General features: G+C 42.4%; 6 protein-coding genes and 1 long non-coding RNA gene across 14 annotated transcripts; 3 read left to right on the forward strand and 4 right to left on the reverse strand.

Moving 5' to 3' along the window:
- Positions 1-658: 658 nt before the first annotated feature.
- rnf34a (ring finger protein 34a) lies at positions 659-11,864 on the forward strand. Of its 3 annotated transcripts, XM_021621323.3 has the most exons (8): positions 834-970; positions 3,264-3,482; positions 5,106-5,483; positions 8,070-8,132; positions 8,307-8,508; positions 8,647-8,676; positions 8,955-8,999; positions 9,562-11,864. In XM_021621323.3, exons 1-8 carry the CDS (start codon positions 965-967, stop codon positions 9,747-9,749), a joined length of 1,131 nt encoding a protein of 376 aa, XP_021476998.3. In that variant the 5' UTR covers positions 834-964; the 3' UTR covers positions 9,750-11,864. The 3 variants fall into 3 exon arrangements, with proteins under 3 accessions (XP_021476999.3, XP_021476998.3, XP_021477001.1); XM_021621324.3 differs by lacking the exon at positions 8,955-8,999 and having other exon boundaries at positions 659-970; XM_021621326.3 differs by lacking the exons at positions 8,647-8,676; positions 8,955-8,999.
- Positions 11,865-12,280: 416 nt separating this feature from the next.
- On the reverse strand, positions 12,281-34,959 carry LOC110535930 (lysine-specific demethylase 2B). 4 transcript variants are annotated; one of them, XM_090190468.1, is made up of 10 exons: positions 34,445-34,959; positions 19,142-19,366; positions 18,514-18,657; positions 17,608-17,694; positions 16,900-17,178; positions 15,917-16,716; positions 15,602-15,765; positions 15,305-15,466; positions 14,836-15,054; positions 12,281-14,581 (listed from the first exon to the last, which is right to left on the reverse strand). In XM_090190468.1, the coding sequence occupies exons 1-10, from the start codon at positions 34,496-34,498 to the stop codon at positions 14,400-14,402; spliced, it is 2,316 nt and encodes a 771-aa protein (XP_090046594.1). In that variant the 5' UTR covers positions 34,499-34,959; the 3' UTR covers positions 12,281-14,399. The 4 variants fall into 4 exon arrangements, with proteins under 4 accessions (XP_090046594.1, XP_036791658.1, XP_090046593.1 ...); XM_036935763.2 differs by having other exon boundaries at positions 16,888-17,178; XM_090190467.1 differs by having other exon boundaries at positions 16,900-17,185; positions 17,606-17,694; positions 34,445-34,780.
- LOC110535932 (calcium release-activated calcium channel protein 1) lies at positions 34,879-50,963 on the forward strand. The gene is made up of 2 exons (XM_021621327.3): positions 34,879-37,093; positions 48,125-50,963. The coding sequence occupies exons 1-2, from the start codon at positions 36,980-36,982 to the stop codon at positions 48,677-48,679; spliced, it is 669 nt and encodes a 222-aa protein (XP_021477002.1). The 5' UTR covers positions 34,879-36,979; the 3' UTR covers positions 48,680-50,963.
- On the reverse strand, positions 49,134-61,045 carry LOC110535934 (rho-related GTP-binding protein RhoF). Of its 2 annotated transcripts, XM_021621328.3 has the most exons (6): positions 60,944-61,045; positions 53,335-53,485; positions 52,973-53,060; positions 52,528-52,637; positions 52,053-52,187; positions 49,134-51,556 (listed from the first exon to the last, which is right to left on the reverse strand). In XM_021621328.3, the coding sequence occupies exons 2-6, from the start codon at positions 53,467-53,469 to the stop codon at positions 51,401-51,403; spliced, it is 624 nt and encodes a 207-aa protein (XP_021477003.1). In that variant the 5' UTR covers positions 53,470-53,485; positions 60,944-61,045; the 3' UTR covers positions 49,134-51,400. The 2 variants fall into 2 exon arrangements, with proteins under 2 accessions (XP_021477003.1, XP_090046603.1); XM_090190477.1 differs by lacking the exon at positions 60,944-61,045 and having other exon boundaries at positions 53,335-53,563.
- A 14,950-nt stretch (positions 61,046-75,995) lies between these two features.
- LOC110535936 (4-hydroxyphenylpyruvate dioxygenase a) lies at positions 75,996-80,745 on the reverse strand. The gene is made up of 14 exons (XM_021621330.3): positions 80,591-80,745; positions 80,395-80,421; positions 80,084-80,146; positions 79,638-79,742; positions 79,465-79,507; positions 79,254-79,336; positions 78,897-78,986; positions 78,703-78,806; positions 78,503-78,580; positions 77,632-77,794; positions 77,372-77,443; positions 77,144-77,266; positions 76,842-76,958; positions 75,996-76,651 (listed from the first exon to the last, which is right to left on the reverse strand). Exons 1-14 carry the CDS (start codon positions 80,591-80,593, stop codon positions 76,541-76,543), a joined length of 1,182 nt encoding a protein of 393 aa, XP_021477005.2. The 5' UTR covers positions 80,594-80,745; the 3' UTR covers positions 75,996-76,540.
- Positions 80,746-95,049: 14,304 nt separating this feature from the next.
- On the forward strand, positions 95,050-102,995 carry LOC149979629 (uncharacterized). 2 transcript variants are annotated; one of them, XR_016484565.1, is made up of 2 exons: positions 95,050-95,263; positions 101,623-102,995. It is a non-coding gene; the product is annotated as an uncharacterized LOC149979629 (long non-coding RNA). The 2 variants fall into 2 exon arrangements; XR_016484566.1 differs by having other exon boundaries at positions 95,061-95,263; positions 101,626-102,995.
- Positions 102,996-103,121: 126 nt separating this feature from the next.
- Positions 103,122-105,402, reverse strand: aplnra (apelin receptor a). Its single transcript, XM_021621331.3, has one exon. The coding sequence runs from the start codon at positions 105,198-105,200 to the stop codon at positions 104,115-104,117; it is 1,086 nt and encodes a 361-aa protein (XP_021477006.1). The 5' UTR covers positions 105,201-105,402; the 3' UTR covers positions 103,122-104,114.
- Positions 105,403-140,666: the final 35,264 nt, after the last annotated feature.

The raw sequence follows: 140,666 nt of genomic DNA on the forward strand, positions 1-140,666 counted from the left end.
ACTTCTCTCCAGGAAAAACATCAGGGACAGACTGATATTCTGCAAAAGGTACAGGGATTGGACTGCTGAGGACTTTGGTAAAGTCATTTTCTCTGATGAATCCCCTTTCCGATTGCTTGGGGCATCGGGAAAAAAAGCTTGTCTGGAGAAGACAAGGTGAGCGCTACCATCAGTCCTGTGCCATGCCAACAGTAAAGCATCCTGAGACCATTCATGTGTGGGGTTGCTTCTCAGCCAAGGGAGTGGGCTCACTCACAAATTTGCCTAAGAACACAGCCATGAATAAAGAATGGTACCAACACATCCTCCGAGAGCAACTTCTCCCAACCATCCAGGAACAGTTTGGTGACAAACATGCCTTTTCCAGCATGATGGAGCACCTTGCCATAAGGCAAAATTGATAACTAAGTGGCTCGGGGAACAAAACATCAATATTTTGGGTCCATGGCCAGGAAACTCCCCAGACCTTAATCCCATTGAGAGCTTGTGGTCAACCCTCAAGAGGCGGATGGGCAAAAAAAAAAAAATCTGACAAGCTCCAGGCATTGATGATGCAAGAACGGGCCCAGATGTTACTTGACAGCATGCCAGGGCGGTTTGCAGAGGTCTTGAAAAAGAAGGGTCAACATTGCAAATATTGACTCTTTGCGTCAACTTCATGTAAAAGCCTTTGACACTTATGAAATGCTTGTAATTATACTTCAGTATTCCATTGTAACATCTGACAAAAAATCTAAAGAGACTGAAGCAGCAAACTTTGTGGAAATTAATATTTGTGTCGTTCTCAAAACTTTTGGCCACGACTGTACTTGACTAAATAGATCAGCTCGAACGCCCCCGCGGTCTCGCTTAAGCTCGAGATGCTGGTGGAAAGAAGGAAGACGTAATGAAGTGAGGATCTCTGGGTTGTTGCAATGGTCAGATTATCAGTTTATTGCCACAAATTCCACAACCCGGAGTTGCTATGAAGGTACAATTATTTTCCAAATATTTGTAGTTAATTCTACTTTCCTCAATTCTCAGTAGGTTATTGCTGTCAAGCTAGCTAGCTGTATTTGACTGTCAGCAAATATGCTAGCTAACTCACAGTTTTTTTGTTTGTTCGTTTTTTGTTCACAAGCTAGGTAGAGGACAATAAATAGATAGCTAACTAGCTTTATATATCCAGCTAACGTTAGCTATGTTGAGTGAGCTGAGTTCAATCATCTCTATATGTAGCATTGATGCTTAGTAACTAATGTAGCTAGCTATTAGCTACTGTCTGTATGAAGCTAAGAACAGTTTGTACAGCTTGTTGCCGAAATAGGCTAGCTAGTTAGCTACTTGGCTAGATTTTATTATTTAACTGTATATGAGTTAGCTAGCTAGATTAAATAGTTTATTCAGGCAAATTCTCGATAACCAGTATTCATGTTCAATGTCAGTAGTATTGATGATTGTCCCCACCACCAAGGGAGAGTAACACAGTAATAGCTTGATGTTTTGCATCTGTGTCTAACGCTAGGCGACTAGCTAGCACGGTCAGTAGATTGACTGTTTGTCTTGCCTTGTTTGTGACTGATATTTGTGATTTGAATGGATAGTTCAAATCCTCCCTCCCAGGAATAAATCTTCTGGCCAATTATTGATTTTTGGAATGTATGTTAGTTGTCTGTAGGCTGTTTGTTTTCTGCATCTGTAGAAATCCTAACGCTCATTGGGCATAATATTTAGCCTTTACAGTGGGAGTTCTAATGTTCATATACAATTATCAGATTGTTACCCACTTAATGCATTTTTTTTAACGTTCCACCATCTATCTTCAATGAATATGCATTAGTAAGGATACGAACACATACTTTATTTCATCTAATCATGATACAATCTCAAACTTAGACAGCTGTGATATTTTGCAGATATTAATGGATGATGATTGGTAGAACCTTGTGTATATTCAGATCAGTAGGGGACTCAATGCAGGTACAAGTCAATGTACACAAGCTGATTTACCAGGAGAAACTGCACCTTCAAGAGAAACACCCCCACAACGCATCCAAAAAATGTAAATATATTTAGACTAACAGCAGCAGAAAATGTAACAGTATTACAACAGTATTACAACAGTTGTAATGGGGTGCGTGCTGGTGGCAGGGAAGTCAGGCGCAGGAGAATGAACTTGGTATAAACGGAGCTGTTTAATAAGTATTCAAAACCTCCGAAAACCAAAATGGGGAAACAGAGGGTTAAATACACAACATGTAATTGATGGGATTGAAACTAGGTGTGATGGAAGACAAGACAAAACCAATGGAAAATGAAAAATTGATCATAGATGGCTAGAAGGTCGGTGACGTCGACCGCCGAACACCGCCCGAACAAGGAGAGGGACTAACTTCGGCGGAAGTCATGACAACAGTATTACAACAGTGGTAACAATAGTAGTACACCAATTTATGCACAAATTGACGTGTTGCCTGAGTAAATATATTCCTATATTTGACTACTGCACAGTACTATTGTTCATGTAACAGAGACTAGTATAAAAAGTAATGGGCAAATGATAGGGCCTACGTTTGGAAACGGATTACCTCATTGATAGAGATGGGAGTTGAACTAAAATTGATTTAGTTGATTATCTTCCCATGTTAATACAGGGGAATGCATTCTCTTGTATTAAATTGCCAGGGAACAGATATTTAGTTGTCATTTGCAGCCTCTCATCGAGGTAATTAGTCAGTTAGTTTATTCGATGCATGAATCATTTCTCCACTACACACCTTCGCTTTCTCACACGTTCTCCCCTGCAGACAAAAGTATCCCATTTAGAGAAATGTTGATAGGATGTGTTGGATGTAGGTCTATTAGGACCGGTCATCATGCAGTCCCTGGGCATGTCTAGTCTATTGTGCCGTCGTCAGTCGCCACAGAGCTATGGGCTATGCTTTTCATTTCCTCAGCCAAAACAAAGTGACGCCTCCAGCCTCTCCTGTGGCTGCAATATTAAGAGTATAATAGCCTGTGTTACCTTGACCACTCTATTTTTAGATGTTTTCACACTTGTAATAACCTGTGTGCAATACATTGTGCCATCAAGCCAATCTGTTTGTAGGTATCACTGTGATAATGACTATAGGGTGTCTGGTGTTGCACAGATGGGTCCTAGCTCAAGGAGAGGAGGCTTGTCGACACTACAGGGCTGTTGCTGGTGATGTTTGACAGGGATAACTCATTCTCACGTCTGTGGAGCTCTGCAGTCTCTTAACACTGCTGTCTGTGTTCTCCAGGCGGGGGCCTCGTCCATGTGGGCTTCATGCTGTGGTCTGCTGAATGAAGTCATGGGCACAGGGGCAGTGAGAGGCCAGCAGCCTGGGTTCGGAGCCGGTGCCGGACCCTTTCGGTTTGCCCCCAGCGCAGGATATTCCACATATCCGCCCACAACCTCAGGGAGCCCCAGCCTCGTATGTAAGGCTTGTGGCCAGGCCTTCTCTGTCTTCAGGAGGAAGGTAGGTGTTGGGTTTGGGGACCATTGGGGTAGCTAGTAGACTTATTGTGTGAATGGCCTATGTCCTAGATGGTTAGAGGGTGTTTTATAGGCTTTGGGGTGATGGCTAGGGTGTGTTTGATAGGCTTTGGGGTAATCAAGAAGGAACCTGTTTGGGTGTTTGAGCCATAGAATAGTTTATAATTGGTATTGACTGAGGAGACACTATAACATTTAATGCACTGATATTATTCAATATTTTATTAGATCTGATCAGAGTAGCCCTTATATGTTTATTCAAACATGCACACCCTACTACAGTAGGCCTACATGTTAAGTAAGGGCCAGTGTTGATTAGTTCCGTCCTTAGACGTAATCTGATGTGTCCTCCGAGGGAGCCAAGATAAGAGATGCTGAATACAGCCAGTTACGTCATGAGACTGCACTTACAAGCCCATGGCACAGCAGTGGTAATTGCTACACTCCAAATCAAATTGTATTTGTCACTTGAGCCGGTGAAGACCTTATCGTGAAATGCTTACTACCAGCCCTTAACCAACAATGCAGTTTTAAGAAAAAAAATAAAATATTTACTAAATAAACTAGAGGGGAGAAAAAAAGTGACACAATAAAATACCAATAACGAGGCTATATACAGGGGGTATCGGTACCAAGTCAATGTGTGTGTGTGTGTGGGGGGGGGGGGGGTCAATGCAAATAGTCTGGGTAGCCATTTGATTAACTGTTCAGCAGTCTTATGGCTTTGGGGTAGAAGCTGTTAAGCTATGTTGAGAAAACCACATGTTTTTGTTCTAATGTAGTCTGTGGTAAAAAAAAATAAAAAAGACAAGGATGTAGGCTACTTCTTTAGTCTAAATTTAGATCAGTGTGAGGTTTTGTGGCTGATGCATGCTAATGCTATGGTCTGAAGTTTGTTAGGAGAATTTCTAGGTAAGCACTGTGCCTCATCAAAGGTCTAACCAGAATTCATCAAATGGCAGGGGGAAGGGGGTCTGTTGTGATGACAGAGGGAGACGACGTCTCCATATTGCTGGGTTGAATTCCTTTACTCTGTCTGAACTGGTCCCTCTGCTGCTCTGCGTCACCATGCCAACACAGCGCTTAATCATGCCGCTTGCGTGTTATTACTGTTTGATGTTTGTGACATGAAATGAAGAACTGCCTGCCTCCCGTCCGACTGTCTGGAGAGGGAGGGGAACAGATGCACATGATTGAAAAAATGCAGTAACGGAAAAAAGACATCGACCTTCTGCTTCCTCATGGCTTATTTTGGGCTCCAATATCCCACATTCCTCATCTGTCCAACATAGCCTGTGAAGGTTCTATTGATGATTTCAGAATCTGTGTTGCTTTGTTCAGAGCAAACGACCATTCAAGGTGTATAGAGGGAGATGTTTGCATCATTTAATAATTGAACGAGACATGATTTAATCTTCCATCTGCATGAATGTTTTAGTGGAGACAAGTTCTACATGCAGGATATTGTTAGCCTAGAGTACTGGGCAGGCTTTGTGGATCTTATTAAGGCACAGTGTGCCCTGGTGCCTACATTAGTCTGTGTTCATGTCACTTAGCCTGTCTCTCCACCTGCTTAATGCGCACACTCTATCTCTCTCTCCCCCAGCATATCTGCTGCGACTGTAAGAAGAGTTTCTGCACTCTGTGCTCTGTGCTTCAGGAGAACCTGCGTATATGTGCCACATGTCACCTGCTGAAAGGGACGGCCTTCCAGAGACCACAGCTGATGCGGCTGAGGGTCAAAGACCTGCGGCAGTACCTGCTGCTACGCAACGTCCCCACAGACACCTGCAGGGAGAAGGAGGACCTGGTGGACCTGGTGCTGTGTCACCAGGGGACAGAGGGGGAGGAGGACCCCAACAACCCCCTCTACACCCCGCCCCCCTCCGCCGCACGTTCCACCTCCGAGCTGTCTGCGCTCTCAGTCTCCGCCTCTCAGGGGGAAGCTCTCAGCAGGAGCGACAGCTCAGGGACAACCAACCAGGTACATGTGATGCAGGTAGAGAGTGAGTGTAAAAGGTGTTACGTGTGCTCTGACAGTGACTGAGGTCTAAATTAAGAGATGACTGCTACAAATACCTGTACTTTGCCTGCTCAGCTGGTGCAGAGAGCAGTAGAAGCTTTACTATGAATGGGAACATAGTAGTCCCCAAGGTATCAGTGGACTAAACAGCAGGTGATTCATCCTAATCCCTGCCTGGACTGGAAGGATTTATAGTGCTCTGTGGAGGTTTCTGTCTGAGTAGGCCTGTTGCGGTGACTATATTACCGGCAGACATTACCGCCGTAATATTCCACGTGACCGTTGAGTCATGGTAATCTCCTCTTATGCACTCAGGACTTGCATTGGTAGTACCCAACTCACTAACGACCATCAGGTCCACTGGAGGCTGCTGATGTAACATTCCACTGATTCTGCTCCAGCCATTACCACGAGCCCATTCTCCCCAATTAAGGAGCCACCAACCTCCTGGGATCAGGTCCTAATGGCCTAGTACTCAGGGCTCTATTGTCCCTCCATCAGGTTGCCTGGTACACAGGGCTCTATTGTCCTTCCTTCAGGTTCTAATGGCCTGGTACTCAGGGCTCTATTGTCCCTCCATCAGGTCCTAACGGCCTGGTACTCAGGGCTCTATTGTCCCTCCATCAGGTCCTAATGGCCTGGTACTCAGGGCTCTATTGTCCCTCCATCAGGTCCTAATGGCCTGGTACTCAGGGCTCTATTGTCCCTCCATCAGGTCCTAATGGCCTGGTACTCAGGGCTCTATTGTCCCTCCATCAGGTCCTAAAGGTCTGGTACTCAGGGCTCTATTGTCCCTCCATCAGGTCCCCTGGCCTGGTACTCAGGGCTTGTTTGTTGTGGATGTTGTTTCAAAGCCAACGAAATGGACAGTGCTTTCTAAGGTGACGATTAATTCAAAACACCCATACGCATATTAGAGCTGATGCATACTCATAGGCCTATATACTGTATGAGCCCAAGCCTGAAAATAAACACTGAATTAAAAAAATGATTGTGCCATTATACAATACATAGCCTAATAGCCTACCGCATATTACGCATGGCAGAAAAACGAAATGATTTTATGTAATTGGTCCAGCCTATACTCCAAAATGAGTAATCCCCTTTGAGTGTGGACTGTATTATCATGCATACTGGATAGACTGGTTACCTCATGCTACACTCCAATCTTTCTATCCATGAGTCTGGGAGAGAACATATATGCCTAGGCGATGCCGTTGGTTCATTGATTGTGCAGGGTGGCTTACAGAGTTAGCCTAAAATTGTAGAGAATTTGTATTTGATTTTGAATAGCTTAGTATTAGGGATTTTTTATAATCAATAGGCTGACCTATTACCTTTTAGTTACAGAATATCTCAAACATCCACTGATATACCATCTGGTGATGAAGGGGGTCTCATTGTCATGGAAACCCCTCACAGCGAAGCCTTTTATCAGACTGGGACATTTCCAGGAGCCTGTTTTGGAGCTAGTTCTCCTGTTTATACAAGCCATGACCTTCTCTCCTTTATACCATCTCCTCCCCTCTCTCCTTCATTCCTTTCTCGAGCGAGCAGAGTCGGGGTTTCAACAGTTTAATGAAATATGTTTTGTTACTATTGATGTTCCCGAACAGATTTCACTTGGTTTCACAAATTTAACCACTGGGTAGCTGCACGAACAGGGTTAGAGAGCACATGGCATAGAGTTTGGGGGGAATATCACCTGTCATGCAGCAAGAGGCTGCATGCACCTCAAACAGTGGTTGATGAAATCACCGGAGTATCTTACCCGGCATGAGTGAAAAATGCATTTGAGTGCATACAGGTGACATGTATTTGTTCACCTGCTCGTGTTCCTGCCCATTTGATAATGAGCCATTGTAAATTGAAACAAATTTGACATAATATTGAAGACAAAATTAAATTGAGAATAGTCTGATGGGTGAAAATATGATCACTTGATGAGAGAACAGCAGTGTGCAGCCTGAGGCAAGGAACAGAGCACAAGCTTTTTTTTGTGACTTTCTCAAATCATCAATAGACTGTAGTTGCATCATGCAGCCCATATATGTTTTTATTTCTAATACATTTGTATCATTCTCAAATACAATTGCCAAATAACTCTAAACCTAGCATATATAGGACCTGTCTCAAACGACAACTTTTAAGCTCAACATAGCCACTTTATATGCACACTCGCTCCAGAATGGGAAATAATGGCACAGAACATATCTTGTCTGATAAATGACCAAGCCTATGGCATGGTGCATAGCCAGATAACATACAGTAGGCCAACTCGTATCCTGTTCTTCTTCCATTTTAGGTCTGCCTAAAATAGTGGAGTTATTGTGATAGTGTATATTAAATAGATTAGACTTTTTAAAATGTAGATGTTCCAAAGGCGCACACCAGTGACTTGTATGCCTGGAGATGCTAAACGTGTTTATGCTAATTGGCGGTCAATTACCGTGAGACTGGTAGTCTATTGCATGACAATAACCGGCTGACAAAGTGTAACGACCGCCACGGCCCTCTGTCTGAGTCATGTTTGTTTTGTGTGTACAGGATATAGGCGACGCCACGTCTCTCTCCCTCCTGAACCTGGCACCCAGTGAGCACACTCCAGAGGTAAATGATAAACCTCACTCCTAGTAGGCTGCTAACTGTAGAAATATGTCCTCTCACAGCGTCTGGAGCTTATTCAGAGGGGTGCAACATTCTCCTGTTCTATTTGACCCTTTCTTTCCAGTGCAGTAGATGTCATGTATGTAATGGCTTATGACTCTCCACTCTCTCCTGCAGGTGAGCCCTCAGACGCGGCCGCGAGCTCGGGCCTCTCTCTCAGACATCTCCAGCCTGAGGGACATCGAGGGCCTGTCCGTTAGACAGCTGAAGGAGATCCTGGCCAGGAACTTTGTCAACTATTCAGGCTGCTGTGAGAAGTGGGAGCTGGTAGAGCGCGTCAGCCGCCTGTACAGAGAGACGGAGGAGAACATGAAGTCATGTGAGTAGCAGTGAGCCTGGTTCCAGATCTGTTTGAGCTGGCTTGCCAACTGCTATGGCCACTACCACACCATGTTTGCCCAACAAAATGGTGTGCAGTAGTTATTTTATTTAAATGTGTTTTCTTTCTTTCCTTCAGTGGAAAACGTCAACACAGCTATAACTGCAGGTAAAATGTCACTCCTCTGTCTGTCTTTTGTGATGATATGTAGTCTGTGGAACAGGAATGGAAAGTACAGCTACTTGACATGTAAACCCTTCAGTCCTCGTCAATGATATTCTAGCTCAGGATGTACAGTATCTTCATTACTGTACTGTAATATTGTACCATCAGAGTTCCTGTATCCCATCAATGCTTTGTACCAGGGGTAGATGCTGAGTTGATTTCTGTAGTACAAAAATAACAATCAGTATTTACTGACTGTTGCTTTACTCCTTCCACACAAGTGGTGGCCTTGCCCCCTCCTCCCATCTGCAATGGAGGGATTGGAGGTAAGGTATCTGAAAAGGGCACATTTTCCCCTGGTCTCTCTTACTGTTGACCTGGTCACTCCTACCATCTCATGGCCTGCATGTAACACAGGCATCCAACCTCATACACAGCCCTCAGTCATGCATGCAGGAAGTATCACCTTACTTACTACATGTGGTCCCACTACTACTACTACTACTGCACATCCATCATGCTGTCTCTGTATCTTATCCATACCAAAGGTACCTTCATGCCATCTGAGCATGTCTAGTTATTGGAGGTTCTCAATGCCCCTATTCATTGCCAAGTAAGAACCAGTCACCCATGTGCCATCTTTTGCCCTCATAGCGAACATTTCCAGGACCCTGTATGATGCTTGCCCTCTGGTTTATACCAGCCATGATCTTCCTAAGATAAGGCACTCTGGATACAAGAGCGAGGACATATTTTAGTGCGCTCTCTCACTGGCAGTGCCAGTCTCTTCTACCTCTTCAGGGCTTGACATCATCATTGCTCTCCTCCACTCTGATCTGTATGGAATGTCCTGTTCTTCTCTGATTCCTCCCCTCTGTCTTCCTCCAGATGGGGAGAAGGCCCAGCTGACCAACGTGGATGACAACCTGTGCAGGATCTGCATGGACTCCGTGATCGACTGCGTCCTCCTGGAGTGTGGTCACATGGTCACCTGCACCAAGTGCGGCAAGCGGATGAGCGAGTGTCCCATCTGCAGGCAGTACGTTGTGAGAGCCGTGCACGTCTTCAAGTCCTAATGTCTCAACCCACCACTTCCACCATGTCACATCATCAAAACATTCACCTCCAGAGAAACAGATCTGTGTTGTTCTGTCCCAGTTGTGTGTGTTCTGTTATCCCCTGAAACGCTTACATTATTTGTAAACTTGATCATGAATTTGAGAAATGCAGTGTGTTCATTTTTTCCCACTTCATTTCTTTCTTGGGACGAATCAGTGTTTGACCAATGAAAAGGAGGGCAGCAGTCTACCCTTTATATTAACCCATTCCATTTCTAAACACATCCTTGACGTTTTCTCATCTACCGTATTTTTGTGTTATGCTTTTGCTTACTTATGTTGACTTTTAAACAAGAATGTGAGCTGTGTGTGCGTACCATCGTTCCCAGGTACCTACAGAGTGAACCACTAATTGTGACTGTCCCAATGACCAAACCGTATCATGTAATGTCTGCCCATATAGAGGTCTATTTTGATTTGGAAGGAAGTCTCACATTTGTTTTAATTCTGTCATAACATCTTAGCACTGAATGTTAAGATGAATAAGAAAACGGGTGCTAAATACGTTCACATGTTTTCCGTTTGTTAGTATACTAACTTAAATTGTGGATATCGTCACTGTCTGAAAACCTTATCTCCCCAAAAAAACTTCAGGAAATGACCATATTTTCCCATTAGCGAAAATACAATTATGAAACTTCAGAAGCTATTTCGAATACATTTTCTTGGTCCTAGAGTCAAATGTTCAGAGTACAACATTGAGGGGTGTTACTGCTTTCAATAGATGAAAAACACAACTAAATGTAAAAAAAAAAAAAAAAAAAAAGCACGTAATTCCATCAGACAGCAAAAATATGCTTAGAATATTTTCAGTTCTCTTTCTTGGAAGTGGAGGGAATATTGTCTTTTTAATTAATACATTGTTGTAGTTAACACAACTAATCAAATATATAGCTGCAAGTTAACTGCCACTTGTGGAATATAAAGTATATTGAGGAAAAGTGACTTGCTGTACAGTTGCATATAATGTTTCATATCAGTATGAGATGTACATATCTATTTTTTCCATTTGATTTGAATGTGTAATTGAATTGAAGATTTCCCTCAGATTAGTTTATTAAAGAGTAAGGTTTCACTGTCCAGTGGATTGAAATGTGTTACTGCATTGGTTTGCTTGAGTGATCTGTCCTCAAATGAGAAGCAGAGCATGATGACAGTCTGTATGGTTGTGTCCAAAATGGCGCCCTATGGGGCTTTGAACAGTACATGGCACCCCATGCTCTATGGGGCTTAGAACAGTACATGGCACCCCATGCCCTATGGGGCTTTGAACAGTACATGGCACCCCATGCCCTATGGGGCTTTGAACAGTACGTGGCACCCCATGCTCTATGGGGCTTTGAACAGTACGTGGCACCCCATGCTCTATGGGGCTTTGAACAGTACATGGCACCCCATGCCCTATGGGGCTTTGAACAGTACATGGCACCCCATGCCCTATGGGGCTTTGAACAGTACATGGCACCCCATGCTCTATGGGGCTTAGAACAGTACATGGCACCCTATGCCCTATGGGGCTTTGAACAGTACATGGCACCCCATGCCCTATGGGGCTTTGAACAGTACATGGCACCCCATGCTCTATGGGGCTTAGAACAGTACATGGCACCCCATGCCCTATGGGGCTTTGAACAGTACGTGGCACCCCATGCTCTATGGGGCTTAGAACAGTACATGGCACCCCATGCTCTATGGGGCTTTGAACAATACATGGCACCCCATGCTCTATGGGGCTTTGAACAGTACATGGCACCCCATGCTCTATGGGGCTTAGAACAGTACATGGCACCCCATGCCCTATGGGGCTTAGAACAGTACATGGCACCCCATGCCCTATGGGGCTTAGAACAGTAGTGCACTATATAGGCCGAGGATAGGGTTCCATTTTGGACATAGGCACTGAGATTGGGTGGAGAGGTTTCCTGCTCTTAAAATACCAAACACTGTACTGTATCACACAGTGAACTTCCCTTTGGAAGGGTATGCTAAACAAATTGTGCAAGGTCTGGTCTTTGTATTTGGGAATGTTTAACCTTTTATTTTGGTAATTAAAGATAAATTACATTAGTTTGACTTTGTCTACTTGTCTGGTATGTTGTGATGCCCAGACCACTTTGTCTTGGCAGGCCTTTGAAAAATGCAATTAACAATTTGAGAAATGGGAAATTGCTTCAGGAAAATTAATGCAATCCTGTCGGGTGAACTAGTGTTTAGAGTGCTAGATTATGCCGTTGTCTACGAGAAGACAGCTGCAGAGAGAAGCTTCCATGTGACAAATGCTGAATGGAAAAATACAAGCATGGTTGATACATGATCTCAAGAGTTGGGTGAGGGGGTTCCAAAAATATGTCCACATGCCAATGTTATTTCCTGCTCATTGAAAGCGAAGCCACCCGAGATCACCAGTGACCCTGGCATTTAGGAAATACTCTGCCCTATCAAAAAGGTCACAACTGAGGGTAAAAAATGTCATAGTATGAGAAGTCAGATTTTATACAGAGAAATATACTTTTAATGACAATCATAGCACTTGGTTTTAGATTTACAAATATAAAACTACATCATGTGCATCTGTGTGGCCAACAGCATTCACTTGACATTGTACGCCACAATCACAACACATAAATAATGACAATTATATTATTTGCACAAAGCCACAGATATGATTATGGATGATTACTCAAATATAAATAAAGAACATTTAAAATAATGACTAGATCTGTCAATCTTGGAATTAATGATTGGATGAGCAAATGCTCTTTCAAAGAAACTTACTGCACACCAAGTCTGGAGGCCACTTATTGTATCTATGGGTGAAAAATGATTCAATTACTTTACACACTCACATTATGTGGCGGTAGCCTAGTGGTTAGAGTGTTGGACTAGTAACCGGGAGGTTGCAAGTTCAAACCCCCGTGCTGACAAGGTCCAAATCTGTCGTTCTGCCCCTGAACCCCATGCCCTTTGGTGAACAGTACATGGCAACCCAGGCCGTCATTGAAATAAGAATTTGTTCTTAACTGACTTGCCTAGTAAAATAAAAAATTATGGGCTCTTGCTAAAACATGTGAAACACGAAATTGCATTTCTGTTTCATACAAATTTCAAAAGGTTTAAAAATGGATTTAAAAATACTCTTCATATTGGTTGACTGATTCATTTCAAGCTGTATTAATTTAACTAATTGTATTAACAAGCTGTATTATTTAAAGACGCAGAAATCGCCCGACATTTCCTGGTTGCAAAAATTTTAATAGTTCACCCAAATTGTAGTTTTTGGCAAAATAAGCAAGTATAGTGTAGAATACCATCTAAACCACTGTGAAATATATTTTCCAAAACCAAAAATATTGTATTTTCAGCTGTTTAAGGCTGGTGTACAAAACCGAAAATATTGTATTTTCAGCTGTTTGAGGCTGGTGCACAAAACCAAAAATATTGTATTTTCAGCTGTTTGAGGCTGGTGCACAAAACCAAAAATATTGTATTTTCAGCTGTTTGAGGCTGGTGCACAAAACCAAAAATATTGTACTTTCAGCTGTTTAAGGCTGGTGCACAAAACCAAAAATATTGTACTTTCAGCTGTTTGAGGCTGGTGCACAAAACCAAAAATATTGTACTTTCAGCTGTTTGAGGCTGGTGCACAAAACCAAAAATATTGTACTTTCAGCTGTTTAAGGCTGGTGCACAAAACCAAAAATATTGTATTTTCAGCTGTTTAAGGCTGGTGCACAAAACCAAAAGACAAAAACAAAACTTAAGAACGGGAAGCATAGAAAGAACTGAACTCTACCGCTTCTTAGACTTGCTTTCAATGACAGGTCTATAACGCACATTTCTATGTGAAATTGGTCAGGTCACCCCAAAAGTTACATATTGCAGCTTTAGACTTTTATAACATGTATTTTATCATGGTTTTATTTTCATGTTTTATGTAAAGTAAATCCAGTCCAAGTCAGCAACTACCGTTAAACTGTAATGTCAACTTCAGAAATTGGCACATGATATCAAGTAAAACACAGCATCCAAAAATATATATTACCATCGGTGTCAAGGCAAACTGATATAAAGGATCTGTAGGTCAATATTCAGTTCTATGACATGTCATCTGGGGTCTGTTCATAGGTTGAAATCTGGAGTGTAACTTTCACTGAAACTTAAAAATGTTTTGCCCAATGCACGAATTGTTGTATAAAACAAACCTAAATAGTAGAAAAAATCCCCAACAAATTCAATATAACAAACCTTTAAAAAAAATATGTACAAACACAAAAAGAAACACTCATGCAGGCTGTTTTCCTTCACCATCTCCTTCTGTCCAGTAGCTTTACATCCTCCCCTTTCAGCACAAGGATTCTACAACATCCAGAAAGATCGCTGCAAACAAAATCTGCCCAGTCCATTTACACACCTCTGCTTCTCTCCTCAACTCATGTGACATTGTTCGTTCAGAAATCTAACACGGTATATTCTCCACTGAAGAGGAAATAAACATACAAAACCAACCAGTCCAGGCTTGATGGGGGAAACCTTGTCTTGCTCCATTTAGTGCAAAAGGTAGTTCTTATGTTGTGTACATTTTGGCCTGTCTCAGTGTGCCTCAATGAACTAGCCGAGTTTCTGCAGTAATTTGTCCTCTTTGAGGCCAAACTGTACACTTACAGACATCTCAGCTATGAACTGTTCACAGGCCGTCTTGGTCACCTGTTTGCAGTAGCGTAGGTCAATGTGACAGATGCTTCCACAGCGCTTGAAGAAGGTAAGGGAATGGTCTGTCACCCTATTACAAACTGGAGGCGGAGACAAGGCATCAGGCATGAGGAAACGTGTACAGAGCCGGATTGAATATTATGTACGCTAAAACACAACAAAGACTATAGTTAAACTCTTAATATAAAATCGAGATAACAGTTTAAGAATAAATACCTCTTCTATACCCTCTAATATTAACAGACATTATAAAAAGTGAAATAGCAGAGTAACTTAAAAACAGCCTCTGTGCGGTTGCCCCTATTGCTCATACTGACTGGCTGAGGGTTCCTACCTGACAGGTTGATCTCTGTGAGGGAGTCCCTGGTTGTGGTCCCTGCGGCCGTCAGCAGGTTGACCGACTGGTCGTTGACGTGGTTGCAGTAGCTCAGGTCCAGTTGTGAAAGTACCGGCATATGTCTGATAATCAGACGCAGAGAGGTGTCTGTGATGTCCAGCCCGGCCAGACGCAAGTCCATAACGTTCCTCAGCTTACAACGGTTGTCCAACTGGCCTGAGGGTGGAGAGGAGTAATAAAATATGAGTAATTTCCTGTCTCGCAGTCAAACATGCCGAGTAATGGCCTTCATTTTGGTCCTTTAAATAAACACATGTGAACTATCTAAAGATCCCCTCACATTTTCTTCCTAATGGGTTTTTAAAAAGAGGAGCCTCACAGTCCTGTCACACCCAGGATAACCACCAGATTATAACGTAGCCGCGTCAATTTCACACAACTCCCCCCTCCGGTTGCCGGTGGTTACCTGGTCTGTTGTCGGTCGGAGGCGAGAGCAGGTCCCTCATCTGGGCATCTTTGAGCCCCTCCACCCACTGCACATCCAGGGTGCGCAGCAGAGGGCAGCTAGAGGTGCAGAGGGCAGACACAGCCACCCACGAGCACCCGGAGAGCAGCAACACCCGCAGACCTGCAGGACAGAGCGGAGTAGTGTCAGATGAGTTGCAACGCCGAGATAGAGACACAGAGGGATGGACAGTCTCTATTCTCGACCCAAACCATATTTCTCTCTCATAGATCAGTGTGACATGGCCATGGTACATACCTGGTAAGCGGTTTATAAGCCAGCTTAGTTGCTTCTTGGAGATGTTGGTCCAGCTGAGGTCCAGTGAGAGGGGCTGTCTGCGGATGATGCCACTCAGCATGAGGGGAGTGATAGATTTACAGCGGTTCAGATCGATTATGGTCCACAGTCTTTTATCACAGCACCTGTCAGAGATAGACAATGGAGACACACACTCACTATTTGTAATGGACAGGTGAAGGTTTTAGATACCTAGATTCAAATATACCAAGTGTTTATGTTTTTAAAAGGCCTGCGATGTGAAGTAACACAGTTTGAGTAGAATGGAGCTCTCACCATCGGTTCCATGTCTTGCAGACACGCATGCAGACACACAGCTCCTTGTGTGTGATGTGTCCGAAGATCTTCACCCAGACCTCTCGCTGCACCGCGTGGGTTTTCCCGTCCACCAGGGGCAATCTATCCGGCGGGGGGCTGATGGGGGGCGGCCGGATGACGTGGCGCTCCATTTGGACACACTTGGGTGGGGAGCGTGGGGGCAGGGGCCGGGTGCCAGGGGAGCTCCTGTTGAAGCCCAGAGGGGTGATTTGGCCAGGGTAGAAGTGGCGCAGCTCCCAGGGAGTGCAGTTAATTTCCTTGGTCCAGAGGTGTGGCCGCTCCCCTCCTAGGTCACTGCCATTGCGGAAGCTCCTCTTTGGCTCTTCATTCTCACTCTCTGGCTCCAACTTCAGGGGCTGGCGGTTCTCATTGGCAAGGCAGTCCTCGGTCTTCTGGATCTCCTGGTTCAGTGCTTTGCTCAGCTCTTTACTCAGCTCTTTGTTTGGTAATCGGCGTTTGCGGCACGCTTTGGGACGTGGGCCCTTCTCCTGGGGTTCACTGCCCCCCTCACTACTGGGGCCAGCCCATGGAGAGCTGCAGTGAGACTGGTCACTGTCTAGAACAGGAGTTTTGAGAGGAGGCCTGGGCAGGCTTGTCTTTGTGTCCTCGTCATCCTCGTACTCTGCCTCCTCCTCGGTATCTCCTAAACGCCCTCTCCTCTCCAGGCCTCGCTGGTACAGAGAGGCCTTCTCCTCTTCATCCACCTCCTCCTCTTCAGTCTTGATCTGATTAAGGAACAGATGTCCATCTGACTTTCCCTGGAGATAGGAAGGTTTAGTTAGAGAGTATGTTCAACTATGTATACCAGAGCACATAGCATCCAGACTTTAAACAAAAGGAGTTGCTTGGCATAGCATGAAAATTGCCACTCATAGTGAGAGTGTAACGTTATACTAACAAACCACATGATAAAATCGGAGTATCTCTACCTTCTTCCTCACATCAAAGTCCTCTTCATAGTCATCGTCGAAGAGCTTCCTCTTCTTCCTCAGTTTGTCCTCAGGTCTGGGCCGAGGCAGGGTGCTAGGGGACAGGACAGGGGGTTGTCTGTGAAGGGGCTCCCATTCCTCAGGTCTGTGTCTGGGAGTCTCATCCCTCTCAGGCTTCCTCTTGACTGTAGACGTAGAGGTGGACTCGCCCTCCTCCTTGACCACCTTCTGCTCCCTCAGCAGAGAGCCAGGGAGGTTGGACGCGTACTTGAACCCTGGTCCCCTTTTTTGCTTGCAGACCAAAAGGTGGGGAAAAAGGAGACAACTTTATACCTTTTGCTTATCACAACGTTGTCAACAAACTGAGCTACTGTCTCACAAGAGTTAAACGAGATAGACTGTGACTACCACTTCTAGAGAATTAGGTGTTGGTTTCCCCTGTAACAGAAAGGGCATTGGTAAGTAGCAAAGTAAGTAAATGAACAGGAAGTAAAAGCCACAAAGTAAATGCATTACGAAATGCCTCACACTTGAAAGAATTTAACTCTTTGGGGAATGTTTTCCAAAGTTCACAGCCCTGTTTATTAAGTCAATGCAAATCCAACACCAGACTACAAAATATGTTGTGGCAACTGAAATCAGTAATATACCCAGTAACATGTACATTGTATATTTCTGCACATACTTGAGGATAAATGATGAATTCATACAGGTACTCACTTTGCCTGTTTTCCCAGCGTAGTTGCATTTGGGACATTCCCAACAGTTGGGAAGTTCATCATTCACCACGCCAGAGGCATCTTTAACCTGAAAACCATGAAGTAAAAGAGCTAGTTGACAAGAAGGGCAGACAGGGAGTCAAGAATAAAGTACAATGTTTTCCCCACAGAGAGAAAGCGGGAACTGAAAGCACGACCGGGTCCACTTAACGTGAGGCGGTGAAAAACACGTCCTTTTTCCCCTCAGACAATTAAAAGTGAGAATCTCTGGACAACCAACAACCTCTAGCATCTGATATAAAGACCGTCACACAAATTCCTATTATCAAAATGAAAAAATGTATATTCTTCAGCAATACTTTACCTATCACTTTAGAGTATTATGTGCATGGAATACCAAAGGCAGTCACAACTTCCCTTCATTTGAACAGGTTTGAGCAAGATCATGCTATGGTTTGGCAGAATGGTGCATGAGTCACTTTGCATTTTATTTGCATCCGGCTCGACCCGGCAATGTCAACAACACTGCAAAGCTCTATTCTTATGCCATGTGATTTCAGCTGGACACTTCCCCTTCCCAGACACTATATTAGCCTTCTGTAAGTCAATCTGGAGGAAGGAAATTGATGAGCTGGTTCAGTCCGTGTCAAACAACAACAGGAAGTCCCCACCACACCAACGCCTCAAGCTGCCTTGTAAAACTGTCTGAAAGTCAAACGCAGTGAATCACCTACCACTGGTACAGCAGCAAACATTCCAGGATACAGTATTACTCTCAAATGAGTCACAAAGCATATAAAAACCATTCAGGCGAATCTCACACACACAAATGATGAGTCATCAAACTCATCAAGTGGAGGCTTGGCCTCGAGCATGTCAAGTCATGACTGGACACATCCTAGCTCACCTTTAAGCAGTTGGGGTGAACAATCTCACTGCAGATGGAGCACTCCATGAGCATGATGTTGAACTTGTCCTCCTCTTCCTCTAGGGAGTCCTCCTTACCTGCTTCTCCACACACAACACACACAGCCGTGTGGGGCAGGACAGGCTGCAAGGGACAAACACAACATTCCGTGAAACTCATTGATTCAGACACATTGGGTCTACTATGCCAATGTGCAATACAATTCGGAAATGGTGTTCATAAGTTGCAACTGGTCATTCTGTGTTTCCTGTTTTAGAAGAATCATTAACAGACATTGGCAACGACGCCAAGCCGTAGACAAATGTCCACTGATTGGACAGAATCTAGAGACCATTGACACATGAATGAGTCATACTGTGCCAAATAAAAAAATGTTAGCACTCACTTCCTGTTGTCTCGCTCTGTATCAATGTACTTCTGGTCGGTTCTCTTACGCTGACCCTGGTTTTAAACCCTGAACCTCTCATTATGGTTTGTATGTCAAATGCACAGTCTTTGCATGTGGCACAGCACTGCATCATTGAATAAGACAATATTGGCTAACTGAACTCTCTGCTAAATAGTATGGATAATGAAAAGCCTGTGTGGTTTCTTTGGCTTTACTCACTGCAATGCACTGCCTCATGATACAGGACTGCTTCATGCGCCCTGGTCCTCCAAACTTCTTCATGTCTTTACAGAAGTGACAGTCTCCACACTCGGTTCGGAGGCACGCCTCACACTTTCGGCAGCGTGTTCTCCTGCGTCTGGCGCCAGACGCACTGCGATTCGACGGCAGCTTGACCGCTGCTGACGTCCCCATCTTGGGCTTTGGCCGGTTGGCTGCATGCTGCTGCAGAGAGAAAAATTATACAATTCAAGTTGAGGTGGGCAATTTAATGGACACCGTTGCCCAAGACAGTAAACTACCTTCGACTTCATTACTGAACACAAAGCATCTAGTACTGTATGGTCTAATTCTGACATTCATAAAGCTAGTGAGACAGTAGTGCAGAGGCCACCGGCTGTGAGCCACAAACGTTTCTAGATGACAATGCCAAATCTGCAAATCAGCGTTTCCCCCCCCCCCGACAAAAAAGATTCTCCCAATGCTCTTCACCCAAGCCTAGAGCCACCAGAAAAATAAAACCATCCAAATGAGAGATTCCCTATGCAATTACTGAGAAAAATGTTTGTGCTGCAGAGGAGAGTGTTTCCTTGGAAACACAGTCCCCCTGCTTTTCCTAACCATTTGAATAGAATAATGAGAGAAGGTGGGAACTAGCAGAGACATACTGTACTTTAATGGGAGGGGGGAGGGGGTTAGGATTATTTTTTGAAATAAATCATTTTCATGACTCCTCTCCTCTAAGGTACACAACTTGAGGCCATGGGAGATATGCTGGGAAAAAAGTTAAGAGATGAATGTGTTGTAAATTGGGTTATTCATTCCCCTGGTGGTTGTTCTTACTGGCATTAAAAACACTTTGTTGTGGGATCGATGAGTGAAATAGCAGGTAGATCCTAAGAAAGGACCATTCTCCTTCCCTGGCAGGCTATAGCATCGGGAGTGGTGGATATGGACCTATAGTGATCCCTGAAGGGAAACTAAACCGAATAGATGTACACCTCAAGCAGAATCTGCTGGTTGTCACAAAGAGCCCGCAGTCCCAGTTGAGCATGGTGTCCTGCTTACTATCTCCTGCAAAGGACATCAGTGACCCACACAGCTCATCTATAAGGCCTATACAACATTTAAACAACCTACACAAAATACATATATACACATATATATATACACATACATACATACATACATACATACATATATACATACATACATACATACATACATATATATATATATATATATATATATATATATATATATATATATATATATATATATATATATATATATACAGTGCCTTGCGAAAGTATTCGGCCCCCTTGAACTTTGCGACCTTTTGCCACATTTCAGGCTTCAAACATAAAGATATAAAACTGTATTTTTTTGTGAAGAATCAACAACAAGTGGGACACAATCATGAAGTGGAACGACATTTATTGGATATTTCAAACTTTTTTAACAAATCAAAAACTGAAAAATTGGGCGTGCAAAATTACTCAGCCCCCTTAAGTTAATACTTTGTAGCGTCACCTTTTGCTGCGATTACAGCTGTAAGTCGCTTGGGGTATGTCTCTATCAGTTTTGCACATCGAGAGACTGACATTTTTTCCCATTCCTCCTTGCAAAACAGCTCGAGCTCAGTGAGGTTGGATGGAGAGCATTTGTGAACAGCAGTTTTCAGTTCTTTCCACAGATTCTCGATTGGATTCAGGTCTGGACTTTGACTTGGCCATTCTAACACCTGGATATGTTTATTTTTGAACCATTCCATTGTAGATTTTGCTTTATGTTTTGGATCATTGTCTTGTTGGAAGACAAATCTCCATCCCAGTCTCAGGTCTTTTGCAGACTCCATCAGGTTTTCTTCCAGAATGGTCCTGTATTTGGCTCCATCCATCTTCCCATCAATTTTAACCATCTTCCCTGTCCCTGCTGAAGAAAAGCAGGCCCAAACCATGATGCTGCCACCACCATGTTTGACAGTGGGGATGGTGTGTTCAGCTGTGTTGCTTTTACACCGAACATAACGTTTTGCATTGTTGCCAAAAAGTTCAATTTTGGTTTCATCTGACCAGAGCACCTTCTTCCACATGTTTGGTGTGTCTCCCAGGTGGCTTGTGGCAAACTTTAAACAACACTTTTTATGGATATCTTTAAGAAATGGCTTTCTTGCCACTCTTCCATAAAGGACAGATTTGTGCAATATACGACTGATTGTTGTCCTATGGACAGAGTCTCCTACCTCAGCTGTAGATCTCTGCAGTTCATCCAGAGTGATCATGGGCCTCTTGGCTGCATCTCTGATCAGTCTTCTCCTTGTATGAGCTGAAAGTTTAGAGGGACGGCCAGGTCTTGGTAGATTTGCAGTGGTCTGATACTCCTTCCATTTCAATATTATCGCTTGCACAGTGCTCCTTGGGATGTTTAAAGCTTGGAAAATCTTTTTGTATCCAAATCCGGCTTTAAACTTCTTCACAAAAGTATCTCGGACCTGTCTGGTGTGTTCCTTGTTCTTCATGATGCTCTCTGCGCTTTTAACGGACCTCTGAGACTATCACAGTGCACAGGGAGGCACAGGGAGGGCTGTGAGGACCGTTTATTTGACCTTTATTTAACTAGGCAAGTCAGTTAAGAACAAATTCTTATTGTCAATGATGGCCTAGGAAGTGGCTTAACGACAGATTTGTACCTTGTCAGCTCGGAGGTTTGAACTTGCAACCTTCCGGGTTACTAGTCCAACGCTCTAACCACTAGGCTACCCTGCCGCCCCAGTTGACTGCAGAAATCCAAAACAACCACAATCTATTATCAAGCACTGCAAAATCAGAAGGCTATCACACTCCTGTTAGGCTTAAGTAAGCATGTCAACACTGCATGCTTGTGTATTTATGGCCCAAACACATCTGCCACTGTATTAGCCAGTAAGTCCATCAATGAAAATAAACATGAATCACAAGACAGCAACACACACACACAGGTTCACCGAAAACATCTTACCACCTAGCAATGCTCCTCAATTAAGAATGAATCCACAACAGTGAAAACCTTCCACCCCTGAACTAAACACTGAGATACACACGTCATCCCTTACATAATCATCCTCCTGGACTATCCTGGCTAATAAGGACAAAAACCTCAGTTTTAAAAAAGCAGATGGAATTATTGCTGAGGGCTTAAAGAGAGAGAGTGAGAGAGACAAAAAAAAACACACACACTACAACAGGGTCATTGAGAACAAAGTGTTCCTTCATGAAAACCAAAATAACATTTCACCGGGGACGGGAGACATGCCACAAGAACATTTTCTATCAGGAAGCTTTTCTTCAGGTTTGGAGAGAGAGAGAGTTGTTTTTGATGACATTTCATCTTTGGCCATCCTCAAGCATATTTCCAGATCCAAACTGAGGTTCTCAAACATATACCGTTGTTGACGACGCAGCATCTAACAGGGATTGGGAAACACAGACTACAATGCTTTTCAGAATAAATATGATTGACCAATAAGTGTGTGTGAAGACATCAGAAAAACACTGTGACTATCAGCATTGCACAACATTCAAGTGCGATTGCAACATATTCCTGGCATTGTCTTGAACTGTTGAACTTCCAAAAACAGATCATTTTGAGAGACCTCTGAGCAGAACTCTACAAAATGGTATCCAACACAACAGATCCTTAACATCAAAAAGGCCCTAATAGACAGACAGGATCAACGTGTAGGCCCACTAAAATCCCATGTGTGCTGCATGACCTCTTTTCCCCTGGGACACTCATCTTCACCCTGACAGAGTCCTTGAGTAAAGTATCTGATACTCTCTTACTCCAAATAGTCAAGCGTTGTGTGCAACAGCGTCAGCATGACAAAATGCTTGACAACGTTCTACACAATTCTGTTCTACCAAAGGGGCATGAGTTTGTCTTGGTTAAAACAAACAAAATGAGTACTTACCTAACAAGTGGGTGAGTATGGTCTACAAAGCCCTGACCTCAATCCTATAGAAAATATGTGGGCAGAACTGAAAAAGTGTGTGCGAACAAGGAGGCCTACAAACCTGACTCAGTTACACCAGCTCTGTCAGGAGGAATGGGCCAACATTCCCCAAACTTATTGTGGGAAGCTTGTGGAAGGCTACCCAAAATGTTTGACCCAAGTTAAACAATTTAAAGGCAATGCTACCAAATTCTAATTGAGTGCATGTAAAACTTCTGAACCACTGGGAATGTGATGAAAGAAATAAAAGCTGAAATAAAATCACTCTACTATTATTCTGACATTTCACATTCTTTAAATAAAGTGGTGATCCTAACTGACCTAAGACATTGCATTTTTTACTAGGATTAAATGTCAGGAATTGTGAAAAACTGAGTGGTGTATGTAAACTTCCGACTTCAACTGTACACACACACACCATGCAACAATTTCAACGATTTTACTGAATTACAGTTCACATAAAGAAAACAAATTGAAATAAATTAATTAGGCCCTAATTTATGCATTTCACATCACTGGGAATACAGATATGCATCAGTTGGTCACAGACACCTTTAAAAAAATCTATATATTTTTTTAAAGGGCCTCAGGACCTCATCACAGTATCTCTTTGCATTCAAATTGCCAATGATAAGATGCAATTGTGTTCATTGTCCGTAGCTTATGCCTGCTCATACCATAACCCCACCATGGGGCACTGTTGACAACAGCAAACTGCTCGCCCACACAACGCCATACATGTGGTTTGCGGATGCGAGGACGGTTGGACTCATACCCAAATTCTCTAAAACGAAGTTGGAGGCGGCTTATGCTAGAGAAAGTAACATTACATGATCTGGCAGACAAACTCTCCAACAGAGACAAACTTTCCAACAGAGATTTCTGTGATTATTTAGTTAATCATTTATTTATTAACTGAGACAATTGAAGTATGGAGGATTCATAGTGAAGACTGGGTTCGTGCAGATAACCAACAATTTACGACGTATGGAATGAGACTAACGTGAGGTAAAGAACAATTCATTAACTAGAAGACCAATTGATCAGATATTAAAATATCTGAAAGTTATATTAGGAAAATTATATCTTTGTAGTCTGAATATTTCCCTTGGTGCCCCGACTTCCTAGTTAGTTTAATCACGTAATAATAATAATTACAGAGAATTTATTTGATTAAACTGAAGACTTATTTTTATGATGCCAAAGACACGACACCTGCGACGAACCATCAAACAGGCAAAACGTCAATACAGGGTTAAGATTGAATCATACTACACCTGCTCCGACACTCGTCTTGTGGCAGGGCTTGCAAACTATTACAGACTACACAGCCACAAGCTGCCCAGTGACACGAGCCTACCAGACGAGCGAAATCACTTCTATGCTCGCTTCGAGGCAAGCAATACTGAGGCATGCAGGAGAGCATCAGCTATTCCGAACGACTGTGTGATCACGCTCTCCGTAGCCGACGTGAGTAAGACCTTTAAAAAGAGGTCAACATACACAAGGCTGCAGGGCCAGACGGATTACCAGGACGTGTGCTCCGGGGCATGTGCTGACCAACTGGCAGGTGTCTTCACTGACATTTTCAACATGTTCCTGATTGAGTCTGTAATACCAACATGTTTCAAGCAGACCACCATAGTCCCTGTGCCCAAGAACACAAAGGCAACCTGCCTAAAATACTACAGACCCGTAGCACTCACATCCATAGCCATGAAGTGCTTTGAAAGGCTGGTAATGGCTCACATCAACACCATTATCCCAGAAACCCTAGACCCAGTCCAATTTGCATACTGCCCAAACAAATCCAAAGATGATGCAATCTCTATTGCACTCCACACCCTCTCCAAACCAGGACAAAAGGAACACCTACGTGAGAATGCTATTCATTGACTACAGCTCAGCGTTCAACACCATAGTACCCTCAAAGCTCATCACTTAGCTAAGGACCCTGGGACTAAACACCTCCCTCTGAAACTGGATCCTGGACTTCCTGACGGGCCGTCCCCAGGTGGTGAGGGTAGGTAGCAACACATCTGCCACGCTGATCCTCAACACTGGAGCCCCCCAGGGGTGCGTGCTCAGTCCCCTCCTGTACTCCCTGTTCACCCACGACTGCATGGTCAGGAACGACTCCAACACCATCATTAAGTTTGCAGACGACACAACAGTGGTAGGCCTGATCACAGACAATGACGAAACAAACTAGAGGGAGGACCTGGCGGGGTGGTGCCAGAATAATAACCTGTCTCTTAATGTAACCAAGACTAAGGAAATGATTGTGGACTACAGGAAAAGGAGGACCGAGCAAGCCCCCATTCTCATCGACGGGGCTGTAGTGGAGCAGGTTGAGAGCTTCAAGTTCCTTGCTGTCCACATCAACAACAAACTAGAATGGCCCAAACACACCATGAGAGTCGTGAAGAGGGCACGACAAAGCCTATTAAACTAAAAAGATTTGGCATGGTTCCTGAGAGCCTCAAAATGTTTTACAGCTGCAACATCGAGAGCATCTTGACTGGTTGCATCACTGCCTGGTATGGCAATTGCTCGGCCTCCGACCGCAAGGCACTACAGAGGGTAGCGCGTACGGCCCAGTACATCACTGGAGCTAAGCTGCCTGCCATCCAGGACCTCTACACCAGGCGGTGTCAGAGGAAGGCCCTAAAAATTGTCAAAGACCCCAGCAACCCCAGTCATAGACTGTTCTCTCTACTACCACATGGCAAGCGGTACCGGAGTGCCAAGTCTAGAACAAAAATGCTACAACAGTTTTTACCCCCAAGCCATAAGAGGCCTGAACAGGTAATCAAATGGTTACGTGGACTATTTGCATTGTATACCCACCTCCCCCAACCCCCCTTTACGCTGCTGCTCTCTGTTTATCATATATGCATATTCACTTTAACTATACATTCATGTACATATGTATATACTACCTCAATTGGTCCGACCAAACAGTGCTCCCACACATTGGCTAACCGGGCTATCTGCATTGTGTCCCGCCACCCACCAACCCCTATTTTACGCTACTGCTACTCTCTGTTCATCATTATTGCATAGTCACTTTAACCATATCTACATGTACAGTCATTGCCAAAAGTTGAGAATGACACAAATATTAATTTCCAAAGTTTGCTGCTTCAGTGTCTTTAGATATTTTTGTCAGATGTTACTAAGGAATACTGAAGTATAATTACAAGCATTTCATAAGTGTCAAAGGATTTTATTGACAATTACATGAAGTTCATGCAAAGACTCAATATTTGCAGTGTTGACCCTTCTTTTTCAAGACCTCTGCAATCCACCCTGGCATGCTGTCAATTAACATCTGGGCCACATCCTGACTGATGGCAGCCCATTATTGCATAATCAATGCTTGGAGTTTGTCAGAATTTGTGGGATTTTGTTTGTCCACCCACACCTCTTGAGGATTGACCGCAAGTTCTCAATGGAATTAAGGTCTGGGGAGTTTCCTGGCCATGGACCCAAAATATCAATCTTTTGTTCCCCGAGCCACTTAGTTATCAATTTTGCCTTTTGGCAATGTGCTCCATCATGCTGGAAAAGGCATTGTTCGTCACCAAACTGTTCCTGGATGGTTGGGAGAAGTTGCTCTCGGAGGATGTGTTGGTACCATTCTTTATTCATGGCTGTGTTCTTACGCAAAATTGTGAGTGAGCCCACTCCCTTGGCTGAGAAGCAAACCCACACATGAATGGTCTCAGGATGCTTTACTGTTGGCATGACACAGGGCTGATGGTAGCGCTCACCTTGTCTTCTCCGGACAAACTTTTTTGATGCTCCAAACAATTGGAAAGGGGATTCAGAGAAAATGACTTTACCCCAGTCCTCAGCAGTCCAATCCCTATACCTTTTGCAGAATATCAGTCTGTCCCTGATGTTTTTCCTGGAGAGAAGTGGCTTCTTTGCTGCCCTTCTTGACACCAGGCCATCCTCCAAAAGTCTTCGCCTCATTGTGCATACAGATGCACTCACACATGCCTGCTGCCATTCCTGAGCAAGCTCTGTACTGGTGGTGCCCCGATCCCGCAGCCTGTGAAGCCCCTTTTTGTGCAAAGCAACAATGACGGCACGCATTTCCTTGCAGGTAACCATGATTGACAGAGGAAGAACAATCATTCCAAGCACCACCCTCCTTTTGAAGCTTCCAGTCTGTTATTCGAACTCAATCAGCATGACAGAGTATTCTCCAGCCTTGTCCTCATCAACACTCACACCTGTTAACGAGAGTTGTCAGCTGGTCCTTTTGTGGCAGGGCTGAAATGCAGTGGAAATATTTTTTGGGGGATTCAGTTCATTTGCATGGCAAAGAGGGACTTTGCAATTAATTGCAATTCATCTGATCAATCTTCATAACATCCTGGAGTATATGCAAATTGCCATGATACAAACTGAGGCAGCAGACTTTGTGAAAATTAATATTTGTGTCATTCTCAAAAGTTTTGGCCACGACTGTACATACTACCACAATCAGCCGGACTAAGCGGTGTCTGTATGTAGCCTCGCTACTTTTATAGCCTCGCTACTGTTTTTCACTATCTTTTTACTGTCGTTTTTATAACTTTACTTACCTATTGTTCACCTAATACCTTTTTGCACTATTGGTTAGAGCCTGTAAGTAAGCATTTCACTGTAAGATCTATACCCATTGTATTCGGCGCACGTGACAAGTAAACTTTGATTTGATTTGTAGCATCTGAACGGTTTGGCCCACAAAGTCTTATGGAAAGATGAGACGCTCATGAACATTTCGGTAGTTTTGCAACAAATGCTTTCTGGTCTTTCATATATCTCTCTGATGTAGGAGAGACACTTCAGAACAATCTTCCTTTTGAGACTCTGTTCCAAGTAGTGAATCTGTTCTTCAATGTGTTTATATAGGCTAATACAGTGCATTCGACAAGTATTCAGACCCCTTGACTTTTTACACATTTTATTCTAAAATGGATTAAACTGTACCCCCCCCCCCCCCCCCCATCATCAAATCTACACACAATAACACATAATGACAAAGCAAAAACAGGATTTTAGAAATGTTTACAAATGTATTAAAATAAAAAAAAAAACTGAAATCTCACATTTACATAAGTATTCAGACCCTTTACTCTGTTGAAGCACCTTTGGCAGCAATTACAGCTTTGAGTCTTCTTGGGTGTGACGCTACAAGCTTGGATTTATTTTCAGGTCTCTCCTGAGATGTTTGACTGGGTTCAAGTCCGGGCTCTGGCTGGGCCACTCAAGGACATTCAGAGACTTGTCCCGAAGCCACTTCTGCATTGTCTTGGCTGTGTGCTTAGGGTCATTGTCCTGTTGCAAGCTGAACCTTCACCCCAGTCTGAGGTCCTGAGTGCTCTGGAGCAGGTTTTTATCAAGGATCTCTCTGTACTTTGGTCCGTTCATCTTTCCCTCGATCCTGACTAGTCTCCCAGTCCCTGCAGCTGAAAAACATCCCCCCAGCTTGATGCTGCCACCACCATGCTTTACCGTAGGGATGGTATTGGCCAGGTGATGAGCGGTGCCTGGTTTCCTCTAGACGTGACGCTTGGCATTCAGGCCAAATAGTTCAATGTTGGTTTCATCAGACCAGAGAATCTTGTTTCTCATGGTCTGAGAGTCTTTTAGGTGCCTTTTGGCAAACACCAAGCAGGCTGTCATGTGCCTTTTAATGATATTGTGGCTTCCGTCTGGCCACTCTACCATAAAGGCCTGATTGGTGAGGTGCTGCAGAGATTGTTGTCCTTCTGGAAGGTTCTCCCATCTCCACAGAGGAACTCTAAAGCTCTGTCAGAGTGACCATCGGGTTCCTGGTCACCACCCTGACCAAGGCCCTTTTTTTACTTCACCTTTATTTAACCAGGTAGGCCAGTTGACAACAAGTTCTCATGTACAACTGTGGCCTGGCCAAGATACAGCAAAGCAGTGCAACAAATACAACACAGAGCTACACATAAACAAATGTACTGTCAATAACACAATAGAAAATAAATCTGTGTACAGTGTGTGCAAATGTAGAAGACTAGGGAGGCAAGCAATAAATAGGCCATAGAGGTGAAATAATTACAATCTAGCATTAATACTGGAGTGATAGATGTGCAAGTAGAGATACCCTCTTGCACCCCAGTAAGTAATAATATGGGGATAAGATAGTTTGGTGTGCTATTTACAGATTGGCTGTGTACAGGTACAGTGATCGGTAAGCTGCTCTGACTGCTGATGCTTAAAGTTAGAGCGGGAGATATAAGTCTCTGATTTTTGCAATTTGTTCCAGTCATTGGCAGCAGAGAACTGGAAGGAAAGGCGGAGCACGTGCACCTGCTGGAGCACGTGCTACGGGTGGGTGTTGCCCTTCTCCCCTGATTTCTCAGTTTGGCCGGGTGGCCAGCTCTAGGAAGAGTCTTGGTAGTTCCAAACTTCTTCCATTTAAGAATGATGGAGGTCACGGTGTTCTTGGGGACCTTCGATGCTGCAGACATTTTTTGGTACCCTTTCTCAGATCTGTGCCTCGACACAATCCTGTCTCTGAGCTATACAGACAATTCCTTTGACCTCATGGCTTGGTTTTTGCTCTGACATGCACTAACAGCTGTTGTACCAACTAGACAGGTGTGTCTTTCCAAATCAGATGGACTCCAATCAAGTTGTAGAAAAATTTGAAGGATATTCAATGGAAACAGGATGCACCGGAGATCAATGTTGAGTCTCATAGCAAAGGGTCTGAATACTTATGTAGATAAGGCATTTGTTTATTTTTAATACATTTGCAAAAATGTCTGAAAACCTGTTCTCGCTTTATGGGGTATTGTGTGTAGATTGAGGGATCTTTGTTAAATCAATTTTAAAATGAGTCTAATGTAACAAAATGTGGAAAAAGTAAACGAGTCGGAATACTTTCCAAAATAATATTCATCAAATAATTCTATATATTTTTCACCATGAAGAATTAAAATTATAAATCAAATAGCTAAATTATCATTGGTACAACCTTCTAACAACAATTCCATAAAGCTTAGTTGACCCCCCCCCACTGGCTTAGACTGAAGGATTAATTAAAGAGTTTCATTCCTCTCTGCCAAATTTAGCTAGTTCAGGTTACAGATCCCTCTTGTTAGGCTCATCCAATTAGTCCCCTCACTCAGACCACTGCTAGACAGTCCCAAGCAAAATTCTTGCTTGAGAAATTGCTCTTGGCTAAGAAGCTATTTTTGTTTCCTTTTGACCACTAATTCAAGAAACAAAATAACAATTATTTTATTGCATTTGGCTTTTAAGACCCTTTTATAGTATTTTTAACCAAAGTGGTCTCGCTGGTATGAAATATTACAGAATCTAGTCAAAAAATATGAAGACTAATGTGTTTGTCTACAGAGTCTTGAGCTTTAATAGTTCCAGACAAGGAACAGAAACAAAACAACGGACCAGCACTTACTGTAACTTGGCTGACTAATGTGTTACGAATGTTAGGTAAGTTTGTTGAGGCCCTCAAACACTAGGCCTAGATGGGGGCCTGGTCTGAGTAAGGCCCTCTGACTCACAGTTTCACTGTGGATATCAGTGCTATGGTAGGAAGTCACATGGTTCACCATCTGCCTAGCTCCAGTGGACCCCAGGACACCACACCACACAAGGGGGGGGGGGGGGGGGGGGAGTCTATGACATCTCCACAACTGTGCCAAAAGTATAAGATTGAAATCATCTCCTTCATGAACAATGACTGTGCGAGTGGGTGTTTAAAGGGAAATGTCAAAATTGTTCTACTTCATATTCATCATCATCTTCAGCACCACCCCAAAATCAACCATGTGAAAAGGGTGCGTTTCTGTTTGTGTTAAAAAAGATGGAGGAAGAGAAATGTTTCCATTGATGTCGATGGGCATCATGTGATTTTAACCAATTCTAAGTAGGCATTGCCTACTAATTGGTTGATGTCATTGGAAATACTTATCTTCCACTTATTGTTTTTACTACATCACATATGTTAATGTTGGCGTGGTGCTGGAGATGATGAATATGAAGTTAAATTCTCTTTACATTTATCTTTAATGTATTGTGCTTCCTAACTCATAGCCCCCCAGGAAACCACCATTTGTCTTTTAATTGAAGCCGAGAGAGCAAGGAGTTTGAAGCTGGGTTGTGTTTGAATCAGTACTCAGTGAAACAATCCTACATCTTCCTCCATAAGGTCCTGGATCCCACTGGTCTAGCGTGTATTTTCTGCTTGCGGGGTAACCTACAACGAAAAGTAGCCAAACAGGCAAGAGCGATCAAGTAGTGCTGTAAGAGCTAACAGTTTTTCTGTAAAAAGGGGTAAATCGGTTACGGAATTGGCGGCAGAGAGAAAAGTAATTGCTGTTTTTTTCTCCACACATTTTCCTTGGAGTTAAAGAATTTTGCCATTTGAAATCTAATTCCTGCAATTCTTCATATTTGGGCATGGCTATTTCTGTGTTCTTGTGCTCAAACATAACAAAACCAATGGGGAACCCAATCGGGGCCCCTGGGCATGTACCCTGCTTGCCCCGTCAGTAATCCAGTCATGCCAGAAATACTCCTACATTTGTTTTTAGACATTTCTATTCTCCCTGACTGTTAAGCTTTTATTTTCGTGATTTCTAATTCTCAAAGATTGTACATGCAAATACCGTGCATTTGTAAAGTATTCAGACCTTGACTTTTTCCACATTTTGTTACGTTACAGCCTTATTCTAAAGTACATGTTGTTTTCCTCAATCTACCCCATAATAACAAAGTGAAAACAGGTTAGGACATTTTAGCAAATGTCTAAAAAAAAAAAATGCAAATACCTTATTTACACAAGTATTCAGACCCTTTGCTATAAGACTAGAAATTCAGCTCAGGTGTATCCTGTTGCCATTAATCATCCTTGACATGTTTCTACAGCTTGATTGGAGTCCACCTGTGGTAAATTCAATTGATTGTACATGATTTGGAAAGACCCACACCGGTCTATATAAAAAGGTCCCATGGTTATTAGTGCATGTCAGAAAAAACAGCCATGAGGTCGAAGGAATTGTACATAGAGCTCCCGAGACAGGTTTGTGTCAAGGCACAGATCTGGGGAAAGGTACAAAAATATTTCTGCAGCACTGAAGGTCCATAAGTACACGAAGTACATCGTTCTTAAATGGATGAAGTTTGGAACCACCAAGACTCTTTCTAGAGCTGACCACCCAGCCAAACTGAGCAATCAGGGAGGAGGGCGGGCCTTGGTATGGGAGGTGACCAAGAACCTGATGGTCACTCTGACAGAGCTCCAGAGTTCCTCTGTGGAGATGGGATAACCATCTCTGCAGCACTCCATCAATCAGGCCTTTATGGTAGAATGGCCAGATGGAAGCCACTCCTCAGTAAAAGGCACATGACAGCCTGCTTGGAGTTTTACAAAAGGCACCTAAAGGACTCTCAGACCATGATAAACAAGATTCTCTGGTCTGATGAAACCAAGATTGAACTATTTGGCCTGAATGCTAAGCGTCACATCTGGAGGAAACCAGGCACCGCTCATCACCTGGCCAATACCATCCCTACGGTGAAGCATGGTGGTGGCAGCATCATGCTGTGGGGATGATTTTCAGCGGCAGGAACTGGGAGACTAGTCAGGATCGAGGGAAAGATGAACGGACCAAAGTACAGAGATGAAAACCTGCTCCAGAGCGCTCAGGACCTCAGACTGGGGCAAAGGTTCACCTTCCAAAAGGACAACAACCCTAAGCACACAGCCAAGTCAACGCAGGAGTGGCTTCGGGACAAGTCTCTGAATGTCCTTCAGTGGCCCAGCCAGGGCCCGGACTTGAATCCAATCTAACATCTCAGGAGAGACCTGGAATTCGCTGTGCAGCAACACCTCCCATCCAACCTGACAAGAGCTTGAGAGGATCTGCAGAGAATAAATGGGAGAAACTCCACAAATACAGGCGTGCCAAGCTTGTAGCGTCATACCGAAGAAGACTAGGCTGTAATCGCTGCTCAAAGTGCTTCAACAAAGTACTAATTAAAGGATTTTAATACTTATGTAAATGTGATATTTCCGTTTTATTTTATAAATTTGCTAACATTCTAAAAACCGGTTTTTGCTATGTAATTATAGGGTATTGTGTGTAGATTGTTGAGGAAAAAAAACAATTTAATACATTTTATAATAAGGCTGTAACGTAACAAAATGCTGAAAAGGTGAAGGGGTGTGAATACACTTTGAGAATGATCTTTTCGACATACTTAGTGTGGTTTGTCATTCAAGTTTACACTGAAAGCATTTTTTCTGTCCCGAAAATGTATATTTTGTTTATGTGCGGTGCGCCTCTGCTAAATTAATAGAGGGTAAACACTGACTGCTCATTGTTCCCTCTCCCAAACCCCTCTTAAAAGGCACAGAGCATGGTGAGGCCTGAGTTATATGAGCAATGAGGGTCAAGAAAATCATGTTATGTGAGTACAATTCACATGATATGAGGTATTTTCTTAGTGACCCAGATAGTTGAGACATGGAAGAAATATGTATGTGTGTAAAGCGAGCTAAACCTGAATGTGACATAATGGAGCTTCAGCTGGCATGGGCTGAGGTAATGTAATCGATTTACTTTAGTTTAAGTAACAAACCAAGCCTGAGGTTAAGTGAAGTGAAAGGCCCCACATGTACAGCCATGCTGCCTCCTACACTACTCTCCCACACCCTCACTGTTCACACAAAAATACCAGTCACAATGGCCCATAATTTTCCATAATCACAGTAGCTTGACCAAGAACACAATCTGACGGGTCAGTGTGTGACAAAAACATCTAGTAGTCAAAGAGACCATGTATATTCACTGTGTCCTCTTCAGGTTTTATTTAAAACACAAAAACTGAGCTCTGAGGTTACTGGATCACATAAGAAAATCAAGTATGGAGATCAAAGAACTACTTTGGTGGGTAGCTCATTCCTTTCTTTCTTGGGTCTGTCTGACACAAGTCGTCTGGATACAAGAGCCAGGGACAGGAGAAGGCGTATGTCTAAAACCTGTGAAATAGCTAAGCTAGCTCTTGCCCAGTGGATTAGTTACCGAAACAAAATGTTTCCCTTTTCCCTCCATTCCCCTAATCAAATTACTACCCTATTCCTGCTCATGATGGCAAGTGAGCAAAGAACGAGAGAAAAGAGGACGGTGGGGGGAGAGAAAATACGTTCTACTCACGATTACAGCTCTAAAGCAAAGCCCCTCTTGAAGAAAAACAACAGCATGCCGATTAGAAACCCAATGTGTTCAGTGTCAATGTTGTTGTCTAACCTGTTCAGATTCTGATTCATAATCCTCTTCATCTGCACTCAGTGACAAGGCCATAGCTCCTCTCTTCTCATCGTCTGTCCAGCGTTTTAGAGAAAACTGACATGGCTGAAGCTTCCAGCCCGGCTGCTGTTCTGTTCTCTACCGCTCGCTCTCTCTCTCTCTCTCTCTCTCTCTCTCTCTCTCTCTCAGTCGCCCCCCTCTCCCTCTCTTCACACACAGGAACAGGCAGCTGCATAGGCACACACAAGGCGGCAGGAAGCCTCATGCATATGCGTTGGGAAGGTCAGGGGGAACAGGCCAAGCCAATGGAGAGACAGATGGCATTCGGTTAAATGTGTAGATATATGTGAATGCACTCCTTCGCGCCCCCACCCCTCTCCCCCTGCACAGTTGTGAGCTATAATTTTAATGATTTTTTTTATCTCTTGTTTTTTATTTCTATTTTATTTTTAAAGTAAACACCACAAACTCATCTCGGGGAAGAAAAAAAGGCGAAACTAATCTACACCCGTTCTGATAAAAACCTTAGGGCATCCAGCCTCGGGGATGCTTTGCTTGACCACACCCTCCTTCCTTGCTCCTGGCCTGCCCTGCCTCTTCCACCAATCGAATTGTTTGAAGCTCTGAGCTGTCGGATCAGGTCCATTGTCTACTGTCCGGCGCGCAGAGTCAGAAATGGTGGTGGAACTGGAGGGGGTAGGGAGGGAATGGTCAGGAATAGCACAGACCGAGGGTCATTAGAGAAGACAGGGGCAAGGGTAAGACATCTGGGTCGTCGGGAATGATGAGGGCGGTTGCATGTTCTCAGACAATATTTTTCATAATGATTGAGGATGTATTTTACTTGGTGACAGATACAGGAAGCCATCAGCTGCTCTGGGTTTGATTGCTCTTTCTTAGTGTCTACGGATAGGCCATTTGCTCCTCTGACTATCTCGTGATTTCTTGGTGTTCCAGTAAGTACTAATGTAGAACATTGAGTACTTTCTTTGGAATAATTAAATGAATTGCTGCAAAAGTATTACCAATTTCACAAAAGTGTGTCATCATCATTATACTGTAAGTCTGTTCTAATAATGTCCATAACCTTATTTTGTTGTTGTTCAATTCATTTCTTGCATCTGTGCATGTGAACAAATGAAATGGAATATTATAATACAATTGTTAGATTGAAAGAGACAGCTGCACACCGCATTATATTGGAAAACGATTCTACACACCTCTGAAGAGTTAGTTTAGGTGAGACAGACTCACAAGCCTTTGATTTTCTCATCTGTTTGTTGAGAAACATTTATTGTCATAGGAGACTGAAATGACACATTTACTGCCATAGCCATCAGTCACACTCTTTGAATAAGTCCATGTGAAACTCTTGAAAATGAGGCAGTATATGCTGTTTTCCTTTTCTGGTCACAAGGGACTTCATCTACTTTCTGTTTCTAGGAGCTTTGCCAGGACATTTAGTTCAACACTGAGTTTGACTGGCTGCAGACTGGCCCCAACAACAGGCAATAACAGATACAATAAGAATGATCTGCATGCCTAATTGAGCCTTGTCTTCTCTGACATCAGGGACATACTACATGATTGTGTCCTCACCCACCTGTTCTTGAGTACTTGGTCAGTGCATAAACCTGTCACCAAAACCAATTAGAATAATTTAAACTGTGCAGATACTCTCAAAGCCAGCAGCAGCAGCAGCACTTGTGTGAGGGGAGAGATGAGTGTGAGAGAGCACATACAATCAAAGCAATATAAAAGGGAAGAACACATTGCACTAGTATAAATGTGCACACCAAATAGCTTAAAAAGGAAGACCAATAAAGATGAGTTAAACACATTAAAAGTATTTGAAAAAAAAGCAGTCCTTACAAAATTATTTCTAAGCCTTCATGCTCAGGCTTCATTGATTTGTCATAATATAGGATATGGCCTCCACTAGGTGGGAGTCAAAGATGGCTGCTCAATAGCATGTTTCCTATCAAATCCAGTAATTGGATAAAACATTAATAATAAGTGCACTAATGAACACGACCAAGCCAATAGCACATTGAGACAGTTTACAACACGTCCAAAGTCACAGATGCATCGAACTGTTGCAGATGGAATTCTGGTACTAGAATCTTGTCAATCTTCTATGGCTGAAATGCAAGAAGTGAAAATATATGTTATACATTTGTGCAATTCTATAGACTATGGCTGGACAAACAAATATAATCATCCCATTGTATTTAACACATTGTTTGCATTATTTAGACGAAGTTGGTCGAGGGCTATTCAAACATGCACCCATACAGATCTAGACTAGACACACAACCCACAAAGGAATGTTCATAGGCGCACTACAACTTCCGCAAGAAGGCAAATAGAAACAGCATTGGATTGTGGGTAGTATCGTGTCATTTCCTGAATTAGTTTAGAAGTACAATTGTATGTCAAGTCGCATGAGTCCGCAGCGCGTGTATTTTTAATCGACTCTTCAACTTGGAAGAACTACAGGTTGACTGCTTGAAAAGTTATTACCAGTAGCCAGCAATGAGTTTGAACGAGCATTCGTTGCAAGCTCTGTCTTGGAGAAAACTTTACTTGAGTCGAGCAAAGCTGAAGGCTACGAGCAGAACTTCAGCTCTCCTGTCGGGTTTCGCAATGGTGAGTACCAGGACCCAGTCATATGGATTGGAGCGGATGACAACTTTGACAAAATGTAGTTATGACGCACTATTTCTTAAAACTACACCTACCGGTAGACTATCCTACCAGCCCGGTCTCATAGACGACGTAACATAGTAAACGTTAATTCTAGAAACTCCCCAATTAGTATGATTTGCAGCCTGGTCTCAGATTAGATGTAATATAGTCAAAGTAAAATAGTAGACATTCAAAATAGTATGATGTGTTATGTTTGGTATAGTTATAAGACAGCTGGTTACCTAAGGCAAAAATGAAAATAGGGTTGTTGGATGGGTGGGTGTATAACGCAAGTTCAAATCTTATTACGGACAACTTTAGCATTTTAGCCAATTAGGAACTTTTGAACTACTTACTACTTTGCAACTACTTAGCATGTTAACTAACCCGTCCCCTAACCTTAACCTTTTTAGCTAACCCTTTAACTTAACACCTAAACTTAACCCTAACTAACATTAGCACCTATTCCAATGTGTTGTGGCTAACGTTAGGCAGGTGGCTAACATAGCATAACACATTTGAATTAATAACATATCTTAAGTTTGCAAATTCATAACATATTATACTAATTGTAATTTGTAACATATCATACGAAATGTATGATGGACAGACACAAATTTTAATACATACCATATGAAACGTAACATTAATTGGATCGTCCTCGATTTACGTTTACTATGTTATGTCTACCCATGAGTCCAGGTTGCAGCATCCTACCAGTATTTGACTACAATGCTGGATAAACCAAGACTGTTTTGATTGAAAATAACCAGCAAACATATTTAACGATATGCATTAGGCCTACAATTAAATGTATTTCTGTATGAAACTGGTTACATTGCAATTTTGATGCATAGATTTGCATATGCATAGTTGAGTGCATTTAAGTGTTTCTGCAAGTTAAACCACTATGCCAGGCCAGATGCAAATTAAGGATGGCATTAGTGAGTCATATTTAAACCTTAACCTACCACAAATAAACTGCAGCATATCTGACAGTCGCTCACCCAACAGAAAGTTGGATCCAGTTGTAAACTGGTCAAAAACGCTAGGCTAGGCTACATCTTCCTGTACAGTCCTGCACCCAATAGAGGGTTGCTAGGTGATGTACGACGCCTCCTGGAGGCCATGTTTGGAAGACCACTGCATCAGTTCTTTTGACAATAACAGCCGAGTGTCTACCCCAAGCTGCATGATAACAGTGTCTAAAACGACTTAATTCAACACCATGGTAAATTATTGTGCACTATTTGGCTGCTCTAACAAGGCCGGAAAGACGACGTGAAAAAATATTTTTACAGATCATGAAACACCAAGGAGATAAGACTCAAGAACTGTCAAAAAGCAGAGACACCTTTTTTCCCATCAAGACCTGAACTCAGACAGCTGTTAGTACAGGAGCTGCTCTGATCATTTCATCATTGGAATAAACTAATCTCTGCTTCAGTTGCACAATGCCAAGGGGCCATTGCAAATGCCCATAAGGCTAATGTCATCATACTGATGGTCCAGTGGTTCCCAACTCCAGTCCTCAAGTAAACCCCAAAAGTACACCTTTTTATTGATGTCCTGAACAAGCACACCCGATTCAACTTGTCTACTAATCGTCAGGCCCTCAATGAGTTGAATCAAGTATGTTTGTCCGAATCAGGTATGTGTGCTGTTGGGTTGTACTCGAGGACTGGAGTTGGGAAACACTGCTGTAGGCCTATGGCTGCATTGACATAGCCATTATCATCAGCTGCAAAATGGGTTCACATGGATGTCACTCTCTCTGGATATCAATCAAATAAAACTATTTGGGGTGCTTACAACTGATCAAAAGGGTAATGTTCATTTGAGAATACATCAGGTGTATTAGTGCTGGGCTGGAATAGAAGGGTTGGCTGCTCCAATTGTAATAGGTTTATTAATTGTTGACTTTTTTAAAACTATTTATTTACAACATTTACACACAACACATGGTATACAAGGATGTACCCTTATTCTCTTGGGACATTCATTGGGATCTCTTCATCTGCATACAGGTTTTCACAGCTTGCTTTATCTGACGACAGAAAACATCACAAAGAAACAGGCTTAATCATACTCAAATAAGACGGCACTGAATGTTATGTTTTTATATCTCTCTTTCCCCAGTTTCTCTCGCTAGGAACTGGAACTCGAATATTTTCATAATGTCCACATACAACAGTACAGACCCTATCCAGAGTAGCCTACTCTATCCCTCTGACAGCTGACAGTTAATCCTTTTACCCTCTTCCATGCCATGGCTGTTAGCTAGCTAGCTACAAATGACTTTCGAGTTTGTTTTTAATTTACGACAACGATGATGATGATGATGATGATGATAAATATAGTGCATTCGGGAAGTATTCAGACCCCTTGACTTTTTCCACATTTTATTACGATACATCCTTATTCCGAAATTGATTCATTGTTCCCCCCCCCCCTCAATCTACACACAATACCCCATAATGACAAAGTAAAAACTGTTTTTTAGAAATAGTAGCATGTATTCTAAACTGAAGATCATGATTAGGTGATTATTGGAGTCAGATGTGTTAGCTGGGGCAAAACTGTGACACTGGAGTTGCCCACCCCTGTTTTAGTCAGTACTTTGTTGACGCACCTTTGGCAGCGATTACAGCCTCAGGTCTTCATGGGTATGACGCTACAAGTTTGACACACCTGTATTTGGGGAGTTTCTCCCATTCTTCTCTGCAGATCCCCTCAAGCTCTCTCATGTTGGATGGGGAGCGTCGCTGCACATCTATTTTCAGGTCTCTCCAGAGCCGTTTGATCATGTTCAAGTCCGGGCTCTGGCTGGGCCACTCAAGGACATTCAGAGACATGTCCCGAAGCCACTTCTGTTTCTCATGGTCTGAGAGTCTTTAGGTGCCTTTTGGCAAACTCCAAGTGGTCTGTAATGTGCCTTTTACTGAGGAGTGGCTTCTGTCTAGCCACTACCATAAAGGCCTAATTGGTGGAGTGCTGCAGAGATGGTTGTCCTTCTGGAAGATTCTACCATCTCCACAGAGGAACTCTGGAGCTCTGTCAGTGACCATCGGGTTCTTGGTCACCTCCCTGACCAAGGCCCTTCTCCCCCGATTGCTCTGTTTGGCCAGGCGGCCAGCTCTAGTAAGAGTTTTGGTGGTTCCAAACTTCTTCCATTTAAAAATGGAGGCCACTGTGTCCTTGGGGACCGTCAATGCTGCAGAAAAGTTTTGGTACCTTTTCCCCAGATCTGTGCCTCAACACAATCCTGTCTCGGAGCTCTACGGACAATTCCTTCGACCTCATGGCTTGGTTTTTGCTCTGACATGCACTGTCAACTGTGGGACCTTGTATAGACAGGGCAAACTACCTGCCCTGTATGACACCTACAGCATCCGATGTCACAGAAAGGCCAAAAACGACATCAACAACCTGAGCCACGGCCTGTTCACCCCTCTATCTTCCAGAAGGCGAGGCCAGTACAGGTGCATCAAAGCTGGGACTGAGAGACAGAAGCTTTTTTTTCAATCTCAAGGCGACATTTAAATGGCCATCACTAGCCGACTAACACCCGGTTACGCAACCCTGGACCTTAGAGGCTGCTGCCCTATATACATAGACTTGGAATCACAGCTACTTTAATAATGGAACACTAGTCACTTTAATAATGTTTACATACTGCTTTACACATCTCATAACAATATACTGTATTTTAGTCAATGCCACTCCAACATTGCTCAATCTAATATTTATATATTTCTTAATTCCATTATTTTACTTTTAGATTTGTGTATTGTTGTGAATTGTTAGATACTACTGCACTGTTGGAGCTAGGAACACAAGTATTTCGCTACACCCGCAATAACATCTGCTAAATTTGTGTATGTGACCAATAAAATGTGCTTTTATTACATTTTGTGTGCCTTTCCAAATCATGGCCAATCAATTGACTTTACCGCAGGTGGACTCCAGTCAAGTTATAGAAACATCTCAAGGATGATCAATTGAAACAGGATGCACCGGAGCTCAATTTCAAGTCTCATAAGCAAAGGGTCTGAATACTTACAGTACCAGTCAAAAGTTTGGACACACCTACTCATTCCAGGGTTTTTCTTTATTTTTCCTATTTTCTACATTGGAGAATAATAGTGAAGGCATAACTATGAAATAACACAAGGAATCATGTAACAAAAAGTGTTAAACAAATCAAAATATATCAGTGATTCTTCAAAGTAGCCACCCTTTGTCTTGATGACTGCTTTGCACACTTTTGGCATTCTCTCAACCAGCTTCATGAGGTAGCCACCCGGAATGGATTTCAATCAACAGGTGTGCCTTTAGTTAATTTGTGACCCAATTTCAGGAAACTAGGTGTATGTCGCAAGTCACGACTTCACAGGAGAGCTGTTTGAACGTAAAAAAATATTTTCTTATCAAAATGTTGTTTTTTTTTTGCAGAAATGCCTTCTCGAACATGTGAACTTTCAGGTGCCTTTTAATAACAAGTTTGTATGCCATCTGTAAATACAAATAAAAAGGTTAAATTACCAGCCTAGTTGGTTTAGCCAAAGAAAAAGACAGTAACCTTCTCGCTAGCCATGATTGGCTGAGATAATGAGTGGGCTGGACATGCCGAGAGGAGAAGTTTCAGATTGTTCAGCAGCGCAGCATCTTGTCTATAAAATGAGCTGCTCGTTATGCGTAGATAATTCTTTCTACTGCAGTTTTTTTTTATGAAGAGAGAACGTTAGCAATGGAGAACGGCAAATATGTTGCTTCTGCTCTCAATAACATTGCTGCCCTGAATTTCAGGCGCTATCGACAAAGGTCAGTGGGAAAAAGTTGTAATGGACTACTTTCTGGAGGATGATTGTGCCATTCTGACTCTGAAAATGAATCAGACGATGAGGAAATCCCTGATGTTAGGTAAAAACATTTTCAGTTGAAGACATTGTAGTCTTCTGATGACGGTGATGGGGAAGAAACAGCGATCAACAGTGTTGTTGTCACGGAAGAAGTTTACCAAATTTTGAAATCCGTGGAACACAACGGGCCAAACAAGCTGTGCAAACTAAACGGAAACAACACAGGATGTCTTTTATTTAATCAAAGGGGTTGCAGGCTGCCATGAAGCTTTCATCCATGTATATGGGTAAGAATCTAGCTACAGTTTCAGCTATTATACATTTCTAATTTTGTCAGTTTTTATTGCAAGTTAAGGCTTGCTGTTAGCTAGCCAGCTGGAGTTTGATGGCTGGCTTGCTAGCTGATGTTAACATTGAACCTAGAACCTAACTTTAGCTATGACAATCGGTTTGTTTTGCTAGTAATGTTACTCTGAATTGGGATTATAGTTCAATTTTTAGCTAGCTAACATTAGCTGGCTGGCTTGCTAGCAGACATTAATTTGTGTATGAATTGTGTGATCTCCAGAATGCCATTTCGCATTGCTAGTTATTTGGTTAACATTAGGTAGCTATGACAATCGGTTTGTATTGCTAGTTAAAGCTTGCTGTTAGCTAGCCAGCTAATGTTAGATGGCTGGCTATCTAGCTAACATTACGTGTATGAACTGTGTGTAGTGATATATCAGAATGCCATTTCGCATCTATTGTAGAATAATGCTAAAATATTTTTTTTCTGGAATTTGTTTTTTAGCATAAAAACACCAGTCACACAAGGAGAATGGTCTAATGCCTCCCATCAAAAAGAGAGCTGGCCCAAGCAAGCACAGGCAGCAGCGCAGTCATCAACTACATGCACCAACTACATGCACCATTTCTTCACCAACTACAGAGTTGGGGAAACACGTGTGGACCTGAATTGTGATAACTGCAGTGGCCAAAACAAGAACACATTTATGCTCTGGAATTGTGCCTGGCAGACCATGCACAAACTCCATCACAGTCTGGACCTTCACTTCCTGATCACGGGCCACACAAAGTTTGCCCCCGACTGACTGGTGCTTCGGCCTCATCAAGCAGGGCTTCAGAAAGACCAGAGTGAACACTTTGTCTGAGATTGCTGGTGTTGTGAAGGACAGCACTGTGACGGGTCAACATCCAACAGCTGGTTGGACTGGAGGACGGTACGGTGCTGGTGGAAAGCTATGGCTGGCAACATCTGACTCCGTACTTCAGGCCGCTGCCACCGATCAAGCAGTACCAGCACTTCAGCTGAAAGTCATTTTCATTGTATTGCATGAGGTTATTCTTCTTGGGAGGTGAATTGATGTTGTAAAGGGTTATAATGTCTTCTGATCTTTTATTTTTTTTATTTTTAGTATTTCCCTGTTTTACAGCTTCGATGCTCTGGAGCCTGGTGTTGTCACCAAGGAGCAATGACTGTCACGACCAGCAACGCTGACATCTTTCCTCCCATAGAAGGTCTGCCTGTACAAGCACCACCTGGACTGGACACAGCTAGACAATCTTATCTTTTTGAGAAGATCAGGGAGTTTTGTGACGAAGAGGCTATGGACATCACATGCCCTGCACCAAAGTCAACGGCAGAACAGAAACAAGCTCTCCGACTATAGATTCCCTTGTTCATGGCGCGATTCAGGCGGACCAGTCATCAGCACTATCTGCAGTGCCTCTAGTCACATGACTCTCTCCTAACACATACGTTGCTCCTATTTTTTTTTTTATCCTGCTGCTCCACCACTTTACCCCTGATTGTATGCGTGTAACAACCTTGTCTATCACTGATATTGTTCTTGTACATACTGTATATTTTTTTGACTATCTATTTCTGATATTGCTACTATGCAAGTAATCATTTGGCTGTACCGTTTATACCTTCTGTAGAGACCCATCCACTTAGCAAGACTTTGATATTGATATACAGTTGAAGTCGGAAGTTTGCATACACCTTAGCCAAATGCGTTTAAACTCAGTTTCACAATTCCTGACATTTAATCCTAGTAAAAATTTCCTGTCTTAGGTCAGTTAGGATCATCACTTTATTTTAAGAATGTGAAATTTCAGAATAATAGTAGAGAATGCTTTATTTCAGCTTTTATTTCTTTCAGCTTTTATTTCTTTCATCACATCCCTAGTGGGTCAGAATTATACATACTCACTTAGTATTTGGTAGCATTACCTTTAAACTGTTTAACTTTGGTCAAACGTTTCGGGTAAGCTTCCCACAATAAGTTGGGTGAATATATTGGCCCTTTCCTCCTGACAGAGCTGGTGTAACTGAGTCACGTTTGTAGGCCTCCTTGCTCGCACATGATTTTTCAGTTCTGCCCACAACTTTTCTATAGGATTGAGGTCAGTGCTTTGTGATGGCCACTCAATACCTTGACTTTGTTGTCCTTAGGCCATTTTTCCACAACTTTGGAAGTATGCTTGGGGTCATTGTCCATTTGGAAGACCCATTTGTGACCAAGCTTTAAACTTCCTGACTGATGTCTTGATGTTGCTTCAATATATCCACATAATTTTCCATAAATACCATCTATTTTGTGAAGCGTATCAGTCCCTCCTGCAGCAAAGGACCCCCACAACATGATTCTACCACCCCCACGCTTCACGTTTGGGATGGTGTTCTTCGGCTTGCAAGCCTCCCCTTTTTCCTCCAAACATAACGATGGTCATTATGGGCAAACGGTTCTTTTTTTGTTTCATCAGACCGGAGGACATTTCTCCAAAAAGTACGATGTTTGTCTTCATGTGAAGTTGCAAACCGTAGTCTGGCTTTTTTATGGCGGTTTTGGAGCAGTGGCTTCTTCCTTGCTGAGCGGCCTTTCAGGTTATGTCGATATAGGACTCGTTTTACTATGGATATAGATACTTTTGTACCTGTTTCCTCTAGCATCTTCACAAGGTCCTTTGCTGTTCTGGGATTGATTTTCACTTTTCCCACAAGTGTGTTCATCTCTAAGAGACAGAACGCGTCTCCTTCCTGAGCGGTATGAAGGCTGCGTGGTCCCATGGTGTTTATACTTGGGTACTATTGTTTGTACAGATGAATGTGGTACCTTCAAGATTTTGGACATTTCTCCCAAGGATGAAGCAGACTTGTGGAGGTCTACAATTGTTTTTTTCTCAGTTCTTGGCTGATTTTACCATGTCAAGCAAAGAGGCACTTGGTTTGAAGGTAGGCCTTGAAATACATCCACAGGTACACCTCCAATTGACTCAAATGATCAGAAGCTCCTAAAGCCATGACATAATTTTCTGGAATTTTCCAATGAGGTTTAAAGGCACAGTCAACTTAGTTTATGTAAACTTCTGATACAGTGAGTAAGTCTAAACAATTGTTGGAAAAATGTCTTGTCATGCACAAAGTAGATGTCTTAACCGACTTGCCAAAACTATAGTTTTGGTGGTGTGGTTGAAAAACGAGTTTTAATGACTCCAACTTAAGTGTGTAAACTTCCGACTTCAACTGTATATATAAAAATGAATATTGTTATGTATATGTATTGTCACGTATCGTGTGTGTGGTGGACACTTGATACCACATGGCACATCCACATAAATATGGCGCATGCATCTGTTTATGTACTGTACATGTGCACCTCACTCATGTTTCAACTCAGTTTGCATGGCCTTAACTTATGTATGGGATACTATGTGATAAGTGCATGTGTAACAGTATGCTAATGTACTGGTGTGAAGGCATTTGGGCAGTGGCCAAAAGTACTTAGGTAAAACTACTATCTGTACCTTGTTTATATTTTTGGCAACTTTTACTTACTGCATTCAGAAAGAAAATGTACTTTTTACTCCATACATTTTCTCTGACACCCGAAAGTACTTGTTATATTTTGACAGGAAAATTGTACAATTCACACACTTATCAAGACAACATCCCTACGGCATCTGATCTGGCAGACTCACTAAACACATGCTTTGTTTGTCAATTTTGGAGTGTGCCCTTGGCTATCCTTCAATAAACTTTTTTTTAATAAAAAAAAAGATTGTGCCATCTTGTTTAATATAAGGAATTTGAAATTATTTATACTTTTACTAAAGTATGACAATTTAGTACTTTTTCCACCAGGATGTGGCTGGGTGTTACAGCATTTCTTTCACATGACCCATCAATTCAGACAAGTGTGTCTGGGTAAGCATCATCTAATATTTAAACTATTTTTATCTGGACACTTTCTGTTTACCTGGAATTTTTCCTTGTAGGCTACCACCATTTTTAGTCTTAATCTTTACTACACTACTCACTGTTTAGCACATGACCTCTTGTGAATCCTTAAAGAGATGGGCGGAGCTTGCTTAAGAGGGTGTGAACAATGCTGAATGGGCGTAGACAAAGGAGAGCTCTCCAGTAGGTACCAAAACATTCAAGGGCCCTTTTCTCAAAAGTGAGTTAACAAATGTATCAACATTCAAAGCAAAATTACTTTCCCATTGTTCCAAAAAGCATGCTATGTATAATATACCATTTTGTAGTTCTGAGTCTACTTTTATCCAATGTAAAAAATACAACAAATTCTGCTACATAAGACCGAAACCAGGTGGTGAGTCATTTGTGGAATTTCTTTCCTTAATGCATTTCAGCCAATCGGTTGTGTAGGGGTGGTATACAGAAGATAGCCCTATTTGGTAAAAGACCAAGTCCATATTATGGCAAGAACAGCTCAAATAAGCAGAGAGACGACAGTCCATTACTTTAAGACATGAAGTCAGTCAATCCGGAAAATGTCAATCTTTCAACGTTTCTTCAAGTGCAGTCGCAAAAAAACATCAAGAGCTATGATGAAACTGGCTCTCATGAGGACCTCAACAGGAAAGGAAGACCCCGTTTCCTCTGCTGCAGCCCAAATAAATGCTTCAGAGTTAAATAAGACATCTCAACATCAACTGTTCAGAGGAGACTGTGTGAAGCAGGCCTTAATGGTTGAATTGCAGAAAAGAAACCACTACTAAAGGACATTAATAATAAGAAGAGACTTGCTTGGGCCAAGAACACAAGCAATGGACATTAGAACAGTGAAAATGTGTAATTTAGTCCGAGTCCAAATTTTGACATTTTTGATTCCAACCGCCGTGTCTTTGTGAGACGCAGAGTAGGTGAGTTGATGATCTCCGCATGTGTGGTTCCCACGTGACGCTTTGCTGTTGACACTGATTTATTTAGAATTCAAGGCACACTTAACCAGCATGGCTACCACAACATTCTGCAGCGATATGCCATCCCGCGTATGCCATTGCGTTTAGTGGGACAATAATTTGTTTTTCCCAAAAATGAATGACCCAAAACACACCTCCAGGCTGTGTAAGGGTTATTTGACCTAGAAGGAGAGTGATGGAGTGCTGCATCAGATGACCTGGCCTCCACAATCACCCGACCTCAACCCAATTGAGATGGTTTGGGATGAGTTGGACTGCGGAGTGAAGGAAAAGCAGCCAACAAGTCCTCAGCATATGTGGGAACTCCTTCACGACTGTTGGAAAAGCATTCCAGGTGAAGCTGGTTGAGAGAATTCCAAGAGTGTGCAAAGCTGTCAAGGCAAAGGTTGGCTACAAGATAGCTAGCTAATACGAATTTAGCTAGCTGGGTGGCGATTATTTAATTCACTTAGCTAGCTAGCTATTCAGTATGATAAGTTAACTAGCTAATAATACAGTACATTTTTTTATAATTTTCTAAATATATTTACTAAAGTGAATAGGTTCTTCCACTGCCTCTGTATTCTGGGTGCTTAGGAAAAAAAACTAAATGGGAAATCTTCCTGAATTGTTTTTCGGTGGTAGCAAAACACAGCCAGCCATGTGGACGATTGGGGGACACAGGGCAACAAAGTTCCACCAGACTGACTGGTCTTCCAACATGGCGCCCTGTGTGGTTGCTACGTGATTTGTAACAACTGCAACCTCTATAGAGGAGAAGCATGGAATTGTCACATGCAGTGGTTGAGCTTTAAATTACATCATTGTCTTTGTTCAGATTGTTCTGATTCCTCATCCTGTTTGCACGTCGCTCTTTCAGTCAAGCTATAACCGTGTGAAATCGTGTCTTTTTCAGGTGGCTATGGTGGAGGTGCAGCTGGAACAAGATCATGTGTATCCACAAGGGCTGCTGATAGCCTTCAGCGCCTGCACCACTGTCCTTGTGGCAGTGCACCTTTTCGCCCTGATGATCAGCACCTGCATCCTGCCAAACCTGGAGGCCGTCAGCAATGTTCACAACTTGAACTCGATCAACGAGTCGCCCCATGAGCGCATGCACTGCTACATTGAGCTGGCCTGGGCCTTCTCCACTGTCATCGGCACCCTTCTCTTCCTGGCCGAGGTGGTTCTGCTGTGCTGGGTCAAGTTCCTGCCCCTCAGTCCCTCAACTGTTAAAAATAGCACCGACAATTATGGAAGGGCGGCAGCCATTGTCTCCACCTCCATTATGGTGCCGTTTGGACTGGTTTTTATTGTGTTCGCTGTGCACTTCTACCGCTCTCTAGTGAGTCACAAAACTGACCGTCAGTTTCAGGAGCTGGAGGAGCTGTCCAATATCACCCGGCTGCAGAACCAGCTGGACTACAGGGCGGAGACAACCAGTCTGCAGCCCGCCTCCGACTTCCCCTAACGGGAGCACACACAAGTAGGGAGTTGGAGCAGTACACAGCTGTAAGAAATGTATTATTGACTTGTTTTTTTTGTATCTATTTGCATGAGCACCATGAGAAAGGATACTTTATATAGTAATATCATATTTCTTCAGATGTTTTGTATTGGGATTTGGACTCTGCTTTAGGCATTTTTCTACTTGTGTAAATAGTTGGAGAGGTCAGAAGAATTTGCTTTGTATTGTTTGAGTTTGGACTCAAGCCACTTTTTTAAACTTTGCATGTCTATTGTCTTCCTTATGGCTTCAGAAACAGATCAGAATAGCTGAATGTGAGTGAGCATCTGTGTGAAATTGGTTTTTAAATGTTTTGTACATCTTCATTACATAGATATTTGTAGTTATGTTACATACAACTACACTAAGTTCTGTCTAAGGTGGCTGGGGAACACAGTGTGGGACGAACGTACTGTAATTTTGTGAAGTAGTTGGATTTTAATTTAACAAAATGATAACCGGCCAATTTCCATGAAAGGAAAACTGGTCAGAGCATAATGTAATAACTGCTGAAATAGTGCTGGTGCAAGGGAAAAGCAGAATTTAGATTTTTAGTCCGTCTGGAATATATACCTCATATTTTAACATTTCAAAGTCAGTACAATTGATCAAATTTGCTCTGATGGTCATTTGATGAGTTAATGTATTTTAAGCACGCTACTGTTACATAGACAAATACAAGTGTGGAATTTGAAATGTACACTACCGTACAAAAGTTTGGGGTCACTTAGAAATGTCCTTATTTATGAAAGAAAAGCTAATTTGTCCATTAAAATAAAACAAATTAATCAGAAATACAGTGTAGACATTGTAAATGACTTGGAAACGTCAGATTTTTTTATAGAATATCTACATAGGCGTCCAAAGGCCCATTTGTGTTAGCTAATCCAAGTTTATCATTTTAAAAGGCTAATTGATCATTAGAAAACCCTTTTGCAATTATGTTAGCACAGCTGAACACTTGTGCTAATTAAAGAAGCAATAAAACTGGCCTTCTGTAGACTAGTTGAGTATCTGGAGCATCAGCAGTTGTGGGTTCGATTACAGGCTCAAAATGGCCAGAAACAAATAACTTTCTTCTGATACTCGTCAGGCTATTCCATGTGAGAAATTGCCAAGGAACTGAAGATCTTGTACAGTGCTGTGTACTACTCCCATCACAGAACAGCGCAAATTGTCTAACCAGAATAGAAGAGAGGGGGCCCCCGATGCACAACTGAGCAAGAGGACAAATACATTGGTGTCTAGTTTGAGAAACCGATGCCTCACAAGTCCTCAACTGGCAGCTTCATTAAATAGTACCCGCAAAACACCAGCCTCAACTGCGAAGAGGTGACTCCGGGATGCTGGCCTACACTACACTATTTCTGATCTTTTTAATGTTATTTTAACGGACCAAAAATGTGCTTTTCTTTCTAAGTGACCCCAAACTTTTGAACGGTAGTGTATTTGTTTAACCTTTTCCTCTACATTATGTCATTATTATACAGGTTGGTTGGGATATGGTTCCCAGTTCATGTCAGGCTGAAATACCACCTTCAATGTGAAGTACTTTTCTTAGAGATTGTAAAGCTGTTTGTTTTGCATTTATGACAAATCACAAGTAGCTTCTTCTAAAGGAAATACTTCAAACTAGAGGGCAAATTAATAAATGCATTTTTATGGAGGCAATATATTCAGATCTTTGTCTTCGACCTTTTAATGTGATCCAAGTGCACATATTTACTTTCATCAAATAATGGCACATGATCTTGTTTTTAATTTATGAGTCAATTGTGAAGTGTTCTTTCGTATGGTCCACCAACCAAAGGACATCCAGCCAACTTGACACAACTGGGAAATATTGGAGTCAGCCCGCAACTTTCGACACCTTGTAGAGTCCATGCCCCAACAAATTGAGGCTGTTCTGAGGGCAAAAAAGGGGGGGGGGGCCCTATTCAATATTAGGAAGGAGTCCTTAATGTTTTGTACACTCAGTGTATACTGTTTGATGATTGTAACATCCCCCTTAAATGCCATTTGAGGCCAATATTTGTAAGAGGTCTTTGAGTGGCTGGGGCTTATGAAACCCCACACAATTATGTTTACACTGCATTGTCTGGTGCCAAATCATTGTCTTATACTGTAAATCTGTTACATTGTGGTGAGACTCCAAAGGGCAGAGGATTGGATTGATATGACCTCTATTAGACAATCGTTATGCATAACAACCCTATGCCTACTGAATAAAGAATAATAAGAAAATCCATCTTATGTTGCTTAATTTATTCATATTAAAGTTTTTTTTAAATACTTATACGAGATGTACTTTGAATTACTGTTAAGAGTCAACCTTCTTTTGAATGAATCAATATGGAAAACAATGGTACCTTCAATTATTTGCAATGTCCTGCTCATGTCTGCTCAAATTGTTGAAGACGGAATTTCCTTATTTGTGGGTCTATAACTTGAGGGCATTGTCCATTTCTTTTAAAGAAATACATTTAGAAGATATGTCAAGAGTTAGCAGGAAGGAAAACCACACAAAGGAAGTGGGTTAGCACAGGGTAAAATGAAGTGGACACGCAGCATCAAAAGTGTAAGAGGACTTGTCGTAGGGAGGAGTCATCTGTGTTTTCCCTGAGAGTATAGGGTAGAGCACTGTCTATCAGGAGCTCACGGTGGGGGATAGCATTATCTCTTGGATCACAGAAAGGCACAGAATCCTTTCCATTTTGCCTTCCGTGTTGCTGCAATGGCTCGTTTGATAGCCTCTCTGAATATGTCCTCCACGTTCTCCTTGTATTTGGCTGAACACTCCAAGTAGAGGTCAGCGTTGATCTTCCTTTTGGTCTCTTCACCCTGCTCAGATGGAGGAAAAAAGAAAAGTGATATTTTTAAACTGAGAGGCGCCAACAAGACATTACAACATTACTATTCTGAGCTAAATCTTCCTGTTGAGAGTTTCTGATTTCAAATGGAATATATTGCATGACATGAAAAGGTTCCCTGCCTGACACGAACTAGCCAAAAATAAAATGTCAGATAAATACATTTAGTCCAGGAGAAAGGGTGATTCAGAATTGTGATTGTCACTCACAGATTTGGGGTGAGTGGGGATTTGCATTGCCATTACGGTCATTAACATAATCTCATCACTGCTATTGATCTTTTGAAGGTGTTTTTGGTTCAACCCTTCTGATCAAAGTCTACCTTTCCCAACAAACCACCCTAATTCAACCACTTGTATTGCATTTTCAATAAACCCAATACTAATGACATATGTAAATTGTACGGCAGATATACAGTATATTCAATGTCTATAAATTATACATAAGGCTATGTAGGAAATCTCTACCTGGATGTATGTGATGGGGTTCTCGCCTGAAGACCACAGTTTCTTTGCCAAGACCTTGTCTTTCCGCAGGTCTGTTTTGCATCCTACCAGTATAATGGGCACGCCACGGCAGAAGTGATGCACCTCGGGGAACCACTGAAAGATATGCTAAACAGAGTTAGATATTCTAAACATTCTATGTCATGCAGTGAAAATACATGTATAGTCAGTGGGATCTTTGTACAGTCCATAGAATAATCCCTGTGAGGGTGACTGCATCTACTTTGCAAAACAAATTTATCATGAACCTGATAAATACTTGCTTGAGCAAGTATTCAAATATATTTCTGATTGTCAGCTGACATTGTCACCCATCTTCAGGTACATTAATTATGTTGTAGATGTCATGAAACTTAAGGCACTGTATGTTAATGTTTCTTCCTCCTGTGGACTGAAACAGACAGAAGAGCAGTAAAGTATGAAGAGAGTGCAGTACCTTGATTAGCAAATTGTCATAACTTGAGGGGCAAGTGACATCATAGCAGATCAATATCAGGTTGGCACTCTGATAGGACAGAGGGCGTAATCGGTCATAGTCCTCTTGACCTGAAATAGATGGATGTGTATTATTAATCTGTCATGAAAATCGCATAGCCAAAAAATGTAATAATAAAATAAAAACTAGTTGGCTACTTAAATCAATGCCAGCCTCATCTGTTATTCCTTTATCTTGATTTAAAATCTATGACTCTCCTGAGTCACTCTCACTTAAAGTACATTATGATTCTTTAACAACCAGAGGGTGTCTGTTACTGCATTTCTAAGATACTGTAGCTCTGACTACTTATGAGCACTACACGCCCACTAAAGACTCAGGATACCTGTTCAGCCAAGTGTTAGTGCACTGGTGCTCTCAAAAGCATGGATATGTAAGACCTGACCTGCAGTATCGTAGATGTTCAGACGAAACTCAGCGCCTCTGTACCTCACGTTGGCGACACATTTTTCAAACACAGATGGTACATATTTCTGAAAGATAGACAAAAATTGAGTTTCAAGTCCAGTTTTAAAAAAAATTGTTATTTCAGAGATGGTAGCTAAAAAGGTTGAAGTTAACTTTGCTCTTTTTGTCATCATGTGCATATATAAATTGTGTTGTCACTTACATTCCTCACAGTAATTTGTCTACATGCAGAGTAACAGTACCTGAATAAATAATGTAAATAGATGGCCTTTTCCCTGAAAAGTGTAAATAGAGAAGAGAAGCAGCCAGCTGATTAGCTGGCTTTGTCAGTTGTCTTACCTCTGGAAAGTCTCCTTTAGTGCAAACCTGGAGTAGGGAGGTTTTCCCACATCCACCATCACCTACTATCACAACCTTAAACTCTTCTCGCCTCCTGGTATGCCCACTGCTCACCCCTGACATGTTCTGTAGCATGCTTCTCTCTGAGAAGCTAGATGAAAATGTGGCAAAAGAGCCTCCACTTGTTGAAGGAGATAATGGAGGCAGACACTTGAGATAACAATAAATGGCACAAAAAAACTGAGTAAGAAAACTAGCTTAACCTAGTGAGTTACTAGCACTGGACTACCGGTCCATTGTCACCTTCTACCAGTGGTTTTAAGGAGGCTCCTCTTGATTGAGTACCTACCCCTCCTATAAAAGAAACCCCCCCTTCTTTCCTTTCCTGAATGGACACATTACCAACACCTCATCAAGGAACACAAAAGCCAGAAAAGATTTAATTAAAAAGAAGATTATCCTATCTACCTGACAATCTCTTATTCATTAGTTGCAGAACTAAATCAACTGTTAGCAGGAGAGTGAACAAATGGAAACGCTTAATCTATGTCCTGGAAACCAGCCAAGTAGCATTATGGCTATATGGTAGAATTGGCACTGTTCCTCCCTTTCAAAACAGATTGAATTCATGTCACCTAGTGGATCAAATGTTAAAGGATGACGTACATTATTCAGATAGTAGATCCTTTATGTGCTAATGTCTAATGCATAGTGTACTTGTTTGTAGAATCCAATAATCCAAACTTTGCTACTCCCTGCTACTGCACGGAGCGCCAAGTCTAGGACCAAAAGGCTCCTTAACAGCTTCTACCCCCAAGCCATAAGACTCCTGAACAATTAATCAAATGGCTACCGGACCATTTACATTGACGACCCCCCCCCCCCCCCCCCCCCCATTTGTTTTGTACACAGCTGCTACTCGCTGTTTATTATCTATGCATAGTCACTTTACCCCACCAACATGTACAGATTACCTCGACTAACCTGTACCCCACACATTGACTCGGTACAGGTACCCCCCTGTATATAGCCTTGTTGTTGTTATTTTACTGTGTTACTTTTTACTTTAGTTTATTTGGTAAATATTTTCTGCACTGTTGGATTAGGGCTTTTAAGTAAGCATTTCACAGTAAAGTCTACACTTGTTCTATTCGGTGCATGTGACAAATAAAGTTTGACTTGATTGTAGATTTAGGTACTTTCTCCAACTAACTATCTAGATCCTACATTTTCCAATGTTATATTACTTTCCATCTAGCCTAGCTGTATACATTTTAATGTAGGCCTATATGGACAGAATCATGATATTATTTTATTCTGTTTAAAGTATCGACCCACTGGGCAATTTCAACTTGGAAATTTGGGTAGTATTTGGTTGATATTCAACGGAATAAAATGTCTGTTTTTGGTTTAGTTGTCATCTAAATGGTGTTACCACTGAGCTTTCAACCATTTTAAAACACAACAACATTCAAATTGGAATACAATGTGAGATATTTTCTATTTATACAACAACTTAGTGTTATCACTGTGCTTCATCTAATAGCACAACCAAATTACCTGGATTGCAGTTGAGATTAAATTAAAAGTACATGGGGCAAGTGATCAATGCTGTTCAGATTATTACAGCAATTGGGAAGATCGACAGACCTGTGACCTTTGCATGCTATCTTGAACAAGCATGCTGTCAATGACTACATAAAAATATATTTAAAGACAGTAGGCCTCAATGTAGCCGTGGATGTGTTACTTATTTTTAAGGTTGAGTAATTAATGTTACATTAGCTTCTAAAATATATTTAAAAAATATTATTTTGGTTGACAACACAATCAGATAAACATTTAAAGGCTCAATGTAGCTGTTTTCATCTCAATATAAAATAATTTATTGGTAACAATTAAGTACCTTACTGCGATTTAAAACAATTAAAATGGTCAAAAAGAAACAAAAATATCTTCATAGAAAGAAAGCAATTTCTCAATCAATCATTTTGTTAGGATTGTATGGGAGTGGTCTGAGTGGAGAGGGGAAAACTAAAAATGTGCACCAAAAATTGTCCACCAAAACAGGCTGAAATTTCAGGATGTAATTTCAAACAGCTCTTACACTAAAATGGTATTATCATGAATCCTTTTCATAATTTCACACTATTATTCCAACCTCATAGTGTGGAAAGATACATCTCATTTTTTGACTGCAATGGACCTTTAAAGGATATCTAATGCTTGGATAGTTTCATCTGAGCCACTGGCTTGATCCTATTCTTCAAACTTTTATGTTTGGTTTAGTTGGAGACCTGAATCCAACAGCCTGTCATTTGTTAACTTGTCGACAAGTTAATAGGCTATTTACTCTATTGCAAAAGTGATTTTGAATTGTGTTTGGTTGTCAACAAAATCCAGTTTGTCTACAAATTATTCATTTATGTTGGATTCACGTCGCCATCTCAACCTAGAATCAAAGTTAAAGAATAGGACCGGATCAAGTCAAACTTTATTTACTCCTATTCTGTAGCCCTTTACACTCATGCCCATATATGGGTTGAAAATGGCGGACTTGGACACTAATTCGCTCCTAAATTGGAGCACAGTAACATGCTATATGTAACGCCAGAGCTCAGGCTCTGCGCTTCACAGTTCTGTACGGGTTTTGACTGACAGCAGTTCTGAATTTGAGCACCGTTCATGACAAGAAGTTACCATCCCTCCCGTTAATTGGCCAACTTTTGCTAAATGTTTGCTGTCTGAGTGAGGAAAAATTTTGTAAATTATGAGGAATCTATGTAGTTTGAAAGATGACGTTGACGATTATAATAAATACCACTTTGATGTCATACAAGCAAGCCAAACCCCTGTGAGTCAAAATGTGCACGTCCCAAATCAAATCAAATTTTATTTGTCACATACACATGGTTAGCAGATGTTAATGCGAGTGTAGCGAAATGCTTGTGCTTCTAGTTCCGACGTTTATGATCGCTTATGTTTGATGTACAGTTACAAGATGGCATGGGGTTATACCCTAGGTTTCCCTGAACAGAATGAGCCTGTTTGTAGTATAGTGAAGAAAATTTGATTTAGTCCTATTCTGTAGCCCTGTAGCCCATGTGGTTTGAAAATTTCAGACTTGGACACTGATACGCACCTACGCCACTTCCACGCATCTGAATTCTCTCATGACTCCATTCTATTTGCACCTAAATTATGAACTGCTTCTCTGAATTGCCTTGTGAAAGCCTAGCACTCTAAAATCGTATTTTTGAATTTAGCTCGTCTTCCCTGCAAACAATAATGAGTCATTAGGATGTCCCTGTGACGTCACTAAAATGGTCACCTAAAGTCATCAGGATGTTGTGTCTCAGTCCCTTGGAGGTTTTGTATAGTTCCCGGTTTGTCTTGGGGAGGTTTTTAGGACTTTCTTGGGATGTTGTGTCATCATAGCCCCTGAACATTCTTGGGATGTTTTATGTTTTGTCATGACCCCCTGGAGGTTTTTGTCTAGTTCTCGATTTGTCCCAGGGACGTCACCTGATGGTTACAAAGAAACATTCTCCCCCCCCCACCAAAAAAAATTAAACAAGTTATACCCAGGGCACACACATCCCAGTACACATCACCCCTCGTTACTGTCATCAAGACTATCAAGGCCCTGATTGGTGAACCACTGATCCAGCTTTGTTTACATGTCCTTACCTGGGATTTGAACTCACAATCTCTTGGTTCACAGCATGGCAATCTTCCTGCTACACCACCATGTCCATCACTGACAGATTTCACCTGTAGGCCTATTCCTACACTTTGCATTTCAAAGTAAATCTCAGCTCTGTTAAAACACACTGAATAAAAACAAATAAATGTATCATAGACAGTGTTTCAGGAGTAACATTAAAAGAGAATAATATGCCCCACCAACAGACAAATATGCTGAAAACTAACTGAAATATAGTGGTGGAAAAAGTACCCAATTGTCATACTTGAGTAAAGATACCTTAATAGAAAATTACTCAAGTAAAAAGTGAGTCACCCAGTAAAATACTACTTGAGTAAAAGTCTAAAAGTATTTGGTTTTAAAACTACTTAAGTATCAAAATGTAATAGCTAAAAAAAATATACTTAAGTATTGAAAGTAAAAATAATAAAACATGCTCTATATTAAGCAAACCAGACAGCACCATTTTCTAGCTTTTTCATTTATGGATAGCCAAGGGCACACTCCAACAATTTACAAACGAAGCATTTGTGTTTTGTGAATCCACCACATCAGAGGCAATAGGGATGACCAGGGATGGTCTCTTGATAAGTGCATGAATTTGACCATTTTCCTGTCCTGCTAGCCATTCAAAATGTAACGAGTACTTTTGGGTGTCAGGGAAAATGTGTGGATTAAAAAGTACACTATTTTCCTTCGGGATGTAGTGAAGTAAAAGTAGTCAAATCTAAATAGTAAAGTACAGATACCCCAAAAAACTGCATAAGCAGTGCTTTAAAGTATTTGTACTGAAGTACTTTACACCACAGCTGACATACATTAATGAAAGCAAATGAGAGAATAGTCAGATTACTAACAAATAAATATATACACACACACAAAAGTATGTGGACACCCCTTATATTTTTGGATTTGGCTATTTCAGACACATCGTTGCTTACAGGTGTATAAAATTGAGCACACCGCCAGGCAATCTCCATAGACAAACATTGGCAGTAGAATGGCCTTACTGAAGAGCTCAGTGACTTTCACTGTGGCACAGTCATAGGATGCCACCTTTCCAACAGTTCGTCAAATTTCTGCCCTGTGAAGTAGAAACCTCTAGGAGCAACAACAGCTCAGCCACAAAGTGGTAGGCACACAACACTCACAACCAAGTTCCAAACTGCCTCTAGAAGCAACGTCAGCACAATAACTGTTCGTCGGGAGCTTTATGAAATTATTTTCCATGGTCGAGCAGCCTAAGATCACCATGCACAATGCCAAGTGTCGACTGGAGTGGTATAAAGCTCGCCACCATTGGACTCTGGAGCAGTGGAAACCCGTTCTCTGGAGTGATGAATCAAGCTTCACCATCTGGCAGTCCGACGGACTAATCTTGGTTTGGCGGATGCCAGGAGAATGTTACCTGCTCGAATGCATAGTGCCAACTGTAAAGTTTGGTGCAGGAGGAATAATGGTCTGGGGCTGTTTCATGGTTCGGGCTAGACAACTTAGTTCCAGTGAAGACAAATCTTAATGCTACAGCATACAGTTACATTCTTGACAATTCTGTGCTTCTAACTTTGTGGAAGGCCCTTTCCTATTTCAGCATGACAATGCACAGGAATACAGAAATAGTTTGTCAAGATCAGTGTGGAAGAACTTGACTGCAATGCACAGAGCCCTGACCTCAACTCCATCGAATACGTTTGGGATAAATAGGAACGCAGACTGCGAGCCAGGCCTAATCATCCAACATCAGACCTCACTAATGCGCTTGTGGCTGAATGGAAGTGAGTCCGCTCAGCAATGTTCCAACATGTAGTGGAAAGCCTTCCCAGAAGGCTGTTATAGCAGAAAAGGGAGGGACCAACTCCATAAGCTGATGATTTTGGAATGAGACGTTCAACGAGCAGGTTTCCACATACCTTTGGTCATGTAGTGTAGCAAAAGAGTGCAAGCTGCACTGCTAAGTGCAGAGACGTATTATAGGTAATGATGTAGGGGACTTCTGACATTTTACAGACTTTGTGGCACAGCACTAAGAAAAGCATACCCCAAATCCCAGGTGTGGTCATATTGAAAAATCAGTACTAAGTGATCATGTATTCATACTGTCATTGATGAAAGATGACCACTATTTTAGTTGAACAGCGTACCACTTACGTTAAACCCCCCCCATACCATTTCATTACTTATAAAATGGTAGGGGACACCTAGGACCACCACATGACAAAAACCTCCAGGGGAACATTACACAATGTCCCAAGAACATCCTAAAACCATCATTGGGGACGTCACCGGGACAAACCGTGAACTACACAAAACCTTGAGGTGACCATGAAAAGGCCCAAGACCATTCAGGGGACCATTAAACAACATCCCAAGAACGTCCTCTAGTCACCCCCGGGACAAACCAGGAAAGAGACAAAACCTCCAGGGGACCATGACACAACGTCACAGGAATGTTCAGGGGACAAAGCGGGAACTATAAAAAGGTCTCCCAGAGAACGTTCCCTTAGGACCATCACGTGACGTCCCAAGGACTAGTAAAATGAAAGTCCTGAGAACGTCCCTAAAAAGGTCCTGGCGTGGTCTTCAGTGATGTCCAGGAAATGTACAGGGAACTAGACAAAGGTCTCCCAAAGAACGTTCCCCTTTGACCATCACGCGACGTCTGGAGGACTAGTAAAATTAAAGTCCTGAGAATGTCCTATAAAAAGGTCATGACAGGGTCCTCAGTAACATCCTGGTAATTTACAGGAAATTTCAATAAGGTGCCACAGTGAACATTCCCTTGGGACCATCATGCAACGTTCTTAGAATGTTTTCAGAACATCAGTGGGATAACTTTGCGTCAAAACCCTTAAGGGACCTAATGGGAACATTGCCGAATGTCCTCAGGACACGTTTTCTGGGATGTTGGCAATAGAACGAGCTTTCAAACTATGCCCTGATCCAGAATGCAATTTCTAATGGACTGTTTTTTTCAACAGTAATTGTGTAAAAGGCAGGGATGCAGAGCTGTGTTTAAAAGAATAAAAGTGTTTTCTTTAGTTCCTCAACGGCACAGCAAGGAGAGCTCAGAAAACCACCTAATAGTTGAAGACTCTTCTTTGAATCATAAAAGTGCATTGAAATTATTTAGGAACTGTGCACACTTTGAAGAGGTGTGTGACCACTTGGATACACCAGTTAGATCTCACTGAAACCCTTAAACATTTTGTCTCATGTTGCACCTACCCCCAATTTTCCAAGAACATTCTTATCATGTTACAGAATATTTACCGATTTTGTAAATGAACAAAAAGTACAGTACATTTCAAATGCACATTAAAGTGTAATGTTTGGTTTCAGTCTTGTGTCAGGTGAACTGTTGTGTATTGAACTTTGGTCTAATAATTTTCACATAATCGTCAAACTTCATTTTCAATTGCTACCATGCTTGTGCGTTTCATAAGAAACATTTCAGTGTAGGCTAATTCCCATGAGTATAAGGTGTTATCAACTTAGATTTTTGGTTGAGATAGAGACATAAATCCAACATATTAAATATTCATTTGTATACAAAATGGAATTAAAAGCCAGACTGAGTCAGTGGCACAGATGGAACTATCCAAGCAGAAGATACAGTACATATCCCACAAATGTTGATATTTGGTTGTGTTGACAACCAAATCCAAAATTAAATAAAATGTTATGTCACATGCTTCGTAAACAACAGGTGTAGACAACAGAGGAATTCTTACTTGGCCCTACCGAACATTAGAGAGAGAGAAAAAAAAGAAAACTAAGAGAAAAATAATAACGCAAGGAATAAATACACAATGAGTAATGAATGATAACTTGTTTATACACGGGTTAGCAGTACCGAGTCGATGTAATTGAGGTACATACAGTGCCTTCAGAAAGTATTCTTACCCCGTGACTTCAGTGGAGGCTGCTGAGGGGTGAACGGCTCATAATAAAATGCTGGAATGGAGCGAATGGAATGTATTTGATACCTGTCACGTGTGCTCCCTATCCGGCCTCTACGTCACCAGGCTGCTCGTTATGGCCCACACCTGTCACCATCGTTACGCACACCTGCGCATCATCATCACCATCTATCACTCCAGTGCCTAATTGCTAAATTGTAATTACTTCGCCAATACGTTATTGCCGTACCTCCCTAATCTTACCTCATTTGCACACACTGTATATAGACTTTTCTGTTGTGTTATTGACTGTACGTTGGTTTATTCCATGTGTAACTCTGTGTTGTTGTTTGTGTCGCACTGCTTTGCTTTATCTTGGCCAGGGGCCTGTTGCACAAAACTAGGATAAGGGATTAAGCCAGGATATCTTGGTGATCCTGGCTCAATTGATCCGTAATCCGGTTGCACTAAAGATGGATAGGGGGCAGGAGGATATGTTATGGTATAAATTACCATGGAGATTTATTCTGTGGAGCTAGCCTGCTCCAGACCAGGCTAAATTCCAGGATCTATTTAATCTCATCCCTAATGTCAGTCAGCAGTCACCACAAATGGAAACCAATAGTTATTTCACTGCTCACTATACATTGTTATCACATATAACTAGACCCACTGTTATTTAAACGTTTGTGATCATTAATTTCAATGATTTTGGATAAAAAATGATTTTTAGATGATGTTGCTATCATTAGATAATTTACAGTTTCCCATAGACTATAAGGCTATATATAAAATGCTAGAATATTAGGGCCACAGAGGGGAAAAAAACACAAGTCATAATATTGTAACCAGTTGTTTTAAAGGAGGACAGTTGTTAAAATGACAGATGTGGGGCATTTCGTGAAATTGTACTTCAGTATGGTTTCATAAACAAAGACATGCTGATGTGCCAGAATATTAAGTATCACATTGTCATAAGTATCAAAACTGTAAAAACAATATGTAGCTTTTCTGCAGAAAGAACCAGCCTCATAAATTTATGACTTTATCCTTTTTCTTCAGTGTGGCCCTAGTACTCTGTCATATAAACAAATACACATTCCATATGAATATAAAAACACAATGTGTAACATTATGTTCCTTTATTGAATAAGGACAAAACAAAGCAGGTAAACCATCAGCTCCTTTCAAAACTGAAGTCACAGTGACTCTACAAGATGGAAAGCACAGAATCTAAGCATATTATACAAAATGATACATATACAGACCTTTGAATGTGTATAACACACCCTGCATGTCTGCACACTAAAATAAATGCAGGACAAATCCATACACATCAACTGAACAGACAAATGAATGGATGCAGTAGCCTCCCTGCAGCCTTGTATTACACACAGTATACCGCACAAACATCATAAGAGGCCAAATTCGTCAAAAAACGAACCCAAAAAAAACCAAATTCCTCTGCCACCGCAGGACATATTTAACCAAAATTGAAAGCACACATACTAACTAAAATAATTCAACACATATTGGTCCCTCAGCAGCCGACCACTGTCGTCATCAGGGAAGATTGCCGGATTGTCCCAGTCCATGGCTGGTGGCACTCTGGGGGCCCTCTCCTTCCTCAGGCAGGCCACATTGTGGAGGACAGCACAAGCCACAGTAATATCACATGCCCTAACAGGGCTGACCCTTAATTTGTGAAGGCAGTGAAAGCGTGCCTTCAGGAGGCCAAAGGTCATTTCAACTCTGGCCCTGGTCCTGGCATGGGCATGGTTGTAGGCCTGCTGTGCTTCCTGGGGGTCTGTGAAAGGTGTCAGGAGAAAAGGCTGGCAGCCATACCCCCTGTCTCCCAGCAACACACCAGAGAATTCACCTGTCAACACAAAATCTCATCATTACTACCTCATAAACACAGTGATATTCTTGACACAGCCATGATGGTTATAAATAGGGGTTGTGTGGCTTACCTTGTGATAGGCACTGATAGATTTCAGAGGCCCGAAAGATTCTGGAGTCATGGACTGAGCCAGGCCATTTTGCCACAACATTGCTGATCACACAGTCAGCATTGCAGACCATCTGAAATCATAAGATGAGGAATATTACACCAATCAATGCACATCACTGGCAATGCAGAGTGTTCGTCAATGGACAATATCAAAAAGTTATGTTCACCTGAACATTAATGCTGTGAAAGGATTTCCTATTCACAAAATCGGCCTCATGGGCACCTGAGGGGGCTTTTATCCTTATGTGTGTGCAGTCCACTGCACCAATGACATTGGGGAAACCTGTCACACAAAGTAATGAGTATCCTACTATGTGTTAACAGTTGTCCTGTAATTTGTAGATCCTCTTACCTGCAATCCTATAGAACTCCTCTTTGATGTCACAGAGTCTTCTGTGGCCAGGGAAGGAGATGAAGACATCTGCTAATGCTTTGATAGCCAGACACACACTCCTTATTGTGCGGCAAATTGTGGCCTTGTTCAGCTGTTCTGCATCCCCCACTGAGTACAGGAAGGCTCCACTAGCAAAAAAGCGCAAGGCCACACAAACCATTTGCTCCACACTCAGTGCATGGCTCCGTGCAGTGCGGTGCTTAATCCTGGGACCCAGTAGTCTGCATAGATACCTGATGCCATCTGCAGAAAACCTGTATCTTTCATATAGATGGTCATCAGGGAAGGCCAGTGGGTCCAACCGGTCCCTGAAGACCCTTTCTCACCTGAAGGCTCTCCTCAGCACAAGTGCTTCTTCATCCACCACATCTCGCACGAATGGGCATGCCATTGTCAGAGCAGAAAGGAACACACAATTTTGGGCCTTCATATAGGCTAGTGGCCACACCTGGTGCTGGGGGGGGTGGGCAAAAGAGGGCGATGCCTTATAACGATGACTTGGTTGTACTGATTGCTGGGAAAATAAAAAAAACCTTAGAAAGATGCCACCGTCCTGTGTGCTCACAATAAGAGCTCATATGTCATGGCTCACTTGACTTTACGAGAATATACCTAATTTTTATTTTGAGCTGTGTCATCTTCTTGGAGCTGGGGGAGGAAAGAAAAATAATGATTAATACATTTGTGTTACAGTTAGCATACAGTGTACATTGAAGGCATATCTCACCTCCCTCTCAAGTTTTTTTATTTCAAGGTCCAGTTTCCTAATTGTCCTCTTTTTTATTTCGAACTCCAGTGCAAGATTTTCCATATTTTTCTTCTTGTACTGAATGTCTGTCTGCCAGTTCTATTTGGCACCGGAGGTGGTTGCCATACAACTTTCTGATAGCTTGTGAGCTCTGTGAACACAATACAATTAGCGCAGCTGGAATTTGGCAGGATGTGGTGTCCTTTTATTAATACGCACTATGTTGCCAGGCTGGTTTTCCCACTGTATAGCATCTGGGTCCTGTAAAAGAAATTAGATTTTTTGATTTTGATGAGGACTCCTCACCATTGTAGAGTAAATAGTACTTTCACAGTCTTAACATGATACCTCATGCCTTCTGGAATCCAGAGAGATGGTCTCCTCCTCATCATCGTCTCCATCATGTGCTGTTGCTGCTGCACTGGGGCCTTCACCCTATCACATTTAATCAGATTCATATTGAAGCTAGTAGACAAGACATGCCAGGCTTACAGTATGCCTTTGATGGAGTACTCACTGGATCAGCATCGTCTGGTGCTTGTGCTGGTGGCTCTAACAGGAACACAGTGCTGCCAGACACTGCAAGGCAATAGGTAAACCAAAGTCAGACAGTCCAAATTGATTCAATATGAATGTGGTTGTATCCCATGTAGAGATGGAAGGACATACCTTGAATGAAGCGGGTGGCATCTTGGGAGGAACCTATGCTCGTCTCTTTCCCCCCAGGGATCCCCTCTAAGACGGGCCTGCCTTTATTTAGCTCCAAGGCCATGTCCTCTGCTGGGGTAAGGTCAGCCTTTGGTGACCCACCACCCGTGCCTTGTCTGTGGGTATTCTTTTTCACTGCTAAAACAGTACAGACAATGTGTGAGCAGGCACCTTCTGGGTACAATATATGCTTGTGCTTTGTTAAATATTAGTCAGGGACCATACCATTCTGCAGAATGTTCTTGTATTTGATTTTGACCTGCTGCCATGTCCGTTTTGGCCCGTTCATGTTTAATCTACACACACACACACACACACACACTTAATGGAGTCACACTGCAAAAAATTACTTGGTATTTTTGTCTTGTTTTCAGTAAAAATATCAAAAATTTTATCATAGCTTTATACAGTGTGATGGAGTTACTTTACACAATTTCACTCATATCTGCAGTGCATTTCAATAAAAAAAATTAACCGTTTCATAATTACAGTACAACTGCATTTTTGGAGATGTGAATTAAATATTTGAATTGTAATTGTGATGTTTCAGCGGAGCGGTGAGTGTGTAATTGTGCACTACTTACGCATTCAGGCGGTCTGCAATACTTTGCCACGCTTTTTCTCTTTGCTTTATCACTGTGGCGGTGTTGCCTTTCTTCTTAATTATATCTTTTACCTCCTCGTATGCCTCCATGAGGATTTGTGCTTCCGACGGGGAAAAGTACGCGGCTCTAGTTGCCATGGTAAATCAGTTAATCTGTGATCTGTGGCGGGGTCTATTTGAGTGAGCCGTGAGCGCGCACCTATCCAGGATTGGTTTCACCTGGCTTAATGAATCCGTGTCTGCTCATCCTGGCTTGGTCTTTGTGCAACCAATTAAGCCTGGACGCACATGTTTTGGCTTCATTGAGCTCAGCTGAGTCATTTATCCCGGATGTCTTAATTCTACTTTTGTGCAACAGGCCCCAGGTCGCGGTTGTAAATGAGAACTTGTTCTCAACTGGCCTACCTGGTTAAATAAAGGTGGGAAAAAAAATCAGACTCACCTGGACTCAATCACTTCCCTGATTACCTTCCCTATATATGTCACTCCCTTTGGTTCCTTTCCCAGGCATCACTGTTTCTGTTCCAGTGTCATGTGGCAGGGTAGCCTAGTGGTTAGAGCATTGGACTAGTAACCGGAAGGTTGCAAGTTCAAACCCTCTGAGCTGACAAGGTCGTTCTGCCCCTGAACAGGCAGTTAACCCACTGTTCCTAGGCCGTCATTGAAAATAACAATTTGTTCTTAACTGGTAAATAAAGGTAAAAAAAATGTTTGTGGTTCTTGTTTTGTATTTAGTTGCGGTTTATTTATTGAAACACTCACTCCCTGAACTATCTTCCCGACTCTTAGCGCACTTGTTACAATACCATTCTGCTTCAGCCACTACCATGAGCCCATCCTCCCCAATTAAGGTGCCACCAACCTCCTGTGCTTGACTTACTCCATGTTTTGTTTTTACAGCCTGAATTCAAAATGGGAGACATTTTTCTCACCCATGTACACTCTATAGCCTATAATGACGAAGTGAACATTTGTTGTTAGAAATGTTGGAAAATGTATTGAAAATGAAATACATAAAATATTTACATAAATATTCACACTCCCAATACTTTGTAAAAACGCTTTTTGGCAGCAATTACAGCTGAGTCTTTCTGGGTGAGTCTCTAAAATCTTTGTGCAACGTTTGCCAATCAAATTGATTGTTGATAATTTCTAGACAACCGTTTTCAGGTCTTGCCATAGATTTACAAGTAGATTTAAATCAAAACTTTAACACGGCCACTAAGGAACATTTACTGTCTTCTTGGTAAGCATCTCCAGTGTAGATTTGGCTTTGTGTTTTAAATTATTGTCCCGCTGAAAGGTGAATTAATCTCCCAGTGTCTGGTTGAAAGCAGACTGAACCAGGTTTTCCTCTAGGATTTTACCTCTGCTTAACTTTATTCTGAAAAACTCCCCTGTCCTTAATGATTACAAGCATACCCATAATATGATGTAACCACCAATGTGCTTGAAAATATGGATGTGTTATGCTGGATTTGGAATATGTTTTATTCTGTACAGGCCTCCTGTAATTACGAGTAGCCATTAAACTCTGTAGCTGTTTGAAAGTTACCATTGGCCTCATGGTGAAATCCCTCAACGGTTTCTATCCTCTCCGGCAACTGAGTTAGGAAGGACGCCTGTATCTTTGTAGTGACTGGGTGTATTGCCACAGGAGGCTGGTGGCACCTTAATTGGGGAGAACGGGCTTGTGGTAATGGATGGACTGGTATCATTAATCTACCAATAGATGCCCTTCTTTGCAAGGCATTGGTTGGAAAACTCTGTCTCTGCGTTTGAAATTCAATGCTCGATTAAGGAAACTTACAGATAATTGTATGTTTGGGGTACAGAGATAGTCCTCCAAAAATCATGTTCAACACTATTATTGCACACAGAGTCCATGCAACTTATTATATGATTTGTTAAGCACATTTTTACTCCCAAACTTTTTTATGCTCGCCATAACAAAGGGGTTGAGACATTTCAGCTTTTCCTTTTTATTTAATTAGCAAACATTTCAAAAACATAATTCCACTTTGACATTGTGGGGTATTGTGTGACAAAAAAATCTCAATTGAATCCATTTTAAATTCAGTCTGTATCACAACTAAATGTGGAAAAAGTAAAGGGGTGTAAATACTTTCTGAAGGCACTGTATGGGTAGGGTTAAAGTGACTAGGCAACAGGATAGATAATAAACAGTAGCAGCAGCGTATGTGATGAATCAAAAGAGCTCTCGAGCCACACCACTACAGCCCTGTCAATGTGGATGGGGGCGTGCTCCGCCCTCCATTTCTATTAGTCCACAATTAGCTCCTTTGTCTTGTTGAGTTGAGGGAGAGGTTGTAGCCCTGGCACCACACTGCCAGGTCACTGACTTCCTTCCTATAGGCTATGTTATCGTCTTCGGGGATCAGGCCACCGTCGTATCATCAGCAAACGTAAGGATGGTGTTGGAGCCATGCAGTCGTGGGTGAACAGGGAGTACAGGAGGGGACTAAGTACACAACACGGAGGGGCCCCAGTGTTGAGGGTCCATGTGGTGGATGTGTTGTTGCCTACCCTCAACACCTGGGGCCGGCCGTCAGGAAGTCCAGGATCCAGTTGCAGAGGGAGGTGTTCAGTCCCAGGGTCCTGAGCTTAGTGATGAGCTTGGAGGGCACTATGGTGTTGAATGCTGAGCTATAGTCAATGATGATGTTGATGTGATCCATGAACAGCCTTTCAAAGCATTTCATGGCTACAGATGTGTACAGAGTGCTACGGGGGGATATTCATTTAGACAGGTTACCTAGGTGTTTTTGGACACAGGGACTATGGTGGTCTGGTTGAAACATGTAGGTCTTACATACTGGGTCAGGGAGAGGTTGAAAATGTCAGTAAGGACAGTTGCCAGCTGATCAGCGCATGCTCCGAGTATGTGTCCTGGTAATCCATCTGGCGCAGCGGCCTTGTGAATGTTAACCTGCAGTGGCAAACTGTGACCTTGGCCTTCAGTTTAGACCTTGGCCTTCAGTTTAGAAACAATGCTTTTTGATGACAAAATCAAACAGGCCTGAGCTGTGCTTCGGGCTGCAGCTCACAGAGACAGCACACAGACACAACAGTGACACATCAACAGTAGCGGTGCGTGTAGATCACCGGGGAACCAAGTTAGGAAAAAAAGCCATATTACAATTTATGTTGTGATAATTGTGTTGTTTAGACTACTCTATAATCCCATTAGAAATGCATTCATAAGCCACTGTGATATATGAGGCCGAAATGCCATACATTGTTTCACAGTTCCAGAAGACAACAGTCACACTCACACAGTGGCAGAATAAATTCAACCACACGTAGGCCTAACTATTGATTCAGGACCACGAACTGCGAGCCAGAGCAAAGGAAACAGGCGCGCTGCCTCCGCTATTTCAGCACCAAATAATAAACCAGTAGATCAGCACACAAAATAACCGGAGATCTAAAGTTTGAAATGCAACAATGTTTCACACGCATTATATCAAAACGATTATTAGCAAATAGCAACAGAAAAAATACTGAGGCTTATTTTCTCAATTGAGATCAAAGCCAAGGCTGACAGTCGGTCCTAATATGTTTCAGGACGGAGAATGTCTTTTCAACTGAGGTAGTAGATATGGGAATGGTCAAGACCAGCCAGGTAAGGGACAGATCGAAAATTCCCCCGCCTCCACACTGTTAAAAATATGTTCACATGACCATCCCCTTGTACTGTAAAATAAATTGAACACCCTCCCCCTCAAATAATTAACTCAAAATAATGTTTAAGACCACACATAAATAACTGTACAGACCCAGCGTTTATAAACGTGGACATCGAATTTGCCCCTTCAGGATGCTTTTGTGGCACAGTTGATGCCACATGAGGCTACAGGCCAGAAGGTTGAGGGTTCGCCGACCACCACAGACAAACTCACTCTTCCTGTCTGTTTTACTACAGATCAGAGCCGGCTGCAGACAATGATCAGCTAGGGGGAAATCCGATTTCCAACATTTTGAGGCCATATTTATAATTATATAAAATATTTGAAACAAATTTTCCACCAACAGGTTTCTATGCCAATGCACCACACAACCAACAAACAAAGCATACCGACTTCGGGCCCTTCGTTTTCAACACCACAATAAATAGGCTATGTCAATCTCGGGCAATTAGAAAATACACAGAACAAAAATATTATTGCAACATGTAAAGTGTTGGTCCCATGTTTCATGAGCTGAAATAAAATATCCCAGAAATGTTCCATGAGAACAAAAAGCTTACTTCTCTCAAATGTTGTGCACAAATTTGTTTAAAATCCCTGTTAGTGAGCATTTCTGGTGTACCTTGTGCTGGGGACAATAAAAGGCCACTCTAAAATGTGCAGTTTTGTCACAGAACACATTGCCACAGAGTTTTGAGTGAGCATGCAATTGGCATGCTGAATTGAGGAATGTCCACCAGAGCTGTTGCCAGAGAATGTAATGTTCATTTTTCTACGATAAGCCACCTCTAACATCGTTTTAGAGAATTTGGCAGTATGTCCAACCGGCCTCATAACTGCAAACCACGTGTAACCACGCCAGCCTAGGACCTCCACATCCGTATTCTTCACACCACGATCCTGGTTGTTGTGGAGGCCTTGTTAACGCACGTCTTCCGGCACTACGGGGTGCCTGAGGACATAGTGTCTGATCTGGGTCCCCAGTTCACTTCGAGGGTCTGGAGGGCATTCATGGTTTTCACCCTGAGAGTAACGGGCAGGTGGAGAGAGTTAACCAGGATGTGGGTAGGTTTCTGTGGTCTTATTGCCAGGACCGGCCAGGGGAGTGGGCGGCGTTCATGCCCTGGGCAGAGATGGCCCAGAACTCGCTTCGCCACTCCTCCACTAACCTCTCCCCCTTCCAGTGCGTACTGGGGTACCAACCGGTTCTGGCTCCTTGGCATCAGAGTTAGACCGAAGCTCCTGCGGTGGACGACTGGTTCCAGCGCGCGGAGGAGACATGGGACGCCGCCCATGTTCACCTTCAGTGTGCCGTGCTGCGCCAGAAAGTCAGTGCAGACCGTCACCGCAGTGAGGCCCCGGTGTTCGCACCAGGGGACCGGGTCTGGCTCTCGACCCGAAACCTGTCCCTCCACCTGCCCTGCCGGATTCTGGGTCCGCAGTTTGTGGGGCCTTTCAAAGTCCTGAGGAGACTGAACGAGGTGTGTTACAGGTTACCGCCCCCGATTACCGTATTAACCCCTCGTTCCATGCGTCTCTCCTCAGGCCGGTGGTGGCTGGCCCACTCCAAGAGTCTGAGGTGCGGGAGCCTTCAGTACCTCGTAGAGTGGGAGGGGTACGGTCCGGAGGAGAGATGCTGGGTTCCGGTGGAGGACGTATTGGGAGGAGTTCCACCGTCTCCGTCCGGACCTCCCTGCACCTTGCCCTCTGGGTGGTCCACGCTGCTGCAGCTGCGCTTCAAGGTGGGAGGGGGGGGTACTGTCACAACTTCCGCTGAAGTCGGTGCCTCTCCTTGTTTGGGCGTCACCGGCTTTCTAGCCATCGCCGATCCACCTTTCATTTTTCCATTTGTCTTGTCTTCCTACACACCTGGTTTGAATTCCCTCAGTATTAGACATGTATATAACCCTCTGTTCCCCCCCATGTCTGTGTGTGGAATTGTTTGTTGTTTCGTGTATGTGCACGCTAGACTGGTTTGCGCTGGGTTATGTCAACCCATGTTGTGTTTAGTGTTCTTAGCGCCGTGTGTTTTGTTCGCCGACATAAAAGGCTCCTTTGGCTACCCAACTTCTGCTCTCCTGCTCCTGACTCCCTTACAGCCAGTTATGCATACCTAACACTTTGTGACATCTGCTGATGTAAAAAGGGCTTTATAAATACATTTGATTGATTGATTGGTAACTACTATCAATAAATGTGATAAAAGATTAGGATTTAGGATTTTCAATTGACTTTTTATGTCTCCTACATTACGGGAACCCTGGAGTGTTTATTCACCAGGAGGTTGCTCCATCTGACTCTTATGCTCAGGAGAAAACAAAATGTTGTACTTCCGGCTCCTTGTTGGTGGACTTTACAGCCCTTGGACATTGCCAGTGGGCAGTGATGAGCACACCCTCCAAAACTGAGAGTCTGCAAATGATACATCTCTACTACTATGTTCATTAGTATTTTTCCAACAGAGAATTCAATCTTGTGTTTATGAAACAAGAGAAATTGTTTAATACACATGGTGTCTCTACATTCAGGACACCAATCCTCTGCAGAGACTGACTGATGGGAGTTCATAATTGACAAGGTACAGTGCATTCGGAAAGTATTCCAGTCCCCTTCCCTTTTTTCACATTTTGTTATGTAACTCTTGTTCTAAAATGTATTAAATGAAATCTTTTCCTCATCAATCTACACACAATACTCCACAATTACAAAGTGAAAACATATATTTTTTTGTTGCACATTTATTAAAAAGAAAACAGAAATACCTTACGTACATAAGTATTCAGACACTTTGCTATGAGACTCGAAATTGAGCTTAGGTGCATCCTGTTTCCATTGATAATCCTTGACTGGAGTCCACCTGTGGTAAATTCAATTGATTGGATATGATTTGGAAAGGCACACACCGGTCTATATAAGGGCCCACAGTTGACAGATCTGGGGAAGGCTACCAAAACATTGAAGGTTCCCAAGAACACAGTAGCCTCCATCAATCTTAAATGGAAGAAGTTTGGAACCACCAAGCCTCGTCATAGAGCTGGTCGCCCGGCCAAACTGAGCAATCGGGGGAGAAGGGCCTTTGTCAGGGAGGTGACCAAGAACCCGATGCTCACTCTTACAAAGCTCCAGAGTTCCTCTGTGTTCTTGGGGACCTTCAATGCTGCAGAAATGTTTTGATATCCTTCTCTCTCCCTAGACCCCACGGACACCCGGGAGGGACTTAATCCCGACCAAGAGAACACAAGAAATTCCCCCTAGATAGCACCTTTTTTTCTAAAGCGCTATCTAGAACCTGAAAGTTATGCGGCTGTCCCCACAGAAAAACCCTCTGATTGATTTGATTTGATTTGAGAGGCGACGGTTGAGAGCCATGAGAAAATAGCCCTGCCAAGTCTGTACGGGAGATGCAGCAATGGGACAAGACTGTAACAACCAATTGGATATCACGAAATTGGGGAGACAAAGGGGTAAAATTATAAAAAATAATTTCAAAAAGAACTCTTTGGGGTTCTATGTAGAACCTTATCCACAGATGGTTATACATGAAACCCAAAGGGGATCTACTGGGAACCAAAAAAGGTTCTATATGAAACCCAAAGGGGTTCTCCTACGAGGACAGCCAAAGAACCCTTTTGGAACCATTTTTTCTTAGTGTGGCCTCTTCACAGAGGACAGTGGTGCTCCTCTTTTCTAGCTTCCTCTCCTAGCCGCCTCTCTGTAATCAGCAGAGACTTCTAACCATGTGGGTGTTTGGCTTAATCCTAATCCTGGGTCCCACAGGAAGATGTCCTTGCATGGCCTGGAGAACCAGCCAGGGCTGGTAGATGTGGAGAACCACAGAGAGATGGGGAAGTGCTCCTGGAGGGGGGTACAATGGAGAATGAGGTGGAAAATGAGGCGGAAGATGGTTTCTCAAATGATTGCCTCGCCTGGTTCACCAACTACATCTCAGACAGAGTTCAGTGTGTCAAATCAGAGGGCATGTTGTCCAGACCTCTGGCAGTCTCTATGGGGGTGCCACAGGGTTCAATCCTCGGGCCGACTCTTTTCTCTGTATACATCAACGATGTCGCTCTTGCTGCTGGTGATTCTCTGATCCACCACTACGCAGACGACACCATTCTGTATACATCTGGTCCTTCTTTGGACACTGTGTTAACTAACCTCCAGACGAGCTTCAATGCCTTACAACTCTCCTTCTGTGGCCTCCAACTGCTCTTAAATGCAAGTAAAACTAAATGCATGCTCTTCAACTGATCGCTGCCCACACCTGCCCACCCGTCCAGCATCACTACTCTGGACGGTTCTGACTTAGAATATGTGGACAACTACAAATACCTAGGTACCTAGACTGTAAACTCTCCTTCCAGACTCACATTAAGCATCTCCAATCCAAAATTAAATGTTGAATAGGCTTCCTATTTCGCAACAAAGCCTCCTTCACTCATGCTGCCAAACATACCCTTGTAAAACTGACTATCCTACCGATCCTTGACTTCGGTGATGTCATTTACAAAATAGCCTCCAAACACTCTACACAGCAAATTGTATGCAGTCTATTACAGTGCAATCCATTTTGTCACCAAAGCCCCATATACTACCCACCACTGCGACCTGTATGCTCTCGTTGGCTGGCCCTAGCTACATATTTGTCGCCATACCCATTGGCTCCAGTACTTCTATAAGTCTTTGGTAGGTAAAGCTCTGGCTTATCTCAGCTCACTGGTCGCCATAGCAGCACCCACCCGTAGCATGCTCTCCAGCAGGTATATTCCACTGGTCACCCCCAAAGCCAATTCTTCCTTTGGCCGCCTTTCCTTCCAGTTCTCTGCTGCCAGTGACAGGAACAAACTGCAAAAATCACTGAAGCTGGAGACTCATATCTCCCTCACTAGCTTTAAGCACCAGCTGTCAGAGCAGCTCACAGATCACTGCACCTGTACGTAGCCCATCTGTAAAAAAAAAAAATGTATTTATTTCACCTTTATTTAACCAGGTAGGCTAGTTGAGAACAAGTTCTCATTTGCAACTGCGACCTGGCCAAGATAAAGCGTAGCAATTCGACACATACAACAACACAGAGTTACACATGGAATAAACAGAACATACAGTCAATAATACAGTAGAACAAAAGAAAACAAAAAGTCTATATACAGTGAGTGCAAATGAGGTAAGTTAAGGAAATAAATAGGCCATGGTGGCGAAGTAATTACAATATAGCAATTAAACACTGGAATGGTAGATTGGCAGAAGATGAAGCTACATATCTATTCACTCCAGTGTTAATGCTAAATTGTAATTATTTCGCCCCTATGGCCTGTTCATTGCCTTACCTCCCTTATCCTTCCTCATTTCCACACACTGTATATACACTTTTCTATTGTTTTATTGACTGTATGTTTGTTATTCCATGTGTAACTCTGTGTTGTTGTTTGTGTCACACTGCTTTGTTTTATCTTGGTCAGGTCACAGTTGTAAATGAGAACTTGTTCTCAACTAGCCTACCTGGTTAAATAAAGATTAAATAAAAACATGAATAAAAAATGAGGCGATTGCAAAGGATGAGGTCACTGCAGAGAGCCACACCCTCCCCTGTCTCCTCGGTCAGTCCCTGCCTCTGTCATCGTTCTCACCATGAGGAGTTGGATGTCCTCCACAGTGTCTGGAGGGATGGCCTGGGTGAGGGGGACACCAAGGAGCTGCATTTCACCTATGACAGGCTGCTGCAGCAAGACAATGGCTTCAGCTGGCTCAGTGACACTCTCTGGGTCCCCCCTCATAACATATCAAATCAACTCAAATGTTATTTGTCACATGCCCCGAATACCACAGGTACAACCTTACAGTGAAATGCTTACTCACAAGCCCTTAACAAACAATGTAGTTTTAAAAAAGAAAGAAAGAAAAAAAGAAATAAAGTAACAAATAACTAAAGAGCAGCAGTAGAATAACAATAGTGAGGCTATATACAGGGGGTACCGATACAGTGGTTAGTTGAGGTAATATGTACATGTAGGTAGAGTTAAAGTGACTATGCATGAATAATAGACAGAGAGTAGTAGCAGCGTAAAAGAGATGGGGGGGGGGGGGTGCAAGTAGTCTGGGTAGCCATTTTATTAGATGTTCAGTAGTCTTATGGCTTGGGGGTAGAAGCTGCTCAGAAGCCTCTTGGACCTAGACTTGACCCTCCGGTACCGCTTGCCGTGCGGTAGCAGAGACAACAGTCCACAACCAGGGTGGCCGGAGTCCTCGACAACCTTTTGGGCCCACCTCTGACACCGCCTGGCATGTCCTTTACTACAGAGCTGTTATTAACATACTGTAGCTGGGGTGGGAAACTGATACACTAATGGGGTCACAACTGTTATTAGGGGTTCAAGCAGCAAAATAAAGCCTATTCCCATGAGATGGTAAGGCCTAGGAGGTTGCAACCTTGCATGAAGGCAAAGGGCCAAAGGCCACACCCTCTCATGGAATGGCATGCCAATTGACCACATGGTGGCGCTATAACAAGCGATACAAAATGCTAACTTTAAAATAATAATAATTTAAAACAGTTCCTGACATAACCACACACCGGGGGCGGGCTCTGTGTTCCTCTCCTTTAGCATTTAAAAGTACAGGGTGGGGTATGAAAATACCTTGACCTGGAAAGATGGTTTGCTGTGCAAAAATGTACATGATGAGTTATGTGTACATGAGAGCTAATGGCGATGTATTCAGTTTGTGTCAAGCCTTTTACTGGGTTCTTGTGGTAATTGTTTTCTCAGGTATTTAATTTTAAGACAGAGTGGAACTGTATATTTATAATTGATTTGTTACATATTTTTGATAAGTTCACTCTCAAATACAAACAAACACTGTGAATGATGGAGTCTCAATGCAGATCAATTGTTTTATTACATGCTCTTAAATATGAATGCTAAAAGTAACAGTTTGAAGTGAAAGGATACAAATAACTGACCTTTGTGTGTTCTTACTATGCATTATTTTGAGTTGTAGTTTATTACCACCCTCCTGGTTAGGTTGTGGTTTATTTGTTATTATTTTTTCAGAAATAAACAAATAAGACAATATAAAGCTAAGACTACAGAGTGAGGTCACATTTAAAAAAATAAAAAGCCAGTTAATGCTAAATTATATATCTGGCTCAAATTGCATAATGATGTCTGCTCTGTCGCTGTTGCGACTGTATGTATTGTACATCAACATATCTGATTCTGATCAGTCACAAACACAAATTTAACAATTTGGCTTCAAGTCAAAATGTTTTAGTATGTTCTTTTTACAGCATCACTGTATTATTCTAATAATGAACAATCATTCCTTACGTTTGACTCCACAAGCACTGTCAATCATAATTCCATTTATATATAGTGTGTAGATACAGCTCTCCAATAAATCATTGAACAAAGTATTTGCAAGCTCAAATATGGTTAGACACACCATTAGGGGTCAGGATAGTCAAGTTCCCTCTAGCATTCTGGTCTGCCTCGATGGCCTCGAAAAGAGCCTTGAAGTTGCCTGCACCAAAGCCCTTGGAAGAGTACAAAGACATGTTTTTACATCATTTTCAGTCTAAATGTAGACCTGCACATCCACCTTTATCATCACTACATACTGCAAATTGATTTTTCAATAAACTAAGAAAGCTCATATTCTTAAAATCATAATGGTTTCATATTGTTTCATTTGTAATGCTCTATGATATTTCATGCTACTCTCACCTGATGGTTGTGTCTCTGAATGACCTCCAGAAACACCGTGGGACGGTCCTGAACAGGCTTGGTGAAGATCTGGAGCAGGTAGCCACTGTCATCAAAATCCACTAAGATCTTCAGCTCCTGTCAAAGCAACAGGACATAAAAGTGCTTATCAGGCTGAAAAGCTAAGAACCGAGCATGGAACTTCAAATTAACTGATTGTAATTACCATCCTTATGCATTTAACTATCAGGTATTTGGATAAATTAAATATAATAAATAATTGGAAAATGTATTCAAACAACGGGGAAAGTTGTGTATCTGACCTCCAGAATGTCCAGGTCCTCAGTGATCTTGACTTGGGAATGTTGGAGATTCTTTCTCAGCAGCTGGTAGTAGGTGTCTGGCACACACATGAACTCCATGCCACGCTCCTTCAGGTTACGGATCTACAACAAAGAGAATACACTAACCACACCAAGCTTTCATCTTCCATTGATGTGTATATTATATTGACCAGGTTGAGCTTAGCCTTTATTTGTGAAAATACTTACTGCAGTGATGATGTCTGATGTGTTCATGGCGATGTGCTGGACACCTGGGCCACCGTAGTATTCCACATACTCCTGTTAAATCCAGTGAGTTTAGCAAGGTACAAGCTCTACACTTGACTTTTTTTGTAATGCTACGTTTCTTAAAGGTACAGTACTAAATATATGTGAATGGAGGACATTTGTATGTCTTTGTTACATAAGTAAATACCTCTTGACATACTTAATATATTATATATTGAATAACAAGGCATATGACTTGCCTGGATCTGGGACTTGCGTTTTCCCATGGCTGGCTCATTAATGGGCATCTTCACTGTCTCTTCATAATTGGCCACAACGATGGAGCGCAGTGCACTGAAATCTGTCTGCAGCTGCTTGTCATCCACCGACCAGAACCGGTGGAAGAGCAGGTTCTTCTGGTACCTATGGAAACAGAACCTACTACTCAGGAATCTTTGTGTGTTGAATGGATAGGTGAGAGACTACACTATATCTATCCCAAGGCCCTAATCCTTGGGCCTTCCCTTTAGAGATCAAACCCATCCCTGTTTTTCATCTCAGAGCTGCATGGTGGACCTCTAATTGACTCCAGATGTGGGGAGCCCCTGGGACCCAGCTCAAAAACTGCTAAGTAATATTAGTCTCTGACCTATGCCAAACAGCCTGGGTTACGTAATACAGACATGTCCCCACCCACCCATCTATCCACCAACCAAACCACTGCTGTATGGAGAAACGTGAAGAGCAGTCAAACTTGGCTTTACTTGCATTGGATGGAAAACATTCTAGAGAATGTCAAATGAACCCTAAAATGTTGTCTATAGACTGCTGTTTTTTTATATTGTGATTAGTGTGTGGTAGTTTTTTTTTCGAGGAGGAAACTGATATCCATGGATGTTTTTGTCTGGAACAAAATGTACAGCAGGATGTGTAATAGTAGGGCAGCAGGTAGCCTAGCATTTAAGAGCGTTGGGCAAGTAACCGAAAGGTCACTGGTACAAATCCATGACTAGGTGAAAAATCTGTTGAACCCTAATTGCTCCTGTAAGTCACTCTGGATAACACCATCTGCTAAATGACTAACATGTAAATGTTGTAAATCCTCTAATCTAGACCTAGACAATGCCTTACCATTCCACCACAGGCACCATCTCATCATCCGGCTGGTTCCCCACAACATGATCAATGAAGTTCAGTAATCCACTGGGTCTGTAACGTTAGATAAGGCTTCACAGTGACGCCAAACTGCTAAACTGAAACAGTGTCTCGTTTACAACGATTTATAAAAGCTAATCTCATCTCTAACACCAGGTATATTTGCTCATACTCACAGCTTGGCCAACAAGGGGTCCCGGTGGAGAGGAGGATGGAACCCTGGGAGGAAAAGCCCTTTGTAGGCTGTCCTCTCCACAAATGTGTGTGTTGTGTCCCCATACTATAGTGATATAAGAGAAAATCCCAAATCTAAAGCATACTGTAAATCTACTTTCCTCTGCTCAGTTTCAGCAGATGTTGACTGACTTACCGTCTGAAGAACAGCTAGCTTAACCCTGCCATAATTGTCCTCCAATACATACGGCTCTTTCACTATGATGGCACCACGCTCTCTGGCTTTCTAAAGAGTATAATAGACAGATAAACATATGCATATGTGATAAAGATCCAGGAAGAATAAAATAATTATCCTATTAAAATAATTATCCTATTAAAATAATTATCCTATTAAAATAATTATCCTATAGCTATGCGTCTTTTCAATAAATCCAAGAAAAAGATTGCAATCCTTAATAATATTTTCAACCCATCTCATTAGGAAAAAAGCATTCTCCTCATTCCAGAAAAAGCTGATATTTTAGATTAAATAGCAAGCATGCTTTGATACCTGCACAAGGTAATCACAGTTCTCCACAGTGAATGCAATGTCCCTGGCGCCATCCCCATGCTTCACCAAATGCTCCCCCATTTCTGAATAAGGCAGATGGACAAAAGTGTAGTATATTAAAATCAAAGTGAGTGAAGTAGCACACTAGTCAGTGACAACCAATCTCATAGTATTTAACCATATGAACGGTGACGTTTTTGTCATACTGTACCTTTGTTTCCAGGATTGAGGGCGGACGCGAATACATACATAATCTGGGAAAGACAAAAAGCCCAAAAGTTACATGATGGACAAGCACGGAACTTCCATCACTTGTAACAAGTTACGATCTATTATTAACATGTGCCATAATTCATTCAGGATATGCTGCAATGCTCTGCTCACCTTGCCTTGTTTGACCACATGAGACACCACATCACGGCAGCCTGTCTCTAAACCCTGGTAGGCCAACGGTTCAAATCCAAGCTTGTTACAATAGTAAGATGCTGCCTGTTGAAACGGAAGAAAAACACCATTGGCACTCACAACCAAACACTTGTACATTTACTGTTTAGGCACAAAACCTTAACACAATTTCTATAGTGTGTTGTTGTACTGTAAAGGAACTGGTATGCTGGGAGCGCCACCCCTTGGTGATGGAGTGGGAAAGCATCTGGATCAAATTAGAGAATGATGGGGTCTACTCTTGAGGTTTCATGCCTATTGTCCCTCCACCCCTTAAAAGAGCCAATAGCCGTCCCCCTCAGTGAACAGTCCTCTAACTTTGAGAATGTTCAGGAAAAATGTAACAACATGCAAAACAATTTAAAATCAGCATATGAGCTTCATACCTGTTTGGCATTTCCAACCCAGAATGTGATGTGGTCGAAACAGATGAACTTGCCATGGTCGTGCTTCGAACAAAACCAGAACAATTTTAATACTGGTATGTGAGGGGGATACATCTAGCATACATCAGTCCATATGACAGCAATTAGAAAATATTAAATGTAAGAGAACGATTATGCATATTTAAACATATTGGTAGTCTAGTTACACTTTTTAAATCATATTTTGAACTAGTTAAAATACATATCCATAAAAAATAATTGTGTGTTCATTAAAATATCTATTCACAAAGAGTATTAATTGAGGGACTTACATGTTCACCTCTGTCTGTGTAGGTAGTCTAAATAGATACAAAACATTACACATCAGCATAACGTTTAAGATCATCATTCCAACGACTAATAAATCTTGGAATGTGAAATTGTAATTATAAATTCAATAACAACTGACAAATGTATCTAAATAATACAAATGTAACACTTTTCGAATGAATATATATTTTCTCTTACCATCTTGTACCCTTCGGCTTTCAACTGCTTGAAAATAAACTCAGTACAATAAAGGCAAGCATTTCAACGTTCAGAATGAAGTTCCACGCCCTGCCGCTGTTCGAGGAGGAGAGTACACGGAAGTATGTGGAGCTATTGAGAGAGAAAGAGAGGTTACGCAATAATGTCTCATCCCAATATATATGTTTAAAAAAAATACAAGTAATGGTACGCTTGACTCTACGCTTGGAATACATTTCATACTAGAAGTTTATTTTAGGTGCATCACATAAATTAGGTGCATACATCACATAAAACAAAAAGTGATATGCGAAAAAAATGCCTTCTCTTCTCAAATACCGGGAAAAGTTATATTAAAAACGAAATGGTTATTTATTTTTAAACTGAAACTATGCAAAGACAGAAAATGCACTCACAATATTTTCTAGTCAGGCCATGTGTTTGTATTTAGTCTCGAGAGGAGGTTCGCTTGAACAGGTATCCTATTGGCTGTTTATTTTGACATATGTATGGAGCAGTCGCCACAATTTTCACATTGCAGAAACAAACTATTGGTAGTCCTCAATAGTCTCCCCTACCCCTCTTCATAATTAGTCATCTGTTAATGACAATGTTTTATACCCTCTGTATCATTCTTTACAAATCCTTTATCATCAACGTTTGTATGAACATGGTTATTCCAGACGTTTTCAATTGATCTATTGTTGTGTGTGAATGACAATGTTGCCTGATGTACTTTTGCCCAATGTGACAATATTGACAGCCCTCCCAACTGATTTACATAGTAGTGAATATGATACACTACTACACTAGAGCTCATTTCCTCAATTGAACTAGTAGTCTGTGTCTTAAGAAAGTGATGTCAACAAATTGGTTAAATTCCTGCATAAATGAGGAAAGCATTTATCCCTAGTGTGGAAATGGAACAGAAAGGCTGCCGAAAAGCTAATTATTCCTAAAGAAGAAGATATTTGACAGATTGTACTGCAGAAAGAGACACCTCTCGAGCTATTCTTTGCTTCTTGGATTTTGAGCGGCTTAAGTTTGACAGCCTCAAAAGCATCAACACAACAATAGGTTGTATCTTGTCAAAGTGATCATTAGATATGTGTGTGTGTGTGTGTCCTTATGTTCCAATGGGAGTGAATAAGATTAAGTCAATCAACGAAAGCAATGCATGTCATAACCCTGTAATTTCCCTCAAACACAGGGTCTTTACACTGACTGACCCAGACTATCACATGAACGCTCTCTGGTGTAACAATATATATGCAGATATTCTGTAAAACACAGATACTGTTTGTAGAACAGATATTGTTCTATCAATTCTCTTTTAGCACCACAGACTAATGAAAGTGCAATGCCACAGTAATGAGCATTTGACACCTTCAGCAACTGTCCCTGATGGGGTTTGTTTATCTCTGTTACCAGGGGGCTTTTTGCTGTCAAGAGACGCAATTAGAGGCAGTAAATGAAGACGGTGCTGCTTACACAACAGTGTGATGTTGGAGTGGTAGACGGTTGATCTTTACATTCTGTATATGAAAAGAAAGTATGATTATTCATGGTCTAGACACGAGGCCTACTGATTTCTGCTAATTCAATGGTGTAACTTAACTGATCCAGAAAGGGCACAACCATTACATTATTGTCTAATTCACAATTGATGTATAACAACATAATACAAATGCATCATCCAAATATGTTCAATTCAGGCAGTTTAGTAAAAACAAATACATACGTCAGTTTGATAACCTGGGATAATTGGCTTGGGCCATTTACAAAAACCAGAGAGTTAGACAATTGGGCATGATAATAGTTAATCATATAGGTGTTACAAATGCTGTTATTACCACTGAGCATAATGTATCCAAACTATTAGAAAATACAAAAGTGATTGTACACTTTAAACACAAAGGCCTGTGACAACAGTTTGTAAGAACTATTCATATAACTGAATATGAGACAGATTGCAGTGTATTCCCATGACAAATAGCACCCTTAGGGGAAAGAAGCAACACCTCAGGCAATTAAGACCCTCCTAGTCGCAGGGCGTACAGAACAGTGTATAGTCACTGAGTTTACAGATCACTACTCAGTGGGGAAGAACAATACAGCAGCACGGACCAAGCAGAAAGTTGAGGAATAACAATGAGTGAGTTATCTTCAGATAAACCACCACAGCAACTGGATGCAGGGACACCAGGAGAACAGGATGGAGAAGAGTCTCTTGACAAAGCAGTGGACATTTCTCAACCCATCTCTCTCCTGATTAATTCTGTCAGTCTCAGTGACGAAAGCGCGGAGGACCGCATCCCTGCAGAGAGGACAACTCAAGCAAAGATGCAGTCTGTTTTCCAGCAGGTGCGCAAGCAAGTCAAATCACAGGTGGGCATGAACGTCCCAAGGAATGGCATTCTGGAAATCGTTCAGATGGTCAAAAGCAGAGAGCTGGAGATGGCAAAGGTGAACGGCCCAGAAAACACAGAGAAAGCAGGTGCAGAGATTTTGGAAGACAAGCGTACCGGTGAGATGGATGTCAAAAGGGAGGAGCTTATAGCGGTTTTTCAACATGAGCTGGAGGCCAGTAATGAGGCACTGAGGGATGAGTTTAAAGAGCAGATCACCCAACTGCAGATAGAAATGCAAGCCTACACAGACCAGGCTCTGAAGAGTCTTGAGTCCAAGGTGCCGAACAGGCAAACATACTCCCACAATATACTCCAGCGGATGTATCAAGCAGAGCAGCCAGAGACCAGGAGTTTTGAGAAGAAGAAGAAGTCTCCAGCAGCACCCTTACTGGGCTCTGGTAAGACCAGAGTTCTGAGCCGAACCATGACAACTCTCACCCCGAAGACATGTCCCCCTATCGTCCTCGGGCCTCGCTCTAAATCAGAGACCTTGAGCTCCTCGAGGGATAACAGTTCTCTGCCTCACTTCAAGGATCCACACTTCCATGTTCTCTCTTTTCGGAGGCCCAAGTACCATCAGTCCTGTGGACCTCTGCTACCTAGCTGCCCCCCACGTCTCAATTGCAAAAAGCCTCTCCGCACCAAAGCTCAGACAGGAAACTCACACAGTTGCATTGAATTGGATAAAATGTAATTGCTGACACAGAGATAATAGATTGACCCAAAAGGAATTTGGGGAGTTGTCATAGGCTACATGTTACCTTCTCATAAGATGCCTTATCTGTAGTCTTGGCTATCCAGCCACACAGACATGCTGAGTTGAATGCTCAAAATCAGGTGGGATGCTGTTGTTTACATGATATTTTTTACATGAAGTGAAATACTACTTTTACTTCTGTTCCATATTAACTATATGGCTATGTTAGATCTGTTAATATTTTCAGTCTATTTGATTTCTAATTCTTAACTTGTTTTAAGCGGTACCTCCTGAAAGGGCTGCAACAACTTAGAATAAGCTAATAGAAATGGGGTGAATTTCTAATTACTTTGTTTCAATCATAGAAATAGTTCACATGGTATATGATTGTATGGAAAGATAAAACATTTCTGCTCTAGGATCACAGCTGATATTTACAATATGCTTCACAAATCACACTGAAAACTTCTCTCTAGTCTAGAGCCTCCAAAGAACCATGCTCAAGATTACAGTAAACAATTATATTATTGTCATTTGTGTGTGTTGCGAAGGATACAGTGAAATGTAACTTTAAAAAGTGATACAGAATGTTAAATAATGGGCGGTAGGTAGCCTAGCGGTTGAGAACATTGGGCCAGTAACCGAAAGGTCACTGGTTTGAATCCCAAGCCGATGAGGTGAAAACTGTGTCGATGTGCCCTTGAGCAAGGCACTTAACCCTAATTGCTCCTGTAGGGTGTTGCGGTCGGCAAACTACCTGGCCTCCAGGGCACCTGATGTCACAGGAAGGCCAAAAAGATCATTAAGGACAACAACCACCCGAGCCACTGCCTGTCCACCTCGCTATCATCCAGAAGGCGAGGTCAGTACAGGTGCATCAAAGCTGGGACCGAGAGACTGAAAATCAGCTTCTATCTCAAGGCCATCAGACTGTTAAATAGCCATCACTTGCACATTAGAGGCTGATGCCTATAGACTTGAAATCACTGGCCACTTTAATAAGTGGAATACTAGTCACTTTAATAAGTTTTACATATCTTGCATTACTCATCTCATGTGTTTATACTGTATTCTATCCTATTCTACTGTATCTTAGTCTATGCCACTGACATTGCTCGTCCATATATTTATATATTCTTAAATTCCATTCCTTTACTTAGATTTCTGTGTATTGTGTAATGTTGTGAAATTGTTAGATATTACTTGTTACTTGTCATTATTGCACTGTCGGCGCTAGAAACACAAGCATTTCGCTAGAACCACAATAACATCTACTAAACACGTGTATGTGACCAATAAAATGTGATTTGATTTGGATGAGAGTGTCTGCTAAATGACAAAAATGTAAATGACAAAATGAAATATCTGTATAATTGAGTGAGACTAGAGAACTGGATGTGAATTCCTCAGGGGTCTGGGTTGCCCTCAAAATGAGTCAAATAAGACTGTAACACTTCAATATCAGTAGAGCAATACACTTCACAGGGTGAACAATAAACAGGGATACCCGTTGCTCACTCACTGCTTTGCATCCTTGTGTTCAAGTGCAGCTGCACGTCACATTTAGAACTTTGAGTAACAACTGAACATACTTGTCTGATGGGAGTTTTTAGGCTGCAACAGATGTCAGAGGGAAAAAAAGAGGTACAAATGAGGGGATGGCCCTGGAAGACCGGGTCGTAGGGCTGTAGTGAACATATTGTACTACAACAAGAAACATTTAATAAAGACGAACACAAATCAATAAAGGTTCATATGACAGCATGAAATTACTGATGATTAACAGGTGCTGTGAATTGCAGGGGTTTTGTAAATGATGTTGTGTATGTTCATTGTTTAAATACATTTATACAAATACCTGATCATGAGAGATGACAATGGCTACTTCAAACACACGCAACTGTAGTACAAGGGGGTGTCACACCTCAGAGGTATTGATCAATTGAGTCAGGTTGTTTTTAGGTAGAAGGTTCATCAGTGGTACAGGACTGAAGGACCAATTATGATATAAACGATATCATAACCGCCATCGATAAAAGACAGTACTGTGCAGCCGTCTTCATTGACCTGGCCAAGGCTTTCGACTCTTGTCAATCACCGCATTCTTATCGGCAGACTCAATAGCCTTGGTTTATCAAATGACTGCCTCGCCTGGCTCACCAGCTACTTCTCAGATAGAGTTCAGTGTGTCAAATCGGAGGGCCTGTTGTCCAGACCTCTGGCAGTCTCTATGGGGGTGCCACAGGGTTCAATTCCCGGGCCGACTCTTTTCTCTGTATATATCAATGATGTTGCTCTTGCTGCTGGTGATTCTCTGATCCACCTCTACGCAGACGACACCATTCTGTATACTTCTGGCCCTTCTTTGGACACTGTGTTAACAACCCTCCAGGCAAGCTTCAATGCCATACAACTCTCCTTCCGTGGCATCCAATTGCTCTTAAATACAAGTAAAACTAAATGCATGCTCTTCAACCGATCGCTACCTGCACCTGCCCGCCTGTCCAACATCACTACTCTGGACGGCTCTGACTTAGAATACGTGGACAACTACAAATACTTAGGTGTCTGGTTAGACTCTAAACTCTCCTTCCAGACCCATATCAAACATCTCCAATCCAAAGTTAAATCTAGAATTGGCTTCCTATTTCGCAACAAAGCATCCTTCACTCATGCTGCCAAACATACCCTTGTAAAACTGACCATCCTACCAATCCTCGACTTTGGCGATGTCATTTACAAAATAGCCTCCAATACCCTACTCAACAAATTGGATGCAGTCTATCACAGTGCAATCCGTTTTGTCACCAAAGCCCCATATACTACCCACCATTGCGACCTGTACGCTCTCGTTGGCTGGCCCTCGCTTCATACTCGTCGCCAAACCCACTGGCTCCATGTCATCTACAAGACCCTGCTAGGTAAAGTCCCCCCTTATCTCAGCTTGCTGGTCACCATAGCATCTCTCACCTGTAGCACACGCTCCAGCAGGTATATCTCTCTAGTCACCCCCAAAACCAATTATTTATTTGGCCGCCTCTCCTTCCAGTTCTCTGCTGCCAATGACTGGAACAAACTACAAAAATCTCTGAAACTGGAAACACTTATCTCCCTCACTAGCTTTAAGCACCAACTGTCAGAGCAGCTCACAGATTACTGCACCTGTACATAGCCCACCTATAATTTAGCCCAAACAACTTCCTCTTTCCCTACTGTATTTAATTAATTAATTTATTTTGCTCCTTTGCACCCCATTATTTTTTATTCTACTTTGCACATTCTTCCATTGCAAATCTACCATTCCAGTGTTTTACTTGCTATATTGTATTTACTTTGCCACCATGGTCATTTTTTGCCTTTACCTCCCTTATCTCACCTCATTTGCTCACATCGTATATAGACTTGTTTATACTGTATTATTGACTGTATGTTTGTTTTACTCCATGTGTAACTCTGTGTCGTTGTATGTGTCGAACTGCTTTTCTTTATCTTGGCCAGGTCGCAATTGTAAATGAGAACTTGTTCTCAACTTGCCTACCTGGTTAAATAAAGGTGAAATAAATAAATAAAATAAATGTTTTGAAGCAATAGCAGGCGCCATAGAAGTTTACAGTCATGTCAAAATGTTTCTACAGAATTGTAACGTGATAGGCAATGCATCCATACACTGTTCCAGTTTAGGTGGTGAACAGAACCATTTAATTTAGCTAGCATATTGTAACGGGCTAATGTGGTGCTCCATTAGCCGTTACAAGATGGGTACTGTTTGGTGTATGCACAGAGAATTTTCTACCAACCTTAACTTTTATGTGTAATGGAGTTGACTGGAGACAATAGCTAGCATAGCTAGCCATTGCTAGCATTCACAAGTTGAAGTAACTTTTGAGTGTAATGGAGTTGACTGGGGACTTTGACATGAATATATACCATTCACAACATTTGGATGGAAGCTATAATCCAGTTATAATAAATAAAGTTATTCAATGAAATCAGGTTTGGCTGCACTGCTTTCAATGAGGAAAGATTGCTTCCCCTCCTCTGCTTGTCCCCGCTTCCGTGAATTTAGTTGAAAACGTCACTTTGCCATGTGGACCATAGAGATCCTATTAAATTACTTGAGGTGTTATGTCATAAACCCTTAAAGTCCCAGAATGGGGTGAAAATGGCAGCCATTGTGGTTAGGGAGAAATCCAAAACCAGTCTAGTTGGAATTAATGACAGTAAAGGCAGAACTGATGCATTTCCTGATTTGACTTATGCAGGAAATTAAAAGTAGGCCTAAGGCATGTGATACATCAGAAAAGTGTTATATAAATATTTTCAACCTAAAATATTGTCATATAATTATAAACACAGTTTATATGGGTTTTATGCCAATTTCCTGGACAAATAACCCCTAAAAGATATGTAAACAGACCATAAATGTCTCAATTGTTGTTTTCTTGGAAAGCTGTGAGTAGTCCATGATACAATGTCAGTTCTAGTTGCATGTACAACTTGTCTAAGTCCTATCATCAACTGATTTCAGTCAGTGTATGGCTGTGGATTGACTGCATTGTTTGAATGGATTGTTTTTCATATTGTTGGAATGTTGGACAAGGAGACATACAAGCAAAGGGTGGAGAGGACCCTCTTCTCAGGAAACGCAAGGGATTAAATCCACGGCTAGCGCCCCCCACATAGGCAGGGGAAAAACCAGTGCTGACCTTGGGGGATATGAGGGCCAGAACATGGCTAATGAACTGAATCTTTTCTTCTCAAGATTTGAATCAGACAACTTTGTGTCAGAGGTAAAAACAAATTGGAAGCATCATTACAAATGTTTAAGAGGGTTGTTGTTAAACAGGCTGATGTTTTAAAGTTGTTCAGGGGATGTAACGCATACAAAAGCCCAGGCCCAGACAAAATAAGTGGACATGTGTTAAAGCACTGTGCTGAACAATGTCAGTATTGTGGAAAAACTCAATAATTATACCAATTCCTAAAGCATCTATTCCACTCTGTGCTGAATGACTACCGCCCTGTTGCCTTGACATCCATAGTAATGAAATGCCTTGAGAAACTTGTGAAAAGTCATATTCTCAGCGTCACCCAGAAGCTTCTCGACCCATTTCAGTTTTCCTGTCAGCCTAGCAGAGTTGATGCCATTCTTACCCTCCTTAACATGGTCTATAGACGTCTAGAGGGTGCCAAATCCCATGTTAGGGTTCTGTTTGTTGACTTTTCTTCTGCCTTCAACATAATTCAGCCTTATATTCTGGCACAGAGACTCATTCGGGACTTCTCCTTAGATGATGGGCTTGTTTTGTTGCTGTTGGACTTCCTGAACCAACGCTCACAGCGAGTCAATATAGGTCCCCACATGTCGGATATACGCAATACCAACACAGGTGCTCCTCAAGGATGTGTTTTGTCCCCACTCCTGTACATCTTGTACACTAATAGTTGTACTAGTTCCCATACTGACAGACACCTTGTTAAGTTCGCTGATGACACTGCCTTGATCAGCCTGTTGCATGATGACGAGGAACATCATGGCCCGGTCCTAGATGACTTTGTAGAGTGGTGTGAGGAATCACACTTGGTCCTCAATACCAACAAGACCAAAGAGATGTGCATAGATTTCAGGAAGCGTACAACACCTACCTCTGCAGCATCTATCAGAGGTCAGAACATAGAGATCGTAGAGGAATACAAATACCTGGGTATCCTCTTGGGACAATAAGCTTCAGTGGAGTAAATGTGCAGACCTGATCTACAAAAAGAGCCAACAGAGACGGTACTTTCTCAAAAAGCTGGAATCTTTTAATGTAGACTGTACTATACTGACTATGTTTTACATATCTTTTATTGAGAGTATTTTAACTTTTTGTATTGTTTGTTGGTTTGGCAATGCCACTGTCAGCCAGATAAATATGCTGAGAAGGATTATCACCACAGCAAGCAAGGTACTTGGAGTCAAACAGACAGGCCTGAATGAGATCTTTAAGGTCAGGGCCCTCCGCAAGGCTCACGATATCATTTTAGACCCAAGCCACCCCCTGTACCCAGACTTTGAACTACTCCCCTCTGGGCACACCCCTCAGCAGGAAAAACAGAACTAGACAATCATTGGTGCCAGGTGTGATATCCCTCCTAAATAGCTCGGGCTAATGTTCCTATCGACTCCCTAAGGCCAGCAGGCTAGTCTTTAAAAAAAAAAGTGTTATTTCTTTATTTATTATAAATATGATATATTTTTTTTTATTGGTATGTAACTGATATGAAAGTTGTATTGTCAATTTTGTTTTGTATTTAAACGCCACTTTAAATGTGTACATGACACTGCAACAAAATTTCCCCATGGGGACAATAAAGTCAGTAAGTAAGTATTAATTTGACAATTCTATGGAATCATTCCACTAAAACTGGCTGGCTAGCTAGCTAGTTAACGAACATACAGTGCAGATACATTCTTCAATTTGTGCTGAGGAGTATTTTTATCCGATCACACAGAGTATTTTTTATTATTATTATTTTTCATTTACATTTATTAGCGGGTGCTGCAGCACGCTTACTTCCTCCGGCTATGTATCTTTATCACAGCAAAGCCAAACCGTGGTTGACCAACTACCTGACCAAAATGGTGACCCTTAACTCCGTCATAAGAAGGTTCATAACCATTCTAGTTCATGCCCATTCTAGGATCTCTATGGGTGTGCAGAAGGGTCTCTCTCACTCTCTCTTCTACTTCTTTATGAAGCTGCCATTTGCTGACCAAACTGAGGAATTGTAAAGTGATGAGTGTTACCTCTTTTTGGTCAGCAGATGGCAGCTTCATAAAGAAGTAGAAGAGAGAGCGAGAGAGACCCTTCTGCACACCCATCGAGATCCTAGAATGGGCATGAGCAAGGTCACCATTTTGGTCAGGTTGTTGGTCAACCATGGTTTGGCTTTTTGGTTTCTCATCAACAGCAAACGTTTGTGCTGGAAATGTAATTGGAGTAGGTGCTTGCAATTTGTTCTTTGTATTTGCAACTTTATTTTTTTTCTTCTATATTACAATAATAGAATACACAACTGCAACTTTTAAAACAGCCATGCATCTCTTGATCGTCGCCAGCGTCTGTCCCAAGATCCCTGCTTGCCCTCGTAGCCCAGCCAGGCTCTGATAGATTCCAGTGCAGAGCTAAGGCAAGCCAACTAATACTGGGGGCACCTGTCAGGAAGAAGGGGGGGGGGTCTCTACAGGCCCTAGGATTCACGATGCCAGAGAATGGGAGGGGTATGTGACAGGAAGGAGGTGCAGACAGAGCACAGCATCACACCAAGTAATCACTGAGGCAGCTTTGTTCTGTTATTTGTGCAGCAATGGCCCCTATTGATATGTGTGCTCAAATCGAGGAAGCTGTCAAGGGCACCTGGCAAGGGTTAGGGGCAGTAATGTTTGATGGCGTTGCAGAGGTCTACAGGGTGAGACATGGTGAGAAATATGGAAGAACATCACTGATATATATTATAATGCAAATGTTCCTGTGTGAGCATCACTAAGTCATAGCCTTGGAAGCCCAGTCTTCTCACATCAATGAGATGGGACTATCTAAGTCATGTCAGATCACCTGAATGAGTAAAATTCTTACCATGTCAGAACTTATTATTTGAGTTTGGTAATAATTGGTTCAATAGAATGTACCCTTCTGGTCATTGTTTTTATTATTATTATTATTTTGCAGGATCCGAGCACCTGTATGCATCCAGCTGAACTGGCACTGGGTATGGGCAATGACAGGAGATGCATTTAGGTCTGTAATGGGCATTGGGGCAGTGTGCCCAGAGGCACCACTCTCTCACAATGGATGGGATAGAGGATGTTGTGAAGAGGAGCTTTGTACCCCAGGGAGGATGAGCCTTGAGCGCCCAAATCCGGAAGGCCACGAACCAAGCACATTCAGTTCTGGCCAAGGCACGCTGTCATCGGAAGCATCACATAACGATGTCCACCCAAAAGCACTGCTAATATGCCTTGGTTTCTCCTGTGATAGGTTGTTTTGAAATTCCTCAATATTATAAGGAATCTAGTCATCATTCAGTTCAGTTTAGTAATAATGGAAGTCATCAGGGCTTCAAAAACATTTTCTGATTATTTTTGTGGCCAGGTTTATTTTCCACATGCCCATCCATCCTTGCCCAATGATTCTGAAAACCAGGTTATTTTATTTGTTCCATACACCGGATAGGTGCAGTGAAATGTGTTGTTTTACAAGGTCAGCCATAGTAGTACAGCACCACTGGAGAAAATTAGGGCTAAGTGCCTTGCTCAAGAGTACATCGGCACATTTTTTATCTTGTCGACTTGGGTATTCAAACCAGCGACCTGTCGGTTACTGGCCCAACGCTCTACGACACGTAGTCAGTAGCGGACAGGATGAGGGATCCAGGTGGCTGCCTGTCTGTCTATCCATCGTACCCCACATTGCCGTTGTTCATTTCCTTCAAAACACATATGCACTTCCTTCTTTTTGAACCTGCCTAGCTGCTTATTGATGTTTATTGCACAGTTAAAACCGATGACAAAGTTATCGTTGTTGTGTTGGTGTTGACATGGGAGCACAGTTATTTTACTGCTCCTTTTGTTCATAAAATATATATATATATATTTATTTACTTTTTACCCCTCCACCACCCTCCTCTTCGGAGGACAAATATTGTAGTTTTTTTTTACAGCTTTTTTTGCTACATATACGTACATTTTAACTATACATTTTACATACGTGGTACTTTTATATATAACAACAATACATTACCAAGCAGACTCTTTAATCCCACCCCTCAGCCACACTCAGCCCATCCCACCTATCACCACAGACCACCCTCGTTTGGTTTCCATGTGCCATATATTTTTCAATTGTGCTGTGATGTGTTACAAAATGTTTGAATCTTTCTAATCGTTTGTTATCCACAGATTGTGATCTAAAGATGGAAACCTTTCCTACGAGTATTCTTATATTATTTATTGATTGGCTATGGCTTTTCAGATCGCCCCAACACTGCTATTTGTAAGGTTCATTTGAACTGAATGGTTTTTTTTCATCAAATAGCTGCTGTCTCATCAAAAAGATCCCCCTGAAAAAAAATGTTTAACGGGGCATGATTTTCACCTTCTCGATGATGTCTGAAAGGTGCCACATATATCAGATTATTAATAAAGGACAGATCATCAATAAGTCAAGCTTTATTCAATGCATATCTAATTTGGACATTACTAATGATCACACCCACACATCACAAATGGATAATCAGGTCCATTTTTTACATCTCAACCATTAGCAGGGCAATGAGGAAGGAAGTCAACCCGTTTTGAGGTCAGTCGGTGTCACGCCCTCTGTTTTTACATCAGTCTCTGCTACAACACAGCTGTCTCTCAGGAATACACATGTTGTACCCTCTACTGTGTCTGGTACTTGTCATGCTTGACCGAAATAGGTCATATTATTGCTCAGTTTATGATACGTATGCGACTCACAATGTGGAGTATTTTAATTTCCTGTAGAATGTCAATGATCAGAATTCTGCTAGAAGTGCCACCGATCCTGATTTACATCTAGTATTTTATGCTTCACTTACTGTATTACAAAATACAAGGGTCTTAGTCTTCATTCTTTATATCCTTTCATGCACTCGTCCAACTGGCTGAAATCCTCCTCGCCCAAGCAGCCCTGTCTGACACTGGTACCAGTGGGTGGAACAAGGTGTGGTCCTGGGCATGAATAAAAACAACATGTCTAAACAACATCGGTCCATTCAGAGAATCTGCTTTAATCAGATGCCTGTTAAAAACTTCTCAGATCTCCCACCCAGTGAAGGCCCAAAAGGCCAAACTGTTACCATCCCAATACTGCTGCCCTACTGTAGACAGCACAAGTCTGGGCTATCTCACCTGTACAGTGTGTTGGTGTAACAGGTTAGTGAGGGAAGGGCACTTCCTGGTCGAACAGGACAGCTGATGATGTAATGGGTCACTACTCAACATACAGCCTAGGGGAAGATTATCTGAGACAAAGTACAGTGTAGTACAGCTACAAAGAGAGAAAGAGAGAGAAAGAAAGAGAGAGAGATACAGAGAGAGAAGGATACAGACAGAGAGAGAGAGAGAGAGAGAAAGAGAGAGAACGAGAGAGACACAGAGACAGGGACAGAGAAAGACAGAGTTAGTTACAGAGAGACAGAGAGAGTGAGACACACAGAAAGAGAGAGAGACACGTTGAGAGAGAGAAAGACAGAGAGAGACACAGAGGGAGAGAGAGAGGGTGAGACAGAGAGAGAGAGAGACAGCGAGACACAAAGAGAGAGAGAGAGAGACACAGAGACAGAGAGAGAGGAGGAGGAGTAAAGATAATGGTTCTAGACACTGTAACATCATGGTTGTGTATTGGCCGTCCAATTGTTCTCCTTTTCATTGTAATGCATAAAGACCTGTATTATCCCATTAGCTCAGATTACAAGATCTTCAATTGCTATCTTTGTTTAGGTTTAAATCCCAATCATTGAGTGAGTGTTGACAACTTGTTGGCCATATAGAAAAGTTTAGTTTTTTTACAATACTCCCCCATCCTCAAGTTACACAATCTCGATTTTTCAACGTCCATCGTCCATTATGGATATTATTTAAGTCACCATTCATCAAAGCACATGAGTGTCTTACAGAGAAGACAGACTGCAGACACCATAGTCTTTTTGGAGAAAAACAAGCTCATTACTGTAAAGACAGCAATTATAGTCATTCCTATCAATCACTATCAATGGAACTTCGTATTAATGTTTTGTTCCGCAAAACCGATTTCATAACTATAGTGACATATATAAATGAAACATATGAAAAACCTAATCTTCAAATAAGCGACAAGAGTGGTGAGATAAGCTTGGGCATTGATCAACAATGATAATCTTTGCCTGGGGGTCCGTTTGTCCTTTCTGACCTTTCAGAGTGGAGAGAATTGAGTCCACACAGAGAATGGATGAGGTCTGCCCTGAGATGTCTGTTGATGGATCAGACCTTGTGAAATGAGTTAATGTTTGTCCTGCGGTCACAGGAGGATTATGAGGGGGTCCTGACAGAGTGACCCATGGACTGTCAGAGTGTATAGGGGGTCTGCCCTTTGACCCCAACAGATTGGAACCAGCCAGGTGGATTAACAGGCTCCCCACCGGCCTGCCCTTTGGCTGAGGGTTGAAAAATACTTATAGAAATACGATTTTTCTCAGTCGGGTTTTGCTCATCTACGTCTCTCCTCTTTAATTCACTCACAACCTGCAATTTCTGGGGTTACGCCACACACACACAGGAATGCTGGCTGTGTGTCAGGGCAGGGCTCACAAATACCATGGTGTGAGCATGTGTGCAGAATGAGTGCTTCACACACGTTAAGAACAGGGGAGAGAGATCGGAATGCATGGAACAGAAACTGAGGTTTCCACACAACACAAGGCAGCTGGTCAGGCTGAAGTTCATCGGACATAGCTGAACAATTGTTCAAGCCCTGCTATGGAGGCTTGCTTTGCAAAACGGCAAAATGAATTTTCCAGAAGGTACATGGCATGAAATCATTTGAAAATGATGAAAGTGGAGGCTTAAATCTCACAAGAGATATTAGGATATTGAACTTTGAGGTTCCCAAAAGACAAACTGTTCTCAGTTTCAGTGATTTACTTACTTTTAGACTGCCGTTATGCTTCATTTTTGCAAGCTCTTTGAATATTTATCACACTGTAACACTGCCTGGTCTCCTTTGCAGAAGGATAAATGGTTCCTTTGAACTGGGGTGAAGTCAGAGATTGTTGACATTGGTTGAGTAGTCTCCTATAAAGTGTTGTTTAACTTCAAGTTAATGTACCTTTCTCTATTTTCTTCTCAAACTGCTCATTACAGTGCTGTGGAGAAGCAAGGTGGGGGTGGGGGGGTATTTAAAACATCAAAGGAACTCACTTTGGGGGGCTCCTCTGGGAGAGAAAGACAAATAGAGAGAAACCCACAGTGTGGAAGGGTGTGTGGAACTGATGTATTGTAAACGCACAGGACAGGCAGGGAGATGAACCCATGGAAAAACACCATCCCAATATTAAGAGTCCTAAATTGCTAGTTGGGTCATGGGGTGGGGGCATTCCAATGAGTTGGTTCTGGAACTGTTGGATGGTTGTTGGTTGTATTTAGGTTTGGTAATCGGCAAATAACTTAGTTGAAATACCATTATGTCCTTATATAGGATAAAGCTAACTCCTTCATCTTCTGGGGAAGGAATCAGTTTCATCCACCCTGACCAGCCTGGTCTCATAGACTAAACATAACATAGTGAATTGAAATCCAAACCGCTCAAATTAGTATGATATGTTTGCTATGTGTGGTATGGTTACAGAAGGTAATAGATTACTTAAAGCAAAAAAATGAAAGTTGGGTGGTTGGTTGGGATGGATGGGTATGAGTATAACGTGAATGTCCAGCAACCCAAAAGTTGCATGTTCAAATTTCATCACAGACAGTTTTATCTAATTAGCAACTCTGCAACTACTTACTACTTTTTATCTACTTTGCAGCTACTTAGTAGGTTAGCTTACCTTTACATTAACCCTTTAACCTAACTCCTAACCTTAACCCTAACCCCTAGCCTCGCTAATGTTAGCCACATAGCTAATGTAAGCGCTAGCCACCTAGCTAACGTTAGCCACAACAAATTGGAATTCATATGAAACCATATAAAACATAACATATCATTCTAATTGGAGTGTCCTGGATGTACGTTTACTATGATATGTCTACCCCTGAGTCCAGGTTGCCCCGACAGGAAAGGGGTTCCTGCTACTTTCTGGGGTTCTCAGAGGTCTGACTTGGTCATGTTTGGCCCATGTGTTTTGATGGATCAGAAGCTCTATTGTCTAGACTGGTGTGGAGCCCATGCACAGACGCATTCAGTTATTAACACTGTTGTGTGAGAGTCCTAATCCTCCAGCCAGATAGGGTTTCCCCTTTACAGACAAGCAGACTTCAGTCCCTCCACAAGGCCACAGTCTCAACTCAGCCTGTTTTTATCGTTAGACAGCATGTGCTCGTACAATCACCAATAACACACTGCTCAAGCTAGTGATCACTGTACATCCAATTATATCATGTTTCACTTCAAACCTATCCGTGGCTTATGGTCATATCTGATGTTGGTTGTGTTTTTAAGGTGGTCACTAAAATCCGATGTAACCAGGAAAGACTTGTTGAATCTGACACACTCTGTCATTCTACATTTAACTTACCCCTAAAATTCTGAATGAGAACTTTTCATTAGTAGATACCGTCCTTTCATTCTTTCTTTCTTTCTTTCTTTCTTTCTTTCTTTCTATCTATCCCTCTCCCCCCCCCCCCCCCCCCCAAATGGAACCAAATTGTGTCCCATTAAAGTGCCCCTAACCTGATCCCCTGAACGTGGGCTCCAGTGGCTTCTTTGTGTTACAGCTCACATGTAGCCAGGGTAGGGTCTAATAATTATGCCCTGTGCTAAGCAGGATGACACCCCAGGCCTCCCTGTTCTGTGGAGGGATGGAGTGGGGGAGGGGAGGTGAGGGGTCCCTAAACCTCTATTCTCACAGCTCTCTTGTTCCATTCTCTATATGTAACTTCACTAATTGTTTTTTGTTAATGATGTGAGGTTCTAACAGGATCTTTGTGAGTACACATGCCTTTAGCAAGTGCTTTGTTTGTTTGATGAACATTTGAGTATTTGAGTTACTGTTTGTGTTTTTAAATGCTTGCAAATATGTTATGGGCTCCATTCTCTGATCTCAGGTGTTTTCTGTAACTTTATTTTGACATATGATACTGTGTGCGTGCCTGTGTGTGTGTGCGTGTGTGTATGTTCATGAGACAGGTGGACGGATGCTGGGGGGAAAGTAGGGATAGTGTTGACAGGCTGTGGAATGTGTCAGATCTCTGTTTACACACACACACACACACACACACACACACACACACACACACACACACACACACACACACACACACACACACACACACACACACACACACACACACACACACACACACACACACACACACACACACACACACACACTAATTACTATGTGTTTGTATGCGCTTGGGTGCGCCTGAAATGCGTGGACATTTGTAGCTGTGTGGGTGGGATAGGACAGCAGGGAGATCTGAGGGGAGGTCCGGAGTAGCGACCTGCAGTTGTGTTTAGGTTCAGTTGTGGGGTGCTCAGATGCTCCATTTGAGTGTGGCAGCTCACGCTGATGACAACACTCAAGGACAGACACCTGTGTTCCTGGGGTTGGAGTGGGGACTACGGGAGGTGAGTTGGACTGGTGGTGTACATCAATTAAGCAGGGTATATGCTGCATGGCTTTCTCCATCTTGACATGGGGTGACAGTTGTGTGAACATTGATACTCACCCCCAGGGCTGGTTCCAGGCATAAACAACATAAGCGGTCACTTAGGGCCCCTGGTCACTATATATATTCTTTAGGAACTCAGTCGGGTAAGAATGGTAGAATACTCCAGGTGCAATTTCGATATTTGGTTGCACATCAGCATTTTTTCTCTTGTTACACTAAATATACAAAAGTATGTGAACACCCTTTCAAATTTGTGGATTCGGCTATTTCATCTTCTACCGAGTTCCAAACTGGCTCTGGAAGCAACGTCAGCACAAGGACTGTTCGTCAGGAGCTTCATGAAATGGGTTTCCTTGGCCGAGCAGGCACACACAAGCCTAAGATCACCATGCGCAATGCCAAGCGTCGGCTGGAGTTGTGTAAAGCTCGCCGCCATTGGACTCTGGAGCAGTGGAAATGTGTTATCTGGAGTGATAAATCACACTTCACCATCTGGCAGTCCGATGGATGAATCTGGGTTTGGCGGATGCCAGGAGAATGCTACCTGCCTGAATGCGTATTGCCAACTTTAAAGTTTGGTGGAGGAGGATTAATGGTCTGGGCTGTTTTTCATGGTTCGGGCTAGGCCCCTTACTTACAAGGAAAGGAAATCTTAACGCTACAGCATACAATGACATTCTAGACGATTCTGTGCTTCCAACTTTGTGGCAACAGTTTGGGGAAAGCCCTTTCCTGTTTCAGCATGACAATGCCCCCGTGCACAAAGCAAGGTCCATACAGAAATGGTTTGTCGAGATCAGTGTGGAAAAATTTGACTGGTCTGCACAAAGCCCTGACCTCAACCTCATTGAACACCTTTGGGATGAATTGGAACGAAGACTGCGAGCCAGGCCTAATTGCCCAACATCAGTGCCTGACCTCACTAAGGCTCTTGTGGCTGAATGGAAGTAAGTCCCAGCAGCAATGTTCCAACATCTAGTAGAAAGCCTTCCACCAGTGGAGGCTGTTATAACAGCAAAGGGGCGACCAACTCCATATTAATGCCCATAATTTTGGAATGAGATGTTTGACGAGAAGGTGTACACATACTTTTGGTCATGTAGTGTATGTCAGTCACTGACAGCCACTCAATTAGCCATGTCAGCTTAACATTTTTAGATTGGTAGATAGTTTAGCCAGCTATCTAAAATAGTAGTAATCATGGCCGAATACCGACCGGGCATGCAGGCCACGTGCCCAGGTTCTCTGACCTCCAGGGGGCCCCCCATTGATTGATTATATAAGCATGAAATAAGTCATTATAAAATGCGTAACATTTCTGGAAATAAGCTGTAAAACTGCTAACTTTTTCTCGAAGCCCCATGGCAAAATAAGTATAATTGCATTCCATTTTTTATAAAATTGCAAAGTTCTCTCCGCCCCACGGCAAAATGTGTAGAAATGCAGAAAACTTGGTGTAAAACTGCAACATTTTCTCTGTGCCCCATGGTAAAATGTGTAGAATTGCAGGAAATTAACTTTAAACCTTACATCAACAAAAAATGTTGACGGGAGTTGGGGGGCCCCCAACTTAATCTCACCTAGGGCCTCCAATAGGCTAGAGCCGGCCCTGAGCACAACCATCCTCCCATGCCCCCACCCTGATGAGGCATTTCAGTTATTCATAGGGTTGGGGTCTTGAACATTGACATTTTTTTGAACAATAACAAAACATGAGGACGACAACCTGTAGAACACAGAGCATAAATGCAAACATGTATGATGCATCTAAACCAGGGGTTCTGAAACTTTTTCAGCCTGGGACCCAAATGAGAAATTCTGTGTTTTCCAGGAACCCAACCTTATGAAAACATGCAACTATACGTAAATATTAGTACATTTCATTTCCCTTATGTCAACCTAAAACAAATGCAATATAGACAAATAACAATGAAATGAAATATAATAATATAAATATAAATTCATGTTTATTTCCCCCTATTAAAAACACTCTTACATATCTGTCTAGGTTGGAACTGTTGCTGTTAAAATATAATACATCAATCATGTGTATTCTGAACTGGAATAAACTGATTGATCACATCACACAGATGTAGACCAGAAACACATACAGTTGAGAAGTGAGAGGTGTGGCTGGTTGAAGATTCAACAAGCAGGTATATTCTGGGCTGTTTTTAACAGTGTAACACTGAGGTCATGTTCAGCATTGACACTGTTTCTGTACTTGTTTTTTAAGTACGCCAGAGTTGAGAACCCTGACTAGCATAAGTATGTGGTACCAAACTGAATCAGAACATCTACTGCTTTCTCAGCCAGGCAGGAGACAGCTTCCTGCTGTAGATGAGCAACCCTGGACTGTGTGAGTGGGTTTGCCTCAAAAAGCATCTTGTTTCAATTTATTCCAGTTCAGAATAAATAAAAAAAAATACTTATTTTAACAGTGACAGTTCCAACCTAGACTTTTTCCACCAATCATTTCTACATTAAGATGAACAGTAGGCCTGATCCTTTTTCATCTTCATATGTACTGTTACTTAGGGTTGCAGTATCAGTTATTTCTCAGAGTTTGTATGAAACCAAGAGAGAGAAACTCATCGCTGTACTTGCGTTTCATGACAATTGAGTTCAGTCAGAACTTGCGGCTAGCTTGACTCCATCTGATGACAGAAGTGAGTGAGTGGGAATGACTGGCAGCACATCATCCTTAGTCATTGACTGGCAGCACATCATCCTTAGTCATTGGCTGACAGCACATCATCAGTTGCACTTGGCCAAATCAATTCCAGCAATTCATGAAATGATTATACATTTACTCTGACATGTCGCCACCCACCATTAACAGGTCCAGGACCCATATTTTAAGAAAGGCTGATCTAAACACACACTCATGCACACACGCACACACAAAATCACAGAAAGCATGTCTGGGATTTTAAAAAGCTAACACTGATGCTTTTTCACTGGCTGTAGCTTTCATATTCCCACTCTGCCTTGGTCAGCTGGTATTCTGGGTGAGTTATCCCAAAACTGCCACTGGCTAACACCATCAGACAAGCTGTCAGTCCAACTCATCTCAATAACAACAACAGGTCTGGCCAGTCGACCATATGCAAGATTGCATCCTATCTCTTCTTACATGATCCGTTATTAGTAGTTTGTTTGTAATCAGGTAACCAGGTGTAACAATCAACATGAGTAGTCTCTCAAACTTGAATGCTTGCATTTAGTTGTGTAATTTTCTCTGACTGTTGTGTGGTCCTTTATGGGTTTAGGTTATGGCATAATTCAGAATTACAATCATATGGGATTTATTTTATGCTCTATCATTGTCAAATACGTTCCCTTTCCCAGATGGCAAATGAGTAACACATGATCTCTCACACACAGAAAGATGAATCACTTCTCGCTCTCACTATTTCACATATGTAGTTAGTTTTGGCTGTGCTAGAGGATGAAATTTGACAAAACTGTAAAATGATGATCCTGTCCAATAACTCTCTCCCACTCTGTCTCCCTTTGTCTGTCTCTCTTTCTCTCCCTCTGATCTCAGCAGGCAGAGTCATCCGCTTTTATCTTCGACGTCTGTCGGTTGGAGCATCTGCAGACACCCCCTCCTCCCCCCCCACCTCGTCCCTCCTCAGTGCTTCTGACTGCAATCTCTTGTCAACAGGGACAAATATCGACTTGTCCTGCAGCCCAATTTATGCCAGGATTGGGAACCTAGCACCCGAAAACTCATGATTATGTCCAACAGAGCTCATTACTGTCAAATCAAAGGGCCCCTCATAGGAGTCACTCATTGGTAATGACCCCGTTATTCAGCCAACATGTGGGGGTGTTGACCCGCAAACTCTCAGTGAATAATGATCATAATTTGGTTGGTGCTTACATTTGTCCTATGTCACACATGTACAAGTGTGTATTAATACACATGTCTGAATTAGATTTTTTTGTGCATATGTAACGGATGTGAAATGGCTAGCTAGTTTGCAGGGTGCGCGCTAATAGCGTTTCAATCGGGGACGTCACTCGCTCTGAGACCTTGAAGTAGTTGTTCCCCTTGCCCAGCAAGGGCTGCGGCTTTTGTGGTGCGATGGGTAGCGATGCTTTGAGAGTGGCTGTTGTTGATGTGTGCAGAGGGTCCCTGGTTCGAGCCCAGGTAGGGGCGAGGAGAGGGACGGAAGCTATACTGTTACACATATCCCAACTCTCCCTGAGACATCCTCGGACTGTTGGGTTACAGCCAGGGTCTGCCATTATCAACAGCAACCCTGGAGCAATTAGGATTAAGTGCCTTGCTTCAGGGCCCATCGACAGATTTTTGACCTTGTTGGCTCTGGGATTCAAACTAGCGACCTTTCAGTTACTGGCCCAACCCTCTAAGATAACTGCCACTGAATAGACAGCCCAGTCCAGCCCAGTATAACTAGTTCCCCTACTGGTGCAACGCTGTGCCAATATTTGTTTGTATTTCTAGGGAATGAAACATGTGGCATGCTGTAAAAGTCTCTAGACACAGTTAAGTAAACCTCTGCCTGGAAGGTAAATGATAAAGGATCTCAATGAAAACATGTTTAAAGACAAGTTCAAGCTCACGGCTTGCTGTGCTTATATCACATCAGGATAGTGTGATCCAGCCAAGGCTCTATTCAATCAAAACCTGTATCCAGACACAAAAGCAATAGTGTAGGAGGAATGTTGTTTTTCCCTATCGTTCAGATCTGTATACCGGTTTTGATTGAATAGGTTTGAGTGTTTGGTCCAGTGCTGTAAACCAAGAGCAAGATATTCATAGCAGAGCTGCAGCCCTCTGGGCATCCTTATCACTGAAATAACAGAATGATGTTGAAATCCTATACTCTCTGATGAAACTAATGTGAAAGTTCACATGTGCAGAATGAATAAAGCCTTAACACGCCATAACAATTAGTCATGAATTTCCTGAAAGACAGAACTTTGTGTGTTATTTCAAACAGGACCAAAGACAAAGAGAATACACATACCCGTATTTCTTGAGGATATTCAACAACAAGATCAACAAGGACATTATTTTTATAGAACATATTTCTTTAATACAGTAGTTAGTTACACGGATGTCAAAAAATACAACATATATGCATAATAATAAAACATTCATGAAGTTTCCTTTTCCCCTCTGGCACCAAGAGTGCACTGTAAAGCCCCCACTCCACCTGCTTCCCCGACAACATTTGTCTGCTGCCATCTGCCTGTCTGCCCCCCCCCCCACCCCACCCCGTCTCCTCCTCAAAGTATGTAATTAAGCTGCAACACCTTAGCTCTTCTTACATCACCCCCCCCCCCCCTCCGCCCAGTCTCCTACCTTCACAAACAACAAGCTTAAGAAGAGTCTCTTTGCAAACAAACTTTCCCCTCTTTAACATTTAATTCATTTAACAAGTGCTTGTAATAAAACAAAAAATATCAACACATCTTAAACAGCAAAAGTATGAAAATACTGTACAAATTTGTGATTTACCCAGTGTAAACAGGTTTGCATATGAAATACGTAACAACGACACAAATAAACCCTCTATGACTGTCTGCCTCTTTGTTCAGAATTCTGGTCCCTTGTAGAGTAAAGAATAACATTTGAAAAAGACAACAGGAAAATGATTGTGTCTGAAAATAATATTTACCTCTGTCACTTTCTGAAAGTTTGTGGAAGAAAAGGAAGCAGCGATATGGAGATCAGCCAGCTGGCCCCAGCTTCAGGGTCCAGTCCAGGGGTTAGAGGGAACCTCTGTAGGGTCGAGGACTCCCTGGGCTTCTCCCCTACCCAGTGAAGCACCCGTTGGGTTGGAAATGGGAGAGAAATGCACATACACTCAAGAATGAAAACATATATGCAAACCCATGTTCAGGAAAACAAAGTCAATTCATCTGATATGGTTCATTGTCTCTTTTACACCTTAAAAGCATTTCATTACGGACACCAAAAGTCTGTGCGTTTGCCAGTCAGTGTTCCTGTGGTGGCACAGGGATCCAGCCAGCGGTTCCACTCCACCTATCCGTCCCCTCTCTTTACACTTTGGTGGCCAGAGACTGTACCTCTGACTTCTGTGTCTGGGCGCTGAGCGTGGAGGACATGGAGCTCATCTGTCCATGCATGGCCTTCTTCAGGTTGAGCAGGCACAGGCACTGGGAGCGGAAGCGCAGGTCAAAGAAGGCGTACAGGAAGGGGTTGAGGCAGCTGTTGACATAAGCTAGGCAGGTAGCATAAGGGTGGGCCACCAGGAGGAAGCGCTCAAATCCACAGGAGCTGGGAGCCAGGTTCAGGTAGGAGAGGGCATCCATGCTCTTCAGCAAGTGGAATGGGGTCCAGCAGATGGCAAATACGACCACCAGGGTGGTGATGATCTTCAGCAGACGACGCTTCTTCTGGTCCTCCTTCCGCAGGTTGTTAAAGTGGCGTGTGACGGTGCAGCCGATGAAGCAGTAGAAGATGGTCATGGCCAGGAAAGGCAGGAGGAAGCCCAGGGCGGAAGAGGACAGGCTGAGCCCTGCGATCCACAGGGACTCATGTCTCTCGTTCAGGGTGACCAGGCTGAAGTCCATGGCACAGGTGGTGCGGTTGCTGTTGATGTCGTCCATGGTGGTGCGGAACAGCAGAGTGGGCACGGCCAGCAGGCCTGAGAGGAGCCAGATGGCCCCTAGAGAGGCCAGCATTGTGCCCCGCGACCGCAGCCGGCTGCTGGACAGAGAGTGGACGATAGCCAGGTAACGGTCAAAGCTCAGGCAGGTGAGGCAGAAGACACTGGCGTACATGTTGACCAGCACCACATAGCTGCTGATCTTACACAGGGCCACACCAAAGGGCCAGTGGTAGCCCAATGCAGTGTACACCGCCCAGAGGGGCAAAGTGATCACAAAGGTAAGGTCAGCCAGGGCCAAGTTGCCTATGTAGACGTCTGCTGCTCGGCGCTTGGACTTGGACCGCCACACGGTGAAGATGACCACTCCATTCCCAGACAGGCCCAGGATGAAGATGAGCATGTAGAGGACAGGGATGAGGGAGTAGGACGGCTCCCACTCAGAGTAGTCACACATAGTTTCATTGTCACCATAATCATAATCATCGGTATCTCTATACTCCACAGTTGGATCCATGCTGAAGTCAATTTTTTGTTTGGAACGAAAAATAAATTCTAATGCTAAAAATCCTTTAGAGTGGAAAAAAACGTTTCTGTGCAGTCCAAAACTGGTTCAGTAAAATTCAAATAAACCAATTGTCAATGCTGAAAACGAGAGAAACATTCATGTTACAGGAATGGTCAGTCCCTATCAGTCGCTGGAGAAGAACACAGCCAGTATGAGTGAGTGGGGCAATGCTGCTTGGCTTTTTAAACTCAGTGCTCCACACCCCTTGTTCCCTCCCTCCCAGGACGAATCCCCCTCCCCATTAAACACTTAGCCCCGGCACCACCCTCCTCTTACCTCTCTCTATCACAACACACACTAGGATTTATCCAGTTGCGATGACGCCCCGTCAAGCTTTATTCATATAATTTGAAAATGGAAAGAAAAGCGAAAATATACGGTTAAATTGTCTCCCTAAAAACGTATATGTTTCGAAATATTTTTGAAAAGGTTATTGTTTAGAATTGACATCAATTTAAGTTATGTCAATTTAAATGAATAATCTTTCATTTTCAAAATAGTGCAGAAAAAATACAGACTAATTCGACAGGTTTGTGAGACTATAGAGAGTAAGCTCATAGAAAATAGTGCTACTTCCAATGCAAATGTTTTTGTTAAGATATTGTAAAAGGACAACATGTTTGGTGCACCTGCAATGATTTCAACATTAGACCAATCAATTAAACACACGGTTTCAAATATGTTCAACTGATTTTGAGAACTATTGCTCAATCTTTAGGGTTCACGGCATGTCTGGACAGGCAAGTTTTCTAATTCACGACTGAACTACTACATTACAATGTAAATGCAACAATGCTAAAAGTAAGTGCTTATTTCCTAACCTGATGGTCTTGCCACTTACATGTGGCTATCAACATGCTCTAATTAAAATGTTATAAAGTGCAACAATAACAATAGGATAGTTAAAATATTACAATAATAAGGAATACTTTTCAGCTGCCAATGCAACATTGTTGCATGCAGAACTTCGGTGTGTCTGGAAAAAAACTTGAAATTTAAATTAGATTGATAGGCGGGCACTTTAGAATTGGTTCAATTGGTTCAACGGTTTTAACGATTAAATTCAATGTAAACAGACAGCTCAGGGGGTGTGTGAATTTAATTCTCACCTCTAGGGATTAATTTCCATGATAAAATGACAAAGACATGCAGGATAAACAATAACAAAAGGAAACGTTGCTTTCGCCTTAACCCATCTTTGATTGACTCACTTTGACCGTGGTAATTTGGCCTATTGGCTCAACTTGCTAATGCCAAAATTAAAACACATAAACTAATATACTCCGGCTTTTAAATAAAACTGTTTAGAAACTGAAATAAAAATTGTGTTGAGGGAAAATGTTAGGCCTATTTGGACCTCTTCCCACCCCCCAAGCTCTGCTCAGTCCCTATGCATTTAAGGAAACAAGTGCAGTGATTTTTCAACTATAGGCTACAGCTAGATCTTGTTTTTTTTGGGGCTGTGACCCACTCCCCAAAGGTGGCTCAGGGGGAGTTGGCATAAACACATTTTCAATTCACACTTGAAATAGGATAAATATAAGCACCCGCTCCTTTTTTATGTTTCTGATCACATACAGTTAAAGCCTCCTTTAATATTTGAGATGAATGGGTAGATGAAACGTTTACAGTATGTAGAATATGATGTTCATCAAACAATCAAGAAACATAAAAGTGTCTTTAATTCCAAATGTGCATGTCAAAATCTTTCTGATCATAGAAGAGTATTTTCAGGAAAATACAAAACAAGGTTTGGAGGGTCAGTTCAGTGACTCTTCGTTATTCTTCTGCCACCTAAAAAAAACGTAATGTGAAAAGTAGATTTTCAGCCCAGGCCTGATTTTCTAAGTGTTGATTCGGGTTGGGCCGGAACGAGTTTATGGTTTGCGCAACATTGTAACTAACCTACGTTTGCGATCTACACGTTGTGGTGCCTGTTCGACAAGCGTGCCTGCATCTCTCACAGAACTAGAACGAGATTCACCTTCTATGATCGCTCTTCCTTTCTCTGCTCTGATAGACATGAGCCTGCAACTCTCATCTCTCCAGCGTTGCACTTCATCATTTATTTCCTTATAGAATCATAGCCGCGCGAACAGTTCTGGAGGAGCTGCAGCACCCCTGAAAATGTTTAATACATTTGCCAAAGTTATATAATTACTCCTGTCTTTTCAGAAATAAATGAAATAATTCAGAATAGCCTACTACACAATTAGAAGGCTTATAATTTAGCCACAGAGGATCAACAATGACGTGTTCAAATAAAAAAAATAGCTTCGCTGTGGATTGTGTGTAGCCCAACAATAAGGCATAGCGGTCGGCAAATCTGTCAGTGAACAGCATGCAAACAAAACAGGCCTTTCGTAATATTTTAAATACAATCGCGGGAAAAACACCGGTTGGAAGGAAAATGGCTCCTACTGAAAAGACAATAATTATCTGTCGTGTGTAGCCTACCAAAATATGTTATCAAGTTCCAAATATTGTTTTACAAAGTAAAAAAAGAGAAATAGATGTTTGGCACTGAGCTCATTGGCCATCACCTGTGAGTGATCTGTGCATCAAATCAAATTCTATTGGTCATATACACATGGTTAGCAGATGTTATTGCAAGAGTAGCAACATGCTTGTGCTTCTAGTTCCAACAGTGCAGGAATATCTAACAAGTAATCTAACAATTCCACAACAGCTACTAAAGGGATTAAATAAGAATATGTACATATAAATATATGGATGAGCATTGACCAAGCAGCAAGATGCAGTAGATGGTATAAAATACAGTATATACACTACCGTTCAAAAGTTTGGGGTCACTTAGAAATGTCCTTGTTTATCAAAGAAAAGCACATTAAAATAACATCCAATTGATCAGAAATACAGTGTAGACATTATTCATGTTGTAAATAACTATTGTAGCTGGAAACGGCTGATTTTTAATGGAATATCTACATAGGTGTATAGAGTCCCATTATCAGCAACCATCACTCCTGTGTTCCAATGGCACGTTGTGTTAGCTAATCCAAGTTTATAATTTTAAAAGGCTAACTGATCATTAGAAAACCCTTCTGCAATTATGTTAGCACAGCTGAAAAATGTTGTTCTGATTAAAGAAGCAATAAAACTGGCCTTCTTTACACTAGTTAAGTATCTGGAGCATCAGCATTTGTGGGTTCGATTACAGGATCAAAATGGCCAGAAACAAAGCCCTTTCTTCTGAAACTCGTCAGTCTATTCTTGTTCTGAGAAATGAAGGCTATTCCATGTGAGAAATTGCCAAGAAACTGAAGATCTGGTACAACGCTGTGTACTACTCCCTTCACAGAACAGCACAAACTGTCTCTAACCAGAATAGAAATAGGAGTGGGAGGCCCAGGTGCACAACTGAGCAAGAGGACAAGTATATTAGAGTGCCCAGTTTGAGAAACAGACGCCTCACAAGTCCTCAACTGGCAGCTTCATGAAATAGTATCCGCAAAACACCAGCCTCAACGTCAACAGAGAAGAGGCGACTCCAGGATGCTGGCCTTCTAGGCAGAGTTGCATAGAAAAAGCCATATCTCAGACTGGCCAATAAAAATAAAAGATTAAGATGGGCAAAAGAACACAGCCACTGGACAGAGGAAGTCTGCCTAGAAGGCCAGCATCCCGGAGTTGCCTCTTCACTGATGATGTTGAGACTGATGTTTTGCGGGCACTGTTTATTGAAGCTGCCAGTTGAGTACTTGTGAGGCGTCTGTTTCTCAAACTGGATACTCTAATGTACTTGTCCTCTTGCTCAGTTGTGCACCGAGGCCTCCCACTTCTATTCTGGTTAGAGACAGTTTGTGCTGTTCTGTGAAGTGAGTAGTACACAGTGTTGTACCAGATCTTCAGTTTCTTGCATGGAATAGCCTTGATTTCTCAGAACAAGAAAAAGTAGATTTTTGCCCCTCAGAGCTCCCCAGGTCACGCCCCTCTCGAGCTCACGTTTTGTTCAGGCACCTCCTGATTTACAAAATAAGCTCTGGGCAGCTTCTCAGGAGTGAGTGAGAGTGAGAGACAGAGACAAAGCAATGGGGATATTTGGGAGGAGTCAGAGCACAAAGATGATTGGACTCACTACACTTCTGAGCCATTGTTCATCAGCACGGAGATGCTGTCGCCCAGTAGACGCAACACCCGCTCAGGTCAGCAGTACTCACTGTCTAATATCCTCCTGAAAGCCAACAGCTCTCAGCTATTTATTGTGTGTGTGTAACGTGGGGGAAATAAACATAAATATCTCTTCCTGTAGCCGATATTATGTCCCTTGTTTTTTACAAACAAGGTGAGGTCCTTGGGCCTAAGTTAACACTGCACATGTTCTTTATATCAAGAAATGCAGCATGGGAATGATCAGGCCAGAAGTATACAGAAATAGGTTTAATTCTCAATTACTCAAGCAACTCAATGAAAGCTAATCTCGGACACCATCTTCAGCACCTAGGGCTTGCTGCAGTCACTGCTGCCAACAACATATTGATGGGAGACTGTTGGGGAGGGGTGTAAAATGTTTTTTTTTAGGCTGGATCATGTTGTTGTATTGTAGTATGTTGTAATTCTGTAATGTATTGATTGTTGCTGCCTTCTTGGCCAGGTCTCCCTTGAAAAAGAGACTGGGTCTCAATGGGCTTTTCCTGGTTAAAAGAAAAAGGTAAAACAAATAAATAACAAGCACACCAAATCAAATCCAAATCAAATTTGATTTGTCACATACACATGGTTAGCAGATGTTAATGTGAGTGTAGCGAAATGCTTGTGCTTCCAGTTCCGACAATGCAGTAATAACGGAGTAATCTAACCTAACAATTTCACAACTACTACCTTATACACACAAGTGTAAGGGGATAAAGAATATGTACATAAAGATATATGAATGAGTGATGGTACAGAACGGCATAGGCAAGATGCAATTAATGGTATTGAGTATATACATATGAGATGAGTAATGTAGGGTATGTAAACAAAGTGGCATAGTTTAAAGTGGCTAGTGATACATATATTACATAAAGATGCAGTAGATGATATAGAGTACAGTATATACATATACGATGAGTAATGTAGGGTATGTAAACATTATATTATATTAAGTGGCATTGTTTAAAGTGGCTAGTGATACATTTTAACATCAATTCCCATTATTAAAGTGGCTGGAGTTGAGTCAGTATGTTGGCAGCAGCCACTCAATGTCAGTGGTGGCTGTTTAACAGTCCGATGGCCTTGAGATAGAAGCTGTTTTTCAGTCTCTCGGTCCCTGCTTTGATGCACCTGTACTGACCTCACCTTCTGGATGATAGCGGGGTGAACAGGCAGTGGCTCGGGTGGTTGTTGTCCTTGATGATCTTTATGGCCTTCCTGTGACATCGGGTGGTGTAGGTGTCCTGGAGGGCAGGTAGTTTGCAGCCGGTGATGCGCTGTGCAGACCTCACTACCCTCTGAAGAGCCTTACGGTTGTGGGCGGAGCATTTGCTGTACCAGGCGGTGATACAGCCCGACAGGATGCTCTCGATTGTGCATCAGTAGAAGTCTATAGAAGTTTGTGAGTGCTTTTGGTGACAAGCCAAATTTCTTCAGCATTAAATCATCAGTTTCCTCACCACATTTATAGGCATTCAATCGTTAATGTATACATTTCAATCAATATTTGTATTATTTCTGGCAAATCACCTACATATTAAGGGTATCTATCCCCTAAATGACTAAAAACACAACTTTTATACCTGGGCATTTGGCAGGCCCACCCTTAATTGGCAATTACCAACACCTGGCATTGACTTAGGGTGCATTCAAGATCTTCAAGTGTTTCACCTTGTTACATGTGTGAGCACTGTACATTATAAAATTCTCAGAAAAAAAATATGTTTTTTTCAATAGATTTGGTTTGCAGGACGACCACACAATAAAGGGGAAGGAAATATTGTCAGGCAAAAACTATGCATTTAGTCCTTGAAGACAAGCACACTCCTCCCCATGAAGTCACGCACGCACACACATCTAGGCAGTGCTCCGCCTCCATCTCACCCCCCAGGCAGAGGTTTGGCTGCATGCTGTTTTCAGGCCTAGAAGTCTTTAGATAAATACATTTACAAATGTAGAAAATTAAGGAGGACAGATAAGAAACAGATGGTCAGATTAGCCCATCGTCTCATTCTGAGACATCCTTACAGATAAAAACAAAGCCTACTAACTAATATTGAACGTTTGAAGCACATTAAACTATCTTTCCATACTTTAATCTGTGTTTATTAGATTATAATCAAGATTTTATTGATTTCTCTTGCTTCATCTGTTCACATATTTGTACATATTCCTAACACTGTGACCATTTTACTAAAGTGTATTTTGTGACCTTGGTAAAAGTGTTTCCCTGTCCCAGAGTTTTTTTTGTTGCTGTCTCAGGGTTAGACCACACATGTGAGAGCTGGCTAAGGTGTCCCTGACACAGTTGTGAGTGCTTTTGATTTTGCGTTCAAATGACCCTGCTGTTGCAATATGACTGCTTCTGTCTCACTGTGACCCTGGTCAAACCACGACTGTGTTGCTCTGCCTGCAGACTCTAAGAAACATGTTTTAACCATCTTAGGAGCTGGAGGAATAAACATGGTTGTTTCCCTTCCAACAATCCAAACAGAATATCAGTTATCTTGAGTGTTCTGGAAAGAACCAAATTCCACAATCACCTCGGGGAGTGGATGTTCAAGAATTCCCATATTTCATATTCTTTGAATTGAGTTTTGACTGACAGCCATCTTTGGCTTAGATTGCCTTAAATGATCTCCATATAAAACAACAGGTTCTACGTGCACAGCTGGATTTTATGAATGTCCAATATACCCTGAACAGCAAGTGAGCAGAGGGTGCAATTTATCTGTTGTTTATCTCACTCACACAAAGTTCAGTGAGATCAGAAACTGGGAACTTTGGGGACATTTATAATGGACACATGTCAGCTCCAGTCTGGTGAGGAGCAATGGTTGGAAGGACATGTCACCTTTGACCAGGGACCTGTTTGAAGCATAAAGCTGTCAGCCACAAACAGATTGGCCCTCCTGATTTGTGGACCAATGCACCAGACCCCAAGCCCAACAAATCACACCCAGGCGCCCAGGGCCAGGGGGACGAGGGGGCCAGGGTCACAGCCTGGAGTCACCTGAGTAGGCCTGTGGTTGAGGTAAGACACTAGGCATAGGGTGTCTGTCAGCTCCTGAAGAACTGTGGGGAAGGTTCCTGACCCTGTTTCTGACATTTTGAAGCAAGTTATGTTATATTATAACATTGTAATATGCTCTCTGTAAAGGACTAAGGAAAGATAGCGCCGATAGAGAAGGCAGACATCTTACGAGTTCCAACCCGACTTTGTTATTTAGTTACTTTTTCGTGTTTATCTTTACTTTTTTTAAGAACAGGTACTTTTGGACATCCGATCGACAGTTACTAACCTCGATTTCGACTTAGACTCAGCTATACCATTGTTCATAACACACCCTAATCCTTGGTTTCATGGGCTACCAAAACGCTGCAGGCGTAGACACGATAGATGGGCTGGCGTCCTGGTGAGACTGCGATGAAGAGACAAATCGACCGGCGCTCCCCTCTGTTTTATTCGCAAATGTCCAGTCACTCGAGAATAAGATGGATGAGGTTTGTTCTGGAGTCTCCCATCAGAGAGACTTGGAAAGCTGTAATATTATATGCCTTACAGAAACTTGGCTGGCTGCTGAACAGAGAACTCAGCGGTTGCTCCATGCAGAAGAATGATAGGAAGATACCGGCCTTGGGAAAGTCCAAAGGGGGAGGGGTGTGCCTCTTCAGAAATAACACTGCTTCCGTGTGAAGGAAATCTCAAGCTTTTGCTCACCTGATATAGAATAACTCATAGTAAGCTGCAGACCTTTTCATTCACCAAGAGAGTTCTCATTCATAAATATCACGGCTGTCTACATCCCCCCCACAAGCCAACATCACTTTGGCACTCAACAAACTGTATGGGGTCATAAACAAACAAGAAACCGCAAAAACCGGTGGTGGAGACTAACGTGGGGAGACTTAAAACCATTATACCTCACTTCTACCAACACATCTCCTTTTCCAGCAGGAGTGCAAAAAATCGAGACCACTTTTATTCTACTCACAGAAACACATACAAGGCCCTCCTTCGTCCTCTCTTCTGCAAATCAGATCACGACTCTATCCTCCTATTTCCTATTTACAAACAAAAGCTCAAACAGGTAGTACCAGTGACGCACTCATTACGGAATTGGTCCAATGATGCAAGGCTACAAGACTGTTTTGCTAGTACAATGGAGGAGTTCACCACATCAGTCACAGCTTCATTAATAAGTGCATACACGTTGTCACCCCGACAGTGATTATACGAACATATCCAAACCAAAAACCATGGATTACAGGCAATATCCTGGCTGGGCTAAAGGCTAGAGCTACCGCTTACAAGGAGCGGGACACGTTACACAAATGTACACAAGAAAGTCGCTATGACCTCCAACAAGACAAAAAATATACAAAAGGACAATATAGGAGGAAGGTGGGATCCTATTAAACCAGCTCCGAAGCTCATCGGATGAGGCAGGGTTTACAGACGATAACAGATTACAAAGGGAAACCCAGCCGTGAGATGCCCAGTGATGCATAACTACCAAACGAGCTAAATACCGTTTAAGCCTGCTTCAAGGAAAACACAGTGTCTTGAATGAAAGCTCCCATTGTTCCAGATGACTGTCGCTGTCCGTGGCTGATGTGAGTAAATCTATTAAACAGGTTAACACTCGCAAGGCTGCTGGGCCACACAGAATACCCGGATGCATTCTCAGAATATGCGCAGACCAGCTGGAAAGTGTCTTCACTGACATTTTCAATCTCTCCTTGTCCCAGTCCCCCTCTAGCACTCACATCTGTAATTAAATCAAAACAAAGTTTATTTGTTACATGTGCCGAAGACAACAGGTGTAGACATTACAGTGAAATGCTTACTTAAAAGCTCTAACCAATAGTGAAAAAAGGTATTCGGTGAACAATAGGTAGGTACAGAAATAAAACAACAGTAAAAATACAGGATATATACAGTAGCGATGCTATAAATGTAGCGAGGCTACATACAAACACTGGTTAGTCAGGCTGAATGAGAGAGTATGTACATGTAGATATGGTTAAAGTGACTACACATATATGATGAACAAATACTAGCAGTAGTGTAAAAGGGGGGTTTGGCAAGTGGTGGGTGGGACACAATGCAGATAGCCAACGTGTGGGAGCACTGGTTCGTAGGCCCAATTGAGGTAGTATGTACATGAATGTATAGTTAAAGTGACTATGCATATATGATAAACAGAGTAGCAGCAGCGTAAAAAGAGGGGTTGGTGGGGGCACACAATGCAAATAGTCCAGGTAGCTATTTGTTTACCTGTTCAGGAGTCTTGTGTCTTGGGGATAAAAACTGTTAAGAAGCCTTTTTGTCCTAGACTTGGCACTCTGGTACCGCTTGCCATGGGATAGTAGAGAGAACAATCTATGACTGGGGTGGCTGGGCTCTACCCTCTGTAGTGCCTTGCGGTCAGAGGCCGAGCAATTGCTGGTCCAGGCAGTGATGCAACCAGTCAGGATGCTCTCGATGTTGCAGCTGTAGAACCTTTTGAGGATCTCAGGACCCATGACAAATCTTTTTAGTTTCCTGAGGGGGAATAGGCTTTGTTGTGCCCTCTTCACGACTGTCTTGGTGTTTTTGGACCATTCTAGTTTGTTGTTGATGTGGACACCAAGGAATTTGAAGCTCTCGACCTGCTACACTACAGCCCCATCGATGAGAATGGGGGTGTGCTCGGTCCTCCTTTTCCTGTAGTCCACAATCATCTCCTTAGTCTTGGTTACGTTGAGAGATAGGTTGTTATTCTGGCACCACCCGGCCAGGTCTCTGACCTCCTCCCTATAGACTGTCTTGTTGTTGTCGGTGATCAGGCCTACCACTGTTGTGTCGTCTGCAAACTTAATGATGATGTTGGAGTCGTGCCTGGCCATGCAGTCGTGGGGGAACAGGGAGTACAGGAGGGGACTGAGCATGCACCCCTGGGGAGCTCAGTGTTGAGGATCAGAGTGGCAGATGTGTTGCTACCTACCCTCACCACCTGGCGGCGGCCCGTCAGGAAGTCCAGGATCCAGTTGCAGAGGGAGGTGTTTAGTCCCAGGATCTTTAGCTTAGTGATGAGCTTTGAGGGTACTATGTTGTTGAACACTGAGCTGTGGTCAATGAATAGCATTCTCACATAAGTGTTCCTTTTGTCCAGGTGGAAAAGGGAAGTGTGGAGTGCAATAGAGATTGCATCATCTGTGGATCTGTTTGGGCGGTATGCAAATTGGAGTGGGTCTAGGGTTTCTGGAATAATGGTGTTGATGTGAGCCATTACCAACCTTTCAAAGCACTTCATGGCTAGGGACGTGAGTGCTACGGGTCTGTAGTAACTTTGTTCTTGGGCACAGGGACTATGGTGGTCTGCTTGAAACATGTTGGTATTACAGACTCAATCAGGGACATGTTGAACATTTCAATGAAGTTGGTCAGCACAGCCTTGTGTATGTTGACCTGTTTAAAGGTCTTACTCACGTCAGCTATGGAGAGCGTGATCACACAGTCGTCTGGAACAGCTGGTGCTCTCATGCATGCCTCAGTGTTGCTTGCCTCGAAGCAAGCATAGAACTGATTTAGCTCGTCTGGTAGGCTCGTGTCACTGGGCAGCTCGCGGCTGTGCTTTCCTTTGTAGTCTGTAATAGTTTGCAAGCCCTGCCACATAAGACGAGCATCGGAGCCGGTGTAGTATAATTCAACTTTAGCCCTGTATTGACGCTTTGCCTGTTTGATGGTTCGTCGCAGGGCATAGCTGGATTTCTTGTAAGAGTCCGGGTTAGAGTCCCACACCTTGAAAGCGGAAGCTCTACCCTTTAGCTCAGTGTGAATGTTGTCTGTAATCCATGGTTTCTGGTTGGAGTATTTACGTACAGTCACTGTGGGAACGACTTCCTCGATGCACTTATTGATAATGCCAGTGACTGATGTGGTGTACTCCTCAATGCCATCGGAAGAATCCCGGAACATGTTCCAGTCTGTGATAACAAAACAGTCTTGTAGTTTAGCATCTGCTTTCATTTGACAACTTTTTTTGTAGACCGAGTCACTGGTGCTTCCTGCTTTAATTTTTGCTTGTAAGCAGGAATCAGGAGGATAAAGTTGTGGTCGGATTTACCAAATGGAGGGCGAGGGAGAGCATTGTTTATGTCTCTGTGTGTGGAGTACAGGTGATCTAAAATTGTTTTTCCTCTGGTTGCACATTTAACATGTTGATAGAGATTTGGTAAAACTGATTTAAGTTTCCCTGCATTAAAGTCTCTGGTCACTAGGAGCACCGCCTCTGGTTGAGTGGTTTCCTGTTTGCTGATTTCCTTATACAGCTAACTGAGTGCGATCCAGCATCTCTCTGTGATGGTAAATAAACAGCCACGAAAAGTACAATTATGAAGTGCTTTGAAAGGCTGGTTATGAAACACATGAACACCATCATCCCAGACACCCTAGACCCACTCTGATTCTCATACCACCCCATCAGATCCACAGATGACGCAATGTCAATTGCACTTCACACTGCCCTCTCCCACCTGGACAAGAGGGGAAATAACTGCTGTTCATAGACTACAGCTCAGTATTTAACAACATAGTCCCCTCCAAGCTCATCACCAAGCTCGGGACCCTGGGACTGATCCAGCAACTGGATCCTGGACCATGATGGGCCGGGCCCAGGTGGTGAGGGTAGACAACAACACCTCTGCCATTCTGACCCTCAAAATGGGGGCCCCTCAGGGGTGTGTGCTTAGTCCCCTCCTGTACTCCCTATTCACGACAACTGCATTGCCAATGACAACTCCAACACCATCGTCAAGTTTGCTGACATGTTGGTAGGTCTGATCACAGACACCGATGAGGTAGGCTAAGCAGTGTGGTGCCAGGACAACAGTCTCTCCCTCATCGCCAGTAAGACCAAGGAGCTGATTGTGGACTACAGGAGAAAGAGGGGAGAGCAAGCCCCCATCCACCTCAACGGGGCTGTAATGGAGCGGGTTGAGAGCTTCAAGTTCATCACTAAGGACTTAACATGGTCCACACACCGGCGGTCGTGAAGATTTGCTGAAAAGATGAAGGCTGAAAAGATGGGCTCTCAGATCCTCAAAAAGTTCTACAGCTGCATCATCGAGAGCATTTTGACTGTCTGCATCACCGCTTGGTATGGCAAATGCACTGCCCTCGACCGCAAAACAGTACAGAGGGTGGTGTGGATGGCCCAGCACATCACTGTGGCCAAGCTCCCTGCCATCCAAGACCTCTATCAGGCGGTGTCAGAGAAAGGCCCAAAAAATTGCCAATGACTGTTCACTCTGCTACTGTCCAGCAAATGGTACTGGAGCATCAGCTCACAGACAGCTCACAGACTGTCTCCGAGACAGCTTCTACCCCCAAGTCATAAGACTTGTTCACCCATTTACTGCTAAGTAACCATTTAATTATCTGCATTGATCGTATCTTGCACTGACTCTATGCACATTCACAAGACTATATAGTATATACAGTGCCTTGCGAAAGTATTCGGCCCCCTTGAACTTTGCGACCTTTTGCCACATTTTTTGGCTTCAAACATAAAGATATAAAACTGTATTTTTTTGTGAAGAATCAACAACAAGTGGGACACAATCATGAAGTGGAACGACATTTATTGGATATTTCAAACTTTTTTAACAAATCAAAAACTGAAAAATTGGGCGTGCAAAATTATTCAGCCCCCTTAAGTTAATACTTTGTAGCGCCACCTTTTGCTGCGATTACAGCTGTAAGTCGCTTGGGGTATGTCTCTATCAGTTTTGCACATCGAGAGACTGACATTTTTTCCCATTCCTCCTTGCAAAACAGCTCGAGCTCAGTGAGGTTGGATGGAGAGCATTTGTGAACAGCAGTTTTCAGTTCTTTCCACAGATTCTCGATTGGATTCAGGTCTGGACTTTGACTTGGCCATTCTAACACCTGGATATGTTTATTTTTGAACCATTCCATTGTAGATTTTGCTTTATGTTTTGGATCATTGTCTTGTTGGAAGACAAATCTCCGTCCCAGTCTCAGGTCTTTTGCAGACTCCATCAGGTTTTCTTCCAGAATGGTCCTGTATTTGGCTCCATCCATCTTCCCATCAATTTTAACCATCTTCCCTGTCCCTGCTGAAGAAAAGCAGGCCCAAACCATGATGCTGCCTCCACCATGTTTGACAGTGGGGATGGTGTGTTCAGCTGTGTTGCTTTTACGCCAAACATAACGTTTTGCATTGTTGCCAAAAAGTTCAATTTTGGTTTCATCTGACCAGAGCACCTTCTTCCACATGTTTGGTGTGTCTCCCAGGTGGCTTGTGGCAAACTTTGAACGACACTTTTTATGGATATCTTTAAGAAATGGCTTTCTTCTTGCCACTCTTCCATAAAGTCCAGATTTGTGCAATATACAACTGATTGTTGTCCTATGGACAGAGTCTCCCACCTCAGCTGTAGATCTCTGCAGTTCATCCAGAGTGATCATGGGCCTCTTGGCTGCATCTCTGATCAGTCTTCTCCTTGTATGAGCTGAAAGTTTAAAGGGACGGCCAGGTCTTGGTAGATTTGCAGTGGTCTGATACTCCTTCCATTTCAATATTATCGCTTGCACAGTGCTCCTTGGGATGTTTAAAGCTTGGGAAATCTTTTTGTATCCAAATCCAGCTTTAAACTTCTTCACAACAGTATCTCGGACCAGCCTGGTGTGTTCCTTGTTCTTCATGATGCTCTCTGCGCTTTTAACGGACCTCTGAGACTATCACAGTGCAGGTGCATTTATACGGAAACTTGATTACACTCAGGTGGATTGTATTTATCATCATTAGTCATTTAGGTCAACATTGGATCATTCAGAGATCCTCACTGAACTTCTGGAGAGAGTTTGCTGCACTGAAAGTAAAGGGGCTGAATAATTTTGCATGCCCAATTTTTCAGTTTTTGATTTGTTGAAAAAGTTTGAAATATCCAATAAATGTCGTTCCACTTCATGATTGTGTCCCACTTGTTGTTGATTCTTCCCAAAAAAATACAGTTTTATATCTTTATGTTTGAAGCCTGAAATGTGGCAAAAGTTCGCAAAGTTCAAGGGGGCCGAATACTTTCGCAAGGCACTGTACATGTCACACCCTGGCTGAGAGGGGTTGTGATTAGATAACACTACCATTGGCTACACAGGTTCTTTCAGTTTGGGGTTGAGTGGAAGAACATTAAATGAGGATCAGAGGCATGTCAATTCACAGTTCACCATATCTGCCAAGTTCAGTTTCCATACCCACTTCAGCACAAATGGAGGGAGGATAACACCAGAAATACAAACAAAACAGGTTTCCGTGCAGGTGGAGGGAAAGTGTTAACATTCTCTTTAACTTAAATCATTATTTCATCAAGGTAATACTATACTTCTCTCAGATAAAAACCCAAGGCTTCCAAAAGAGCTCTGCCACAGCTTCAAACAGCGTAGCTTCCCTCTCACTTGTGCCTTCCACTGAGTGGCCACACCTCAAACAAAGGAAACGGGTTATAAACAGAGACAATCACATAGGGAGCCAATCACATTGATCCATGAATCAATCAATTAATTAGGAACACAACTCTCACACACACACACACACACACACACAGTTTCACACTCATCATATGCTGCTGTGTCACGAACCGGCTCGAAGTCCGTAACAAAAAGGGAGACAAAGTGGAGATTAGGAATAACAAAAAATATATTTATTAATTGAGATAACATAAATACAATTAACAATGGTGTGTGTAGTCAGTAGTGTAAGTGAGTGGTTGCGTGCATAAATGTGATAATGAGGGGTGTTGAAAGGTGCCAAAGCAAACAAACAAACAAGCAAACAAACAAAACAAACAAACAAACAAGCAAGCAAGCAAGCAAGCAAGCAAGCAAGCAAGCAAGCAAGCAAGCAAGCAAGCAAGCAAAACAGCCACAAAAATGCCACAACCCAAATCTAACAGTGTGTCTGCATGGAGAGAGTCTCTTCAATGAATGGGGAAAAGGTGTATTTATCCCAGGACACACCCGGGCCCAGGTGTGTCCCATGTCGCTGACGACCCTCCCAGCTCCGCCCGCCGACATCCTAATAAGGAAAACAAGAGCAAAGAGAAAGAATACGTCAGACAGAGTGGGAGGGTCGTCACAGCTGCTACTCTTTATTTTACTCTCATTATTATCTATCCTGATGCCTAGTCATTTTACCCTGCCTCCATGTACATACAGTATCTACCTCAAATACCTCATGCCCAAGCACATTGATCTGGTACTGGTACTCCCTGTATATAACTTCATTCTTGGGTATTTTATTCCTGTTACAATTTCTGTTTGGTTTTAATGCATCGTTGGGAAGGGCTTGCAAGCAAGCACTTCACGGTAGAGTCTACACCCTGTTGTATTCGGGGCATGTGACAAATATCATTTGATTTGATTTTGATTTGATACAAATATTTTGTCTGTGTAGACTACAATGGATTTGTTTCTGTGTGTATGTCTAGAGTGCCAATAAAAATACTGACTTGTTTGCAGATACCCCCCTGTATATAGTCTCGCTATTGTTATTTTACTGCTGCTCTTTAATTACTTGTTACTTTTATTTCTTATTCCTATCTGTATTTTTTTTTTAACTGCATTGTTGGTTAGGGGCTCGTCAGTAAGCATTTCACTGTTGTATTCGGCACATACAATTTGATTTGATTTGATTTGAAATACTGGTGAGGGTGTCTAATATAGTAGACTATGTCTTATATTTGTGTGTATATCTCTTCTCACTTGTGCTGATACCTACAGCAGCTTGCTATAAACCGCGGCTTCCTTTCACATCAGCCTTCTAAGCATCGGGACTCCTGTGCCACAGATCAACAGCACCACTGTGTGAAGGCACAGCTCCTACTGTGGTGATCCGCAGAGCCGCTAACTTGTTACAACTTCATTAGATTTACAGATGATGAGCACTGTCCTGTGTTTTGGATAAGATTGCATGTTCCTGCTCTTGATTCTAGGTCACTTGAAGTGACACACTTGTGTAAAAAGTTATAAAGAAATGAGTGAATCCCGATGGGAACCAGAGTGCAATTATTTTTTTACGGAACCTTGATTTAACTATGCAAGTCAGTTAATTAAGAACAAATTCTTATTTACAATGACGGCCTACCGGGGAAAAGTGGGTTAACTGCCTTATTCAGGAGCAGAACAACAGCTTGGGGATTTGATCCAACAACCTTTCAGTTACTGGCTCAACCCTCTAACCACTACCTGCCACCCCAGGCATTAATACAAATCAAACTCTGCTCTCCTTTACCATAACTAGGCCTTGTCCCCTAACAACTTCCTGGAAATGTTGGGTGGACCTAATTAGCCTCTCAAACATGACCGGTTACACAAACTGCTATCCTTTTCCCACAGCTGTCCTGCCTTGACCTCACCATTGAATTGAATAGAACCCCACCTGATTGTAAGAAGTGTTTGGGTTGATAAGGTTCATCTATTGTTTCATTTCTGCCCTCAGCACGTTTCTGTTAACGAGCTATACACCTGTTTTCAGTCTGAGCTCTCCTCTAGATTTTCACCAACATTTGTTGTTGTACGAAGGAAGATTGAAAAATCCTTCGCTGTGCACTGCTACGCACCACATCACAGACAGTCGAAAACTTTGACTTCATTTTTTTGGAAGGGGAAATGCTCAAAATATCTGTTTACTTGTTCAAAAAAGATAATAAAGCTGAAAATAACATCCCAAAATTGAATGAGGGGGGGATCTGCTTATGTAAAAAGACCATCGTTATCTGCAGTCTGGAAACTTCATTCTGCAGCCTCCGCAGTATTTTAGCCTTTATTCGTTCAATGTTATTAAAAGCAGAAGTGTAGGAATTGACCTGGGGTCTATCAAAGCAGAACTCTACTTCCATGGATGAGTTGGACAGGGCAGTCCATTCATTAGTCTGTGTTCCTGCACCAAGGAGCTTCAGACCATTCCCTGAGCCTTGGAAACAATGGGAGCCAGCTATCAAAACCCAAACAACAGGCAGAGAAAAAAAAACTCTGATCTGATAGATTGAGACCTCATTGTTGTTGTTGCTATGAGAAACAAGATTCTGTTTGTTTACATATTACTTATTTATCTTCCAAGCAGCTGTATCATAGCCAAGAAAGGCATAAAACAAAAGCTCAATGGCTAGACTGGTGCCTCTCCAGTTCTATCTCTGTATTTCAATTAATTTCTGCTGTGATCAAGTTAGCCGGTAACACTTTCTTAACTTCGTGAATTTTGATTTCTTCTCCTACTATACTTGACCTACAGAGACCATCAGTAACTTCATATCCTAATATGGGCAGACAGTTTTGCATCCAAACATACTGGAGATTTTGTTTTTGTCTTGGCAGCATTCCTCTCTGTCCGTCCCTGTCTCTATACCTCCAGTAACTGTGTCATGTCATGGGAGGAACAAGGGGGTCACAAGGTGTTTCCCTTCTCCCAACTCAGGACCCTGGACCACCCCCATCCACTCTGCACCATGCCCCCCTGTCAATGGACAAAACAGCAGGACCGACAGGATGTGCTATAACGGGAGTTTGTCCTCCAACCGAGATGCTTCGGTCAAACTTGTTGTTTTCATAGTGTAGTAAAAATAGGTCAACGCTTTAATTCATGAGAGAAGATGCAACATGAAAAGATATTGAAATATTCCAACTTAAAGACACTTACATATTGCAACTGCTGAAGGCCTGGGATATTACAGTTTTTTTATGACTTTGGTGCAATTGTCACAAGTATGTGGTACATTTTCACAATTCTTAGTCAAAACTCAAACAGAACATCAAAAAGGCAGTTGTTGCAAAACTCAAAGTACAACAAACAAAATCACTTTTCACCAAACTTATTCAGTTTCACTTAGAAATACCTGTTTCACAATGCAATACCTGTTTATATAAAGTAATAGCCTTTCATAATGCAATGCTCACATTACCTTTGACATCACATTACTTACTTTTGATATGATTGTTGTTAAAATACAGTTTACTACGTAATCCGACTGCTCTTCATTGATGACCACTTAAACATTTGGTGAACCTGTAGATTTGACTGGTTTGTCTGTAAAGTAGAAACATCACAAGTATGATATAGTATAATATAGTATGATTTTGGTACTCAAATGTACTACTATGATGATGACTATTATGATTTATTTTATTTTATGAGTTTCAAGTAAATCTGATATTGTCAAGATCAGAGATGTATTGTGTGTTACTGTCACGAATACCACCGAAGGTGGCTCCCCTTCCTGTTTGGGTGGCGCTCGGCGGTCGTCGTCGCCGGTCTACTAGCTGCCACCGATCCCTTTTTCCTTGTCGTTTGTTTTTGTCTAATTGTTTTCACCTGTTCCTTGTTTGGGATGGGTGTTATTTAAGTTAGTTTAGCCCGCTGGTGTTTGTGCAGGCTTGTTGTTACTGTTACGTTAGTGGTGTATCGTTGTCTTTTGGGTTTTCGCTGTCTGGGTTTTTGTAACAGTGGTTTTGGGTTTGTTTGCACCTGTGTTTAGGGCTTCACCCAAGTTTGGACCTGTTACTTTGAAAGAGGACATTAAAGTGTTTTTTTCCCGTTCACTTTCTGCTCTCTGCGTCTGACTCCACACCCGTCACTCACCCGGCGTTACACTTACAAATAAAATCTAAATGTATTGGTCAAATACACAGATTAGCAAATGTTACAGCAGGTGCAGAGAAATGCTTGCATTGGCCAATATAGTACTATGATACCATAATATATGCAATTTACATAACAGACGCTGTTATCCTCAGTGACAATAGTCCATTCATTTTTCTATGTGACCCCAGTGGGAACCAAACCCACAACTCTGGTGTTGCTATTGTCATGCTCTTATGAATGGAACCATGTACAGGACCACTACAATACATAAGTACAATACAATACTGTAAAATACAATACAATTACTATACAGATGGAAGATGCATGATTTCCAGCCCCTTGAGCGTACCACCCTCCTTCAGGCCATGGATGAGACATGCAAAGATTTCAATCCAGACCTATGTCAGGCTTGGATTCACCATGCCAGAAGGTTTTTCCCCAGGTGCATGAACAATGAGGATATTTACTGCGATTTCGACGGGAACCTATGGCCAAATGCTCAAAACAGTCTTGATGCAAACTAGTGCCTGCTAAACACTATGTTTCTTTCATTTATTTAATTTGATTACATTGTGAAATATGTCTACAATAATCACACTTTTGATCACACATGGGATAGAAATTATGGAAATGTGATGTTCAGACAATTTTAATGGGTAGTGTAAGAGTGTTACCTATTGTGAAAACAGTGTAAATGTACTGTAATTTACAGTACTGTAGCATACTACATTCAAAAGGCAATTGTACATGTTTTTGCTATTGGATTAACTGTTAAGATATCTAAATTGAGACAATATCATTATGTTGTGTTTTGGTGATTTAACCAATGTTCTCATTCTACAGTGGGGAGAACAAGTATTTGATGCACTGCCGATTATAGCATGACATAAGTATTTGATCACCTACCAACCAGTAAGAATTCCGGCTCTCACAGACCTGTTAGTTTTTCTTTAAGAATCCCTCCTGTTCTCCACTCATTACCTGTATTAACTGCACCTGTTTGAACTCGTTACCTGTATAAAAGACACCTGTCCACACACTCAATCAAACAGACTACAACCTCTCCACAATGGCCAAGACCAGAGAGCTGTGTAAGGACATCAGGGATAAATTGTGGACCTGCACAAGGCTGGGATGGGCTACAGGACAATAGGCAAGCAGCTTGGTGAGAAGGCAACAACTATTAGAAAATGGAAGAAGTTCAAGATGACGGTCAATCACCCTCGGTCTGGGGCTCCATGCAAGATCTCACCTCGTGGGGCATCAATGATCATGAGGAAGGTCAGGGATCAGCCCAGAACTACACGGCAGGACCTGGTCAATGACCTGAAGAGAGCTGGGACCACAGTCTCAAAGAAAACCATTAGTAACACACTACGCCGTCATGGATTAAAATCCTGCAGCGCACGCAAGGTCCCCCTGCTCAAGCCAGCGCATGTCCAGGCCCGTCTGAAGTTTGCCAATGACCATCTGGATGATCCAGAGGAGGAATGGGAGAAGGTCATGTGGTCTGATGAGACAAAAATATAGCTTTTTGGTCTAAACTCCACTCGCCGTGTTTGGAGGAAGAAGAAGGATGAGTACAACCCCAAGAACACCATCCCAACCGTGAAGCATGGAGGTGGAAACATCATTCTTTGGGGATGCTTTTCTGCAAAGGGGACAGGACGACTGCACCGTATTGAGGGGAGGATGGATGGGGCCATGTATCGTGAGATCTTGGCCAACAACCTCCTTCCCTCAGTAAGAGCATTGAAGATGGGTCGTGGCTGCGTCTTCCAGCATGACAATGACCCGAAACACACAGCCAGGGCAACTAAGGAGTGGCTCCATAAGAAGCATCTCAAGGTCCTGGAGTGGCCTATCCAGTCTCCAGACCTGAAACCAATAGAAATCTTTGGAGGGAGCTGAAAGTCCGTATTGCCCAGCGAGAGCCCCGAAACCTGAAGGTTCTGGAGAAGGTCTGTATGGAGGAGTGGGCCAAAATCCCTGCTGCAGTGTGTGCAAACCTGGTCAAGAACTACAGGAAACATATGATCTCTGTAATTGCAAACAAAGGTTTCTGTACCAAATATTAAGTTCTGCTTTTCTGATGTATCAAATACTTATGTCATGCAATAAAATACTAATTCATTACTTAAAAATCATACAATGTGATTTTTTGGATTTTTGTTTTAGATTCCGTCTCTCATAGTTTAAGTGTACCTATGATAAAAATTACAGACCTCTACATGCTTTGTAAGTAGGAAAACCTGCAAAATCAGCAGTGTGTTTAATACTTGTTCTCCCCACTGTATTTGACAGTAAACTTACACGGAGTCAGTAGCGGTGCATGGGTAAAATCACTGAGGAAGCCAAACAAGCCCGTAAAAAAAGCTATATTACAGCCTATGTTGGGATAACTGCGTTGTTTGCTCTATAACCCATTCGTTCATGCACCACTGTGATGTACAGTAAGGCTGTGACAACAAAAAGACAACAGTCACACAGTGGCAGAATACGTACATTCAACTACACATTTGTTTGTTTCATCACAAAACCGGAGAGCAACTTCCTGCCGGTGAAGTCCACAAAGCAAATATTGCATGTAACAAACAGTATGTCACTTGCAGCATGGTCAAGCAAGTTAATGTTTTCTATAGCTTACTATACAGCTAGTGATTTAGAAACACAGAGTTACCGCAAGTCAGCACAAAGACAACAGGATCACTACCTCTGCTCTTCCAGCACCATTTACACTGAAACATTTAAACATCATCAAATCAACAAGGCTATGTACTGTATGCTTAGTTTAATACACTGAAAACAAACTTAAAGATGCCAAAAACAATTGAGTCCAATCAATGTTGATAAATATCATGTGGCTGTCCATGGTACTGCTTTGTGTGTGTGTGTGTGTGTGTGTGTGTGTGTGCACGCAAGTAAAAATATTTTTTTTCACTCACCTTACTTATAGACTAGTTGAACACCAATGCCAGCAAAACAGTCTATGGCTCTGTCATACAGTACACGTTTCGTTTTTGTTGTCATAGGCTACCTATCTAAAATGCTTGCTAGCCTAACTTCCTTGCATGGGCAACAATGAACCAGCTAAGTTAGCTAGCTAGTTAATGTGAGCCTACTAGACTACATCTAGGCTACACACTGACCCGTCGTCTCAGGCCAGGGGCACAACATATTCATTTATGGTTAGAACAGAATCACCATCATTATCATTGGCCTGAGAGAATTGAGTCAAAACCACAAGTTGAAATCTCCATCTCCATCCATGGTTTAGGAAAGGGACGATTTAGCAATCTTTTCGGAAAATTACGTTTTGCTTTGGAAGTGATTTGATTGGTCTGAAGCCAAATCCAAAAAGGCATCTCTTGGTGAATTGAGTTGAGCTCAATTATTTTATTTAAGAAATCATCATGGGAGGCCAAATGATTGCTGGCATCTATCAATCAAATGCTACTTCGGCAGCATGCTATATTATTTTGGTCCAGACAGCATCAAATACATGGGCTACACATATTGAGACAGCGGGGTGCTGTGTCCCTTGCTCAGATGATTTCTCCAGTGAGATTCAGCCACTTGCAAATTGATGGAAAATTATGAAGACACAGAGAGATGAAAGATAAATGATTTTATAAATAGATATTTAGGGAAGCCTATAGTACCAAAGCAATAAAAAGAACAGTCGCAATACTGAGGAAATAAGTTTAAGTAGATCTGAAAGACACATTCATTTGCAGTCTCTCTGCAAGGCCACTCCATGGAAGGAGTAAGATTGAGAGAAGGGGGGTAGGAAACCTGAGAGAAGAAGGGGATGAAAACATGAGAAACAATAACATGAGAGGAGAAAAATAGAGAGGCAACAGATAAAGCTGATGAAAGAGGGGAGGACGAGACTCCCCTCTTTTAAAAGGGAGGAATGGAAGGACAAAGGCTAAGGCTGATGAGAGGGTTGGGGTTGGCGGAGGAGAGTCTTCCCTGTTTATTGGCCCAGACAGCCCAGCTCTGTGGAAAATGACAGGGATTAGGAGCTGGAGACAGCTGGGATCCACTGGCCCCGGTAGGCACTCGAGGGGTTGAACTGCCCCTGTCCTGCCTACCCATCCCAGGAGATCTATAGGAATCTGACTCCATTTGGCTCAAAATCTCTTGACAAAACAAAACTCCTTTTACTCAATTAGGTGGAAATAAGCTGCTGTGAGGCTAGCCTGTCTCCATTTAACATTACGGTTACCGTTCTAAACCATTGGCCAACCTCGGACATATGGTAAGAGGAGGCTTGGATATGTCTAACCATTCCATAATTGACCTTTACCCTTTTATACATGAGGGTGTCACATTCTGTTAGTTCTCCTTCCCCCAGATTCAAAAACACTCAATGGTTATCCCTGTCATGCAGAGGCTTAGTGAAAACCCAAACAGTGGCCACGCGAAAACCAGGTGCTCAGACTTTCCACACACAACCAATGTCCACCTGGAAACTCTGGCTGTCATATGATACCTTGCATCAGGATGGGAATGAAAGCCCAGTCTCAGGCCTCACTGGCAAAAACAAGGAGGGAATGTATCATGATTGGATGCCACAAGGCTTTTGACTCCTACAAATACATCACAGATTTGCTTATTTTTCCATCACATTTTTTTGTATCAAGGCAATAATTTACCATATATTGCAAGAGTGATTTGTAGACTGAACATTTAGTTATTTCTGTATATAGATCAGGCCTGAGAAAGCAACATTAAAGTCTACTTATATAACAGTCAATTTAAGCATTTTAATCTAACCCTAAACTGGAGCCTTGCCAGTCAAACCCTCAGAGATCTTTATAAAACTCAAATAAATCAACCCTTTTTTATAAAACGTCTAAACTAAGCAGTGTGTTGTGGCCCGTACTCTTAGCATGCCAGGAATAAGCCATCATATTTATACAGTATTTCTGTCCCGAGTGGCTGTCTGTCAGAACGACAACGCCTGTACTGCTAGGACCAAGGGGGTGTGTAACTTTCTCACTCTTATTTCAGAGCTGCGAATAACAATATTTTTACAAGGGTTAAACAAGTATTACCCATGTTTATTCACCATATGTGTAAAGTTAATATATAGTGTCAAATGCCACTGAATCCCGTGTAACAGAGGCAGGTCTTTGTCTCAATCTCCTGCAGTGACCTCCAACTGTGAGATGATGTTCTAGCTGTTTGAATGACAGGTGGTTCCATGGACAAATCTGGTACACAACAGAACTGTTGATGTTCTACAAGAAGATGTTTATGGTACCTGTTAAATCGTCCCACCAAAAACACATGGACTTCACCTCAGCATTCTAGACGGAAATGGGGAGAGTTTGGACAGTGATGTGTGTCTGCTGTGATGCTGAGGGGGCAGTGCAGCGCTGGGTCCATCTGTCAGCTGATTGATAGACAGCACCAAACTGTAAATCAGGGAGTTTTGAAAGCAGCCTGGCCCAACTCCCCAAGCTGGGAGCAAACAAACAGCAGGTCTGTATTCACCATTATCGTGCCAGTCTCACTGCCTCTCTCACTTCCTTAACCCATGTCAGCTGTTCTCGCTGTTCACCACTTTTACCAGGTACCATTACAACCTTCAACCTAACCCACTATCAAGCATCATCTCCTGTTGGGTAAATGACAATGGCCAGTGGCTGAGCAAAGAGATGCCTATGTTACACAAATAACACTTCTAGTTATGGTTGTTCTGAGGCTGTCTGTGATGTCACCTCTGTCTACAGCTAGGGTTCATTGCTCCTTCAGAAACAGACTACTGCTCCAAGGAGCTACACAATCAAATCAATCACCAGCACTTTAGCACTTACTCTGCAACTTTGATGTGCAATCACAAGGCGAGGGGGAGAGTAAGTGAAAACATACCCCGCTCTAATCTTTTCTACATCTGTTTCAATGTTGCTATTGTCTTGGCGTCTGAAAACAAAACTCATTCAAAGTGCTCATGTACACACATTTGGAGTCTGCTGGGGACATATATATAGATTGCACACACACACACACACACACACACACACACACACACACACACACACACACACACACACACACACACACACACACACACACACACACACACACACACACACACACACACACACACACACACACACACACACACACACACACACACACACACACACACACACACACACAGAGTTTCCTCTAGGTCCATTTCCCTTAATCAGTGGCTCTGATTGTCAGAGCAGACCTCAGCCTCCTCTCTATAGCTCTGTCTCTGCCTCTGTGCTTACTGTACATCACACATCAGACTCTGAGAGGTTTTCCTCTTATCACACGTCTCCTCAACAGGCATCTGATTATGACATTAGCCTCATTACCACTCATGATTATTATCATAGAGCCTGGCTGAACCCTTTAACCAGACACTCATTGGACTAGAGGATGTAGGAAAGGAATAGGAAAACACATACAAACAGGGCAGGGCCTGTGTGGCGGTGGTCCTGTTGAATAGGAGTCCCTGATCAGCACCTGATAGTGAAATGGGACCAACAGGTTGTGGACGTTGACTTTGCATTAGACATGTGTAGTTCAGGGATTCTGAAAGAGGAAGCGGGACACTGTTAAAACACAAAAGGCCCAGACGTGGGGCCCCTTAAAACACATCACTCTGTCCGCCTTGTGTTGAAGACTAGCAAATGTACTTTTAACGATGCCAAAACAGGCCCAAAGTCAATGTCAAAGCCATGTGTCACTCTCCCAAGCCTGGTGGGGGAAGGTTTACTACCCTGTAATATGGGCCAGCAACTCTGAGAAAATATTTGGACAAAGCCCTTGACTTTTTCAGCTTTCCAAAACTGCTCCTCAACATGTTCAAGCTTCCATATGTACGGAAAGGAGGTACGGATGTTGTGAAACAGCAGAGCAAGTCAATCAAATTTTAGTAAAGAATGCATTGAAAAAGTGAAGAGGATGGCTGCATGGTTTTTGAACCCATTAGTGGAAGAACAGGCCATGTTATTATACAGAGTTACAGTTGTGAGGGCTGCATGGGGCCCAGGTTTTCAGGGTGGCCATGGGACTGGCATATGTGCTGTGCAGGCTGACGGTGGCACAAAGGAATAGGGGTCCCCTATGAGCTCCCTGCCTCCACCACCCCACACATCCCCACCCCCACCCAGCTGACTCTGATCCAGTTGATTCAGACAGCTGCAACATCCCCCATCCACCCCTCACACTTCTAACGGAACAATTACCATCATTTGGCAGGATAAGAAAAAACTCTGATGCAAATTCAACTCAGGGGTAAAGATTTGTAGGGGTTGACACATTTTCCGTAAGGAAAAATCAACTCTGAAAGTTCTAAGTAGAAATGACAAACTTCAGAATCTTTTTAAACCTCAAATACTCTGCAAGTTTTACATTTCCTGCCTAGCAGGAAAGTTCTCCTGCAACAGAGTGATCAAATTAAAATCCTACATCTGTATAGTACATGAAAAGAGGTCCTGAAACAAACTTTTGGCATTTTGCTGGCTTTGCAGCTACGGTCAGTCGTGGATGGTATCCACATGACTACTGCTCGTGAACAATCTGAAAGAACAATCTAGAAACTGGATCTCACGTGTCCAAGAGTGACAATGAGGACCTTTAACATAAAATCATCAGAATAGTTGAGTGATGACAATCGACCACTGAGCCTGTCTAGACTTTCCATTTATACGCCCCGTATCTACAAGGCACCAGGTGGGTCTACAGCAAAACTATCATCATGTCTAGCCTGTTCTTAAAGACTCGGAAGGTAAACTATATTATTTCAAAGCAGGTCATTCAGCAGGTTATTCAATCTAAATTTGTATGATTTGTTGAACTTTTTATTTAAGAAATACATGTCAGACCAAGGGTTCAATTAATATCACAGGATCAACTTGCTGTTCATATTATTGTTATTATTAGTAGTAGTTAATTTCCTAAGAACTGTTTTTGGAAGAAAGCTTTCTTTTATGATTGTTTGGAAGGCAAGAAGGATTCTTCTGAATCTGAATAAGCTTCTTTTTTGTTTTTTTGTGCCTGAGCATATATGTTTACCTCAGTGCTAAAACGTTCACATCAGGAGTTTTAGTAATGTGATAAGTTCTAAAAGAGAGGTGTGAGAATGTTTTAAACTGTATATGGAAATATTTATGCATGTATCTGGTATTCCCTAGTGTTTATTTTTCAGTGTAACATTTCTAGTGTTGATTCAGAAGTTAAATTCAACACTCAGTGGTGTAAAATAACCCCAGTGTTGGTGTTAATAGCCAGAGTTGACTGTGATTGTGTGGAGTAAAACACTGAAAACCACAACCATCATAATCATATTTCCCAGCATGCACTATTACAGGTTGATTTTCAGAATTGTTTGTTTCAATGTCTGTATTTTTGCATTTACATTGATTGGTTGATTCATCTTATGCTACACAAATATGTATAACATACATTTTTAAAAACGAATCCAATCTATTAGTAGTTATTATTGCACCCAATGCTGAGATAGTTTAGATCCTTTTGGTAGTCCCATTAATCAATCTTCCCTACCCTGGCAGTCATTCTGAATGCAGGTTGTGGGTGATTAAAAAATCAAATTGATGGATATCCTTACTCTGGACATAAGAATTTCATTTCACTTTTCAAGCCAGCATAATGTGAACTGCAGGCCTGATGCAGCCTGTAAACCAGGAGTTTCCTAACACCACTGTGTTAAGGAGTCTGCATGCTTCCCAGCCAAAACCGTTAAGAACAGTTTGTGCATATATTATGACAACATTTTTGTTAGTTTTGGACTTCGGCAAGGGTTTTTTCGGCTGTTTGGGGACGCAACATTTTGGTCGCTGAAGTCTACGCCCCTTCGTCGGTGATTGGCCAACAGTAGGGATTCTTCAATGAAGTGCCTGTTGTCATTCAACGAACGACGACTCATCTTCATGCACATTTCTTTTCCTTGAGAAAAACTGCACCAAACATTCCAATCAGATGCAAAATTGCACGACTAAGATCTCCTCTGCAAAAACATCAAAATGAATGACAGATTTCTTGAATTATCTTATAATAATGAATTATCTTCTAATTATCTACTATTTTGAGGAATCGAAAACTGGCTACGGCATCTCCAAATGGACAAATAATATTATTGTCACTTTTTTCTCATTTTTCAAGCAAAGGTCTTTTAAGGGATTATGTGAGCACACTCGTTCGGTTCAAACTAAAGCATGCTGATGCCTTTAGGGTATAACTAGGCCTGGGTTTCACAAAATCGGTCCTCGGGAACCCGAGAGGTGCACGTTTTGTTTTTTTCCCTAACACTGTACAGCTGATTCAAATAATCAACTAATCATCCATCTTTGATAATTTGTATCAGCTGTGTAGTGTTAGAGCAAAAACCAAAAAGTGCACCCCTTGGGGTCCCGAGAACCGAGTTTGGGAAACGCTGAACTTGGCCTTCAAAAGAAAGGCCTGATATGTAATGTATTGTCATAAAGAGTTTAATTTTAAATGTTAATAAGGCTGGTGGAACCGTTCATAGAGGGTTCTAAGAAGAACCTTCCAAAGATAAAAGGATTCTTGGTAGAACCACTCCTGGGCAAGACCCTTCATAGAAAGTTCTAGGTAGAACAATTTACAGGGGTTTCTATGAAGAACACGACATGGTTCTACTTAGTACCTTTTTTTTCTGAGTGTAGCTTCAGAGGGTGCCTGTGCTTGGTTGAGGCATCTACCAGTATTCTGCTGGCAGCCAAGTTGGAAGGTAACCGCTAATACAATGGTTAAGAAAGTTAACATCCATCCGTTACCCACACAAGTGAAATCAGTGTGATGTTTATGTTTTCCACTCCGGGGGAAGACCTGTGGGATATGTCATGTCTGTGGTGTGGAGGGAGTGTATGTGTGTGTTTGTATTCCTCTGCGGACCCCTGGTGAGCCTGCCTGTGTTTCAGGAGAGGGATCCTCTCCTCACATGTGAATGCTTCAACAGGAAAAACAGCCTGTGTTGCCTATCATTGTGCTCCTCCCTGTGTCCTCACAGGCAATGCCCTGTACCCAGGGCTGAGTGGACTGGAATCCTTTCTAGGGTGTAGGGTTCAAAGCCCCTGCCCTTCCTGCCTTTGTGGGACTTTGTTTAGGGCGGTGTCATTTCATCAATGAGGGTTGCCCTGGTGCATGGCCCTTGCCCTACAGGTTTGTCCAGTGAGGTCTAACCATACATCATATGGGAGAGTGGGACATTTGCAGGCATTTCTGTTTGCAAGGCCTTAACAGTTTGACTGATGTTTTCTAATAATATTGGTGGGTGTCATGATGAAGAAGCTTCCCTGGAGGCAGAGGTGGATTCCTCCTGTCTGGGGACACAGGATTAGGACTGAGAAGGAGGGCAAGCCAAAACCTTCTCTCTCTCTCTCTCTCTCTCTCTCTCTCTCTCTCTCTCTCTCTCTCTCTCTCTCTCTCTCTCTCTCTCTCTCTCTCTCTCTCTCTCTCTCTCTCTCTCTCTCTCTCTCTCTCTCTCTCTCTCTCTCTCTCTCTCTCTCTCTCTCTCTCTCTCTCTCTCTCTCTCTCTCTCTCTCTCTCTCTCTGTCTCTCTCTCTGAGCTCTCTCTAACAAGGCATTACAGGCCATTATCTATGCCTCAGATGAGAGCAACAAGTCGAGGGATCAAATACAAAACAGTTCTCCAGAATTATAGTACATTGCTCCACCAGGTCCTCTGATGTTGTGACAAACAGCATCTACTTTCACTATTATGGTTAGCACTGCTACCCCCATTATACAAAGACAGGATGCTCCCCCACACACCTGTGCCACAAATAGCTCACGGATCAGTGCAGAGGCAGGGAGATGGGTGAGCGCTAGCCCAAGGTCAGAGGACTTGAGAAGAAGAGAGAGACATGAAGACGCCTAAGCCTTACACTGGGATCGTCTTTGTTAGCGGGGTACTGAGGGGCAGGCTTTTACCAGCCCAAAGTCAAACAGTCCTCAGCATTCCAAAATAGCAGGTTGGTGTGTCAGACACATTGTTCTATTCATAAGCAGAGTGAATGACAACTCATCACCTCTCTCTTCCTAACATACTGGTGGGTTTCAGGAGGATTTGCCTCTCAGGAGAGACAGCTCACCTGGCTGTCAGTAGTGTAAAAGCCCCAGGGCCAGGATACAAAGCACACAGCAAAATATGGTGAGAAAGATGTCTTCTCCCTGTACCTCCCTTGATAAATGCCCTAAAGCATCTGACAGTTTTCTATCTTATCTTTACTCTGACCCTGCACACACATATGTTTTTATTCAAGCTACCAACATGGCTGCTAAGAAGAGTTCGGTTCCCAATGATAATAAAAAACTGCCAATTTTGGGGATAGTTTCACTACATATAACATTTCAATTGAATCCCTGACTTATTGTTCTAAGAAGGTCACCTGGCAAAAATGTGTATTTCTTGTTAAGTTTGTGAACTATACGCCTTTTGCTTTTTTGTTTGAATCTTGGAGAATCCTATTGTTTTGACCTCCACACCCCCCCTGTCCCTCTCCTCCGTGTCTGTCTGTGGGTCTCTGGAGAAGTGCTGGTTTCCGTAGACGTGATGTGGAGATGTTTCCTGTGGCAGGGCTGTCTGCTGCTGATTACAGCCTATCCATCAGCCAGACCTCCTCAGAGTAGAGGGGGGAGGGGGCAGAGAGAGCGGGGAGGGAGAGAGAGTGTGAGAGTGTGAGATGTAGAGAGAGAGTTAGAAACAGAGGGGAGAGAGAGAAGGAAACAGAGGGAGGTCAAGAAGGTGCCCCAATTGCACCTTCCCAATCCAAACCAACCTCAACCGCTCACAAACAACTGCATTGTAGAGACTGTAGGTCAAAGTAAACCTGGCCTAAGTAGCCCACCACACCCAGTGGCACTTATGAACAGGCAGAATCATCCACACAGACAATGATTCACTGATGCAAAATTGGAGAGCAATGCAATTCCTACCTTGTGAGAAACTCAGCCATTATCTATTCTAACTGTCATCTGACAGGTCCCCATTGAGGGGTTTTGTAGCCATTATTATCTCTCTTTTTTTGCAAGTATAATTATGGGCACTGATGTCATGTGATCAAAGGGAACATGGGCATAAATCAGATATTAATGTGCACGCACGCACGCACGCTCATACACACACTATATACACCAGGTCACCCAGTGCAGGACCCAAATAGGTTCTACATTACAACAGAGATTGAACTAGGGGTCAGACACAGTGTACTGGTGTCCCTGGTGAAGCAGGACACTGCCATAAAGCTAGACCCCAGGTCCTAGGTTCCAAGGAAACGACCCAATGTCCCAGGGCAAAAACCACCCAACACTTCATCAGTTCAGCCATTGTGTGACTAATTACTCTCAATAACAGTGGGTGGGTCTCTCACACAGCAATCATTAACAAGTATGCCATCCCTGGGTATAAGACCCACAATGACAGGACGGCTCTGGTCAAAAGAGACCCTGACAGCTTTCATTACTGTGCTGTGGCATTTCTCCGCACCACTTTCGTTGCATTGAACCAGGCGTGTAAACAGGAGGTTGTGATGTATCCTCCCAGACCAGTAAGAGGAAACCACACAAGGCCTGGGGACTCCACACACCAATGGTTAACTGGTCAACTGGCAGTCACACTGTAGGATGTTGAGTCTGAGAGACTGTGTTGATGCTACTGTCTATTGTGTAGTGCCTGTGTTTGTGGATGGTGGTTTAAGAGTTGTGTGACCTTGGATGTGAATGTGAGCATGCTGGGAGGGCCCCGCATAATGCGAGGGCCCCAATAATCCCAATGGTGATAAATAACTTCAAATTGCTCTAAAACTAAGTCATGCTTGCACTTTACAGAAAGGCTCATAAATTGTATTTCTATTCCCATTGCTCTACCTTCCTACCCAATGGTCTCAACACTAAGCTCAATTCATTAAATTAGCATTTATCATCAGCTTTCAGTAAAGACACAGATCTTTCTAGACCCCAGTACATCTCTCTCTGAGTCTGCAGTTCCAGACCCCTAATTTTCTTCACTCTAAATGAAAGTTTATCTCACTCAGTTTTAGGCTACAGCTGTCGTAGATAGCCCAACATATCTCCCTTTGGCTTAATACTGTCATGTAGCTTATAGACCATATTGTTTTTATATAAAACACATTGTTACAAAGGTTATATACATGGTTTATAACTATCTTCATATAGCAACGATAAAACACAACTAATCAGCAGATGAATCACAGGAGGATGCAGTTTATGGCCCAAAGCTAAAGACCCTTGTCTCAATCACTTTTTCAGGGCCCCTCCAGGGCAGGAGGTTGTAAGGATGGAACATTCCTCAGAGAGTTGTGACTGAGTACTGCTGACCACACTCACCTCTCCACCTGACATGTTATTCAACCTAAGGCTCAGACAATGCCCTGGTCGACAGGTCATCTACATTGTGATCACTACAGGCAATGCATTCCATTAGCCAGAGCTGACCTTTGACCTTAATGGTGGTCTCCGAATGAGGTCAAAGAATGGACCCAACATTCAGCTACCTATCAACAGAGAAACATGCCAAGAGTGTTTTCATAAAACACTACTTCAGACACACATCAGTGATGTAGATTGCATCATGTCCCACTGCATTTGGTGTCTTTTGATGAATACAGTGGTAGTGCTAATTCACTAACAACCTATTCCATGATCAGATTGGCGGGAAACCGTTTCCCCTCTGACAGGAAGTCAACCAGGAAACATGCCAGGCAGAAGCACCGGTAGAGTGACAGGGACAGGAACAGCGAGTTACCCCCAATGCACCAGGCATGTTACATCTCTACCTATTCCACTCTGCTGTCCCCACTTGCTTCAAGATGTCCACCGTTTTTTCGTGTACCCAAGAAAGCGAACGGAACACTCACGTCTGTCATCATGAAGTGCTTTGAGAGGCAAGTTAAGGATTATATCACCTCCACTTTACCCGACACCCTAGACCAGGTATTCCCAAACTGGGGTACGAGGTACGCGCAATGCCGTCGGGGGTACGCCAAATTAAAAATGTGATTCACATTTAATATATATATATATATATATATATATATATATATATATATATATATATATATGTTTTTAATTGTTTAATTTTTTTTCTCACATTTTCAAACAGTCCATTTCTATTTTCCAACGGGGCTCTAGATTTGGGTGAGGTTGTTTCTCGCCTGTGTAGCCTCGTTTCACTGCCAAAAATCTAATTAAACCATCTAGTGTTCAGCAAAATAAGATGTCACATACAGGTAGCCTAGTCAAATCATTAACATCCAATCATATTAACCAGTGTCAGTGTCTCTCGCGGGAATTCCACTAACGGTCCATATGTAGCCAAACGTGGCTGCTGGGTTTGAACCCCGCCCTGTGCAAATGGGTCCTGGACCAGTTGGTGGGGAGGTGGGCAACAACACCTCCACTACGCTGATCCTCAACATAGGGGCCCCACAAAAGCCCCCTCCTGTACTCCCTGTTTACCCATGACTGCGTGGCCATGTCACCTGAGCCACAGCCTGTTCACCCCAGTATCATCTAGAAGGCAAGGTCAGTAAAGGTGCATCAAAGCTGGGACCGAGATGGCCCTGAGATAGAAAAACAGCTTCTATCTCAAGGCCATCAGACGGTTAATAAATAGTCATCACTAGCTGGCTACCACCTGGTTACTCATCCCTGCACCTTATAGGCTGCTGCCCAATGTACACAGACATGGAATCACTGGTCACTTTATTCATGTTTACATACAGTTTCACCCAATTCATATGTATATACTGTATTCTAGTCAAGTCCATCCTAATCAACTATTGCTGTACATATACTATTCTATCCACGTATTCTTCAGATATACTATATATTCTATCCACATACTGTCCATAATATCTGTACATCCCATCACATATATGTACTTGTGACGACCCTCCCACTCTGTCTGCCAAATTCTTTCTCTTTGCTCTTGTTTCCCTTAATAGGATGTCGGTGGGCGGAGCCGGGAGGGTCGTCAGCGAAATTGGCCACACCTGGGCTCGGGTGTGTCCTGGGATAAAGACACCTCTCACCCATTTATTGAGGAGACTCTCTCCATGCAGACACACTGATTGAGTTTGGTTGTGGCATTTTAGTGGCTGTTTTGTTTGATTGCTTTGACACCTTTCAACACCCCTCATTATCACATTTATGCACACAAACACTCACTTACACTACTGATAACTGACTACACAAACCATTGTTAATTGTATTTAGTTTAATTCAGTTAATAAGTATATTTTGTTATTCCTTATCTCCACTTTGTCTTCCTTTCTGTTACAAACTTCGAGCCGGTTCGTGACATACTGTATATGCAGTACCAGTCAAAAGTTTGGACACACCTACTCATTCAAGGGTTTTTATTATTTTTACTATTTTATATATTGTAGAAGAATAGTGAAGACATCAAAACTATGAAATAACACATATGGAATCATGTAGTAAACAGAAAGGTTTTATACAAATCAAAATACATTTCATATTTTACTTTCTTCAAAGTAGCCTTGATGGCGGTTTTGCTCACTCTTGGCATACTCTCAACCTGCTTCACCTTGAATGCTTTTCCAACAGTCTTGAAGGAGTTCCCACATATGCTGAGCACTTGTTGGCTGCTTTTCCTTCACCCTCATCCCAAACCATCTCAATTGGATTGAGGTCAGGTGATTGTGAAGGCCAGTTCATCTGATGCAGCACTCAGTCACTCTCCTTCTTGGTCAAATAGCTCTTACACAGCCTGGAGGTGTGTTGTGTCATTGTTCTGTTGAAAAACAAATGATGGGATGGCGTATCACTGCAGAATGCTGTGGTAGCCATGCTGGATAAGTGTATCTTGAATTCTAAATAAATCACTGACTATTTCCAGCAAAGCACCCCCACACCATCACACCTCCTCCTCCATGCTTCACCTACTATGTGTCTCACAAAAACACGGCAGTTGGAACCAAAAATGTAAAATTTACTCCAGTCTAATGTCCATTGCTCGTGTTTCTTGGCCCAAGCAAGTCTCTTCTTATTATTAGTGTCCTTAAGTAGGGGTTTCTTTGCAGCAATTGATCATGAAGGCCTGATTCACGCAGTCTCCTCTGAACAGTTGATGTTGAGATGTGTCTGTTACTGAACTCTTTGAAGCATTTATGTGGGGTGCAATTTCTGAGGCTGGTAACTCTAATGAACTCTGGGTCTTCCTTTCCTGTGGTGGTCCTCATGAGAGCCAGTTTCATCATAGCGCTTGATGGTTTTTGTGACTGCACTTGAAGAAACTTTCAAAGTTCTTGAAATTTTCCACATTGACTGACCTTCATATCTTAAAATAATGGACTGTCGTTTCTCTTTGCTTATTTGAGCTGTTATTGCCATAATATAGACTTTTACCAAATAGGGCCATGTTCTGTAATCCACCCCTATCTTGTCACAACACAACTGATTGTTTCAAATGCACAAAGAAGGAAATAAATTACACAAATTAACAAGGCACACCTGTTAATTGAAATGCATTCCAGGTGACTACCTCATGAAGCTGGTTGAGATAATGCCAATAGTGTTCAATGCTGTCATCAAGGAAAAG

Source organism: Oncorhynchus mykiss, chromosome 11 (assembly GCF_057628025.1).
Source record: "Oncorhynchus mykiss isolate SJ-2025 chromosome 11, ASM5762802v1, whole genome shotgun sequence".
Lineage (NCBI taxonomy): Eukaryota > Metazoa > Chordata > Actinopteri > Salmoniformes > Salmonidae > Oncorhynchus > Oncorhynchus mykiss.

What these genes read in the sequence shown, in the direction of transcription:
- rnf34a (XM_021621323.3), top strand. An exon ending in GGAGGAGAACATGAAGTCAT is followed by an intron (nt 8,509 to 8,646) that starts GTGAGTAGCAGT and finishes TCTTTCCTTCAG; the next exon opens with TGGAAAACGTCAACACAGCT. An exon ending in CAACACAGCTATAACTGCAG is followed by an intron (nt 8,677 to 8,954) that starts GTAAAATGTCAC and finishes CTTCCACACAAG; the next exon opens with TGGTGGCCTTGCCCCCTCCT.
- LOC110535930 (XM_090190466.1), bottom strand. Translation starts at nt 34,498, where the DNA reads ATGGCCTTGTCACTGAGTGCAGATGAAGAGGATTATGAATCAGAATCT. An exon ending in TTCACCCCAACTGCTTAAAG is followed by an intron (nt 17,695 to 18,513) that starts GTGAGCTAGGAT and finishes CATGGTTTTCAG; the next exon opens with GTTAAAGATGCCTCTGGCGT. An exon ending in GCTGGGAAAACAGGCAAAGT is followed by an intron (nt 17,186 to 17,605) that starts GAGTACCTGTAT and finishes CCACCTTTTGGT; the next exon opens with CTGCAAGCAAAAAAGGGGAC.
- LOC110535932 (XM_021621327.3), top strand. Translation starts at nt 36,980, where the DNA reads ATGAGTTTGAACGAGCATTCGTTGCAAGCTCTGTCTTGGAGAAAACTT. An exon ending in TCCTGTCGGGTTTCGCAATG is followed by an intron (nt 37,094 to 48,124) that starts GTGAGTACCAGG and finishes TGTCTTTTTCAG; the next exon opens with GTGGCTATGGTGGAGGTGCA.
- LOC110535934 (XM_021621328.3), bottom strand. Translation starts at nt 53,469, where the DNA reads ATGCTACAGAACATGTCAGGGGTGAGCAGTGGGCATACCAGGAGGCGA. An exon ending in CTAAAGGAGACTTTCCAGAG is followed by an intron (nt 53,061 to 53,334) that starts GTAAGACAACTG and finishes TCTATCTTTCAG; the next exon opens with AAATATGTACCATCTGTGTT. An exon ending in GAACATCTACGATACTGCAG is followed by an intron (nt 52,638 to 52,972) that starts GTCAGGTCTTAC and finishes CATCTATTTCAG; the next exon opens with GTCAAGAGGACTATGACCGA.
- LOC110535936 (XM_021621330.3), bottom strand. An exon ending in CCTCAATCCTGGAAACAAAG is followed by an intron (nt 79,337 to 79,464) that starts GTACAGTATGAC and finishes TGCCTTATTCAG; the next exon opens with AAATGGGGGAGCATTTGGTG. An exon ending in CATCAGACATCATCACTGCA is followed by an intron (nt 77,267 to 77,371) that starts GTAAGTATTTTC and finishes TCTTTGTTGTAG; the next exon opens with ATCCGTAACCTGAAGGAGCG.
- aplnra (XM_021621331.3), bottom strand. Translation starts at nt 105,200, where the DNA reads ATGGATCCAACTGTGGAGTATAGAGATACCGATGATTATGATTATGGT.